The 127,131-nt window shown below is 26.2% G+C and overlaps 7 protein-coding genes, 1 long non-coding RNA gene and 2 other non-coding genes across 14 annotated transcripts; 5 read left to right on the top strand and 5 right to left on the bottom strand.

The window, feature by feature from the left end:
• Positions 1-24,381: 24,381 nt before the first annotated feature.
• Positions 24,382-30,378, bottom strand: LOC127286537 (solute carrier family 35 member G1). The gene is made up of 3 exons (XM_051312981.1): positions 30,149-30,378; positions 27,406-27,763; positions 24,382-25,727 (listed from the first exon to the last, which is right to left on the bottom strand). The coding sequence occupies exons 2-3, from the start codon at positions 27,759-27,761 to the stop codon at positions 25,034-25,036; spliced, it is 1,050 nt and encodes a 349-aa protein (XP_051168938.1). The 5' UTR covers positions 27,762-27,763; positions 30,149-30,378; the 3' UTR covers positions 24,382-25,033.
• A 715-nt stretch (positions 30,379-31,093) lies between these two features.
• Positions 31,094-36,163, bottom strand: LOC127286535 (39S ribosomal protein L21, mitochondrial). 4 transcript variants are annotated; one of them, XR_007843752.1, is made up of 6 exons: positions 35,996-36,163; positions 33,316-33,438; positions 32,063-32,383; positions 31,786-31,922; positions 31,338-31,681; positions 31,094-31,243 (listed from the first exon to the last, which is right to left on the bottom strand). XR_007843752.1 is itself a non-coding variant. In XM_051312980.1 (5 exons), exons 1-4 carry the CDS (start codon positions 36,093-36,095, stop codon positions 31,822-31,824), a joined length of 645 nt encoding a protein of 214 aa, XP_051168937.1. In that variant the 5' UTR covers positions 36,096-36,163; the 3' UTR covers positions 31,094-31,681; positions 31,786-31,821. The 4 variants fall into 4 exon arrangements, 2 of the variants coding, with proteins under 2 accessions (XP_051168937.1, XP_051168936.1); XR_007843753.1 differs by having other exon boundaries at positions 31,440-31,681; XM_051312980.1 differs by having other exon boundaries at positions 31,094-31,681.
• A 1,298-nt stretch (positions 36,164-37,461) lies between these two features.
• LOC127286528 (protein Abitram) lies at positions 37,462-41,413 on the top strand. The gene is made up of 2 exons (XM_051312971.1): positions 37,462-37,650; positions 40,426-41,413. Exon 2 carries the CDS (start codon positions 40,589-40,591, stop codon positions 41,318-41,320), a length of 732 nt encoding a protein of 243 aa, XP_051168928.1. The 5' UTR covers positions 37,462-37,650; positions 40,426-40,588; the 3' UTR covers positions 41,321-41,413.
• A 179-nt stretch (positions 41,414-41,592) lies between these two features.
• On the bottom strand, positions 41,593-62,356 carry LOC127286527 (4-hydroxybenzoate polyprenyltransferase, mitochondrial). The gene is made up of 6 exons (XM_051312970.1): positions 62,189-62,356; positions 60,378-60,730; positions 59,232-59,398; positions 45,143-45,290; positions 44,671-45,053; positions 41,593-42,089 (listed from the first exon to the last, which is right to left on the bottom strand). Exons 2-6 carry the CDS (start codon positions 60,706-60,708, stop codon positions 41,874-41,876), a joined length of 1,245 nt encoding a protein of 414 aa, XP_051168927.1. The 5' UTR covers positions 60,709-60,730; positions 62,189-62,356; the 3' UTR covers positions 41,593-41,873.
• LOC127286529 (uncharacterized) lies at positions 49,233-50,035 on the bottom strand. The gene is made up of 2 exons (XR_007843751.1): positions 49,729-50,035; positions 49,233-49,400 (listed from the first exon to the last, which is right to left on the bottom strand). It is a non-coding gene; the product is annotated as an uncharacterized LOC127286529 (long non-coding RNA).
• On the top strand, positions 52,033-52,104 carry Trnae-uuc (transfer RNA glutamic acid (anticodon UUC)). Its single transcript has one exon. It is a non-coding gene; the product is annotated as a tRNA-Glu (tRNA).
• On the top strand, positions 53,315-53,386 carry Trnae-cuc (transfer RNA glutamic acid (anticodon CUC)). Its single transcript has one exon. It is a non-coding gene; the product is annotated as a tRNA-Glu (tRNA).
• A 3,802-nt stretch (positions 62,357-66,158) lies between the features above and the next one.
• LOC127286740 (UMP-CMP kinase) lies at positions 66,159-71,724 on the top strand. Its single transcript, XM_051313309.1, has 2 exons — positions 66,159-66,692; positions 71,409-71,724. Exons 1-2 carry the CDS (start codon positions 66,333-66,335, stop codon positions 71,688-71,690), a joined length of 642 nt encoding a protein of 213 aa, XP_051169266.1. The 5' UTR covers positions 66,159-66,332; the 3' UTR covers positions 71,691-71,724.
• A 9,248-nt stretch (positions 71,725-80,972) lies between these two features.
• Positions 80,973-85,545, bottom strand: LOC127286743 (uncharacterized). 2 transcript variants are annotated; one of them, XR_007843784.1, is made up of 6 exons: positions 85,397-85,545; positions 83,298-83,429; positions 82,877-82,996; positions 82,686-82,803; positions 81,753-81,863; positions 80,973-81,331 (listed from the first exon to the last, which is right to left on the bottom strand). XR_007843784.1 is itself a non-coding variant. In XM_051313314.1 (5 exons), exons 2-5 carry the CDS (start codon positions 83,424-83,426, stop codon positions 81,841-81,843), a joined length of 390 nt encoding a protein of 129 aa, XP_051169271.1. In that variant the 5' UTR covers positions 83,427-83,429; positions 85,397-85,545; the 3' UTR covers positions 81,617-81,840. The 2 variants fall into 2 exon arrangements, 1 of the variants encoding a protein (XP_051169271.1); XM_051313314.1 differs by lacking the exon at positions 80,973-81,331 and having other exon boundaries at positions 81,617-81,863.
• Positions 85,546-109,727: 24,182 nt separating this feature from the next.
• LOC127286737 (heart- and neural crest derivatives-expressed protein 1-like) lies at positions 109,728-118,323 on the top strand. Its single transcript, XM_051313307.1, has 3 exons — positions 109,728-110,317; positions 115,375-116,027; positions 117,907-118,323. Exons 1-3 carry the CDS (start codon positions 110,236-110,238, stop codon positions 118,039-118,041), a joined length of 870 nt encoding a protein of 289 aa, XP_051169264.1. The 5' UTR covers positions 109,728-110,235; the 3' UTR covers positions 118,042-118,323.
• Positions 118,324-127,131: the final 8,808 nt, after the last annotated feature.

Genomic DNA, 127,131 nt, shown 5'->3' with positions numbered 1-127,131 from the left:
TTAGACAGACGATTTTATTGTATATTCTTGCACAAAATACACCTAAAAGTGTAGAAAAAAATCGACAGCCAAATCCGAGTAGAGGAAGACCTCTATTACCACCAAAAAAATTCCAGGTCCAAAAAAATTCAATTTTTTTAGACAGACGATTTTATTGCATATTCTTGCACAAAATACACCTAAAAGTGTAGAAAAAAATCGACAGCCAAATCCGAGTAGAGGAAGACCTCTATTACCACCAAAAAGTCATCCAGGTCCAAAAAAATTCAATTTTTCTTAGACAGACGATTTTATTGCATATTCTTTCACAAAATACACCTAAAAGTGTAGAAAAAAATCGACAGCCAAATCCGAGAAGAGGAAGACCTCTATTACCACCAAAAAAATTCCAGGTCCAAAAAAAAATTTCCAAAAAAATTCAATTTTTCTTAGGCAGACGATTTTATTGCATATTCTTGCAGAAAATACACCTAAAAGTGTAAAAAAAAATCGACAGCCAAATCCGAGTAGAGGAAGACCTCTATTACCACCAAAAAGTCATCCAGGTCCAAAAAAATTCAATTTTTCTTAGACAGACGATTTTATTGCATATTCTTGCACAAAATACACCTAAAAGTGTAGAAAAAAATCGACAGCCAAATCCGAGTAGAGGAAGACCTCTATTACCACCAAAAAAAATCCAGGTCCAAATAAAAATTTCCAAAAAAATTCAATTTTTCTTAGGCAGACGATTTTATTGCATATTCTTGCACAAAATACACCTAAAAGTGTAGAAAAAAATCGACAGCCAAATCCGAGTAGAGGAAGACCTCTATTACCACCAAAAAGTCATCCAGGTCCAAAAAAATTCAATTTTTCTTAGACAGACGATTTTATTGCATATTCTTGCACAAAATACACCTAAAAGTGTAGAAAAAAATCGACAGCCAAATCCGAGTAGAGGAAGACCTCTATTACCACCAAAAAGTCATCCAGGTCCAAAAAAAAATTTCCAAAAAAATTCAATTTTTCTTAGGCAGACGATTTTATTGCATATTCTTGCACAAAATACACCTAAAAGTGTAGAAAAAAATCGACAGCCAAATCCGAGTAGAGGAAGACCTTTATTACCACCAAAAAGTCATCCAGGTCCAAAAAAAAATTTCCAAAAAAATTCAATTTTTCTTAGGCTGACGATTTTATTGAATATTCTTGCACAAAATACACCTAAAAGTGTAGAAAAAAATCGACAGCCAAATCCGAGTAGAGGAAGACCTCTATTACCACCAAAAAGTCATCCAGGTCCAAAAAAAAATTTCCAAAAAAATTCAATTTTTCTTAGGCAGACGATTTTATTGCATATTCTTGCACAAAATACACCTAAAAGTGTAAAAAAAAATCGACAGCCAAATCCGAGTAGAGGAAGACCTCTATTACCACCAAAAAGTCATCCGGTCGAAAAAAAAATTTCCAAAAAAATTCAATTTTTCTTAGGCTGACGATTTTATTGAATATTCTTGCACAAAATACACCTAAAAGTGTAGAAAAAAATCGACAGCCAAATCCGAGTAGAGGAAGACCTTTATTACCACCAAAAAGTCAGCCAGGTCAAAAAAAAAAATTCCAAAAAAATTCAATTTTTCTTAGGCAGACGATTTTATTGCATATTCTTGCAGAAAATACACCTAAAAGTGTAAAAAAAAATCGACAGCCAAATCCGAGTAGAGGAAGATTTTTATTACCACCAAAAAGTCATCCAGGTCCAAAAAAAAATTTCCAAAAAAATTCAATTTTTCTTAGGCTGACGATTTTATTGAATATTCTTGCACAAAATACACCTAAAAGTGTAGAAAAAAATCGACAGCCAAATCCGAGTAGAGGAAGACCTCTATTACCACCAAAAAGTCATCCAGGTCCAAAAAAATTCAATTTTTCTTAGGCAGACGATTTTATTGCATATTCTTGCAGAAAATACACCTAAAAGTGTAGAAAAAAATCGACAGCCAAATCCGAGTAGAGGAAGACCTCTATTACCACCAAAAAGTCATCCAGGTCCAAAAAAAAATTTCCAAAAAAATTCAATTTTTCTTAGGCAGACGATTTTATTGCATATTCTTGCACAAAATACACCTAAAAGTGTAGAAAAAAATCGACAGCCAAATCCGAGTAGAGGAAGACCTTTATTACCACCAAAAAGTCATCCAGGTCCAAAAAAAAATTTCCAAAAAAATTCAATTTTTCTTAGGCTGACGATTTTATTGAATATTCTTGCACAAAATACACCTAAAAGTGTAGAAAAAAATCGACAGCCAAATCCGAGTAGAGGAAGACCTCTATTACCACCAAAAAAATTCCAGGTCCAAAAAAATTCAATTTTTCTTAGACAGACGATTTTATTGCATATTCTTGCACAAAATACACCTAAAAGTGTAGAAAAAAATCGACAGCCAAATCCGAGTAGAGGAAGACCTCTATTACCACCAAAAAAAATCCAGGTCCAAAAAAAAATTTCCAAAAAAATTCAATTTTTCTTAGGCAGACGATTTTATTGCATATTCTTGCACAAAATACACCTAAAAGTGTAGAAAAAAATCGACAGCCAAATCCGAGTAGAGGAAGACCTCTATTACCACCAAAAAGTCATCCAGGTCCAAAAAAATTCAATTTTTCTTAGACAGACGATTTTATTGCATATTCTTGCACAAAATACACCTAAAAGTGTAGAAAAAAATCGACAGCCAAATCCGAGTAGAGGAAGACCTCTATTACCACCAAAAAAAATCCAGGTCCAAAAAAAAATTTCCAAAAAAATTCAATTTTTCTTAGGCTGACGATTTTATTGAATATTCTTGCACAAAATACACCTAAAAGTGTAGAAAAAAATCAACAGCCAAATCCGAGTAGAGGAAGACCTCTATTACCACCAAAAAGTTATCCAGGTCCAAAAAAAAATTTCCAAAAAAATTCAATTTTTCTTAGGCAGACGATTTTATTGCATATTCTTGCACAAAATACACCTAAAAGTGTAGAAAAAAATCGACAGCCAAATCCGAGTAGAGGAAGACCTCTATTACCACCAAAAAGTCATCCAGGTCAAAAAAAAAATTTCCAAAAAACCTCAATTTTTCTTAGGCAGACGATTTTATTGCATATTCTTGCACAAAATACACCTAAAAGTGTAGAAAAAAATCGACAGCCAAATCCGAGTAGAGGAAGACCTCTATTACCACCAAAAAAAATCCAGGTCCAAAAAAATTCAATTTTTCTTAGACAGACGATTTTATTGCATATTCTTTCACAAAATACACCTAAAAGTGTAGAAAAAAATCGACAGCCAAATCCGAGTAGAGGAAGACCTCTATTACCACCAAAAAAAATCCAGGTCCAAAAAAAAATTTCCAAAAAAATTCAATTTTTCTTAGGCAGACGATTTTATTGCATATTCTTGCACAAAATACACCTAAAAGTGTAGAAAAAAATCGACAGCCAAATCCGAGTAGAGGAAGACCTCTATTACCACCAAAAAGTCATCCAGGTCCAAAAAAATTCAATTTTTCTTAGACAGACGATTTTATTGCATATTCTTGCACAAAATACACCTAAAAGTGTAGAAAAAAATCGACAGCCAAATCCGAGTAGAGGAAGACCTCTATTACCACCAAAAAAAATCCAGGTCCAAAAAAAAATTTCCAAAAAAATTCAATTTTTCTTAGGCAGACGATTTTATTGAATATTCTTGCACAAAATACACCTAAAAGTGTAGAAAAAAATCAACAGCCAAATCCGAGTAGAGGAAGACCTCTATTACCACCAAAAAGTCATCCAGGTCCAAAAAAAAATTTCCAAAAAAATTCAATTTTTCTTAGGCAGACGATTTTATTGCATATTCTTGCACAAAATACACCTAAAAGTGTAGAAAAAAATCGACAGCCAAATCCGAGTAGAGGAAGACCTCTATTACCACCAAAAAGTCATCCAGGTCAAAAAAAAAATTTCCAAAAAACCTCAATTTTTCTTAGGCAGACGATTTTATTGCATATTCTTGCACAAAATACACCTAAAAGTGTAGAAAAAAATCGACAGCCAAATCCGAGTAGAGGAAGACCTCTATTACCACCAAAAAGTCATCCAGGTCCAAAAAAATTCAATTTTTCTTAGACAGACGATTTTATTGCATATTCTTGCACAAAATACACCTAAAAGTGTAGAAAAAAATCGACAGCCAAATCCGAGTAGAGGAAGACCTCTATTACCACCAAAAAGTCATCCAGGTCCAAAAAAATTCAATTTTTCTTAGACAGACGATTTTATTGTATATTCTTGCACAAAATACACCTAAAAGTGTAGAAAAAAATCGACAGCCAAATCCGAGTAGAGGAAGACCTCTATTACCACCAAAAAGTCATCCAGGTCCAAAAAAATTCAATTTTTCTTAGACAGACGATTTTATTGCATATTCTTTCACAAAATACACCTAAAAGTGTAGAAAAAAATCGACAGCCAAATCCGAGAAGAGGAAGACCTCTATTACCACCAAAAAAATTCCAGGTCCAAAAAAAAATTTCCAAAAAAATTCAATTTTTCTTAGGCAGACGATTTTATTGCATATTCTTGCAGAAAATACACCTAAAAGTGTAAAAAAAATCGACAGCCAAATCCGAGTAGAGGAAGACCTCTATTACCACCAAAAAGTCATCCAGGTCCAAAAAAAATTCAATTTTTCTTAGACAGACGATTTTATTGCATATTCTTGCACAAAATACACCTAAAAGTGTAGAAAAAAATCGACAGCCAAATCCGAGTAGAGGAAGACCTCTATTACCACCAAAAAAAATCCAGGTCCAAATAAAAATTTCCAAAAAAATTCAATTTTTCTTAGGCAGACGATTTTATTGCATATTCTTGCACAAAATACACCTAAAAGTGTAGAAAAAAATCGACAGCCAAATCCGAGTAGAGGAAGACCTCTATTACCACCAAAAAGTCATCCAGGTCCAAAAAAATTCAATTTTTCTTAGACAGACGATTTTATTGCATATTCTTGCACAAAATACACCTAAAAGTGTAGAAAAAAATCGACAGCCAAATCCGAGTAGAGGAAGACCTCTATTACCACCAAAAAGTCATCCAGGTCCAAAAAAAAATTTCCAAAAAAATTCAATTTTTCTTAGGCAGACGATTTTATTGCATATTCTTGCACAAAATACACCTAAAAGTGTAGAAAAAAATCGACAGCCAAATCCGAGTAGAGGAAGACCTTTATTACCACCAAAAAGTCATCCAGGTCCAAAAAAAAATTTCCAAAAAAATTCAATTTTTCTTAGGCAGACGATTTTATTGCATATTCTTGCAGAAAATACACCTAAAAGTGTAAAAAAAAATCGACAGCCAAATCCGAGTAGAGGAAGACCTCTATTACCACCAAAAAGTCATCCAGGTCCAAAAAAATTCAATTTTTCTTAGACAGACGATTTTATTGCATATTCTTGCACAAAATACACCTAAAAGTGTAGAAAAAAATCGACAGCCAAATCCGAGTAGAGGAAGACCTCTATTACCACCAAAAAAATCCAGGTCCAAATAAAAATTTCCAAAAAAATTCAATTTTTCTTAGGCAGACGATTTTATTGCATATTCTTGCACAAAATACACCTAAAAGTGTAGAAAAAAATCGACAGCCAAATCCGAGTAGAGGAAGACCTCTATTACCACCAAAAAGTCATCCAGGTCCAAAAAAATTCAATTTTTCTTAGGCAGACGATTTTATTGCATATTCTTGCACAAAATACACCTAAAAGTGTAGAAAAAAATCGACAGCCAAATCCGAGTAGAGGAAGACCTCTATTACCACCAAAAAGTCATCCAGGTCCAAAAAAAAATTTCCAAAAAAATTCAATTTTTCTTAGGCAGACGATTTTATTGCATATTCTTGCACAAAATACACCTAAAAGTGTAAAAAAAAATCGACAGCCAAATCCGAGTAGAGGAAGACCTCTATTACCACCAAAAAGTCATCCAGGTCAAAAAAAAAATTTCCAAAAAAATTCAATTTTTCTTAGGCAGACGATTTTATTGCATATTCTTGCACAAAATACACCTAAAAGTGTAGAAAAAAATCGACAGCCAAATCCGAGTAGAGGAAGACCTCTATTACCACCAAAAAGTCATCCAGGTCCAAAAAAAAATTTCCAAAAAAATTCAATTTTTCTTAGGCAGACGATTTTATTGCATATTCTTGCACAAAATACACCTAAAAGTGTAGAAAAAAATCGACAGCCAAATCCGAGTAGAGGAAGACCTCTATTACCACCAAAAAGTCATCCAGGTCCAAAAAAAAATTTCCAAAAAAATTCAATTTTTCTTAGGCAGACGATTTTATTGCATATTCTTGCACAAAATACACCTAAAAGTGTAGAAAAAAATCGACAGCCAAATCCGAGTAGAGGAAGACCTCTATTACCACCAAAAAGTCATCCAGGTCCAAAAAAAAATTTCCAAAAAAATTCAATTTTTCTTAGGCAGACGATTTTATTGCATATTCTTGCACAAAATACACCTAAAAGTGTAGAAAAAAATCGACAGCCAAATCCGAGTAGAGGAAGACCTCTATTACCACCAAAAAGTCATCCAGGTCCAAAAAAAAAATTCCAAAAAAATTCAATTTTTCTTAGGCAGACGATTTTATTGCATATTCTTGCACAAAATACACCTAAAAGTGTAGAAAAAAATCGACAGCCAAATCCGAGTAGAGGAAGACCTCTATTACCACCAAAAAGTCATCCAGGTCCAAAAAAAAATTTCCAAAAAAATTCAATTTTTCTTAGGCAGACGATTTTATTGCATATTCTTGCACAAAATACACCTAAAAGTGTAGAAAAAAATCGACAGCCAAATCCGAGTAGAGGAAGACCTCTATTACCACCAAAAAGTCATCCAGGTCCAAAAAAAATTCCAATTTTTCTTAGGCAGACGATTTTATTGCATATTCTTGCACAAAATACACCTAAAAGTGTAGAAAAAAATCGACAGCCAAATCCGAGTAGAGGAAGACCTCTATTACCACCAAAAAGTCATCCAGGTCCAAAAAAAAATTTCCAAAAAAATTCAATTTTTCTTAGGCAGACGATTTTATTGCATATTCTTGCACAAAATACACCTAAAAGTGTAGAAAAAAATCGACAGCCAAATCCGAGTAGAGGAAGACCTCTATTACCACCAAAAAGTCATCCAGGTCCAAAAAAAAATTTCCAAAAAAATTCAATTTTTCTTAGGCAGACGATTTTATTGCATATTCTTGCACAAAATACACCTAAAAGTGTAGAAAAAAATCGACAGCCAAATCCGAGTAGAGGAAGACCTCTATTACCACCAAAAAGTCATCCAGGTCCAAAAAAAAATTTCCAAAAAAATTCAATTTTTCTTAGGCAGACGATTTTATTGCATATTCTTGCACAAAATACACCTAAAAGTGTAGAAAAAAATCGACAGCCAAATCCGAGTAGAGGAAGACCTCTATTACCACCAAAAAGTCATCCAGGTCCAAAAAAAAATTTCCAAAAAAATTCAATTTTTCTTAGGCAGACGATTTTATTGCATATTCTTGCACAAAATACACCTAAAAGTGTAGAAAAAAATCGACAGCCAAATCCGAGTAGAGGAAGACCTCTATTACCACCAAAAAGTCATCCAGGTCCAAAAAAAAATTTCCAAAAAAATTCAATTTTTCTTAGGCAGACGATTTTATTGCATATTCTTGCACAAAATACACCTAAAAGTGTAGAAAAAAATCGACAGCCAAATCCGAGTAGAGGAAGACCTCTATTACCACCAAAAAGTCATCCAGGTCCAAAAAAAAATTTCCAAAAAAATTCAATTTTTCTTAGGCAGACGATTTTATTGCATATTCTTGCACAAAATACACCTAAAAGTGTAGAAAAAAATCGACAGCCAAATCCGAGTAGAGGAAGACCTCTATTACCACCAAAAAGTCATCCAGGTCCAAAAAAATTCAATTTTTCTTAGGCAGACGATTTTATTGCATATTCTTGCACAAAATACACCTAAAAGTGTAGAAAAAAATCGACAGCCAAATCCGAGTAGAGGAAGACCTCTATTACCACCAAAAAGTCATCCAGGTCCAAAAAAATTCAATTTTTCTTAGGCAGACGATTTTATTGCATATTCTTGCACAAAATACACCTAAAAGTGTAGAAAAAAATCGACAGCCAAATCCGAGTAGAGGAAGACCTCTATTACCACCAAAAAGTCATCCAGGTCAAAAAAAAAATTTCCAAAAAAATTCAATTTTTCTTAGGCAGACGATTTTATTGCATATTCTTGCACAAAATACACCTAAAAGTGTAGAAAAAAATCGACAGCCAAATCCGAGTAGAGGAAGACCTCTATTACCACCAAAAAGTCATCCAGGTCCAAAAAAAAATTTCCAAAAAAATTCAATTTTTCTTAGGCAGACGATTTTATTGCATATTCTTGCACAAAATACACCTAAAAGTGTAAAAAAAAATCGACAGCCAAATCCGAGTAGAGGAAGACCTCTATTACCACCAAAAAGTCATCCAGGTCCAAAAAAAAATTTCCAAAAAAATTCAATTTTTCTTAGGCAGACGATTTTATTGCATATTCTTGCACAAAATACACCTAAAAGTGTAGAAAAAAATCGACAGCCAAATCCGAGTAGAGGAAGACCTCTATTACCACCAAAAAGTCATCCAGGTCAAAAAAAAAATTTCCAAAAAAATTCAATTTTTCTTAGGCAGACGATTTTATTGCATATTCTTGCACAAAATACACCTAAAAGTGTAGAAAAAAATCGACAGCCAAATCCGAGTAGAGGAAGACCTCTATTACCACCAAAAAGTCATCCAGGTCCAAAAAAAAATTTCCAAAAAAATTCAATTTTTCTTAGGCAGACGATTTTATTGCATATTCTTGCACAAAATACACCTAAAAGTGTAGAAAAAAATCGACAGCCAAATCCGAGTAGAGGAAGACCTCTATTACCACCAAAAAGTCATCCAGGTCCAAAAAAAAATTTCCAAAAAAATTCAATTTTTCTTAGGCAGACGATTTTATTGCATATTCTTGCACAAAATACACCTAAAAGTGTAGAAAAAAATCGACAGCCAAATCCGAGTAGAGGAAGACCTCTATTACCACCAAAAAGTCATCCAGGTCCAAAAAAAAATTTCCAAAAAAATTCAATTTTTCTTAGGCAGACGATTTTATTGCATATTCTTGCACAAAATACACCTAAAAGTGTAGAAAAAAATCGACAGCCAAATCCGAGTAGAGGAAGACCTCTATTACCACCAAAAAGTCATCCAGGTCCAAAAAAAAATTTCCAAAAAAATTCAATTTTTCTTAGGCAGACGATTTTATTGCATATTCTTGCACAAAATACACCTAAAAGTGTAGAAAAAAATCGACAGCCAAATCCGAGTAGAGGAAGACCTCTATTACCACCAAAAAGTCATCCAGGTCCAAAAAAAAATTTCCAAAAAAATTCAATTTTTCTTAGGCAGACGATTTTATTGCATATTCTTGCACAAAATACACCTAAAAGTGTAGAAAAAAATCGACAGCCAAATCCGAGTAGAGGAAGACCTCTATTACCACCAAAAAGTCATCCAGGTCCAAAAAAAAATTTCCAAAAAAATTCAATTTTTCTTAGGCAGACGATTTTATTGCATATTCTTGCACAAAATACACCTAAAAGTGTAGAAAAAAATCGACAGCCAAATCCGAGTAGAGGAAGACCTCTATTACCACCAAAAAGTCATCCAGGTCCAAAAAAAAATTTCCAAAAAAATTCAATTTTTCTTAGGCAGACGATTTTATTGCATATTCTTGCACAAAATACACCTAAAAGTGTAGAAAAAAATCGACAGCCAAATCCGAGTAGAGGAAGACCTCTATTACCACCAAAAAGTCATCCAGGTCCAAAAAAAAATTTCCAAAAAAATTCAATTTTTCTTAGGCAGACGATTTTATTGCATATTCTTGCACAAAATACACCTAAAAGTGTAGAAAAAAATCGACAGCCAAATCCGAGTAGAGGAAGACCTCTATTACCACCAAAAAGTCATCCAGGTCCAAAAAAAAATTTCCAAAAAAATTCAATTTTTCTTAGGCAGACGATTTTATTGCATATTCTTGCACAAAATACACCTAAAAGTGTAGAAAAAAATCGACAGCCAAATCCGAGTAGAGGAAGACCTCTATTACCACCAAAAAGTCATCCAGGTCCAAAAAAAAATTTCCAAAAAAATTCAATTTTTCTTAGGCAGACGATTTTATTGCATATTCTTGCACAAAATACACCTAAAAGTGTAGAAAAAAATCGACAGCCAAATCCGAGTAGAGGAAGACCTCTATTACCACCAAAAAGTCATCCAGGTCCAAAAAAAAATTTCCAAAAAAATTCAATTTTTCTTAGGCAGACGATTTTATTGCATATTCTTGCACAAAATACACCTAAAAGTGTAGAAAAAAATCGACAGCCAAATCCGAGTAGAGGAAGACCTCTATTACCACCAAAAAGTCATCCAGGTCCAAAAAAAAATTTCCAAAAAAATTCAATTTTTCTTAGGCAGACGATTTTATTGCATATTCTTGCACAAAATACACCTAAAAGTGTAGAAAAAAATCGACAGCCAAATCCGAGTAGAGGAAGACCTCTATTACCACCAAAAAGTCATCCAGGTCCAAAAAAAATTTCCAAAAAAATTCAATTTTTCTTAGGCAGACGATTTTATTGCATATTCTTGCACAAAATACACCTAAAAGTGTAGAAAAAAATCGACAGCCAAATCCGAGTAGAGGAAGACCTCTATTACCACCAAAAAGTCATCCAGGTCCAAAAAAAAATTTCCAAAAAAATTCAATTTTTCTTAGGCAGACGATTTTATTGCATATTCTTGCACAAAATACACCTAAAAGTGTAGAAAAAAATCGACAGCCAAATCCGAGTAGAGGAAGACCTCTATTACCACCAAAAAGTCATCCAGGTCCAAAAAAAATTTCCAAAAAATTCAATTTTTCTTAGGCAGACGATTTTATTGCATATTCTTGCACAAAATACACCTAAAAGTGTAGAAAAAAATCGACAGCCAAATCCGAGTAGAGGAAGACCTCTATTACCACCAAAAAGTCATCCAGGTCCAAAAAAAAATTTCCAAAAAAATTCAATTTTTCTTAGGCAGACGATTTTATTGCATATTCTTGCACAAAATACACCTAAAAGTGTAGAAAAAAATCGACAGCCAAATCCGAGTAGAGGAAGACCTCTATTACCACCAAAAAGTCATCCAGGTCCAAAAAAAAATTTCCAAAAAAATTCAATTTTTCTTAGGCAGACGATTTTATTGCATATTCTTGCACAAAATACACCTAAAAGTGTAGAAAAAAATCGACAGCCAAATCCGAGTAGAGGAAGACCTCTATTACCACCAAAAAGTCATCCAGGTCCAAAAAAAAATTTCCAAAAAAATTCAATTTTTCTTAGGCAGACGATTTTATTGCATATTCTTGCACAAAATACACCTAAAAGTGTAGAAAAAAATCGACAGCCAAATCCGAGTAGAGGAAGACCTCTATTACCACCAAAAAGTCATCCAGGTCCAAAAAAAAATTTCCAAAAAAATTCAATTTTTCTTAGGCAGACGATTTTATTGCATATTCTTGCACAAAATACACCTAAAAGTGTAGAAAAAAATCGACAGCCAAATCCGAGTAGAGGAAGACCTCTATTACCACCAAAAAGTCATCCAGGTCCAAAAAAAAATTTCCAAAAAAATTCAATTTTTCTTAGGCAGACGATTTTATTGCATATTCTTGCACAAAATACACCTAAAAGTGTAGAAAAAAATCGACAGCCAAATCCGAGTAGAGGAAGACCTCTATTACCACCAAAAAGTCATCCAGGTCCAAAAAAAAATTTCCAAAAAAATTCAATTTTTCTTAGGCAGACGATTTTATTGCATATTCTTGCACAAAATACACCTAAAAGTGTAGAAAAAAATCGACAGCCAAATCCGAGTAGAGGAAGACCTCTATTACCACCAAAAAGTCATCCAGGTCCAAAAAAAAATTTCCAAAAAAATTCAATTTTTCTTAGGCAGACGATTTTATTGCATATTCTTGCACAAAATACACCTAAAAGTGTAGAAAAAAATCGACAGCCAAATCCGAGTAGAGGAAGACCTCTATTACCACCAAAAAGTCATCCAGGTCCAAAAAAAAATTTCCAAAAAAATTCAATTTTTCTTAGGCAGACGATTTTATTGCATATTCTTGCACAAAATACACCTAAAAGTGTAGAAAAAAATCGACAGCCAAATCCGAGTAGAGGAAGACCTCTATTACCACCAAAAAGTCATCCAGGTCCAAAAAAAAATTTCCAAAAAAATTCAATTTTTCTTAGGCAGACGATTTTATTGCATATTCTTGCACAAAATACACCTAAAAGTGTAGAAAAAAATCGACAGCCAAATCCGAGTAGAGGAAGACCTCTATTACCACCAAAAAGTCATCCAGGTCCAAAAAAAATTTCCAAAAAAATTCAATTTTTCTTAGGCAGACGATTTTATTGCATATTCTTGCACAAAATACACCTAAAAGTGTAGAAAAAAATCGACAGCCAAATCCGAGTAGAGGAAGACCTCTATTACCACCAAAAAGTCATCCAGGTCCAAAAAAAAATTTCCAAAAAAATTCAATTTTTCTTAGGCAGACGATTTTATTGCATATTCTTGCACAAAATACACCTAAAAGTGTAGAAAAAAATCGACAGCCAAATCCGAGTAGAGGAAGACCTCTATTACCACCAAAAAGTCATCCAGGTCCAAAAAAAAATTTCCAAAAAAATTCAATTTTTCTTAGGCAGACGATTTTATTGCATATTCTTGCACAAAATACACCTAAAAGTGTAGAAAAAAATCGACAGCCAAATCCGAGTAGAGGAAGACCTCTATTACCACCAAAAAGTCATCCAGGTCCAAAAAAAAATTTCCAAAAAAATTCAATTTTTCTTAGGCAGACGATTTTATTGCATATTCTTGCACAAAATACACCTAAAAGTGTAGAAAAAAATCGACAGCCAAATCCGAGTAGAGGAAGACCTCTATTACCACCAAAAAGTCATCCAGGTCCAAAAAAAAATTTCCAAAAAAATTCAATTTTTCTTAGGCAGACGATTTTATTGCATATTCTTGCACAAAATACACCTAAAAGTGTAGAAAAAAATCGACAGCCAAATCCGAGTAGAGGAAGACCTCTATTACCACCAAAAAGTCATCCAGGTCCAAAAAAAAATTTCCAAAAAAATTCAATTTTTCTTAGGCAGACGATTTTATTGCATATTCTTGCACAAAATACACCTAAAAGTGTAGAAAAAAATCGACAGCCAAATCCGAGTAGAGGAAGACCTCTATTACCACCAAAAAGTCATCCAGGTCCAAAAAAAAATTTCCAAAAAAATTCAATTTTTCTTAGGCAGACGATTTTATTGCATATTCTTGCACAAAATACACCTAAAAGTGTAGAAAAAAATCGACAGCCAAATCCGAGTAGAGGAAGACCTCTATTACCACCAAAAAGTCATCCAGGTCCAAAAAAAAATTTCCAAAAAAATTCAATTTTTCTTAGGCAGACGATTTTATTGCATATTCTTGCACAAAATACACCTAAAAGTGTAGAAAAAAATCGACAGCCAAATCCGAGTAGAGGAAGACCTCTATTACCACCAAAAAGTCATCCAGGTCCAAAAAAAAATTTCCAAAAAAATTCAATTTTTCTTAGGCAGACGATTTTATTGCATATTCTTGCACAAAATACACCTAAAAGTGTAGAAAAAAATCGACAGCCAAATCCGAGTAGAGGAAGACCTCTATTACCACCAAAAAGTCATCCAGGTCCAAAAAAAATTTCCAAAAAAATTCAATTTTTCTTAGGCAGACGATTTTATTGCATATTCTTGCACAAAATACACCTAAAAGTGTAGAAAAAAATCGACAGCCAAATCCGAGTAGAGGAAGACCTCTATTACCACCAAAAAGTCATCCAGGTCCAAAAAAAAATTTCCAAAAAAATTCAATTTTTCTTAGGCAGACGATTTTATTGCATATTCTTGCACAAAATACACCTAAAAGTGTAGAAAAAAATCGACAGCCAAATCCGAGTAGAGGAAGACCTCTATTACCACCAAAAAGTCATCCAGGTCCAAAAAAAAATTTCCAAAAAAATTCAATTTTTCTTAGGCAGACGATTTTATTGCATATTCTTGCACAAAATACACCTAAAAGTGTAGAAAAAAATCGACAGCCAAATCCGAGTAGAGGAAGACCTCTATTACCACCAAAAAGTCATCCAGGTCCAAAAAAAATTCCAAAAAATCATTTTCTTAGGCAGACGATTTTATTGCATATTCTTGCACAAAATACACCTAAAAGTGTAGAAAAAAATCGACAGCCAAATCCGAGTAGAGGAAGACCTCTATTACCACCAAAAAGTCATCCAGGTCCAAAAAAAAATTTCCAAAAAAATTCAATTTTTCTTAGGCAGACGATTTTATTGCATATTCTTGCACAAAATACACCTAAAAGTGTAGAAAAAAATCGACAGCCAAATCCGAGTAGAGGAAGACCTCTATTACCACCAAAAAGTCATCCAGGTCCAAAAAAAAATTTCCAAAAAAATTCAATTTTTCTTAGGCAGACGATTTTATTGCATATTCTTGCACAAAATACACCTAAAAGTGTAGAAAAAAATCGACAGCCAAATCCGAGTAGAGGAAGACCTCTATTACCACCAAAAAGTCATCCAGGTCCAAAAAAAATTTCCAAAAAATTCAATTTTTCTTAGGCAGACGATTTTATTGCATATTCTTGCACAAAATACACCTAAAAGTGTAGAAAAAAATCGACAGCCAAATCCGAGTAGAGGAAGACCTCTATTACCACCAAAAAGTCATCCAGGTCCAAAAAAAAATTTCCAAAAAAATTCAATTTTTCTTAGGCAGACGATTTTATTGCATATTCTTGCACAAAATACACCTAAAAGTGTAGAAAAAAATCGACAGCCAAATCCGAGTAGAGGAAGACCTCTATTACCACCAAAAAGTCATCCAGGTCCAAAAAAAAATTTCCAAAAAAATTCAATTTTTCTTAGGCAGACGATTTTATTGCATATTCTTGCACAAAATACACCTAAAAGTGTAGAAAAAAATCGACAGCCAAATCCGAGTAGAGGAAGACCTCTATTACCACCAAAAAGTCATCCAGGTCCAAAAAAATTCAATTTTTCTTAGGCAGACGATTTTATTGCATATTCTTGCACAAAATACACCTAAAAGTGTAGAAAAAAATCGACAGCCAAATCCGAGTAGAGGAAGACCTCTATTACCACCAAAAAAATTCCAGGTCCAAAAAAAAATTTCCAAAAAAATTCAATTTTTCTTAGGCAGACGATTTTATTGCATATTCTTGCACAAAATACACCTAAAAGTGTAAAAAAAAATCGACAGCCAAATCCGAGTAGAGGAAGACCTCTATTACCACCAAAAAGTCATCCAGGTCGAAAAAAAAATTTCCAAAAAAATTCAATTTTTCTTAGGCAGACGATTTTATTGCATATTCTTGCACAAAATACACCTAAAAGTGTAGAAAAAAATCGACAGCCAAATCCGAGTAGAGGAAGACCTCTATTACCACCAAAAAAATTCCAGGTCCAAAAAAATTCAATTTTTCTTAGACAGACGATTTTATTGCATATTCTTGCACAAAATACACCTAAAAGTGTAGAAAAAAATCGACAGCCAAATCCGAGTAGAGGAAGACCTCTATTACCACCAAAAAAAATCCAGGTCCAAAAAAAAATTTCCAAAAAAATTCAATTTTTCTTAGGCAGACGATTTTATTGCATATTCTTGCACAAAATACACCTAAAAGTGTAGAAAAAAATCGACAGCCAAATCCGAGTAGAGGAAGACCTCTATTACCACCAAAAAGTCATCCAGGTCCAAAAAAATTCAATTTTTCTTAGACAGACGATTTTATTGCATATTCTTGCACAAAATACACCTAAAAGTGTAGAAAAAAATCGACAGCCAAATCCGAGTAGAGGAAGACCTCTATTACCACCAAAAAAAATCCAGGTCCAAAAAAAAATTTCCAAAAAAATTCAATTTTTCTTAGGCAGACGATTTTATTGCATATTCTTGCACAAAATACACCTAAAAGTGTAGAAAAAAATCGACAGCCAAATCCGAGTAGAGGAAGACCTCTATTACCACCAAAAAAAATCCAGGTCCAAAAAAAAATTTCCAAAAAAATTCAATTTTTCTTAGGCAGACGATTTTATTGCATATTCTTGCACAAAATACACCTAAAAGTGTAGAAAAAAATCGACAGCCAAATCCGAGTAGAGGAAGACCTCTATTACCACCAAAAAGTCATCCAGGTCAAAAAAAAAATTTCCAAAAAACTTCAATTTTTCTTAGGCAGACGATTTTATTGCATATTCTTGCACAAAATACACCTAAAAGTGTAAAAAAAAATCGACAGCCAAATCCGAGTAGAGGAAGACCTCTATTACCACCAAAAAGTCATCCGGTCGAAAAAAAAATTTCCAAAAAAATTCAATTTTTCTTAGGCAGACGATTTTATTGAATATTCTTGCACAAAATACACCTAAAAGTGTAGAAAAAAATCGACAGCCAAATCCGAGTAGAGGAAGACCTCTATTACCACCAAAAAGTCATCCAGGTCCAAAAAAAATTCAATTTTTCTTAGACAGACGATTTTATTGCATATTCTTGCACAAAATACACCTAAAAGTGTAGAAAAAAATCGACAGCCAAATCCGAGTAGAGGAAGACCTCTATTACCACCAAAAAAAATCCAGGTCCAAAAAAAAATTTCCAAAAAAATTCAATTTTTCTTAGGCAGACGATTTTATTGCATATTCTTGCACAAAATACACCTAAAAGTGTAGAAAAAAATCGACAGCCAAATCCGAGTAGAGGAAGACCTCTATTACCACCAAAAAAAATCCAGGTCCAAAAAAAAATTTCCAAAAAAATTCAATTTTTCTTAGGCAGACGATTTTATTGCATATTCTTGCACAAAATACACCTAAAAGTGTAGAAAAAAATCGACAGCCAAATCCGAGTAGAGGAAGACCTCTATTACCACCAAAAAAATTCCAGGTACAAAAAAAAATTTCCAAAAAAATTCAATTTTTCTTAGGCAGACGATTTTATTGCATATTCTTGCACAAAATACACCTAAAAGTGTAAAAAAAAATCGACAGCCAAATCCGAGTAGAGGAAGACCTCTATTACCACCAAAAAGTCATCCAGGTCCAAAAAAAAAATTTCCAAAAAAATTCAATTTTTCTTAGGCAGACGATTTTATTGCATATTCTTGCACAAAATACACCTAAAAGTGTAGAAAAAAAATCGACAGCCAAATCCGAGTAGAGGAAGACCTCTATTACCACCAAAAAGTCATCCAGGTCAAAAAAAAAATTTCCAAAAAAACTCAATTTTTCTTAGGCAGACGATTTTATTGCATATTCTTGCACAAAATACACCTAAAAGTGTAAAAAAAAATCGACAGCCAAATCCGAGTAGAGGAAGACCTCTATTACCACCAAAAAGTCATCCAGGTCCAAAAAAAAATTTCCAAAAAAATTCAATTTTTCTTAGGCAGACGATTTTATTGCATATTCTTGCACAAAATACACCTAAAAGTGTAGAAAAAAATCGACAGCCAAATCCGAGTAGAGGAAGACCTCTATTACCACCAAAAAGTCATCCAGGTCCAAAAAAATTCAATTTTTCTTAGACAGACGATTTTATTGCATATTCTTGCACAAAATACACCTAAAAGTGTAGAAAAAAATCGACAGCCAAATCCGAGTAGAGGAAGACCTCTATTACCACCAAAAAGTCATCCAGGTCCAAAAAAATTCAATTTTTCTTAGACAGACGATTTTATTGCATATTCTTGCACAAAATACACCTAAAAGTGTAGAAAAAAATCGACAGCCAAATCCGAGTAGAGGAAGACCTCTATTACCACCAAAAAAAATCCAGGTCCAAATAAAAATTTCCAAAAAAATTCAATTTTTCTTAGGCAGACGATTTTATTGCATATTCTTGCACAAAATACACCTAAAAGTGTAGAAAAAAATCGACAGCCAAATCCGAGTAGAGGAAGACCTCTATTACCACCAAAAAGTCATCCAGGTCCAAAAAAAAATTTCCAAAAAAATTCAATTTTTCTTAGGCAGACGATTTTATTGCATATTCTTGCACAAAATACACCTAAAAGTGTAGAAAAAAATCGACAGCCAAATCCGAGTAGAGGAAGACCTCTATTACCACCAAAAAGTCATCCAGGTCCAAAAAAATTCAATTTTTCTTAGACAGACGATTTTATTGCATATTCTTGCACAAAATACACCTAAAAGTGTAGAAAAAAATCGACAGCCAAATCCGAGTAGAGGAAGACCTCTATTACCACCAAAAAAATTCCAGGTCCAAAAAAAAATTTCCAAAAAAATTCAATTTTTCTTAGGCAGACGATTTTATTGCATATTCTTGCAGAAAATACACCTAAAAGTGTAAAAAAAAATCGACAGCCAAATCCGAGTAGAGGAAGACCTCTATTACCACCAAAAAGTCATCCAGGTCCAAAAAAATTCAATTTTTCTTAGACAGACGATTTTATTGCATATTCTTGCACAAAATACACCTAAAAGTGTAAAAAAAAATCGACAGCCAAATCCGAGTAGAGGAAGACCTCTATTACCACCAAAAAGTCATCCAGGTCCAAAAAAAAATTTCCAAATAATTCAATTTTTCTTAGGCAGACGATTTTATTGCATATTCTTGCACAAAATACACCTAAAAGTGTAGAAAAAAATCGACAGCCAAATCCGAGTAGAGGAAGACCTTTATTACCACCAAAAAGTCATCCAGGTCCAAAAAAAAATTTCCAAAAAAATTCAATTTTTCTTAGGCAGACGATTTTATTGCATATTCTTGCACAAAATACACCTAAAAGTGTAGAAAAAAATCGACAGCCAAATCCGAGTAGAGGAAGACCTCTATTACCACCAAAAAGTCATCCAGGTCCAAAAAAAAATTTCCAAAAAAATTCAATTTTTCTTAGGCAGACGATTTTATTGCATATTCTTGCACAAAATACACCTAAAAGTGTAGAAAAAAATCGACAGCCAAATCCGAGTAGAGGAAGACCTTTATTACCACCAAAAAGTCATCCAGGTCAAAAAAAAAAATTCCAAAAAAATTCAATTTTTCTTAGGCAGACGATTTTATTGCATATTCTTGCAGAAAATACACCTAAAAGTGTAAAAAAAAATCGACAGCCAAATCCGAGTAGAGGAAGACCTTTATTACCACCAAAAAGTCATCCAGGTCCAAAAAAAAATTTCCAAAAAAATTCAATTTTTCTTAGGCAGACGATTTTATTGCATATTCTTGCACAAAATACACCTAAAAGTGTAGAAAAAAATCGACAGCCAAATCCGAGTAGAGGAAGACCTCTATTACCACCAAAAAGTCATCCAGGTCAAAAAAAAAATTTCCAAAAAACCTCAATTTTTCTTAGGCAGACGATTTTATTGCATATTCTTGCACAAAATACACCTAAAAGTGTAAAAAAAAATCGACAGCCAAATCCGAGTAGAGGAAGACCTCTATTACCACCAAAAAGTCATCCAGGTCCAAAAAAAAATTTCCAAAAAAATTCAATTTTTCTTAGGCAGACGATTTTATTGCATATTCTTGCACAAAATACACCTAAAAGTGTAGAAAAAAATCGACAGCCAAATCCGAGTAGAGAAAGACCTCTATTACCACCAAAAAGTCATCCAGGTCCAAAAAAATTCAATTTTTCTTAGACAGACGATTTTATTGCATATTCTTGCACAAAATACACCTAAAAGTGTAGAAAAAAATCGACAGCCAAATCCGAGTAGAGGAAGACCTCTATTACCACCAAAAAAAATCCAGGTCCAAATAAAAATTTCCAAAAAAATTCAATTTTTCTTAGGCAGACGATTTTATTGCATATTCTTGCACAAAATACACCTAAAAGTGTAGAAAAAAATCGACAGCCAAATCCGAGTAGAGGAAGACCTTTATTACCACCAAAAAGTCATCCAGGTCAAAAAAAAAAATTCCAAAAAAATTCAATTTTTCTTAGGCAGACGATTTTATTGCATATTCTTGCAGAAAATACACCTAAAAGTGTAAAAAAAAATCGACAGCCAAATCCGAGTAGAGGAAGACCTCTATTACCACCAAAAAAATTCCAGGTCCAAAAAAAAATTTCCAAAAAAATTCAATTTTTCTTAGGCAGACGATTTTATTGCATATTCTTGCAGAAAATACACCTAAAAGTGTAAAAAAAAATCGACAGCCAAATCCGAGTAGAGGAAGACCTCTATTACCACCAAAAAGTCATCCAGGTCCAAAAAAATTCAATTTTTCTTAGACAGACGATTTTATTGCATATTCTTGCACAAAATACACCTAAAAGTGTAAAAAAAAATCGACAGCCAAATCCGAGTAGAGGAAGACCTCTATTACCACCAAAAAGTCATCCAGGTCCAAAAAAATTCAATTTTTCTTAGACAGACGATTTTATTGCATATTCTTGCACAAAATACACCTAAAAGTGTAGAAAAAAATCGACAGCCAAATCCGAGTAGAGGAAGACCTCTATTACCACCAAAAAAAATCCAGGTCCAAATAAAAATTTCCAAAAAAATTCAATTTTTCTTAGGCTGACGATTTTATTGAATATTCTTGCACAAAATACACCTAAAAGTGTAGAAAAAAATCGACAGCCAAATCCGAGTAGAGGAAGACCTTTATTACCACCAAAAAGTCATCCAGGTCAAAAAAAAAAATTCCAAAAAAATTCAATTTTTCTTAGGCAGACGATTTTATTGCATATTCTTGCAGAAAATACACCTAAAAGTGTAAAAAAAAATCGACAGCCAAATCCGAGAAGAGGAAGACCTCTATTACCACCAAAAAAATTCCAGGTCCAAAAAAAAATTTCCAAAAAAATTCAATTTTTCTTAGGCAGACGATTTTATTGCATATTCTTGCAGAAAATACACCTAAAAGTGTAAAAAAAAATCGACAGCCAAATCCGAGTAGAGGAAGACCTCTATTACCACCAAAAAGTCATCCAGGTCCAAAAAAATTCAATTTTTCTTAGACAGACGATTTTATTGCATATTCTTGCACAAAATACACCTAAAAGTGTAAAAAAAAATCGACAGCCAAATCCGAGTAGAGGAAGACCTCTATTACCACCAAAAAGTCATCCAGGTCCAAAAAAATTCAATTTTTCTTAGACAGACGATTTTATTGCATATTCTTGCACAAAATACACCTAAAAGTGTAGAAAAAAATCGACAGCCAAATCCGAGTAGAGGAAGACCTCTATTACCACCAAAAAAATTCCAGGTCCAAAAAAAAATTTCCAAAAAAATTCAATTTTTCTTAGGCAGACGATTTTATTGCATGTTCTTGCACAAAATACACCTAAAAGTGTAAAAAAAAATCGACAGCCAAATCCGAGTAGAGGAAGACCTCTATTACCACCAAAAAGTCATCCAGGTCAAAAAAAAAAATTTCCAAAAAACCTCAATTTTTCATAGGCAGACGATTTTATTGCATATTCTTGCACAAAATACACCTAAAAGTGTAAAAAAAAATCGACAGCCAAATCCGAGTAGAGGAAGACCTCTATTACCACCAAAAAGTCATCCAGGTCCAAAAAAAAATTTCCAAAAAAATTTAATCTTTCTTAGGCAGACTACTTTATTGCAATTTCTTGCACAATATAAATTTATAAGTGTCGAAAAAAATTACTAAAAATGTACCTATTTCAATTTTGTTTTAGTAGTCGACGTCGTTTAGCAGATGTCTTTTATTACAACTGAAGAGGTAATTGCATATCTGTCATCAGTGACTTCAAAAACCTCCGAGAGTCAAGATTTAAGCTATTTAATGACTTTTAAAATTTTTCGTTCGACATATTTGATCCGCTATGTTGAATTTTTAAAAGTTACTTCAAATTCATAATCAGCGATCCCGAAAACCCCCAGGATGACAAAATTCAGGCCAATTGAATGAATTTTTAAATTTATTCTCCGCCATATTGGATCTTCCATTTTGAATTTTATTCTTACACTTTTTCCGAGTGAAAAAAATATCCATTTTAAATAAATGAAACTTTTTTTTTTGTTTATTGGTTACTAATGATAAAGGGAATATAATAATAGAAGACCACAAATTTTTCTCTTATTTAAGTTGTTTAATGCATGTAAATTGTGTTTTAGAATATAACAATCTTTATTTCAGAATAATATGCAGTAGAATATGTTTACACACATTTTTTGCAATAATGTCCGACAAATTCACATTCTGTATTTACAAACTGTTAATTAAAACAATTTTATTCTTAAATATACAATCAAATACAAGTTTAAAATATTAAAACACATGTAGCCAAACGATACAATTACAATTTTGTGTAAAAAATAACTATACAATAAGTTGATTTTTTAGTGACAGACTTAATTTTCAAAATAGAAAAGAAATTTAATTAAATTAAAATATTCAATGCTTCCTTTGGTACTTTGTCAGATTTATTAAACTCACAATTATTTTAAATACCAAAAATCTGTTAAAACTAAATAAATATTCTAAAAATGAAATTAAAATTGTTTATTTAAATTCTTTGGAAATTTTTTTATTATAATTATTAAATTCATGTTTAAGAATCTTTATTTTTTTTTTATAAATTTTATATAGCGAGACTATTTCTATTTAAAAACTATTTTACAATGATCAGTCTGAGGAATTTAAATAATATCACACTTTGCGCATCTAAGATTAATTAAGTGAATAATAGCACAACTGTTTTTTTCTTTTTTTTATATTGGTGAAAAAAATTTACAAGTGCATTCTAAGGCATTTTTCCTATATTTAAAGGAAAATTATTACCATTAAATTAACTCCAAGAGAGATTGAACACATTTTATAAGCCCTTGAAAATTATTACAGAAATTTTATTCATATGCAGTGCCTAATTATGAATTATATTATATACAAGTTTATGTAAAATTGTTATATTTTAATTTCTTGAAAAGTAAGAAAATAATAAATATTAGATTTAATTTAAAATCGTTGAATAATTAAAAAATAAAATTAATGATACTTTACTTTCTTTTTAATTTATTTTTGTATTTATGAAATATTTTGTAGACACTTACATATGAAGGATTATTATTATATTTTATGAAACAATTTCGATAAAATTAGTGTTCTGGTGTTTAGTCTCTCTCACAAAATTTTCATCTACTTAATAAAAATACATTATCGGAAAATTAACAAATTTATTTTATTCTATTTATCGTTTATAAAGTTTATTGATATTATTATTTTCAGGCGCTTTTCACTAATATTTAATTAAGTCTATATTGCACTCAATTTTAAATTCAATAATACATAAGTGAACGTCCAAAAAAAATTTTGTTATTTTTCAATAATTTCCTTACTATTCAGATATAATTAACTCAATTAACTTATAAAATTTATATGATAGTGAAATTTTTATTAAATTAATTTTTAATTTTATTAAAAGAAATTTCGTAACTGTTGACTTTGAAAACTATTTAAAATAATGTCAATTAAAAATTCAATTAATTTACTAAATAGATTTTAAATATTCAAAAAAAAAATTATTATTTCAAAAAAGAAAATTTCAATACTTTTTTCTTTTTTAAGAATATAAATCGGAACAATTTCTTTAAGAAAGATGGCTCTTTCTTTTTAAAAAAAGTGTTTTTAATTTTCTCATTATAATTGATGTAGATATAGAAATTACGCTGTAGAACAATACAAATAGGAACTATTAAAAACTTATATAAAAAATCATTCACTGTGATATTCACATTTTTACTTAGGCATATTATTTTCTATATTTTAAAATTCACGTCTTTTATACAAAAAAAAAGAATGTAAGTGGACAATGTTGGAATATTTTGATAAAAAAGGAAGAGCTTTTCTTTTACATACTGTGGAAGCCAAACTAGTTTATTAAAAAAAAAAAACTATAAATTCAACTGTATACAAGTTATTTGAAAATTAGAAAAATTATCGTAAAACGATAATTTAAAAAAACTATCAAATGTTATATTAAAAAAAATATTATTAATGACTGACAATGACTCGTCAATAAATGTAGTTAAAAATTAAAAAAAAAAATTCTAAAATAATTTGTTTTGATCGCCATTTTTAATTTTGAAAAACTGACATTTGTTTCGTAATCAGTGACCCCAAAAACCCACGTGTAACAAGTTTCAAAGTATTTTGAATGATTTTTAAAAACGGCCGCCATATTGGATTCGCCATTTTGAATTTTTAAAAAATTTAAATAGTAAGAACTTTTTAAACATTATGTACTTTCTTCTCAATTTGTGCATTTTTTTAAACATACCTATAAAAATGATTATCCATTGACTAAATATTTAGAGTATCAAATAATATTTAAAATTGTCTGTTTTTATATGATATATAGCTTTAATGTTTCCTATCACTTTAAAAAGTGATTTCTGAATAGAAGACCCAAAGATTTTGTATGATATTTACGTAAATGGTATCAAGTTTAGCATTAGGAGAATTGCAATTTTTTTTCTAGTATTACAAAGTAAATCTAAAACTCTCTTTTAAAAATGTTTTCTACAAAACTTATTTTATATGCAATTTTCAATAAATTTGGAGAATTACCACTTCTTAAGGAAGAAAAAATTCGAATAAAAAAAAAAAAATTGATTTAAAAACATTTGTTCCAGACACATCGCACTGACAGCTATAATAATTTTTTTTTAATAATTAATAAATATTTTCCAAATATTTGGAGAGCCTCATTTTCATTTTTTTAATTATATCTAAAGATTTGAGCTCATGAATGTTTCCTTTTTTCTACATCGCTAATATTCCAAGGGATTTTTTTAATGTTGAATTTTCAGGCAGAGAAATTGCCCATTTTCTCAAACCCGTGAGAAGAACTGAGCTTGTGACTAGAATAGCGCCTCCTATTGAATACTTATTTGGTATTTCGTTGAAGAATAACACTTGCCATAAAAAGGCAAAAACAATATCCGCTGATCTTGCAATGGCAACAGGTCCTGCCTGTTCCATTTGAAGGGATAATGTAAGAAGAATTTGTCCACCAAAACTAAAAAATGCTAATGCAACAACAAGAAGTCTATCGGTTCCACAACGTGGTAAACAAAGAGCGCCAATTGCCCATGAATACATGATTGTTTGAATAAGTGCAAATGAACCAAAATTTGTCATAATTACTGAAAAATGAAGACCCTTTAAAGCACGAAGAAGAACATAAGCATTGGCGCCAAATATTGTTGCTGAAAAAGCGGCAATTGCACCCCAAACATCAGCGACGTCTGTTTCATTTTGCGAGTCGGAAAGTGATTTTACCGTATGACCGAAAATTAACGGTGGCCTTGTAATGAGAACAACACCAATCAATGTTAAACAAACAGTGATAACATTGAATAGTCCGCATGGCTCTTTTAAAAATATTCTTGCAAATATCGCCACAAATACAGGTACTGAAAAGACGACCACCGAAGCGTCAGCCAAGGGCATGTGTCTGTAAAATTAATTTAATTTATGAAAAATTATAAATTATTATTGTAATAATGAAAACTCTACTAAAAAAATCATATAGAAAAGAACTCCGCATCAAAAGCATGGAAAAAAAGTTCCTGGCTAAATTTTTTTAAACTCTGCACATTTGTAGCTTATGTCCTCCTAAACAAAAAATAATGCCAAAAACCAAAAAAAATTGACAGTTTTTTTTAGTAATATGCGATTAAAAAACTAAAAATTACGGAAATCGAACAAAGCTTGGCAAAACGTAAACAGTAAATAGTGCAAAAGAAACATAGACATAGCATATTACTAAAAAAAAACTGTCCATTTTTTTTGGTTTTTGGCATTAACATTTTTTGTTCAGGAGGTCATAAGCTACAAATGTGCAGAGTTTAAAAAAATTTAGCCGAGAACTTTTTTTTCCATGCTTTTTTGGTGCGGGGTTCTTTAATTATATAAAACTTTAAACATTACAAATTTAATTATACTTTATTTATTTAATAAAATCGCAGGCACCAGAAAAATTAATAGAAAATTAATAATAAATTTTAAACATAAACAGACTTCATAGAGTGACTATACACCGCAGTGAGAAGAGAAACATTGTCATGCGAAAGTGAGAAACTTTTCTCATCGATGAGTGAGTGAAATCAAGGTTGCCAACCTAGAAGACGTGTTGGTAAGGTAGGTATTGAATAGTTTCTTAAGAAAAAATTCAATACCTACCTTACCAACACGTCTTCTAGGTTGGCAACCTTGATTTCACTCACTCATCGAGGAGAAAAGTTTCTCACTTTTGCATGACAATGTTTCTCTTCTCATTGCGGTGTATAGTCACTCACAGTGATCTTAAAAAATATTTTAGGGTAAATAGGAGACGACTATGAAGCTTACATGAAACGTTTGATAGAAGAAAAAAAAAGTAAGGGTAAACCGAAGTTTTCGTGATTCTTTGGCAATTATTTAATTTAGAATTTAATTTAATTTGATAATTTAATTTAGAAGCGATTTACAATATTTCTGAAAATTCTCTGAATCTTTCTAAATCACGGAAAAATAGTTTTCCACTATTTGATTAATTTTATAACAATATATATATATATATATATATACTAGGGGGCTATGCCCCCTGCGCGCTTCGCGCGCCAACCCCCATCCCCCCTTCTCTCTTCCCCTCCTTTTCCCCTCTCCCCACCCTAAATGTAAAGGTTAAGATCGTTTCAAGACTCTGAATATGTAAGTAAGTAAGTAAGTAATAAGTAAGTCCCCCCTCCCTTTTCTTCTACCCCCCTTCTCTTGACTTGCCGCTATATTCAGAGTCTTAGAACAGCGGCGGCAGCGGCAGCGGCTTCGCGCCCCAACCCCCATCCCCCTCCTCTCTTCCCCTCCTTTTCTCCTCCCCCCACCCTAAATTTAGAGGTTAATATCGTTTTAAGACTCTGAATATAGCCGCAAGTCCCCTCCCCTCCCTTCTACCCCCCTTCTCTTTACTTGCGGCTATATTCAGAGTCTTGGAACAGCGGCGGCGGCGGCGGCGATATCTTTTTGTAATATAGGTAGATAGATATATATATATATATATATATATATATATATATATATATATATATATATATATATATATATACATTGTTATAAAATTAATCAATAGTTGTAAATGCAAAAATTATTCTTACCGAAAAGCATAAAAGCTGAGCATAAGTCCTGTTGTTCCAACAAAACTTCGTAAAATTAACATAAATCTTCTCCCCCTAGGAAATGGATGTTCACCTTTGTAGATTAAAATTGGAATCGTTGGCAATAAAACGCCAACAAATCTAAAGGCAGCGAGTTCCATTGGATTTATATCAACTAGACCCTTTACTATTACACTGCAAAGAGAAAAAAAAAGAGACGATATTGTCGCCAAAACCAATCCCAAATAAGGACAAGTTTTACATTTGGGATAAAGTTGTTTTCGAAATGTATTTAAATTATTACGACGTTCAATATCGCCGTCGACTAAATGCTCCAATTCCACATGTTCCGGCATCTCTGTAAAAAAAAAGAGATCAAATATTTTCAATGTTAATTGTCATAATTGCAATAATGAAAAAATATAACATCTTTTGCGTCAGACATTAAATGTCTTAAAGAAATTTTAAATTTAAAGGTAGTGTTCTAAAAATCGTTAGATAAAATCGTCATTTTATGAAATTTCATTTGTCATAATTATTTTTGAGCCGAATTTTTATTTTTTTCGAATTAGTATTTCGCAAAATTTTCATCAAAACGATTTTCTATATTACACGAATTTTTATATAACTGAAAATTAACATCACAGAAGTTTTATTTGTTCAAATTTTTATTTATCAGAAATTTGTATTTGCTCAAATTTTCATTTAACATAATAGGCATTTTAAAGAATTTTTATTTTATTCTTTCAGATGAATTTTACATTTGTTCGAATTATTATTTGAAATAATTTCCAATATAACCGATTTTTCATACAACAGAATTTTTACTTAAACGAAAAATCATTTAACTCTTTAAGGTACGAATTAACAATCACAATACCATCCTTTAGTCATACATCATTTATACATTTTTAATGTCGCTGATTACGAATTCGGTGTAACATTTAAAAAATTCAAAATGGCGGATGCAATATGGAGGAAGAATTTTTTAAAAATCGTTCCGTATCGCTTGAAAATCGTTACTCGGGGGTTTTGGGATTGCTGGTTACAAATCTGATGTTACTTCTTCAAAATTTAAAAATTCGTCCGCTATTTTGGATCCGCCATTTTGAATTTAGAAAAACTGACCTCAGATTCATAATCAGCGACGCTGAAAACCCCCGAGTAACAAGTTTCAAGTGAATTGCATTTGATTTTCTAAAAGTCGTCCGCCATTTTGAATTTTAAAAAACGGACAACGGATTCGTAATCAGTGACCCCGAAAACCTCCGAGTAAGAAGTTTTAACCGAATTGCATTTGATTTTCAAAAATTCGTTCGTCATATTGAATCCGCCATTTTCAATTTTTAAAATCTGACACCGAATTCGTTATCAGCGACCCCAAAAACCCAAAAATAACATGTTTTAAGTGAATTTTTAAAAATTTGTGGGTCAAATATTAATTTATTTATAATTTTTAAAAAGAAAAATCAATTTGTTTAAAAAAATGAAATGCAGAATATGTACAAAAAATTCTAAAATTAATTTTAGACGTTTCTGATTGTAAAAAAAATTTATAATTTAATTTTCAATATAGATTAACAGAAATTGCATTTTTATTTTAAAAAGTAGTAATTTTGTTGTTTTGTGAAAGTTAAACAAGTTTGTTTTTATTAATTTTCAACTAAAATAATTTTTTTTTTATTTATTTGTATGCTATTATGCCTGGAAACATAAAAAATTTCGACATTTATTGGTCATTTTTTACTAAAATAATTAAAAAACGAAAAAAAAGGTGGGAAGCTCAGCGTCCCACCATACCGCAAAGGGTTAACAGAATTTTTAATTGATAGAATTTTCATTTGTCCGAAATTGTAAATGACCGAAGCAACAATCGATTTTGGCGCGAATTTTAAAATCAACTTATCACAATTTTATGGATAATTTTTGATTGGTTGATTTTAAAAATCGCTCCAAAATCGATTGTTCGGACAATTGCAATTTCGGACAAATGAAAATTCTCTATCAATTAGAAATTCTGTTAAATGCTTTTTCGGTTAAATTAAAAATTCTTTAGTGTGAAAAATCGGTTATATGAAAATTATATCAAATAATAATTCGAACAATTAATGAAAATTAATCTGAAAGAATAAAATGAAAATTCTATGCAATGAAATTCCACCAAATAAAAATTCTTTAAAATGCCTATTATGTTAAATGAAAATTCGAGCAAATAAAAATTCTGACAAATAAAAATTCGAACAAATAAAAATTCTGTTAAGTAAATTTTCGTTTATATAAAAATTCGTGTTATATAGAAAATCGTTTTGATAAAAATTCTGCAAAATACTAATTCGAAGAAATAAAAATTCGGCTCAATAATGACAAATGAAATTCTAACTAATGATTTTTAGAATATAATCATGCGTCCACATATTTTATGAATGTCCATAAAATATTATTTTACAATAAGTCGAAAAAAAATTAATTAAAATAGTTACAGTAATTTTTTCAAAAAAAAAAATGAAAAATCTAAAAACCTAAAATCAATATAACCTTGAAATTATATAATAAAAAGAAAGAAAAACAATAAATTTAGTTTGAAAAATGTAAATATAATATAATTCACAAACCGGATAAATGATAAGACGATGAACAATTTGTATTTATGATGATAACTTGATAAGAAATGTTTTAAAAGAAAACAAGAAAAACAATGGAATAGCAGACGATATCTAGAATGAAAGCAAAAGTCAATACTTACTGAGGATTAGTTATTTCAATAAAACGTTCTCTTCTATATGTACATTCAAAGCACCTATGACTGATTTCTTTTAACAATAAAAGAGGGGAGAGGTAAATTTTTTCTCTTCATTTTTACGACACTTGACTAGAATAATTATCTTTATAGGCGAAAAAAAATAGTGTAACAAGGCTGAATTTTATCAGGTGTTGTTTCTCATCAACGCCATTTTTAAAATACAATGTAATGATTGTATACATATATAATTGAAAATAAAAACAAAACGAATATAGAAAAAAGTGAATTTTTTTTCCTTAAAAAGAATATATGATAAAATAAATAATAAATATAAAAGAGACTTATTTTATAATAAATTGTAGTATTTAATTTATTGCGCAAGTTTCATAATAGTTTTGGCGCGAAATTTGAAATAACGACAATTACCGTTAAAAATTTTTTTTAAATAAATATTATTTTTGACCATTTTTCAACAAAATTTTTTAGTTAAAAGGTTACGATAACGAGAACAATCAATGATGTTCAAGATTTGTTTAAATCAGATGATAATTTCTGTTAATTCTAAATTTAATTCTCTTTATATTTTCTTTTTCTTTGCGATTGATAAGAATTTCTTTTCTTACTTTAATTTATGTTTTCTTTATTTTCCAAATTCTCGACTTTGAAAGACCTTATTACAGTTAGTCTGTAAGCGTAGAGCTTTGAGCGAAAACGTGTTTCGAAATTGTTATTCTTTGTAAAAAAAAGTAATTTATTAAATTTAAATACTGTTTCAGTTTTTTATTACAGTCCACATTACATCCTAAAAACCAGAATTCTATTCTATCTTTTGTTTCTAGCGTTCTTGACTCTCAATTAAAAGGGGAAATCACATTACGACGCTATTTTTTAGCGGTTTTTCGGAATTTTTTTCAAAAGGGATAAAATTTTTTAAATGAAATGCAATAATGACATTATGTTGCACATATATTTATCTGTGTCTCACAATTTATTTTTAAGCATTTTTATTAAAAACATTCCAAGTTAGCAGCCATTAAACCTGGAGCTGTGCCGTCTGAGTTTATGATTGCTGTGCAAGGTGGAGTCCACAAATTTGATCTAAAAGCAAAAAATCCTGTTTGGAGAAAGCGTTTGAAAAAAGTATCGAAAATTTGAAAATAATGATAAGAAAAAAACCATTTAAAGTGCTTACACTTTAATCTACTATTCCTGCACCATACATTAGTCCTTTATCTTCTTCATAAGTCAAATCATAAATTCAAAAAGGGACTTCCTCAGCGAAGCCATTACTAACCTGCTTCGCTACTTGGAGCAAGCTTCATTCATTGCCTGTAGCACTGAAAGGACACCGAATTTCGCTGTAAAAACTTTTTCAACATACTTTTGAATACATAAGCTGACTATTTATGCAAAAAAAAAAAAATTCGATTTCACTTTTTTTCCTTCAAATCACAACGAAATTTCATTCAAATTTATAAAACTTCTCCACGAATTTTTCCACTATTTTTTACAATTAGTGTTGTAAGTCGGAAAGACCTTGAATACAAAAATTATTATTATCAATGAATTAATAATTATTTTTAAAATAAATGCAAATTGAAAAATGATTTTTTAACAAGCATTCTTTATATAAACATTACATTATAAATTGGATTTCTATACAGGATATTTAATAACTAAAAGACTTTTTCAAGACCCTCGACTTCCTTTTTCTCTCCCACTTTTCCAATGACATTTATCGACTTTATCCTCAACATTGTTTGTTGTTCTCTTGTAACTGAAATGTAAAAAAAAAATCAGTTTAGTTTTAATTAAAATACAATTCTTATAGTTTAATCTTTTTAATAACTAAAAAACTTTGTTGCTTTGATTATATTTTTAATCAATTTTTACCGTCCCTTTTGTTATTAAACTTACAATTAATTCTACGATACTGTTTCCTTGGTTTAAATTTAAATATTGTTTTTGTTGATGAAAATGTTTTTTCAATAACTGTCGCCTCAACATTCACCAATTCATTATTAAGAATTGGTCGTCCAATGAGAGTAAAATCACTACTACCAACAAGTAAAACTTTTTCAAGTCTCAATTCATCTCCCGCACTTGGTGGCCAATAACCTTGTATAACAATAATATCATTTGTTGTTACTTTAAATTGTTTTCCACAAACGTGAACCACTGCAAAAAGTCGACCTGCTTTCTCAGTTGCAACTTGTTTGTTAATTTCAGCTATTACATCTATTTTTAAACAATAACAACAAAATAAATGAACAATCATTTTCTGCGATAAACATTATTTCATTAAGATAAATATTTTTATTTTTCAATCAGGTAAATGAATAAACCCTTAAACGGAGAGTATATAGATATCAGACAAAATTAATTTCAAATAATTTTAATAGAATTTTCTTTTAGCTGAATTTTTATTTTTTCGAATTAACAAAATTTATTATTTTAAAAAAAATATATTTAAAACAATTCTAATTTAAACGAATTTTTAAATACCTGATTTTCAAATTCATCGAATATTAATTTGTCTGAATTTTTATTTGCCTAAAAAATTGTTATTTCATAGAATTTTTAAAACGCCGAATTTTCACAATTGGCCGAAATTAAAAATGATCGAACAAACAATCGAAAAAAAAAATTTCTGCATGAATTTTAAAATTAATTAATCACAATTTTTGGATTTCTGATTGATCAATTTTAAAAATCTTTCCTTTCAATTTTTGTTTGTTCGATCATTTTTAATTTCGGTCAAATGTGAAAATTCGGCGTTTTCAGAATTCTATCAAATAATAATAATAATAATAATAATTCATGTGAATAAAACTTGAGACAAATGAAAATTCGGTAAAATTCTATTAAATTAAAACCTAGTTAATTAGAATTTTTCTAAATAAACAATATTTAATACAGAAAAATTCTATAAACTAAAAATTCTGTTCAATAAAAATTTTATCTAATCAAATTTTTAATTATTTAAAAATTTTTATTAAATGAAAATTCTATTAAATGTGATTTCGATTAAATCAAAATACTAGTGAGTGAATATTCAAATAAGTCAAAAATTAAATTAAAGAAAAATTCTGAATTTAAATTGAAATTATTTTTTAAGGAAACTTTTGTTTAAAAACTTGGAATAATTTTATTTGTATTTTATTAATTACCATCTGCAAGTTGTTCGTCTTCACTTGTTAGATTGGGTACCACTGGTTTATATTCTACACGATCCACAAACCATGGTAAATAATGTTTTAATCTAACAATTTCTGTATTTCCTAATCTGTGAACTGTTATTAGATAATTATTTTATTTATTTAAACTAGCGAAGTAATTATTGCATATATATATATATTTATTATATAATTAATATATCTTAATGCATTTTTTTTTAAATTAAAAAATTAGTTAATTTTTGGCGACGCATGCTTATGTTCTAAAAATTATTAGTTAGAATTTTAATTTCATGGAATTTCATTTGTCATAATTATTTTTGAGTCGAATTTTTATTTTTTCGAATTACTATTTTGCAGAATTTTTATCAAAACGATTTTCTATATAACACGAATTTTTATATAACCGAAAATTTATTTAACAGAATTTTTATTTGTTCGAATTTTTAATTGTCAGAATTTTTATTTGCTCGAATTTTCATTTAATATAATAGGCAATTTAAAGAATTTTTATTTGATGGAATTTCATTGAATAGAATTTTCATTTTATTCTTTCAGATGAATTTTACATTTGTTCGAATTATTATTTGATATAATTTCTATATGACCGATTTTTCATACTACAGAATTTTTAATTTAACCGAAAAATCATTTGACAGAATTTCTAATTAATAGAATTTTCATTTGTCCGAAATTGTAAATGACCGAAGCAACAATCGATTTTGGCGCGATTTTTAAAATCAACCAATCACAATTTTATGGATAATTTTTGATTGGTTGATTTTAAAAATCGCGCCAAAATCGATTATTGCTTCGGTCATTTAGAATTTCGGACAAATGAAAATTCTATCAATTAGAAATTATGTTAAATGATTTTTCGGTTAAATTAAAAATTCTTTAGTGTGAAAAATCGGTTATATGCACTGAAAAAAAAATTTATTTGATTCAAATACCGGTGTATTTGGTTATTATCAAATAAATATTTACTTGAATCAAATATTTCTTATTTGAATCAAATAAATGGTATTTGCTACAAATACTGAAATATTTGATTCAAGTAAATATTTATTTGATAATAACCAAATACACCGGTATTTGAATCAAATAAATTTTTTTTCAGTGTGGAAATTATATCAAATAATAATTCGAACAATTAATGAAAATTCATCTGAAAGAATAAAATGAAAATTCTACCCAATAAAAATTCTTTAAAATGTCTATTATGTTAAATGAAAATTCAAGCAAATAAAAATTCTGACAAATAAAAATTCGAATAAATAAAAATTCTGTGAAGTGAATTTTCGGTTATATAAAAATTCGTGTTATATAGAAATTCGTTTTGATAAAAATTCTGCAAAATACTAATTCGAAAAAATAAAAATTCAGCTCAAAAATAATTATGACAAATGTAATTCCATAAAATTAAAATTCTAACTAATGATTTTAAAAACATAATTATGCGTCCCTAATTTTGTTATTTTTATAGAGTTCTTTTTAAATTTTCTTAATTAACTAGTAAACAATATTGTAATAAAATAATTAATTTATAGACAAATTCAACAAATTTTTCATTATATTTTTGTAATTTTGGTTAATTATTTTAGTTTTATTTTAATGTTTGTTATTTTTATCAAGTTTTCAAATTCGCGGGCAATAATTATTTATTAAAACAACAAAAATAATTTTCTAACTTCCAAAAATTTTTTCGAATGTTTTAAAAAAAGGAAACATTTTTTTTCTAAATCACAAAATTTTTGTTTTTGCTCTTTAAAAAAAAAAAAAAAATATTATTTCCGAAAAAATAAAAAAGATTTCACTGTTTATGTTAAAATTTGAAAAAAAAGAATAAATTTTTAAGTCGGTCAGTATTTAAAAAATTTAATATAGGTAATAAAGAATTTTTTCTTTTAATTTAAAGTAGTAATTTTTTTTTTTAAATTAAAAATCACCTTTATTTTAAAATAAATAATTAAAAAATAATAATAATGTGAATATTAAAAAATAAAATTTTTTAAAAAAGTAAAACGGAACAAAATTAATGGAAAAATTGTAAAACTAATTGTACTGATCAAAAATTTTGTTTTTTTTTTTAGTTTTACAAAAAAAAAATTTTCGAAAAATAATTATTTTGTTTTAATTTTCAATTTTTTTTATAAATTATTAAAATAATAATAATAATAATAATAATAATTAAAATACACTGAATATGAATTTTTTTGAACGGGCAAAAAATCATTGCAAGAAGTTAAGAATAAATTTAATTTTTTAAAAATAGAAAATTTTTTACAAAATTAAGATGTAAATTTTTTTTTTACAATTTAAATCAACGAAAGAAACAATAGATTTAACAAAATTTTATAAAAAAAAACAATCTCTGAATAAAATTGACAAAAAATTGTAAATAATTTTTGATAAACAAAAAATGAAATAAATCTTGTAAATTTATTTTTAAAAAAATACGTTTTTATAATAATTTTTTTTTTCAGTAAATTTAAAATCTAAATTTTAAATGTAACATAATAAAAAGTTAAACAATTATATAATATATTATTAATAAAATAATATTAAATTTTAAAATTGTAACAAATAATAAAAAGTGAGGTTATAAAAGGCGGTATAAATCGTATAAATTGAAAAAAAAACAATTAAATTAGAGAAAAAAATTTATTCAAACCTGACGAGTTTTGTGTGGAAAGTAAATTACTGTTAAACTTTTTTACACAATTATTTATTCCAAATGATAAAAGTCGAGAAAAACCAATAAACGATGCCATGTTTATATTTCTAATGTATACAACTACTCTGAAGTTGCTCACTATTAAGCAGAGATGGCAAACTGCTAATCACAATTTTAATGGTAAAATCACAATGGTTAAGGTGCTTATATACCTCAAATTTCGATCAGATGAACATTATTTCTGGACCGTGAAAATGCGTGAAAAGTCATTTTCACGGCGGGTATTTTTGAATTGTTTTAAACAAAAAATGTTTTTTTAAGAAATATAATATTAAATAATTGTTTTAATATGTAAGAACACTTTAAAATAGTGATAGAGAGATGATTTGATTAAAAAATGTAGCAAATTTTGCTTTAAAACGTTTTCTGCTACAAGAAAGTGTAAAATGACGATGTTTGTGAAATGGTTTGTACAGTGCTTCTTCCTTGTTAGTGTCTCTCAGAGTTTTGTTTATGTTATGTCGGTTCTTTTTAACTTGTAATAAATAATGAGTGCTGAAAATAAATCGGTAAGTTGAAATGTTTATCAAATAAATTTAAATTCAACTAATTGTTTCGAATAACTGAAAGAAACATGTACACATGTACACTGTACAAACCATTTCACAAACATCGTCATTTTACACTTTCTTGTAGCAGAAAACGTTTTAAAGCAAAATTTGCTAAATTTTGTAATCAAATCATCTCTCTATCACTATTTTAAAGTGTTCTTACATATTAAAACAATTATTTAATATTATATTTCTTAAAAAAACATTTTTTGTTTAAAACAATTCAAAAATACCCGCCGTGAAAATGACTTTTCACGCATTTTCACGGTCCAGAAATAATGTTCATCTGATCGAAATTTGAGGTATATAAGCACCTTAAACTGCAATACGCCATCTGGTGGGGACCCATTCTCTCCCTCCATTTTCTTTCTTTGTCTCTCTTCAATTAATAGGTTAGAAAGAGTAGAAAAAACAAAATGGAGGGAGAGAATGGGTCAAAGTTACTAGATTGTTACTAGACCACCGTTCCCAATCAAGTTTGTGTATGTATTGGGATCTGAAATCATTGGGATCAGAAATCACGCGAAACTGACCCACCCCTGAGCCTTCTTGTGACAACCATCTTGGTTTTTTATCTCTTTCTTTTGTATATGTTAGAGAAACACGTAATGAAAACATGGCCACCACAACAAGGCTCTCACCAGATGGCGTATCGCAGTATTTCAGATCCCAATAGGGAATTATGGGGAAACTGACCTCGTTGCGTCAGCCATCTTGATTTTTTATCTCTTTCTTCTACATATATTTTAAAAAGGATGAAACGAAAAATGGCTGACACAACGAGGTCGTCACCAGATGGCGTATCGCAGTATTTCAGATCCCAATTTATGAAAAAGTCAAAATGGAAATTTTCTTTATGGAACTTCTCAACCCTGCCCATATAATTGTCAATAAAATATTTTTAAATTTTGTATTATTAATTTTACACAAAGTTTTGTATACTTATATAAATAATAATAAACTGGTTAATTTAATAATTAAATTATCTCCCAGTATCCTTGTAATTTTTAATTTAATAAATTAACAAAGTGTTACAAAGAGGTAAGATTACATTAATTCTGTTTACTTATTGCTCTTTTATTTATTTATTTATTTTTTTTTTTGTTAAAGAATATGTTTATTATTTTAAGATTACCATCGTTTGTTCAATTTCATTTCAAAAATTAGAGAAAAATATTTAAAAACAAATTCTTTTCTTATAAATTTACGAATGTTTATAAAACAAATTTTTTTATAGGTTATATATAACCTATAAATGTAAACATACATTTCTAAATGGTAAAATTTATTTAAAAAATAAATTTTTTCTTTCAAAATTTGTCAATTTATTTATTAATTTTATAAAAATCATTGATTATACTTTTTATTGTATTTTATTAGAAATAATTATTTTTTAGACGAATATTTTTTTTTTATTTTCGAATTAAAATTTAACAGTTTTTTTTCTTTTTATACGAATTTTTATTTAACAAAATTTTTAGCTACCGAATTTTTGATTGGACGAATTTTTATTTTAAAATTATTTAATTTACATGACTTTTTATTTTTAAAGAATTTGAATTTAATCGAATTTTAATTTTAACATAATCCACATTAAATCGAATTTTTAAATGACAGAAATTCCAATTCATCGAATTTTCAATTGTCGAAATTTTTAATTGCTAAAATTTTTGAAGACGCCGAATTTTCATTTTTTCGAAATTATAAATAACCGAAGAAAGAATCGAAAGAAAGTTTTTGGCGCAATTTTTAAAAATTGACCAATCACAATTTTTTTGATAATTTCTAATTGGTCAATTTTCAAAAAATTACTTCCGAAAATTTTTCTATCGATTGTTTCTTTGGCCATTTGTAATAATTTCGGACAAATGAAAATTCGGCGTCTTAAAAAATTCGTAAAAATCACATAAAATTCAATTGAATGTGGATTCTGTTTTAATTAAAATTCGATTAATTTAAAATTCTTTAAAATAAAAAAAAAAAATGTAAATTAAATAAACTGTAAATTAAAAATTCGGCCAATCAAAAATTCGGTAGCTAAAAATTTTGTTACACAAAAATTCGTATAAAAAGAAAAAATTTGTTAAATTTTAATTCGAAAAATAAAAATTCGGTTAATAAATAATTATTTCTTAGAAAATACACGTACTTTTATTAAATTAGAATTTTTGGACATAAAAAATAATTAAAAAAAAAAATTACTGTAAAATAAAAAATTCTACAAAACAAAAATATGGTAGCTAAAAATTTTGTTTTGTAAAAATTCGTATAAAAAGAAAATCTCAAATTTTAATTAAATCCTACGTAAAAATTCTGCAAATGCAGGCCTCGGACCGACTTAAAGGCACAAAAAAAGTCGTTTTAGTCGATTTATATTCCAAAAAAAAGTCGAGAAAGTCGATTTTTTTTATTTTAACAAAAATATTTTACAGATTTTTAAATAAAATTTTTTTTGTAAATAATACTTTTGGAATAGTTAAAGTTGAAATTTTTAGAAATAATTGAATTTTAAAAGATTTTATTAATTTTCAGACAATAATTAAATTTTACAGAACTAAAAATAATTTATCAAATAATTTCAGATAACATTTTTTAAATGTAATTGAATTTTCAAAGATTTACAATTGAGATTTTTTAAAATTAATTAAACTTCAAGTGATTTTTAATTAAAAATTTTTGATGATTTCACTAAAAAATTTATTAGAAATTGCGGACAAAAATACAATAATTTGAAAAATGGTTTCATATAGTTGAATTTTCAAAGAATATTATAAAAACAGTTAAAAATAATTTAATTTCCTTAGAGTGATAATAATTGAAATTGTTAAATTTCAAAAAATTTTCGATGGAAAATTTAAAATTTTAGAAGCTTTTAACTTCAAATTTTTGAAAATAATTGAATTATTATTGAAATTTTAAATAATAATTAAATTTTAGTTGATTTTTTATTGAAAATTTTGATAATAATTAATTTTGAATTGAAATTTTGGATAATTATTGAATTTTAATTGATTTTGAATTGAAATTTTGGGTAATAATTAAATTTTATCTGATTTTAAATTGAAAATTTGGAAAATAATTGAATTTTAAAAGATTTGGAATTGAAAATTTTGAAAATAATTGAATTTTTCTTTGATTTTGAATTGAAATTTTGGGTAATAATTGAATTTTAGTTGATTTTGAATTGAAATTTTTGAAAATAATTGAATTTTATTATTTGATTTTGAATTGATTTATGATTTTGAATTAAAATTTTTTGGTAATTTTATTTTTGTTATTTTTTTAAATTATAAACAATTGTTAAATTTTATAAAAAATTTTATTGAAAAATAATTTGAAATAATTAAATTTGTGATGAATTTCATTAAAATTATTAAAAATAATTAATTTAGTGAAGAATTTTTGTTAAATAATTGAAATAAAGAAGATATGAAGAAGATCTGCATTTTATACTAAAATAAATATATATTTTTTTAAAAATTTTTTAAAAAATGTAAAAAAAAAGTCGAAATATTCGCATTTTATTAAAATAAGTCGAAAAAAGTCGTATTTTTGAAAAAAAAAGTTGGAAATAGTCGAAAAAGTCGTATAATCCGAGGCCTGCAAATGTAAAAAATTTGAAAAAAAAATTCTCTCGAATGATAATTCAAAAAAATTCAAAATTCGCATCTTAATAAATAATTAATAGAATTCTTTAAAAATTAAAATTCTAAATTATGTTTCTTCACGTGCCTCTTAAAATTCCTAAAATTACTTTTTTGTGATGAAACATTTTTTTTTTTCCCAAATATTAAAATAAATTTATTTATTTTACAGCATAATCAATACATCGGGAGGAAAACACAAAAAAAATCCAGCGAAAAAAGACTCAACATTTTTTTTTTCCTTTTACAAATGTCTTGAGACGAAAAAAAGTGAAATAATTTGTTTTAATTATAAAAAAAAATTTTGTATTAATTACTATTAATTAAGGTCAATAATGACAGAACCAATAAGCAAAAAAATGAAACTTTTAATTAATAACAAAAGCAATAATGTGGAACTTGATGAGAATATTATCCCCGACAATGAAACAAAAGACGATGATGAATCGAAATTTCCCTTTCCTGATAATTGTGAAACATTTGGAATGTTACCTGGTGTTGATTTATCCACAAAATGGCAATCAGTAACCGATCGTTATTTCACTGCATTCTATAAAATTGACGTTACAAAACCCGGTGACGATATTTGCATTCGTGTTCACAGTAATCGAATTTGTATGATTTCATTGGCGCCAAGTCATCAAATTTTTCACACTCCATCATCAATGATAGTGAATGTAAATTTTCGTGTTAGTGAAAAATTGGACAGAACAAAAAATCAAGTTTCGGGAAAGGGAAAACGTGGTGCGCAACCACTGCAAGAAAATTCGAATATTTGTTCAATTACTTGCGATAATGGCGAGACACATGTGATTAAATGTTGCATGACTGGAAAATTAGTCGAAGTAAATGAATCTCTAGCCAAGGATCCTTCATTGCTTCATGAACCGCCACATAAAGGTGGTTATCTTGCAATTGTATTGCCAAATATTCGTCTTATTGAAGATTTAAAAAAGAAATTATTAAATCAAGAAAATTATAACGCAGCGCTTGAGGAGCGTAGAATAAAATTAAAATTAAACGAAATAAAGGAGGAAACAATTTCTGAAATTAAAGTCGAAGGTTAATTTTTTTTTTTTTGCTTTTCTTTAAAATATGTATTGAATATAATTTGTTTTAAAATATATTTTATTTTGACAATAAAAATAAAAGAAAACATTTTTTAGTTAATAATTTTTTTTACGAAGAAATGTGATAAAAATTTCAGGTTTTTTTTTTTGAAATATTTTTAATTCTCTTTTTTAAAATGCATTTTTGGAACTTTAAAAAAAAAAACTATTTTTCAGATTTTTTTTTATGATTTTCGCAATTTTCAATGTAAATAAATTGTAGAAAAATATTAAAATAGCAAACAAAACAATTTATTGTATAATTAAAAGATTATCATTACCTAATTTTTTTTTTTCAAGTTTTTATCTTGGTAATTATATTCTTTGGTTTCCTTTAAGCACTAAAGGCAAACAATTTAAATTACATGATAAAAATTGTTTAACTCGTCGCTTTTTACAATTTTTTTTTATATATACCTATTTGTATTCGTTTAGAAAAAAATTTATGTAATAAAATAATCAACTATTCTTGTGCAAGAAAGGACATTATAATAATTTTTGTTTTTTTTTTTTAATTACCGACATAAGACGGTTGACTATGATTAAAATTTTTAATATTTTGTTTGTTTAACTGAATTTCATTCACGTTATTCTTGGCATTTTCATTCAAATAATGTTTATATAAATTGCCAAAAACAATTCCAAAGAACAATAACATTCCTAAACTGTGATTGGATATAAATTTTTGCGCACAATCATTTGGACTGTCTATATCCAGTGTATAAATCTGAAATAATTAAATATTGAGATTTTTTCAAAAATATTAACTAAATACTGATTTAATAGAATTTAATAGAATTTTTCTAAATTATTCTCAGCATCTAAAATTTACTGTGTTAAAACGAAAAAAAATATTTTAATTTTTTTTTTGTAAAAATTGGAAATTTCAGACTTTATAGTGATTCTAAAAAATATTTTAAGGGAAATAGGGGACTGAAAATAAAAAAAAAAACTTTTAGGGTACTATGAAAATTACATAAATAAAGATAAAGGGTTAATTTATAGGTTAAATCGAAAATTTAGAACAGCTTTGATTTTTGTTTTGCGAAAACATATTTTATAATTTTTCATTTATAAATTAGTGAAACTGAGGTTTCGCAATTTAATTAATATCATTAAACTTTCCATTGTTAACTCTTCGAGGCAATTATTTTGAAAATCTCTTTATTCTAAGAATTTTAATTTTAAAATTAATTTATAGTTAACAAGTTTCAAATAATTGATACAAAAAATTTTTTTACTAAATTTTATCCATTTCCTGAATCAAAAGTTTCAGAAACATATTCTGTATATGAAATTTTATTTTTGATTAAAAATCTACTCCAAATATCTTACAAAATCATTTCTAAAAATTTTTTAAAAAATTTGTTCACAATGACTTTAATCGATATATAGTGAAATAATTCTCTACATCAAAAATTTTAGGTATTTATCAAATTTTATTCAACATTTTAATACAAAATCTACCAAATAAGTCGTTTTAGTCAATTTATATCGAAAAAAGTTTATTTTTTTATTTTTAATAAATTCAATTAGTTAACAAATATTTTATTATTAGAAATTAAATAAATTATATTTATTTCTTAATAAAATTGTTTCATAAAAATCTTTTCAAAAATTTTTATTTAGAATAAATTTTAAAATTAAAATGAGACAAATTTTCAAGATTTCAAGAACAAATTTTTGAAAAAATTTAGTTACTTTTGTTTTAAGAAAAATTTACGTCTAATTTATAAAAATTATTCGAATACAGAATTACGGCAAATATTTTAAATAGTAATGTTTAGAAAAATTTTAATTAAGAAATATGTTTTAAATAATTTAATTTTTAAAAAAAGAATATTAGTTTTTAATTTTTAGAAATAATTAATTCAACAAAGAATTTGAGTTGAAAGTAATCGAAATTATTGTAAATTTGAATTAATGAAAATTATTTTAAAAATTTTAAACAATAATGAAATTTTACAGAATTTTGAATTTAAAAAATGTTTTAAGGGGAGGGACCATTAAAATTTCAACTAATCGAAATTAATGTTGTTTAGGGGTATCAGTTTTTTTTCTGTCATTATTTAGGAACTTAAATTATTGTGAATTATCAAAATTAAAAAAAAAAAAATTTTTTTTTACCATTTTAGAAATTTTATTTTTTCAAAATATTTAAATTTTCAAAAATCCATACGATTGATTGTTCAGAATCATGAAAAAGCCTACAAAATAATTGCTGATAAAAAATAATAAAAATTGTGGAAGAAGTGGAATTTTTAAGGAATAATTGATAAAATTTAAACGAAACATAATTGGTTTTGTTTAGGGGTAACAATTTTTTTTTTCAATTTTTTTAGAACCTGAAATCATATTTCACTATGAAAAATGAAAGAAAAGGTAATTTTTAACAATTTAACAATTTTTTTTTATTTTTCAGAATTTTTTTTTTTGTCAAAAAAGAATTTTTTCAAAATCCATACTATTGACTGTTCAGAATCATGAAAAAAAGTCCATAAAGTAATAAAAAATAATAAAATTTGCGACCGTTTAAATTTTTAGTTTTGAAAATTTCGAGTTTTATTTAAAAAATTATTAATGAATTCATTGTTTTTCAAATTTTTCCATAGTATATTACAGTTTTAAATACTCAATATTGTTAAGAGAAAAAATATTGTAAATTAGAGTTAATGAAAATTATTAACAAAATTCGACAAAAGAACAATTTTGATAAATAAAAATTCTTTTTTATAATAATTTGTCGAGACATAAATTTTGTTAAATTAAAAATGTATTATTTGAAAATTCAATATTTTAGAAAATCTGCTTTATCAAAGTTCAGTTTAATAAAAAAATCTACAAATTTAGAATTTTTTTAAATAGAAATTTTTCGATATTAAAAATGGGCTCATTATAAAATCTAATTTTTTAAAATTCTACTAAAATGTAAATTCAATAATATTTTTAATTCGACACGATAAAAATTTCGGCAAGTCTAATAATTAAGGGAATATTCATGCGTCCCGATTATATAATATGTTAGATAATTATTTGATAAATAATTATTCTATCCAAACATTATTTATAAATTCATTAAATTTTAGGTAAAAAATGAATATTTAAAAAAATATATTCTCATAAAAATCAAAGCTTTATACTAATTTTTTTTGTTAAAAATGGGGTAAAATTTTTCAAATAGGGTACTTTTAGGGACAAATAGGGAAAAAGGGTGACAACTATGAAGCCTGAAATTTACAATTGAAAAATTATTTTTAACAAGAATAATAATTTTAAAAAAAGAAGTTACATTTTTTCTTTTCGCTTACCTGATGAGTAATGTGACCGGCAACTAATCCAACAGAAATATAATATGGCAATGTCTGCTCAGCAATTAAACCGGATGTAATTAATCCACCAACCATACTTGCTCCAAATCCAGATAAATAGAGTTTTGTATTAGCGCCAAATTTAAGAGCCGTCGATTTAATTCCAACAATTAAATCATCGACTTTATCCTGATGAGCGTAAATTGTATCATACAAAATAGTCCAACAAATTCCAGACATATAGAGAGGTAAGCAAATTGACCAATTACAAGTGCCATGAATTGCCGACCATCCAAGCAATGCACCCCAATTTAATGTCATTCCTAATATAAATTGAGGCCAATAAGTCACTCTCTTCATTAGAGGGTAAATTATCACTAAGCCTGAAAAATTAATAATCGCACATTATAAGAATTAATTAATAATCATCAGTTGTGTTTTTTTTTTAATAAAAAATAGCAGCTCTACTAACCCAATGAACTTGCACCGAGCAGAATACTGTACCAGTTTAGTTGCAATAAAATTAAAAGCGCTAAACTTAATTGTCCACCAAGAAATACTAATGCTTGAAATTGTGTTACATCACCAGATGCTAGAGGTCTTTCCCGTGTTCTTGCTACCTATAATATAAAATATTTATTAACTTTTTACATTTTTAATTAATTTCATCCAGATGGCTCAAGAGCTTAATTAGCTTAACTACAATACTATTTTCAAAAAATCGATTTCTTTTTGCTTAATTTTTAAGCCTATCTAGAATTAGAATCATCCGCGGCAGAAGCCCTTGGTACAGTGGTCAAAATTGCTTTAATTAATTTTTACACCATTTCTTACTTTGAGGTTCTTGAGGTCGCTGAATACGAATCCAAAGTCATTTTTCAAAAATTCAAAATGGCGGACAAAAAAATTTTTAAAATCATCAGATTTTTATGAAACTCGGTATTTAGGGGTTTTTAGGGTTGCTGATTAAAGGCTATTCCAATAAAGTTGATGTTAAGTGTTTCAGGATTTTTTTGCAGCTTCAGTAAACCTAAAATTAGAACCTTAAGAGGTTACACCACTGTAGAGTTTTCAAAAAAAAAGAAAATATTTTTTTTGTCTTAAAAAATTCTTTGAACCTTCTATCTAAATTTGAATTAGTAAAAATGTTTACTAATTTGAATTAGTGACTCACTTTTTGCTTCTGAATTAGTAAAATTTTACTTATTCAGAAGCAAAAAGTGTCGAGTCACTAATAAGTAAAATTTTACCAATTCAGAAGCAAAAAGTGAGTCACTAATTCAAATTAGTAAACATTTTTACTAATTCAGATTAAGAGAGTAGAATAATAATAATATTTATTTTAACATTATACTAGAACTAATTTTTACGCGCTACGCGCCTCCATTTATTCATCTTCGACTGCTATTATGAATGAAATAGTTCATACCATCTATTACAACTTATCTATACACCTTCCCTAAACGGTAAAAAAATATTTACTTTAATTGAAAACTAGCATTGCCGATAATCCTCAAATAACAACTTTCGAGAAATTCCAAACTAATTAAATTTTTTTCGTCGTGGTATTAGATCCGCCATTTTGAATTATTAAAATCTAACAATATATTCATATTTAGCGTTCTCTAAAACCCCTGAGTAATGTAATGAGATTCAAAATGCTCTGGTGAATTTTTTAAATTTCACCCGCCATATTGAATTTGCAAAAACAAACATGATAAGAAGTTGAGAAAAATTCGATCCTTGGAAGGAATAAAATAACATAAAAAATGTATGTTATTAATATTGTTTATTGTCACAAAACAAGAAACGACGTTTCGATGACTTGGTTCGTCATCATCTTCAGGTTAAATCTAATGAAAATATTTATAATTTTATTTATAACACCACATTATCTTTTTTTTCAAATAATAAAAATGCACAAGTAATAACAATTACCAATAATTAGTTGAACCGTTACATCTTAGCGTTAGAAAATTTTATTTTGCTCAGACTAAGCTGGCACGTCAGGTTTATAGACCAGTATTGTCAAGACTAAATTGAAAATACAAAATTTAAAATCTAAATGAAATAGAGGAGTCAATGAACTTAGATGTAAACAGCACGTGGTAGTGAAATATTTTCAGAAAAATAGAATCACGAGTCTAATTTGGAAATTAAAGGGAAGTATATTTTGTTTAGATACATTATGTCTTCTTTTTTATTAATAGTGGAATCATTAATTTTTATGTGTAACATTTCTGAAAAACATCGTTTTTTATAATTTTATTCACGGTCTAGTATAAGAACATTATCCCAGTCAATCTAGTGATTCAATTCTGATCGATGTAATCCTACTACTGATTGATCCGATGTTTTATTTTTAGTATTTTTATGCTCATTAATACGTGTTTTTAATGAACGTTTAGATTCTCCAATGTAATTCGCTGGACAGTTTTTACAATTAAATTTATAAACAATGTTCGTTTCATCCCACTTGTCAATAGGATCCTTACCTAATTTTATAATAGATCTTAAAGGTTTATTAACTATCACAATTATTAATAATTGTAAATTCCCCTTTAATGATATCTCACACTGCACTGATTTTCTTTATAAAAACACCTTCTTTGTCTTCGATGGAAAATATTATCAACAGATTGGTGGTACTCCTATGGGTTCTCCAATTTCTGCGTTTTTCGCTGATATTGTAATGGATGATTTGGAAAGTGATTGCCTTAAAAAATTAAAAATTGAACATAATTGTGTACCTATTTTTTACTTTAGATATGTTGATGACACTATTTTATGTATACATAAAGATCATATTAACCCTGTCATTGAAACTTTTAATTCTTATCACAATAAATTAAAATTCACCTATGAACAACAAGATAACAATCAAATCAATTATTTAGATATTTCTATAATTATAAAAAATAATAACATTACATATAATTGGTATCAAAAATCATCTTCTTCTGGAAGACTCATCAATTACTTTTCAAATCACCCACTCCAACAAAAAATAAACATTGTATATAACCTTGTAGACCGAGCAATGTTATTATCACATCATTCCTTTCACAATGACAATTTAATGAAAATTAATAATATTTTACAAAACAATGATTATCCACTTAAATTTATTAAAAAATATACTAAAATTCGTTTAAATAGCATTAAATTTCATAAAAGAAATAATGATAATAATTCTAATAATATTGTAAATTCACAAGCACTTTTATATAAAAAAAATTCCTAAAGTTAGTTTACCTTATAATAACTCAAATTTCATTAGATTGTCAAAAATTCTAAAAACATACAATATACATACTATTCCAATAGTTAATAAACCTTTAAGATCTATTATAAAATTAGGTAAGGATCCTATTGACAAGTGGGATGAAACGAACATTGTTTATAAATTTAATTGTAAAAACTGTCCAGCGAATTACATTGGAGAATCTAAACGTAGGATTACATGGATCAGAATTGAATCACGAGTTTGACTGGGATAATGTTCTTATACTAGACCGTGAACAAAATTATAAAAAACGATGTTTTTCAGAAATGTTACACATAAAAATTAATGATTCCACTATTAATAAAAATGAAGACATATAATGTATCTAAACAAAATATACTTCCCTTTAATTTCCAAATTAGACTCGTGATTCTATTTTTCTGAAAATATTTCACTTCCACGTGCTGTTTACATCTAAGTTCATTGACTCCTCAATTTCATTTAGATTTTAAATTTTGTATTTTCAATTTAGTCTTGACGATACTGGTCTATAAACCTGACGTGCCACCATAGTCTGAGCAAAATAAAATTTTCTAACGCTAAGATGTAACGGTTCAACTAACACTGTCCGACAATGATTTTGCCCCTCGGATAATTCCGGTCACTTTCGATAGATTTTTACACGCTGATTACGAATCTGCAAATAAAAATGCTCTAGTACGTCCAGTTTCTGAGAAAATTAGTGTTAAAAAGTCGAAAATGCGTGTTTTTGGCCATATTTGAATTTGAATAAAATAAAAACAAGAGGTGCTAGAATCTTGTTCTTGGGTTCAAATGAAAGCTTGAAACTTAAACAACAATTCCATGAAGGGAAAAATTAAAGGCATAATGATAAGGCTGTTAAAACTTATTTTTTCATTTGCGATTAATTTTGTCATTTTTCATAATCAACGAACACCGTGTATAACCTTAATAGTTTAAAACAAGTGACAAACAAGTGAATGAAACATCATTCGAATTTGAAAATTTTTCACGTGACTTTCAGGTTACTTATTATCTATTAATTTTTAAACTTACCTTCTTTAAACCATATTTAAATAAGATAATGTTCACTATACAGTTTTTTGAAGACTTCTGCAGAACGCTGGGCCGAATTGTTTTTATTAACAAAATACAGTAATAAATAATTAACTTTCAATTATTACATATAGGTTAAATTAATATTTAAATAAAAATTTAAAAATTTTATAAAAAATGTTTTTGTTAAGGGGGGAACACCAGTTGTAACTCAAAAAATAATGCTTTATACAAGAATATTTTCCAAAAGAACAATGAATCTTTTTAAAGAATACTATTTATTAGTTAAAAGTACATGTAAAAAGCTGTAATTTAAAAGAAAAAAAAAATTTTTTTAACAAAAACTTTTGGAGATATGAGCCATTGAAGTGGCGCCTTAAGAAAAAAGGCGAATTGCGGTGACCAGCATTCTGCAAGTATACTTCGTCTGAAATACAAAAATGAAATTGATTTACATTTATTATAAGATTATCTAGTTCGTGATCGAAGGATTTAAAAAAAAAAAAAAATTTGACAAATTGGCGACCTGTCAAAGTCAAAAGTATGATTTTCGTTAAAAAAATACGGTCGATTTTCAGCTATATAAAAAAAAGTTTTGCATAAAAAAAAAAATCCTTCGATCACGAACTAGACTTATATGTGTAAATGAAGCACACTAAATTTTAAATAAATCGGTTTAATGGTATTCGAGTAATCGTGGTCACCGACTTGGAAAATGTCATTTTGAGAAAAACGCATTCAAAGTTTCAACTTACTTTTTTTTGTTCAGGAGAAATTTTGTTTCCAAGTTACAAAGAGTCATCGATTCCTGGACCATATAATAACTCTTCCGCAGTGGTTGCCGTTTCTAAATCATAGGAAAAGGCCATGTGTCGTTAGGGTCAGGTATGGCTGGCCACCTTGTATAAAGCCACGGGACGCGCCGCTGCAGTGTTCTGTATATCTCATTTATTTTTCACCGGATCAACTTTGAAATTTACAGACACATTTCTAAATATGTATACTTTAAGAAAATGCACAAAAAAAAAATTCGATTTTTCGAAAGTTACAACTGGTGTTCCCCCCTTAATCAAAAATTTTAATTAATTTTATTTTTCGGATATATTTTTATTTTAATTTCATTTATTTGAAAATTCAGATATATAAATGAAAAATTAAACTGATTTTAAATAATAATATCTTTAAAGTGTGAATTTTAAAAATATGAATATTAAAAATTCAAAGACATCTTTTGAAAATTTTTTAAGATATATTTTGAAATTTTTTATCTATCGTATAGAATTTTAAATATTGTATTTGTGTATTTTATGTTAAATGAAACTAATAAGATGTTAATTATATAAACTTTTTTAGGTGTATTGTGAAATTTTGTTATTTGTGATAATTATTTATTATTTATTAAAGTTTGTGTGTTTATACTCGTCACGATTGACGAAAATAGTTAATAGAAAATTAATTAGATAATAAGTAACCTGAAAGTCAACTGAAAAATTTTCAAATTCGAATGATGTTTCATTCACTTGTTTGTCACTTGTTTTAAACTATTAAGGTTATACACGGTGTTCGTTGATTATGAAAAATGACAAAATTAATCGCAAATGAAAAAATAAGTTTTAACAGCCTTATCATTATGCCTTTAATTTTTCCCTTCATGGAATTGTTGTTTAAGTTTCAAGCTTTCATTTGAACCCAAGAACAAGATTCTAGCACCTCTTGTTTTTATTTTATTCAAATTCAAATATGGCCAAAAACACGCATTTTCGACTTTTTAACACTAATTTTCTCAGAAACTGGACGTGCTAGAGCATTTTTATTTGCAGATTCGTAATCAGCGTGTAAAAATCTATCGAAAGTGACCGGAATTATCCGAGGGGCAGAAAAAAAAATCATTTTTGTCGGACAGTGTAATTATTGGTAATTGTTATTACTTGTGCATTTTTATTATTTGAAAAAAAAGATAATGTGGTGTTATAAATAAAATTATAAATATTTTCATTAGATTTAACTTGAAGATGATGACGAACCAAGTCATCGAAACATCGTTTCTTGTTTTGTGACAATAAACAATATTAATAACATACAATTTTTATGTTATTTTATTCCTTCCAACGATCGAATTTTTCTCAACTTTTTATTAGAAACAGAGTTCATTTTAATGAAAATGCTGTGTTCTAATTATTCTCATTTTTTTCATTTTTTATCTCAAAAACTATTAATTTTTATGAATTTTACTATTTACATTTTTTGTTCAGAATTACTTAAGCTACAACATATTTTAATTTCAGACAATTTAACTGAGCCCGAAATTTAATGCTTTGTGTGCGGTTTCCTTTTGTAGTGTATGAAATTAATTAATTTGTAATGTTATTAATGTTGGTTAAATTAATTCTAATAACACACCTAGATAATGGTCGTTTCGTTGACATTTTAGCAGTATCTGCATTTAAAAATGAAATAGCTTTACACTTGAGATTTTAATAATTCAAGTTAAAAGTAGACCATATTTAAAATTCCAAGAAGCTAGCGTGAAATCTATCGAAATTTGACACGAGATAATCAAACTCCCTCTCTGATTAATTTTACACTAAAATCCGCCCGTAGACGACTTTTATTAGAAGTACTCGCATTTACCTAATCCTTTCTTGATCAGAGTAGAGTAAAACTACGAAAAATATTTACTGAATACATCCGGTTTATTGAATATCGAGTCATGAATGTACATTTAAATAATCATTCAAATGCCAACCGATTCAGATAGTAGCTTAAAGTTTCTTTATCAGTAATTTGTCATCTACAGCAGGAAATGCTCTTGATCAAAAAATACATCGAGAGTAATGAATCCATTGCAATTTAAATATCAGTTGTGAATTTTATGGATATACGTACTATGTTGTGAACGAAAACCGGACTGTAAAAGTGTTCTAAAAGTTATTGCGTCACGTTCAACTGTTTTTGTATTGAAAGCATTCTTTATTTTAATAGCACATGATTCACGAATGTTTTTTTGTCTTCCGAACATATCTTGATATTTATTCTCAAAAAGAATTTACCTTCTTCAATCCTATATGGTCTAGTGGCTAGGATACCTGGCTTTCACCCAGGAGGCTCGGGTTCGATTCCCGGTATGGGAGATTCTCTTTTTTCTCTACATCTTGTACTTCAATTTCTTTTTTCATCTGCTTTTCTATTTCTAAGTAATCTATTTTTATCTATTTCAACCCATTTTTGATGTTTTTTTTCTATAAAAAGTTGATTCAAAAATTATTAAAAAGATTAAAATTTTCGTCCCCTATTATTTCAATTTTAATCATTAACATGGATTATAAATAATTTTTTATCTTTATTCAGTTTGTTTATAAAAAAGTATATGCAAATATATGAGTAAATATTAAGATACATTATTGTAGCTTTAAAGTAGTTTCATAAAAATTATTTTAAAAATTAGAAAAGTTATATAAATTATAACAATATTTGTTTTGACTAAAATAGAACATAACCCTATTTCTTTTATATAAATAAGGATTCGTTTCTTTTTTCAACTTTTAAGAAATAATTAATCAATGGCTACTCAGAACGCCTAAACTTTAATTAATTTCTGCACAAACTGCAGAAGACGAACAATCGTCGTGTACTGGAAGGATCGAGGAAAAATCGATCTCACCAGCAGTCTCTCACTCTCAGGCAGAAGAGTTACTGCTCATCGTTGTGTGAGCGAACTGTGGATGAGAATCCCCACCACATTCATAATACGCACTCTTTGCACTTTTAAGATTCGAATTCGCAGTAGATAACGCACAGTGGTCTGGAAGGCTTGTAAAATTGCCAAAATTAAAGGTTATGGATTATATGCAACGTTGTTATTTTCTTAATAAGTAATAGTAATTATAAATGAAATTTAAAAATATTTTCATTAAAGCGGACATGTTTCACAACAGTCTTAAAGAGTTGTAAATAATTTACAATTATTATTACCTATTTTTGATAAGTTGTTAAATGCCTTCATGTAACAAATTGTAAATTAAATTTATCATTTTCATGTGAAGAACATGTTTAGATGTAAACTTTTTTTTACACCCTCGAAGGCAAAAGTCTTACGACAGTTCCGAGGATGGATAAAGGACTCCAAAAGAAGGGTTGAGGGTTTTAGTGGGTTGGAGTTGGTAGTAGTTAGCAAGCTTCTTTATTTTTTTGCAACCCCAAATAACCTTGGCATACGAAAACCTAGATATCTGTATGCAGATTTCCTAAAAGTCCCTACAGAACAGTACACGATTTACGAATTTTTTGTGACTTCCAAACTTGTTTTGAAATTTATTGTCTTAAGGAAATTGTCTGTTTTAATCCTATATGGTCTAGTGGCTAGGATACCTGGCTCTCACCCAGGAGGCTCGGGTTCGATTCCCGGTATGGGAGATATTCTTTTTTCTTTACATCTAGTTCTTCAATTTATTTTTGTCATATGCTCTTCTATTTCTTAATAATTAATTTGTTTCTAATTTTACACAAAATTGAGAAAATCAAGAAAAACTGAATTTAAATATTCATCTTATATTAAAAACATAAATTTATTTTCTAACTAAATCGCACACGCTCTTCCTAGTTACACAATAAAAGAAGAAATTTCAAACATTAACAATTAGAAAAAATTAAATACAATACTTTTTTTAAACGAATAAGATAAAAAGTCGTTAAAATTACTTAATACTTTTTTGTTTTGTAACTTTATCCCAGCGCTTATATGCATTACAAAAAGACAAACGACAATCATACATTTATTTTATTATAACATGATGATAAGTTGTCACTCGGTAAATGAATATAAAATAGAAAAATTATTTGTTTTCACCAATATATTTTTTAGCAAAGCAGCTATATATATATATATTATATTGAAATTCCACAAATTGACACAAAGTGAGGACGCCACCATTGATTAGAATAACACAAATTTTTTCTGTATTTTTATGTATTATGCTGTGTGTTTCCATGCGTGCGTGTGTGTGTTTTAATTGTAAATAAACCTTTCAAATACCTCTTTGAGTAGGATAATTTAAAAAAATTTTGTTTTAAATATTGCATTATTGAAAATGGGGTTTATTTTGGACTAAAATCGATTTTTTTCAAAAACAGCTAAGGGGATTATTTTAATTTTTGCATAAAACTTGTTCATAAGTGTCCCAGAATCAAATAAATAAAGAAAATCGAGGGTGCCTTTTACCTTGATTAAAAATGTATTTAACACCACCGTGTCTTTATTTAGTAATGTTGTTACTATGAACTTGTTCTTAAAAGTATTGAAATGCGCTATGTTGATATATCTAAAATTTAAAACATCCCCTAGGAACTTTTATTGTCTTCTTGCAAAATAAAAAAGTTTTGAGTTGTTCCTTTCAAAAATATTTACTCATATCCACTACTAAAGGGCAGAATCACAGTGTGGCGAAATAAAACTAAAAAAAAATGAAGATTAAGTACTTACAAAATGACCGATGTGCTCCGTAACGTAGTCAAAACATGACTGAAAATTAATAGCGAATAACTAAACTGTGCGTGAAAACCTACGATAACCAGCAATTTTATTGACTCAGGTAAAGGCCCGTTGAAAAGCAATAAAAGAAAAGATCCCATTATTCTATAAAACAATAGAGATGGGGAAAAACAAAAAAATTTTAAGTGACCTTACAATAGGTGTGACCTATCAACGTTATCACACTGATACTACTTTTTCATTGTCTTATTATATAATATAATATATGTATAGTAATATTATTATTTCTCCTCAATAAAAATATGGGAGATTTTTTGTCAAATTTTATTTCACACTTGTCCACTTGTGACGTTTAGTTTATACATGAAATATAAAATCTTTTCTTTCAGAATTAATTGAAATTGTATAAATTTTAAATATAATTGGAAACAAATTCGCAATGAAAATGAACTCAATAAAATAAAACAAAATTAACCCTCGATAACAAAATATATTATTCAAAAAAATCAGTTTAATTAATTTACACAATTTAATCCAAATTTTAACGAAATAGAATATCGCGACACACACACACACTATCACACTTCGATTAAAACGCTTTTGAATAAATAAAAGTTACAATGAGGCACTTGCGTACACGTGAATATTGGATATCCACGAAATTACCAAAATGTGAGCAATACTTGATATGAGATATAACATACAAAAAAAAGACAACACAGATATGAAATTAAGAGGGAATGATTGGATCAGAGATAAAGTGTAAAATGTTAACAACTTATCCAACTGGTGGTTTAAATTCCAACTAAGGGAATTGGCGGTAGACCGGAAGTCGCGTGCTCGGGATCTGGATACTGCTGTTGCGTCGATTTTCGTCAAGCTTTTTTCGGTCAAATCGATCAACGGTTTGGCAGCAAAATATTCCTCGAAATTATCCCCTTTGTCAATGGCCCAATAGCAGGAAGACAATTTTTTAGAGTTCCACTTTGAAAAATCCCACGCCTCTATTTCCGTATGCGCCGTCCTCAGTTTCCGTAACCACAAAATAAGTCGCCACTCTAATTTTATAATAATTAAATAATGAAAATTTACATAAAAATAAAGAGCAAAAGAAACTTTAAACTTTAGCCAGAAGGGCAATTCACTAACATCAAACTATACCTTTGGGCTGTCGGCGACACGCAAAGAAGTGGCTACCGTGTTTCTATTTCCACCAGCTTGGAAAAGTGAGGACGAGTCACATACGAAAATCCCTTTTATTAATTTCCCTTTCGCGCCCGCCCCCCTCCAGACCATCTAGCAGTATCCAGTTCCCCACTTGCCCATTGCCGCCTTTTCCCCAAATTCATGCGAATATTAACGAAATTGTAATGAATCAAAACCCGACTCATAGAGAGCAGAAATATCAACATAGCGCGAATATTCAAATGTATTTTGATCCTTTCACACTATAGATTTAAATGAAAAAGTTTTTATATGGCTCAAATTAAACTTTTAAGTTTGAAGTCTCTAATTTTGTTGGCACTTAGGCCTTTTATAAAAAATGTCAAATACATTCATCTAAAGCAGTCGAGGCAAGTAAAAAAATTTATTTGTTACTTAATAAATATAAATTCAACAATAAATGGAGGGTGGTCTCTACCTGCGACCTTGATATTACTTTTGATTGTAATCTAAATTTTAACGAACACTATACCCGTATAATTGCTAGTGCGTCGAGGGCCTTGGGTTTCTTATTTCGTACCACTTGTGATTTTACAAACACAAACACTTTAACCATGCTGTTCTATTCTTTAGTTCGTTCAAAAGTCAAAAATGCAAATGTAATTTAGAATCCTTATTTTGATAACCATTCTGACGACATTGATTATATCCAAAAGCGTTTTTTAAAGTATTTAGCATTTAAGGTCGACAGCGTGGCTCTGACTACTTACAATTATGTCGACGATTCAATTTTTTCACTTTGGCAGAAAGACGTATTACTTATATTGGTTTTAGTTTTTTTTAATTAAAATCATGAAATCTGAATTTGATTGTCCGTATCTTTTAAATCAAGTAAATTTTAGAATACCACGACTATCATCAAGATCATATGCGCCTTTTCATTTACCGTTGCTACGTACCTTAAGACTTATTATGGACCCAATTTATTTACCGTGCTATCATTTGAATAAAATCTATCATAATCTCAACCCTCATTTCGATCTCTTTTTCTGTAATATTTCTTCTTTTTTCCTTAAAATAAATAAATTGAATAATTGTCGATTAGTTCATGGGCCCACGTTTAAAAATGTTATTCATTACCAGCAGATCGAAACTCCGTATGATTGTTATTTAGATGGAGTCGGACACGGACCACATTGTGGTACCCTATCAATAGAGTAATACTGGATTAGACTTGGCTTGAGTTCCACTTTATTACCACTATCTGATTACCCATCGGAAGACATTTTCATAGTACTTTAACAATAGTTTTAAAGGTATGTTAGATCAGCAAAACTTCAATCGCGATATGCATGTGAAACAGCAAAAAAAAACAAAATAGTTTGAAGAAAATTTCCGCCAAGTTTGGAAATCATATTGCTATCCCTCCCTGAACAATAGAATTTTAAGTCCTCTGTTAAAGGATTCTAATTGAAACCCGAGTTTTATTGCTTAAAAATTTGTAGTTTTAATAACTCAACTTCAAAATAAATATATATATATTGAGATTCGTTAATATTTCCAGATTATGAATTTTTTTTTTTTGCTTAGGGACTTTTGGGAAATCTGTATACAGATACCTTGGCTTCCGAATGCCAAGGTTATAGGGGGTTGGTAAAGAAAAAGGAGAACACTAAACAAAATAAGCTGGTGAACTACTACTAGCCCCGACCACTAAAACCCGTGAACCCTTCTTAGGAGCCCTTAATCCACCCTCGGAACTGTCATGAAGACTTTTGCCATCGATGGTATGGCGCTCCTACTCTGTTGCAAAACGACTTCGTCCAGTCCTGCGGACCTTCTGCGTTAAAATTTTAAAATAATAAATTTCTTTTTTTACATTTAAAAAAGTTATAATTTATCTCGTATACCTTAAGTTTAACAAAAAATGGACATCATTTTTGAATTTATCTGCCAAAGGACATATCATATACCAAAATGCACCAAATTGGTACTGAGTTGGTACTAAGCCCTCAGTTCCAATTCCCCAGTACAACGTTCATTCTTTTCAAATTTAAAACCAAAACTAAAATAATATTTAAAGTGAATACAATATATGAAGGATAATTTAAATTCCACTAATTGAAAGATTTAGTATCTCGTTTTTGCATAACCCGCAGCTAATCAAATTGTAATTAAATCTATTGAGCTGAAGAACGTAACGTTAATTGTTTACCGGTTACAAAACCCAATTTATTAAAGTTTGTTCAAATTTTAATCATTACCAATCGAAAGAGCATAAAAAAATGTGTCAGAATCCTTGAGTTTTATTCCAAATATGATGTCGGAAAGATATGAAAAATCAAAATCAAAATTAATTTAACTTTTCTTAATTGTTAACGATCGCGTTATCGGGCGCTTATTAAAATTTGTTCAATTTTTTATCATTACCAATCGAAAGAGCATAAAAAAATGTGTCAGAATCCATGAGTTTTATTCCAAATTTGATGTCGGAAAGATATGAAAAATCAAAACATTGAAGAATTTATGGCTTTTCAAACGTTAACGATCGCGTTATCGGATGCTTATTAAAGTTTGTTCAAATTTTAATCATTACCAATCGAAAACAAACTTTAATAAGCGCCGGATAACGCGTTCGTTAACGATTAAGAAAGGTTAAATTAATTTTGATTTTTCATATCTTTCCGACATCATATTTGGAATAAAACTCATGGATTCTGACACATTTTTTTATGCTCTTTTGATTGGTAATGATTAAAATTTGAACAAACTTTAATAAATTGCTTTTTGTAACCGTTAAACAATTAACGTTACGTTGTTCAGCTCAATTTAAATCTTACATTAAAGAATACAATTTTAATATTGAAATTTTTTTTCACGTATGACAAAAAGGTCATTAACTATATTTAATTTATTTTGACTTTTAACTTTGTAAACATTTCAATGTTATTTACTTTTAACTGACATTGAATAATTGATCATTGTCTGTATAATTTAATTTTTGGTTAATATCGTATGAATAAAAATGCTTTAATTTTTATATTTTTAAAAGTTTAAAGTTCAACCAACTTTAATAATTATTATTTAACAATAAACTGATATTTTTTACTCAATATGTAGTTTCTTACTGGAAAAAAAATACTTTATCTATAAGGAACATTATTAATTTTTTAAATTCAATACTTTATAAAGTAATTACACTAGACACTAATTAATTAAAGTTTAAGGATGATTTTTTAGGGTTTTTGATTACTAATTATCCCTATAAAGCTTGGAATTAATTCCACCGATTCGATTTTTTCTACAATTCGCAAATAGGGCTTTTCGGTATCGCTAATTTCGAATTTGAAGTCAGATTTTCAAAATTCAAAATGGCGGACACAATATGAAGGATGGATTTTTCTAAATTTCTCCAATTTGGTTAAAATTTGTTACTCGGGGGTTTTCGGGCTCGCTGATTACGAATATGAAGTCGGATTTCAAAAATTCAAAATGGCGGATCCAATATGGAGGATGAATTTTTGTTTAATTAACCGAATTTACTTAAAACTAGTCACTCGAGGTTTTTAATTACTTATTTTATGTATGAATATAAACTTTCTGTACCTTCTTATCGATATCCTGATCCCACATGTCGTTAATTGTACATCCGGCACCACGCATAATGCAAGAACCCAATCCAAAGAGAGCTAACATTTTTAGATCAGGAAGAGATCCTATGGGTGCAGCCAATGCAATACTCCAACCGCAAGGCCAAAAAAGTAGCCAGGAACCTGTTTATTATTATTTTAACTACGTTAAACTTATTATTTAATATATTCTTTACAGTTAAAAAGTAAGAGATGATATTTTCTTTTTTCTCTAAAAGTACCAATGAGAAAATTTTAAAATTTTTAATTGGACTATAACTTCTACGGCAAGCATAAATTTCTGATAAGAAATTAAAATGATTAGAATTTTAATTTTAAATAATTCGAACGCATGATTATGATAATTTTTATTTGTTCGAATTATTATTTGATATAATTTCCATATAACCGATTTTCTATACTAAAGAATTTCTAACTTAATCGAAAAAGTTATTTAACAGAATTTCTAATTGATATAGAATTTTCATTTTTCCGAATTTCCAAATGGCCGAACAAAGAATCGACAGAAAGATTTCGGCGCGATTTTTAAAATCAACCAATCAAAAATTATCCATAAAATTGTAATTGATTGATTTTAAAAATCGCGCCGAAATCTTTCTTTCGATTCTTTGTTCGGCCATTTGCAAATTCGGACAAATGAAAATTCTGTTAAATGACTTTTTCGGTTAAGTTAGAAATTCTGTAGTATGAAAAATCGGTTACATAGAAATTCAATTAAATAATAATTCGAAATTCTATCCAATAAAAATTCTTTAAAATAACTATTATGTTAAATGAAAATTGGAGTAAATAAAAATTCTGTGAAGTGAATTTTCGGTCATATAAAAATTCGTGTAATATAGAAAATCGTTTTGATGAAAAATTCTGCAAAAAATATTAAATCGAACAAATAAAAATTCGGCTCAAAAATAATTATGACAAATGAAATTCCATAAAATGAAAATTCTAACTAACGAGTTTTAGACTATAATCATGCGTGCCGAATTTTTTTTCCCCATTGAGATAAAAATAAAATATTCTCATTGTCAAAAAAAAAATTGTAATTTTAAATATAAATAAAAAATAAAAGTTAACGATAAATTTAATTTTAATTTTTTTTTACCTATCGGTTTTTCTATCCTCATTAACTTCATGTAGGGCTGCAATTTATGGGGCGAGCTATTTACAAGTTTTGCAGCAATTCCCAAATCTCGTTTTTGAATGAGAAATCCTTTACGATTATTATGTAGCAATGATTTTGATAGTCTATCGATATTTTCATTTTTTAAACAATTATTTTTTCTTTGCGACACTTCTGTATAATTAACTAGAGATGTATATAACAATCGCTTACAGGCACAAAGATTTGTTGTACATAAATTAAATTTAAGACTAGAATGTTTCGAACGAAAGAGTGTTGTGCACGTGAAATGGAGATATTTTCCTAAAATCATGATTTCACCTTCGATTCCGTGTCTGTATTAATATTAAAAAAAAAAAAAATTATTGTTATTGTGTATTTTTCAATCTTAAAAAAAAAAAATCTATTTTATGGGGCAAAATAATCAACGCGATGCTGAGGGCAAAAGAATGATTTTCTTTTTTGTGTTTTAAGAGTTTCTTTTTTCTAAATTTCTTTTTTTATCTTTTAAAGTATTTTTCTTAAATTAAAAATTATTTATAATAAAATTAATATGAATTAATTATGTAATTAATATTATTATTGTTATATTAGTAATAATAATTAAATAAATAATTATAATAAAAAAATGATGTACGGTAAATTTTGTTGCTTTTTTTTTAATATAAAAAAACAATTATTGTTTTTTAAAAAAAATATTTAATTTTATGCAAAAAAAACATTCTTCATTTTAAATTTATCTTTTAAAATTAATTTTAAAATTAATTTTAAAATTATTTCTAACAATTACAAAAATAAAAAATAATTAAATTATTCAAAAAAATTTTTTTATGTTAAAAATAATTTAATTTTTTTTTAAAAAAGAAAAAAAATATTTATTTGAAAATAATGGAATAAAAATCGAATAATTAAAGTATTTTTTTTCAACCGAAATTATTAAAATAATAATAATAATAATAATAATAATAATAATTAAATATTAATAAAAAAAATTAATTTTAAAGTCTTTTTTAAATAACCTTAAACAGAAAAGAAAAATTAATTTTGTTACAAACTTCAATTATTTTTGAGTTAACATTTTCTACATTTAAAACTTCTTTGGAGTCATTTAATATTTGATGTAAACAATAACATCACCGAATAGAGAAAAATAAATAAATTTCTGTAAAGGGCAATTTTATTAATTTTTGTTAAATGAAATAGAAAATTCTTTAAATATTATTTTAAAAAAAGATTTTTTTTTCTCATGAAATATCAAACATTTTGGTCAAAAATTTATAAAGATTATAAATAAAAAATGATAATGTTAAATTTAAATTTAAAAAAAAAAAGATGATATGTATCGAAAGAATACATTTAATTTAAATAAAATTTAAATATACTTTCTTTCTAATAAATACTTATTCATTATAATAAACATGAAAATAAACGGTAAATAAGAAAATTTTTAATATGAAACAAAAAATAAAATTTCGCTACGATAATATTATAATTCATTTATATATATATACCCTATTGTTAAACTTTTGTTTATGTTTACGTATTTATTAACCTTGAAATAGTGAAATTCAAAGAAGTGAGTAAATAAAGTATTATATTGAAAACAATCGTATTATTTGAGAAAATAATTGATAACTATTACTTTATTAATTAAAAAGAATCATTATAATATATAAAAATTTTATGTATATTTAATATTATCGTAAAATTATAACCTTAAAATTATATTTAAGTAAAAATTTATATATAAATACTTATGAATACAATAATAATAAATAATTGACATTACTTACATAATTTATAGACAATTTTTTCTATCCATACAAAATAAAACGTAATAATTTATTTATCATTATTTTATTACATAATTTTGAGGAAAATCAATTTAGCACCGGTCTTGATAAACTGTGTGTCTGTGGTTACACATCAAGGACGCATGCTTCAAGCTCATGCTCCCCACTCTTGAAAAATTTGAAACCTCAGGGATTGGAATTCAGAGTGTCCGTTACTAATACAGTTGGAACGTTCCAAATATGACATAACTGACCAATTAGGTACGGTGGGGGAAAATCCAAGATGGCGATTATCCGGCGTACTATATTACATTGGAACAGTGTGACCAGGCCGCAGATAGACTTGACCCCCACCATGTTTCCATCCGCACACTAACACATGCATATACATTCCCTGTATATGAGCCTCTTTTTCGTTTTCCTCTATTTGCTAGATACTATGCATGCATTTACCGGCGGTCGATTGCTTTTTGGCGCGGGAAATTTAAAATGTAGAAATATTCTTTAGTAATTCACAATAAATATATTAAGTAAAAAATTAATTATTTATTCAAAAATGTTTTTATTATTAATTTTCAAATGTAATAAACAATAATTCCTGTATGATTATAATAATTTATTGAAATTAATTTTCAGGTTAAATAATAAGTTAGATTTTAATAAAACTTTTAAATAAAATTCAAATTATTCTTTACTTTATTTTGTAAAATATACTTAAAGGGATGAAATAAAAATTAATATTAATGCTTTTAATTAATGGGATATATGTATAATAACTATTAAATTTTATTTTATCTCTTTAATTATAATAAAAAAATTTTAATTTTGATATTTAATGATGTTTTTTTTATTAAATTCTAATTTATTATTTAACTTGAAAATTATCTTCTACAAATTATTATAATCATACATTGAATTATTGTTTATCATTATTTATTTTTAAAACAGGGATGAAATAATTTGTATAATAATTAATAATAAATCAATTAATTAATCAATTATTAAATTAATAATAATTATTATTTAATTAATAATTTCTTTTTTATGACAATTTTTAATTAACACAATTATTAATTAAATAATTATATATTGTTAATTATATTTCAGACTACTTACTTCTTTTATAATTTAATCTACACAAATTTAAAAAAATTACCTTTTACACCTTATTTATAAATAGGGTGTAAAAGGTAATAATATAATTTATAAATATAATAATTTAATTTATAATATAATTTATTTATGTAAAATGTAATTTTTTTAAATTTGTGTAGATTAAATTATAAAAGAAGTAAGTAGTCTGAAATATAATTAACAATATATAATTATTTAATTAATAATTGTGTTAATTAAAAATTATCATAAAAAAGAAATTATTAATTAAATAATAATTATTATTAATTTAATAATTGATTAATTAATTGATTTATTATTAATTATTACCTATACAAATTATTTTATCTCTTTTTTAAAAATAAATAATAATAAACAATAATTCAATGTATGATTATAATAATTTGTAGAAGATAATTTTCAAGTTAAATAATAAATTAGAATTTAATAAAAAAACTTCATGAAATATCAAAATTATATTTTTTTATTATAATTAAAGAGATAAAATAAAATTAAATAATTATTATACATATATTAGATTTGAAAATTAATAATAAAAACATTTTTGAATAAATAATTAATTTTTTACTTAATATATTTATTGTGAATTACTAAAGAATATTTCTACATTTTAAATTTCCCGCGCCAAAAAGCAATCGACTGCCGGTAAATGCATGCATAGTATCTAGCAAATAGAGGAAAACGAAAAAGAGGCTCATATACAGGGAATGTATATGCATGTGTTAGTGTGCGGATGGAAACATAGTGGGGGTCAAGTCTATCTGCGGCCTGGTCACACTGCATTGGAATTATATGGGCAAAAATCTAATTTTTTAAATATCTCGCTCAAATAAAATTTTCGCACCTAAGTACAATATATGGGATTTTGTTTTATTTTTAAAGAACTATTTAATGCAATAAAAAACAATTTTATTATTTTAATTATTTTATTGCATCAAATAGTTCTTTAAAAATAAAATATAAGATCACCAATATACTTAGGTTCGAAAATTTCATTTGAGCGAGTTATTTAAAAAATTACATTTTATCCCATATACTTCCAATGTAAAGTTGTGTGTCAGATAATAGCCATTTTGTATTTTTCCCCACCCATTATTTAAACTACCTAATTTACGGTTAATTTTCAATGTCCTCACTCGCCATTTGTCACAATTCTCGTCAACTACCGCACCCTACTCTAGTGAAAATTTAGTAACTTTTAATTTTAACAATAAAGTTACTAAATTTTCACTCGAGCAGGGTGAGGTAGTTGATGAGAATTATGACAAATAGAGAGTGGGGACAATGGAAACCAATCATACACCAAAAGAATGACATTGTCCCCATTCTCCATAATTCTATATTAACTACCGCTTCCTGCTCTAGTGAAAATTTAATGACTTTATAGTAACTTTTAATTTTAACTAGAATTTCACTGAATTTTTACTAGAGCATGGTGCGGTAGTTGACATGAAATTATGACAAATGGTGAGTGGGGACTTTGATAGAAATAACACAACTCACAACTATTCAAAATGTCGTCAAACTGGAAGAAAGTTTTTGTTCCCCCTCGATATTTATCATAATTCTCGGTTAACTACTGCACCCTGCTCTAGTGAAAATTTAGTGACTTTATAGTAACTTTTAATTTTAACAATAAAGTTACTAAATTTTCCCTAGAGCAGGGTGCGGTAGTTGATCTAGAATGATGATAAATAGCAAGAGGGAACAATGGCATCCTTCCGGACAACACTTATGCAAATTAAGTGTATAAAGGAGACTCCACAACAACTTGCTTAAGCTTTTGCTTTGCATTTGACTTGCTTTGTTATGTCAAAACTGTGCTAAATTGTAAAATAGTGGAACGTAAAACGCTTGAAACTTCTGGACAAGCTTACGAGTTGCGCGCGCACCGTTTTGACATAAGGTTGGTTTACATTGTCCCCACTTGCGATTTGTCATAATCTCATAATTCTCGTCAGCTATTGAACCTTGCTCCAGTAAAAATTTATTAGTAACTTTTAATTTTAATAATAAAGTCATTAAATTTTCACTAAAGCAGGGTATTTCGGAAAATGCAAAATAAAAATTTTTTAATGCAAATATTTCTAGACGACTTTTAATAATTTTAATTATTTAATATTTATATTTAAAAAATTCAGTGTCTTAAAATCATAAACCAAATTTTTTGTTCGCGATTGTTATCAATGCTTTGATGACGTCACTGCGCTTGCGGAACAACGCGTCAGTCACGCAATGCAAACATTTAAGGCCAACGCACAGTAGATTCGCGAAAGTCGTTCGCGATCGAGATGCATGAGATAGAAAAGGATACGAATATATCTCTGTCCTTTTCTAACTCATGTTTCACGTTCGCGAAGCTATTCTGCTTAGGCCTTTAAGAATATAATGGAGAAAGGCCTTTATGGAGCATTTACACCTTCGGTAGAAAATTTTCGTCACTTAGCATTTTTCGAACTACACTTATCTAATTGGTTGTCCAAAATCTGATTCATTGTGGACAACCAATCAGGTAAGTGTATTTCGGAAAATGCAAAGTGAAGAAAATTGTGGATTCTCCTAAAAGCACTTTTAATGGAACGGTCAAACCTCGCCTGCAGGAGCAGTTGCCAATGGCAACCGTGTAAGAGTAAGAGAGATGGAAAATCTTTTATCTCTCTTACTCTTACACGGTTGCCATGGGCAACTGCTCCTGCAGCCGAGGTGTGACCGCTCCATAATTCTCGAGAAAATTGTCACATTTGGGAGGTTACTCTCTAGAACTAGTTAACAAGTAAAGTGACTTACCCCTGGCTTTAAACCTATATCACATACGTAATATTTTATCAATTGCGTTTTGTACATCTTTTACACGAGTATTTCATGGCTCTTTTAAATTTAATTTATGCATGTGTATATAACATATACATATGTATATAAATGCATTCGTTTATACAGAAAGTATTATATTAATTGATCGCGAGGCTATTGTCAGTCTTACGGGAAAAAATTAAGATTGTGTAAAAATTTTATGTTTAAGTTTTGTCAATTGTTCGTTAGAAATTTAACAATGTCAATTTCAAAAAAGCCTGAAGTTGTTTTTATTTTGGGTGGTCCTGGCGCTGGTAAAGGTACACAATGTAAATACATTGTCGATAAGTACGGTTATGTTCATCTGTCAGCCGGTGATCTTTTACGTGAGGAACGTGTCAAACCAGGCTCTGAATTTGGTGATTTAATTGAAAATCACATGGTAAATGGTACAATTGTCCCCGTAGAAATAACATGTAGTCTATTGGATCGTGCTATGCAAAATTCCAATAATCCACATAAAAAATTTCTCATTGATGGATTTCCAAGAAATGCTGATAATTTACAAGGCTGGACTAAGGTGAGTTGACAAAAAAAGAAAAAAAAAATTTAATAAATACTAATTTTAGAATACACGAATTATTCGAGATAATTATTTTTTTTTTTAAATATTGTATTTTTTTAAACTGATTAGAGGAAAATTTTTTTTCAAAATTTAAATTTACGTGATGAGTGAATAAAAATTTGTATATTTTAATTTTAAATAAAGAAAATATTTTTCATTTTTGATAAAAAGTATTATTAGAAAATGGAAAATTTAATTGTTAACGGATCTTTTGTACACGTGACTAAGAGAGATGTAATAAAAAATAATGAACTTGAAAGATAAGAATCTAATGTCGTAATAATGATTTAATACACGTCGTATAAATGAATCTCATTCAACGTGAAATTTTCATTCAAAAAAAAATTTTTTTATTACTGAAATATTTTTTGTCGAAATTTTTACGAAAAAAAAACAATACGTATTGTTTTATTATTTTTTTTTAAATTACAAAAAATATATTTTTCTTTATTTTTTATAAAGATTTCAAAAAAATATCCTAAAAAGAATTTGGATTTTTTTATGAAAATCTCGCATGGAATGACCCAAATGGGGAATTATTTCTCAAACGTACCAGTAAAAAATTAAAAATTCTTCAATTGGATGGATAATTTGGTAAATTGTTGTCCTTTATGAAAGTAACAAATTCCTAAAATATTAAATCAATAAAAAAAATTTTTAGAAAGTGGTGGGGGTAGAAATTTTTAACACTAATTTTCAAATCTTTATAACGATGAAAAAAATTTTTTAGATTTTAATTTGTTGAAAAAGCAATGTTTTCGAGTTTTTTTTCATATACTTTTCAGGCCTCGGATTATACGCCTTTTTCGACTATTTCCAATTTTTTTTTTTCAAAAATACGACTTTTTTCGACTTATTTTAATAAAATGCGACTATTTCGACTTTTTTTTAAACATTTTTTAAAAAATTAAAAAAAAAATATATTTATTTTAGTATAAAATGCAGATCTTCTTCATATCTTCTTTATTTCAATTATTTAACAAAAATTCTTCACTAAATTAATTATTTTTAATAATTTTAATGAAATTCATCACAAATTTAATTATTTCAAATTATTTTTCAATTAAAATTTTTATAAAATTTAACAATTGTTTATAATTTAAAAAAATAACAAAAATAAAATTACCAAAAAATTTTAATTCAAAATCATGAATCAATTCAAAATCAAAGAAAATTCAATTATTTTCAAAATTTTCAATTCAAAATCTTTTAAAATTCAATTATTTTCCAAATTTTAAATTTAAAATCAGATAAAATTTAATTATTACCCAAAATTTCAATTCAAAATCAATTAAAATTCAATAATTATCCAAAATTTCAATTCAAAATTAATTATCAAAATTTTCAATCAAAAATCAACTAAAATTGAATTATTATCCAAAATTTCAATTATAATTCAATTATTATTTTCAAAAATTTGAATTTAAAAGCTTCTAAAATTTAATTATTATCAAAATTTTCAATAAAAAATCAACTAAAATTGAATTATTATCCAAAATTTCAATTATAATTCAATTATTTTCAAAAATTTGAATTTAAAAGCTTCTAAAGTTTAATTATTTATAAAATTTTCCATCGAAAATTTTTTGAAATTTGACAATTTCAATTATTATTACTCTAAGGAAATTAAATTATTTTTAACTGTTCTTATAATATTCTTTGAAAATTCAACTATCTGAAACCATTTTTCAATGAAAAATGTTTTTCAAATTATTGTATTTTTGTCCGCAATTTCTAATAAATTTTTTAGTAAAATCATCAAAAAATTTTAATTAAAAATCACTTGAAGTTTAATTAATTTTAAAAATATCAATTGTAAATCTTTGAAAATTCAATTACATTTAATAAATATTTATTTTAGTATAAAATGCAGATCTTCTTCAAATCTTCTTTATTTCAATAATTTAACAAAAATTGTTCACTAAATTAATTATTTTTAATATAATTTAAAAAATGTTATCTGAAATTATTTGTTAAATTATTTTTAGTTCTGTAAAATTTAATTATTGTCTGAAAATTAACAAAATCTTTTAAAATTCAATTACCTATATCTAAAAATTTCAACTTTAACTATTCCAAAAGTATTATTATTTAAAAAAAAAATTTTATTTAAAAATCTTTAAAATATTTTTGTTAAAATAAAAAAAATCCATATTCTCGACTTTCTTTGGAATATAAATCGACTAAAACGACTTTTTTTTTGCCTTTAAGTCGATCCGAGGCCTGACTTTTTAATGCAAAAAAAAAATTTTTTTTCGAAAAAAAAAAATTTAACTCGTTCTTTTTTCAAAATTACCCCTTTTATTTTTTCGAGAATAGTGAATAATGTCTAAAATTAATTTATTAGAATTTTTACACGTAAAGAAAATAAATTTTCAATTTTTTATAAAAGTATTTTCAAAAATTTGTAAAATTATTTTCAAGTCGTGGAAAATATGGTAAAAATCGAAATTTCCAAAATATAAGAAATATTAATTATATAATAATAAAATGCTTGGTCTGTCCTTCTGTCCTAACATGAAGTTGTCCTTTTCTGATTTCACGTGTTTTTTTGAATAGTACAAGATATTAATTTGAAAAAAATTTATTTTTAAAAATTAATTTTTAAAGTACCAGGGGCCAACGAATACCTATTGAATATTAATTATAAAAACACAGGCCTCGAATCAACTTAAAGACACAAAAAGTCGTTTTAGTCGATTTATATTTCAAAAAAAGTGGATTTGTTTTTTATTTTAACAAAAATATTTTACAGATTTTTAAATAAAAAAATTTTTTTTTTTTAATAATAATCCTTTTCGAAGGGTTAAAGTTGAAATTTTTAGAAATAATTAAATTTCAAAAGATATTGTTAATTTTCAAACAATTATTAAATTTTACAGAACTAAAAATAATTTATCAAACAATTTTTGAAAAACATTTTTTAAATTTAATTGAATTTTCAGAGATTTAAAATTGAGATTTTTGAAATTAATTGAAACTTTAAGTGATTTTTAATTAAAATTTTAGATGATTTCACTAAAAACTTATTAGAAAATGCGGACAAAATACAATAATTTGAAAATCATTTTTAATTGAAAAATGGTTTTAGATAGTTGAATTTTCAAAGAATATTATTAAAATAGTTAAAAATAATTGAATTTCCTTAAAGTTATAATTGAAATTATTAAATTTCAAAAAAAAAATTTTCGATGGAAAATTTTAGAAATAATTAAATTTTAGATGCTTTTAAATTCAAATTATTGAAAATTCAATTAATTTTGAATTCAAATTTTCGAGAATAATTAAATTTTATTTGATTTTAAATTTGGATAATAATTGAATTTCAGTTCATTTTGAATTGAAAATTTTGGGAAATAATTGAATTTTAATTGAAATTTTGGATAATAATTTAATTTAAGTTCATTTTTGATTGAAAATTTGGATAATTAATTTTGAATAGAAATTTTAGAAAATAATTGAATTTTATTTTATTTTAAATTGAAAACTTGGTAAATAATTAAATTTTAAATTGAAAATTTTGGATAATTATTAAATTTTAATTGATTTTGAATTAAAATTTCGGGTAATAATTGAATTTTATTGTGATATTTTTTTTTTTAAATTATAAACAATTGTTAAATTTCATAAAAATTTTAATAGAAAAATAATTTTGATATAATTGAATTTGTGATGTATTTATAATTAAAATTATTAAAAATAATTAATTTAGTGAAGAATCATTTTAGTTCAAAATTTGTTAAATAATTGAATTGAAGAGGATCTGAAGAAGATCTACATTTTATACTAAAAAAATGTATTTTATTTACATTTTTTTTCAAATGTAAAAAAAATGTCGCATTTTATTAAAATAAGTCGATAAAAGTCGTATTTTTGAAAAAAGTCGGAAAAAGTCGTATAATCCGAGGCCTGTAAATAAATAATTTTCATTATTATCATTTAATATGTAATAATAATCTAATAAATTAAATTATTATTAATAATATTAATCTTTAATTTCTTTATAACAAATAATTAAATACTGAATTTGGCGCGCTTGCGCGCGTTTAATTTTGCTAGTATTTAATAAACTTTTACGAAATTTACAATAATTATATTTTCCTACGAAAATACTTTTATAAAATTTGTTATTTAGACAATTAAAACGAATTTTTATTAGCTAGAATTTTATTGATTAAAATTTTCTTTTACATGAATTTTTTTTTTTTTTTTTTTTGTTCGAATTAACTTCCGTCCGTAAGTTTTGAGCGCAAATTTTAAAATTAACCAATAAGAAATTTTGCCGCATGGTTCATTTAACAATGGATTTGCAAAAAATATGTAAAAATCATGATACAAAAATTTATTTATATTTTTTTTAATTTTCTCGTCCCATTTTTTATATTTACATAATTTATTTGAGAAAATCTCAGTTTTTGAATGAAAATGACAAAAAAAAAATTTTTTAAAGTGTAAAGTACAAGTTTTTTCTAAATACAATATTTTATGTATTTGACTAAAAATATAAATTATTATTATTTTTTATAGTATTTTTTAAAAATTAGGTAAGTTATTTATTCTTTTTTTTTTTTGAAGTTTAGTTACAAAAATATTTAAAACCTGTTAAAAATATGTATCGATATAATATGTATGGGCAAATAAATAATAAAGTTGAATTTATTTTATTTTTAGACGATGGAGAACAAAGTAGATCTAAAAGGAGTTTTCTTTTTTGATTGTAATAAGGAAACGTGTTTGAATCGTTGTCTAAATCGTGGCGCAGAAGGAAGTGGACGAAGTGACGATAATTTGGATACATTAAAAAAACGTTTGGATAATTATGTTATAGACACTGTTCCAATTATAGAACATTATGAACGTGAGGGACTCGTTTATAAATTTGATTCAATGAAAGAACCTGAAAAAGTCTTTGAAGACGTTGAAAAAATAATTTCAAAAATTGGCTGGCAATAAAAAAATGTCTGCTATAGCAATATAGAAAATATTATTTCGTGTTTCAATTTTTACATTATTTTATAAAACACTGAAAAAAAATTCCGACCGATTCTCATTTTTAATAACAATAAGACGAATTCGTTTAAAAAAAAATGAGAGACATTAAATTTCAAGTATAACTAAATTTTTTTTTTGATTTTTTACAATATATATGACAATAAAAGAAAGCATTTTTTTTCAAATTTAAGAAAATTGCGTAAAAATTGAGTTTTTGATTAATATTTCTTTTCTTTTTTTTAACAAACATTCCTGGGGAGAAATATTTTTTACTTTGTAAGATTATCACTTTATTTTCTTTTTAATTTTCACCTATATATTTTAGATGAAAAAAGAAATGAGATATTGTAAAAAAAAAATAGCAGCGAGATTTAGATAGTAATTCAATTTATCTTTAAAATTTAACAATTTTTAATTTTATTTGCAGGCATAATAAAAAAAAATTTTTTAATGACAAAAAAGAAGCAACACATTCTATACATGTTGATAAAAAAAAAATAATTTTAGGAAAATGTAAATAATATTGCAAACAGTTTAAATAATTTTAAGATTTGATTTATACAATAGCAAATTTTTGTCATTAATAATATAAAAATTAAAAACGTATTATTAAATAATTGAAAAACTGAATAAAAACATTAATGTGATAAACAAAAAACTGAATGTTTTTATTTCTACCTTTTTTTTCAACACTCATTAAGAATATAATGAAATAATTAACCAGTACTCGATCCGACTTTGTAACGAGCAGTTGACAATTAGAGTTTTTTAAATTTAAGTAATAATAATAATTAATGTAATATGGAGTTTATTTCATGTGGAGTGACTGAATTTTATATAATAATTAACAATTGACTTTCTTTCGTCATAAAAATAATAAAAATATATAGAAGTATTGGGTTACTATTGTGAATTTATAATTATTAATAAACAAGTAAAATGAATTGTGAACTTAGTTACAAACAATAAAAAAAAAATAAATAAATTTATATTTATACAACATAATAAATTATATTTTTACAGTGATTTCAGTTTTTGTGTTAAAGAAGTTATGAACTGGGCAAGAAAAATGTATTGTATTCTTTTTCTTTGTTATTGTGATATTTAATTGAAATTATCTTTTTACTAATTTGATAAGTAAACTTTTGAGATTATTGACTTGATCTATACGCAAAGATCTATTTATTAATAGGAAATTAAAACTAAAACTGTTTAAAAAGTTAGAAATTTATTTTTGATTTTTCAATTCTTAATAACATATTAGAAAATTAATTTGGAATTGATAAAGAAAGAGTTTTAAAAAACTTGCATTTTAACCTTTAAATGCGTTTTTTGTGAACTATTGAGGATTATCGTACAAAATTGAGTAATATAAAAATTTTATATTCTCAATTAAAAATTGAGGATTAGTATTAAAATTATTATCATTATACAAATTAAGAATTATCATACAAAATTGAGAATAGTCATAAAAATTGAGGATTAGTACACAAATTTAATATCATCATACATAAATGAGAATTATCATAAAAATTGAGGATTATCATATAAAATTGAAAATTATCATAAAAATTGAGGATTATCATACAAAAATGAAAATTATTACGAAAATTGATGATTATCATTAAAAATTGAGAATTTGTACGAAAATTTGTTATCATCATAAAAATGGAGGATTATCATACAAAATTGAGAATTATCATAAAATTGATGATTGTCATTAAAATTTGAGGATTTGTACAAAAATTTATTATCATCAAACAAATGGAGGATTATCATATTAAACTGATAATTATCATAAAAATTGATGATCGTCATTATAAATTGAGGATTAGTACAAAAATTTATTATCATCATATAAATTGAAGATTTTCATACAAAATTGAGAATTATCATAAAAAATTTTTATTTAATTAATTAATTAATTATATATGTTGTATTTTCACAAATTCGGTCTTGCGAATCTCTCAAATTTTTCTTGGAAGTCAACAAACATAAAATATTGTTAAAAATATATATATATACAAAATAATACATTTAAAATTAATAAATAAATTTTATGATTCGTTCAAACTTTTATGTTATTAAATTACAAAAAATTAACAAGCGCGGGGCCGATCTCCTAATATAAATAAAAAAAAGTAATGAACCAGAATCTATGAAAAATATGTTATAAAAGGGGTATATAAAGATAGATAAAAGTAATAATTTAACTCTATCAAAATAGCATATGATCATAAATAGAAATCTAAACCCGCAGTTTTGGTCCCTAGAGAAAGGCTACATTTATGAAAATGAGAAGAGACTATTAAGGGAAATGAAATCACTTAGGGTTTGATATATAATTAGGTTATGAGAAACCACGTGCCTTTATTAGTGGATCGAGGGCGAAAAGTAACGAAAAAAAAAAAAATTGAAATATTGTCTCTTTTCTTCTATATCTCATAATTATTACACTATTAATAATATCTATGATAGGTTTTTTGCATGGAAATAAATAAAGCTCCTCATAAAAGTCACTTTAATTTTTTTTTCCGATTTTAAAATGACGCGAGGCCACTAAAAGAAATTTTTCAGAATTACTCAAACAGATCACTGCAAAAATATTTATTCCTAATGTGATCAAAATAAATTTTTCTTAAATTATTAGATCAAATTTTTTTTTTCTTAAAATTATAAAACCATTGATATTTTCTAATATATAGTTTTAAACAAAACTTTTTTGTTGTGTTCTAGTTGATTAATTTTAAAACAGGAATTTTTTATCTTGCAATATAATGTTCAAAAATAATTTCAAAAATTTTTTTTTGTTAACATTTTTTAAATAAAAAAATGTTTTAAATGGGTCAATCCATTATATTTCGACTGAAGTGGTCGCTGACTAATTTTTAAAAATTATAATACTTTGCAGGAATGATTTTGAAGTTATCAAGATCACGAAATGAAAAGAATTTTATTAAAATTTTAATTATTTATTGCAAAATATGACTTTAAAGTATATGAGGTGCTGAAAACTGTCAATTTTTTAGCCATTAGAAAATATGCAAAAATACGTAGAATTTACCATAAAAATAAAAAATTTTTTTTTGTAATTTACTAAGAATGAATAAATTTATCATTATCAATTGATGTAATTATTTAAATATGTGAAATAATATATAAAATATGATTTTCAAGTTCGCCTGTCAAATAACCTAAATTTGCAAATTTCATCTATTAAATGTGAGAAAGAGAAGTCATTAAATTGAAAAAAACCTTACCAAATATAAAGTACCTGTGACTAACTTTTAGTTTTTCTTAGCACTTTTTTTATTTTTTCTTCATAAATGTGAAATAAAAAGCAATAAAAATTGGCACTTTGCTTATTTTCACTATTTTCAAATGTAAATAACTTTCTTGGAGAAAACTGCAAAATTACAAAACTTGGGCAATATCTAATTGATCACTAACTACACACACTGGAAAAAAATTCGCTTTGGTCCCGAAGATACTTTTTGAGATAATTATGTTTAAATTTTTCACAATTTTTATCAGGTTAATGCATGTGATTTTTATAAAATTGAGTTTAGTTCAAAATGTTTAACCAATAAAACCTAACTTCGTCCTTAAAAAACTACATGTATTAACCTGATAAAAATTGTGAAAAGTTTAAACTTAATTATCTCAAAAAGTATCTTCGGGACCAAAGCGAATTTTTTTCCAGTGTGTGTAGTTAGTGATCAATTAGATATTGCCCAAGTTTTGTAATTTTTCAGTTTTCTCCAAGAAAGTTATTTACATTTGAAAATAGTGAAAATAAGCAAAGTGCCAATTTTTATTGCTTTTTATTTCACATTTATGAAGAAAAAAGGAAAAAAGTGCTAAGAAAAACTAAAAGTTAGTCACAGGTACTTTATATTTGGTAAGGTTTTTTTCAATTTAATGACTTCTCTTTCTCACATTTAATAGATGAAATTTGCAAATTTAGGTTATTTGACAGGCGAACTTGAAAATCATATTTTATATATTATTTCACATATTTAAATAATTACATCAATTGATAATGATAAATTTATTCATTCTTAGTAAATTACAAAAAAATTTTTTTATTTTTATGGTAAATTCTACGTATTTTTGCATATTTTCTAATGGCTAAAAAATTGACAGTTTTCAGCACCTCATATACTTTAAATTCATATTTTGCAATAAATAATTAAAATTTTATTAAAATTCTTTTCATTTCGTGATCTTGATAACTTCAAAATCATTCCTGCAAAGTATTATAATTTTTAAAAATTAGTCAGCGACCACTTCATTCGAAATATAATGGATTGACCCAAATATAAAAATTCAATCATAAAAAAAAATTAATTTTGAATATTTTTTTTTTAAGTGATGAGTTTAAAAATATTACATATATTATTATTATATAATAAGATAATAAAGAAGTACCATAAGAGTAATCATGATGACGGGTCACTTCACCACAAATGCAACTTATTATAATTGAATTGGTCTAACAATTGCACAACAAGCAACCCTCAAGACACCCCGTTGTGACACACGCATACTTATTTCCTTATATTGTCATATCAATTCCAGAGATTGCGGTTGAAACATCTGCGAGTCATCAACCAAGGACGCGTGTCTATTATACGACATTCTGTCTATAAAAAGTTAGTTTTTTCAAAATATATAAAAAAAAATTCTTAATTTTAAATAATTTATATAAATATGGTTGAAATAGAAACAAAACATTTTCCTCGTAGAAGTTAATAATTTTTAAATAAGAATAAAAAGGAAATTAAAACTAAAACTGTTTAAAAAGTTAGAAATTTTTTTTTTGATTTTTCAATTATTAATAACACATTAGAAAATTAATTTTGAATTGATAATAAAAGAAGAAATTTTACAAAACTTGCATTTTAACCTTTAAATGCGATTTTTGTGAACTATTGAGGATTACCATACAAAATTGAGAATTATTATAAAAATTGATGATCGTCATTAAAAATTAAGGATTAGTACAAAAATTTATTATCATCATATAAATTGAAGATTTTCATACAAAATTGAGAATTATCATAAAATTTTTTTATTCTCAATTAAAAATTGAGGATTATAACAAGAATTGATTTTTATTATACAAATTGAGGATTATCGTACAAAATTGAGAATTATAAAAATTTTATATTTTCAATTAAAAATTGAGGATTAGTATTAAAATTATTATCATTATACAAATTGAGAATAATCATAAAAAATTGAGGATTAGTACACAAATTTAATATCATAATCATACAAAAATGAGAATTATCATAAAAATTGATGATTGTCATTAAAAATTGAGGATTACTATAAAAATTTATTATCATTATACAAATTGAGGATTATCATCCAAAAATGAGAATTATAAAAATTTATAATTCATGTTATAAATTAAGGATTAGTATTAAAATTATTATCATCATACAAATTGAGGATTAGTACATAAATTTATTATTTATCGTACAAATTGAGGATTATCTTACAAAATTGAAAATTATCGTAAAAATTGAGGATTAGTACAAAAATTTATTATCATCATACAAATTGAGGATTATCTTACAAAAATGAAAATTATTTAAAAAATTGATGATTATCATTAAAAATTAAGGATTATTGTACAAAATTGAGGATTATCAAAAAAAATTGAGAATTATCATAAAAATTGATGATTAGTACAAAAATTTATTATTATCATACAAATTGAGGATTATTCTACAGAACTGAAAATTATTACGAAAATTGATGATTATCATTAAAAATTGAGAATTTGTACGAAAATTTGTTATCATCATAAAAATGGAGGATTATCGTACAAAATTGAGAATTATCATAAAAATTGATGATTGTCATTAAAAATTGAGGATTAGTACAAAAATTTATTATCATTATACAAATTGAGGATTATCATTAAAAATGGAGAATTATAAGAATTTATAATTCATATTATAAATTAAGGATTAGTATTAAAATTATTATCATCAGACAAATTGAGGATTAGTACATAAATTTATTATTCATCGCACAAATTGAGAATTATCTTAAAAAATTGAAAATTATCGTTAAAATTGAGGGTAGTACAAAAATTGAGAATTATCATAAAAATTGAGGATTATTGTACACAACTGAAAATTATTACAAAAATTGATGATTATCATTAAAAATTGAGGATTTGTACGAAAATTTGTTATCATCATAAAAATGGAGGATTATCATAGAAAATTGGGAATTATTATAAAAATGAATATTGTCATTTAAAATTGAGGATTAGTACAAAAATTTATTATCATTATACGAATTGAGGAATATTGTAAAAAATTGAAAATTATTACGAAAATTGATGATTATCATTAAAAATTGAGAATTTGTAGGAAAATTTGTTATCATCATAAAAATAGAGGATTATCATACAAAATTGAAAAGTATCATAAAAATTGATGATTGTCATTCAATATTAAGGATTAGTACAAAAATTTATTTTCATTATACAAATTGATGATTATCATTAAATTTTATGATAGTCATTAAAAATTAAGAATTAGTACAAAAATTTATTATCATCAAACAAATGGAGGATTATCATATAAAATTGATAATTATCATAAAAATTTGATGATCGTCATTATAAATTGAGGATTAGTTCAATAATTTATTATTATTATACAAATAATTAAAGATTATCATAAAAATGGAGAATTAGTATTTAAATTTATTATTTCACAGTAATTGAAAATCAAAATAAAAATTGTGAATTAACAGAATAAATTGATAATTGTTATTTATTTTAGTAAATGATAAATATTATTATTTTACTTGTAAATTAAATTTATCTATAAAAAACCACACATGAAAAAATGAAATAATTCTGTATCTATACACATAATAAATTTATACCAAAACTTTTGTAAATGATTTCTTGTATTAAAAAGTATCTTGTATTAAAAATTAATAAAATATATTAAAGGTACACACTTTTTCATTCCGTATAAGAATTCAATGTTAATTGTGGTCATTCGATTTTTGAATGATATAACGTTATATCTAAATATTAGGGGAAGTGAAATTTTTGTGTTATAATCGCGTGTGACCCAAAGTATCATGTTCTATTCTTAATAGGCGTGATATTTCAATTGAGAGTATCTTGTTCATGGTTTTTAAAACAGTAGGGGGATTTTATGAGCCTGTAACTGGCGCCGACCAACCCTCAAAGATCCTTTCACTGTCGACAGAATAGCGCCCCACACTTGTTGTATACGATATCTTTGTTCTTTGACTGCTTACGCGCAGCTTCTTCAAATTTCGATGGGAAAAGCTCTTGAAATCATGATATTTTCTATAAAAATATTCTTTTTCCAAAAAAAAAAAGAAGAATTTTTTTTGTCATAGATTATCATAAGTGGATTATTTTTCCCATGCTATATATTATCTGCGTATAAATATTCTTTGGACTATTGCTGTACTGTAAAGGATTAAAAAAAAATTTGTGTTTTGTATTTTTATCCAATTTTTCTCAAAGAAATTTTATATTGTAAAATATTAAAATATAATAATAATAATTAGTGCAAAAAATATGATAATCATAGTCAACAATATTTTTGGCAAAAGCATAAAAATTATCATCTACTGAAAAATTATGCAATATATGAAAGGTTTAAAAATTAATTTAAAGAAAATACAAATCGTTTATTGTGATATAAATTTTTATTGAGTAAATATAGTATAGTTACATAAATAGAAATTATTTAGTATTTTTAATTTTACATTGACAAACGTGTTTAATGTGTTATATAAATTTACAAACATCTACTTATTGTTACATTTACTATATTTATGACAAAAATTAAAACATAAAAATCTCGACAAATGGAGTTTTTTGGTAATTGGCTCTTTAACCTCTTCGAAAGTAAATTGTATATACTTTTTATTCATTTTTATTAGTATCTAATATAACCCTAATAATACAAGATATCTTGGGATAAATTGGTAATATCCCGCAGATATCCTAGGGATGTCCTATGGATATCAAAAGGATCTCTTAATGATATCCAAAAAATCGGTGGTTTGGATATCCTTTGGATATCCCATGGATATCCGAGGATATCCACAGGATATTTTCTGGATATCTCTATAGACTTTTATAAATTTCCTCCAGATATCCCATAGTTATCGTCAGGATATCCCACAGATATTTTCAGGATATTCTCAGTATATCTTCTGGATGTCAAGAAGATATTCTCAGGATACTGTTTTTAAAGTCATTATGAGACTACGAGTGAGAATATTCTGTGAGATATTAAATATCCCGTAAATATCCTAAGAATATCCCACGGACATCCTGAGGATATCCCATGGATATCCTGCGATATAATATCCAATAGATATTTTGTGGATATCTTATGGATGTCCTGTTGATGTCCCACAAACAGGCGGTTTGGATATCCCAAGATATCCTGGGGACCATTCTAGGATATCGACCATTGATATGGATATCTTTTTGTTATGAGGGAATTATTTATGAATTATTTTTATTAATAACTGAAAAGAATTAATAAATTTAGTTTCCTATGCAATAATACAGTAACAACAATACGAAAACGCAGCAAATATTTAATGATTACTGTGACAAAAGTTTTCATGGATAATGTGAAAATTTTTCCTTTGTAATTTCTTATTTTCTTTATCAATAAGAATTTTCTTACTCTTAATGTCATTTTGTACCAATAAGATGAGTATCTAAGAAATACAGTATTATTGTTTTAATAATGTTTAATTTTAATCCAATAATCATAATTAATTTATTAAAACAAAATACTTAAATAAGTAATTTTAAATAACAAGTTTTAAAGAAAGCTATATAACATATATTTCATAATTCATTACAAATTTAGTTATCTCTAATAAACTTACAGATATACGTCAACAATTAAACTATAATCCTTCAGTTTTTGTGCAGGAACACAGAGATGAATTAAACGACCAACAGTAAAAGGAATGTATTTTATTAAAATCTCCATTTCACTCTTATTAATTATAGTCTGTATAAAGTTTTTACTTGGTAAAAAAGTCCCTACATTTTTAATCTGATTTAAAATTTTTAAGCTAGTTTGATAAATTCTTTATAATTGTCTTAATAAAAATTAAAAAATATATACGGAAATTTTGAATTATTTTGCAGATTGCAAAACTTCTGTATTTTTACGTAAAATTTATTTTTGTTGCTAAAAAATGGAATGAAAATAAGAGAAGGAATTTTCTCCTCTAACATTATATATTATTTAATAAGATATATGCGTTGTTGCAAATTATCAATTAATTTAAGTCAGGTTGAATTTGACCTCTGTTATGAATTGAATGATAATTTTCATAATTTTTATCTGTATAATTATTTACCAAGTTATAAATTCGTATTATATTGTTTCTTTATATCTCGTTCAATCTTAAATTATATATTATTTATAACATATATGATATTTGAATTAAAACATACCATTGCGCCTAAAATTGTCATTGCTAATATAATATATCCGTAAGAGATTAACAAACACTTGGTGAAACATAAATCAAGTTTTTCGACAAACCTTTGGGAATAAAATTAATGTTAAATATTTAAACAAAAGAAATAATATCACTGGCGGTCAATTACGTAAATTTTTCCGGATTCCACATTCCGGATCCCACATTTCACATTCAGGATTCCACATTCCGGACCCCTCTTTTCACATTCCATATTCCGCATTCTACATTCCGTATTCCATTTTCAGAATGTGAGATGTGGAATCCGGAATGTGGAAAGTGGAATACGAAATTTGGAATATGGGATCCGGAATGTGTAATCCGGAATGTGAAAAGTAGAATCTGAAATGCAAAAGTGGAGTCTGGAATGTGGAATCCGAAATTTGAAAAGTGGAATACGGAATGAGGGATACGGAATGTGAGATCTGGAAAAAATTACGTAATTAACTCCCTCATAAATATATGTAATTTAGAAATTATACTAACTCAAGAATATTATTATGTAGCAAAATACAATAAACATTTTTTTGCATCCTCTCCTCATTGCTAATAACCTTAATTGTCCTTCTAATATTCATAATGTTTTCCGAGCGATACCTGTTAATAAAAAATTAATGTTTAACAAATGTATTTTCCATATGAGGAAAGCAGCGTTAACAACTCGAAACTTTACTGAATATTTATTAAAGTTCTAAGTGCAAACTACCGAATATTTAGTTGCAATATTTAGGTTTATTTATATTTAACAAGCATTTATTTTAAATGTTCTAAACATTTAATATTCAACTTTCTCTCAAAACCGTCTACTTTCCAGAGAAATCACTATGCGACATAGGGAAATATGGCGGAGATTTGGCTTCAATATACTGATAGGATATCCGGATGAGAAAGGAAATTAAAAAATTCCCTTGCGGATCGACGAAATCGAATGCGCCATGAATTTGTGGAACATTCGTGGAACATTCATTTTAAGTGCAAATATTGTAGAAAATTAGTGTAAAGTTTGGAAAAGTATTATTATTGAATTGAATAAATAAACTATATTTAGTGCTAACCAGATACATTTATTTAAATATTGTATTTACCACAAAACACGATACATTTCACAAGTATGTTGTATAAATGCAAATAGCACGATATCAATGATATTGATCGTAAGAATAGAAAAACAATCACAAATGAATGCATGTACATAAGAAGACCAGTAATAAACATTTCTGTCAAAAAAATAATATTCTAATTCCACTGTGTAAATTTTATGCCGTGTTTCATTTAATGTCAAAATAATGCTAACAATTTGTGGTATTAAAGTTATTGAACAAAAAAGAACCACACACAATGATAAGTAAACTATAAAATAAACATTACCAATAATTAAACAAATGTAAAATCATATATTTGAATATAATTTTTACTTACTGATAAAAATCAGATTTATATGTTTTGCTTCTTTAGTTAATTTTTTCAAAATACAAAATTCTTTCCTAGATTCAATGTCTTTAAAGTTTTCTAAAATTTTATCTAATAAAAATAGTACCTAAAATAGAAATTCAAATAGATATTAAAACATATAAGATATATCATTTTTTAAATACAATATTTATACTTACACCTCGTGTATTGATAATAAAACACACATATTTCATTGAACAATTAGCACACGCAGGAGATATTGAAAAGCAAATAATAAATTTTTGAATGTTATTCCTTGTTACAGAAAATAATCTTAGCTATAAATTAATTACATATTGATATGTTTTTATTTACATATAAATGTACTCAGCAAATTATTTCTTTTCACAGAAAATTAAAAGGAATTAAAATAAGCCGCAACGCTTATTATATTAATCCAATTTTGCTTATTTTAATCCATTTTGGTATTAAAATAAGCAAAATTGGATTAAAATAATAAGCGTTACAGCTTATTTTAATGCTTTTTAATTTTCTGTGTTATCATTTACTTTCTAGCATCTAAATTATGGCAAAGCTTTGTCTGTAAGAAATATTAAATTAAAATTATGAAATACTTACTATCGGTGTTTCAACCGATAGAAAAGAAATAATATAAAAAATCCGTAGCACACGATTTAAAATACGGCTTCTGCATGGCCACTTTCCAAAAGCCAACATACATAATTTGACAGTTTTCGGATATTCCATGTTCTGAAAAAGTAATACGAAAATGTTGCAAGAAATTTTTCAATATTATCATATAATTTCGATGCAAATAAATAATGAAACAACGTATTGCTGCGAAGGGAATTTTTGGGATTTTGTTTTTAAATATCGAAACAATTTCCATTCATGAAGGAGAAAATTTTTTTATTTGCAGATCTTGCTATTTTGTCTCATATACTGGGAACTTTATTAGACTTGCCGGAAATTTTTGTCGTGTCAAATTAAAAATTATTGAAATTACATATTTATTGAAATTTCAAAAAAGTACATTTTATAATAAACACAATTTTAATATCGAAAAATTTCTATTTAAAAATAGATTAATTAAGTTAATTAATTTAATTAATCAATTTAATCAATTTAATTAATTTAATTAATTTAATTCATTTAATTAATTAATTTAATTAATTAATTCAATTAACTAATTTAATTAATTAATTTAATTAATTAAATTTATTTTTTTCTATTTTGAATTTCTATTCAACTGAAGAGTGATAAAACAGATTTACTATAACATAACGAATTTTTAAATAATACAATTTCCAATTAACAAAATTGATATCTAGAAAAATTTAGGACTAATGATTATGGTCTTAAAATCATTAGTTAGAATTTTCATATTATTGAATTTCATTTGTCATAATTATTTTTGAGGGGAATTTTTATATGTTCGAATTAGTATTTTGCAGAATTTTCATCAAAACGATTTTCTATATTACACAATTTTCATGTAACCGAAAATTCACTTCACAGAATTTTTATTTAACATAATAAACAATCGATTTTGGCGAGATTTTGAAAATCAACCAATCAAATATTATCCATAAAATTGTGATTGGTTGATTTTAAAAATCGCGCTGAAATCGATTGTTTGTTCGGCCATTTGCAATTTCGGACAAATGAAAATTCTCTATCAATTATAGAAATTCTGTTAAATGATTTATCGGTTAGGTAAAAATTCTGTAGTATGAAAAATCTGTTATATGGAAATTATATCAAATAATAATTCGAACAAATGAAAATTTATCTGAAAGAATAAAATGAAAATTCTATGCAATGAAATTCTACCCAATAAAAATTCTTTAAAATGCCCTATTATGTTAAATGAAAATTCGGGCATATAAAAATTCTGACAAATAAAAATTCGAACAAATAAAAATTCTGTGAAGTAAATTTTTGGTTATGTAAAAATTCTGTATAATATAGAAAATCGTTTTGATGAAAATTCTACAAAATATACTAATTCGAACAAATAAAAATTCGGCTTAAAAATAATTATGACAAATGAAATTCCATAAAATATGAAAATTCTAACTGATGCTTTTTAGAACATATAATCGATCGTCGGAAAAATTTTCATAAAAAAATTTTTTATTTATTTTGTTAATAAAAATACTTTTTTTTTGTATAAAGTAGACAATATACCGATATGACTGATAAAGAAATTCTAAGTTTCTATGCTTTCTTTCATAGACACTCTGATATTCTGCTGATTTAATAAATTTACATACAGATCTGTATAGACAATGTATATTAAAATCGTTTACTTAGAAAGACATATGCATTATTAATAAAGTTACTAGAAACATTTTTGTTCACGGGGAAAGACAGTGTTTCATTTAATAGGAAATTATGTTTCCCTTTATCATATATATTCTAAGAACAAAGTTCCTTTCTGTTGCATAATAAATAGTGATAAAAGGATGTGACTGTTACAAAGTCACGACTTGCGCAGTCGTTAGTTGTTATAAGATTTAAGTTTTAGTATCGGCTCAACATTCAATCAGAATTAAAGTAACAAATTTTCAAGAATGCAATCCCAGTAAAAAAAAAAGTATAGACAGTAAGGAAAAAGTATAGACTCATAGCTTAGTGGCTATACCGTTCGGCATGTAATGACGGTATAGAGACGTTACGGTGTATACTTTTTTCTTACCGTGAATACGGTTCACCTGGATTGTTTGAATTGATGTGTATTAACGCGATTTGACATTGTCAATGAAAAAGCCGATTGTTTTGAAGTGTAATAATGCCGATTACGAGGAGGAGCGACGAAATTTTATCTAAAAGTTAAAAAGGTAAATGTGACAGGCACGAAACCTGCGAGAGTTGTTACCACTGGATTGAGGAAATGCATCATTACTGACAAAAAGTATTCGACAGAAACTTACCGACAGAAAGTTACTAGGAAGAGCGGCAAATTCAAATGGTCAAATTAAATTCGAATGAATATATACATAATTTAATGTAGTTTTTTTATTTTAAATCAAGTATAGTATTTTAAATAATTAAATACCGATATTAAATAATTAATGTTTATTATAAAAATTGACATATAGACATGAAAATTTTTTCATTTTTAGCATTTAAATCTGTGAAATAATGAAATATTGTAATTTTATTTTTTAATTTCATAAAATTTTTATTTTTTATTAATTATTAATAATTAAATTTTTTTCATAAAAATAAAAATGTACTGCAAAGAATATGTTTTATGCATTGAAAAATAAAAATTTGTTAAAATATATTATTTCTATATTTTGTAAATAAAGTTATTTATTAAAATAATTTTTTTATTTATAAAATTGAAATAGATTAAAAAATTAATGTTTTAAATTAAAAATTTGTTATTTGAATTAATATATGTAATTAACTATTATGAAAATTAATTAGTCGTTAAATTTTTTTTTTTTTTAATAATAACTAATCTTTTTTTACCTATAAACAAATTTAATTTTATTTTGAACAAAATTATATTTTTAATGATAAAAACTTTGTTATTTTACATAGAGACGAATAATATTATACTTTTTTTATTTGTGAGTGAGAAGTGACCAAAACCAAATAATTGTAAATCATCGTAAAAATATTTTAAAAGGGATAGAAACAAAACAATACATTTTAAAATTATACAACACAAGAATACTCGCAAATGCGATTGTAAAACGAAAAGTACGAAAGTAATATAATTTTAGGTTTATTACGTCCTGCAGCCGTTAGGTGGCAGAAGCATGCAGGGAGCACAATGTCGCAGCTGTCATTATATTACTTTCGTACTTTTCGTTTTACAATCGCATTTTTGTATAGATTTACACAATCTTTCGGATTTAAGAAATTTATAAGATAAGGATCCTTGGTATTTTTTCCGATTTTGAAAAAAGTGTCCGCGTTTTGAGAAAAAAGTATTTTAAACTCAATGTTTATCATTTTCACGTTCAGTGCCGTTTTTATAGGGCGATTATTGAATGCCAAAGAATTTCAGAGACCGTTCGACACTCTTAAACGATATTTTTTTATTTGTGAATTTCTTTTATATTTAAACGCATTCTTTTATCCTACAATAATTTTTAATGCTTATAATTTGTTTCATACGCGTATATGCGATTTGCGAGTATTCTTGTGTTGTATAATTTTAAAATGTATTATTTGTTTCTATCCCTTTTAAAATATTTTTACGATGATTTACAATTATTTGGTTTTGGTCACTTCTCACTCACAAATAAAAAAAGTATAATATTATTCGTCTCTATGTAAAATAACAAAGTTTTTATCATTAAAAATATAATTTTGTTCAAAATAAAATTAAATTTGTTTATAGGTAAAAAAAGATTAGTTATTATTAAAAAAAAAAAAAAATTTAACGACTAATTAATTTTCATAATAGTTAATTACATATATTAATTCAAATAAAAAATTTTTAATTTAAAACATTAATTTTTTAATCTATTTCAATTTTATAAATAAAAAAATTATTTTAATAAATAACTTTATTTACAAAATATAGAAATAATATATTTTAACAAATTTTTATTTTTCAATGCATAAAACATATTCTTTGCAGTACATTTTTATTTTTATGAAAAAAATTTAATTATTAATAATTAATAAAAAATAAAAATTTTATGAAATTAAAAAATAAAATTACAATATTTCATTATTTCACAGATTTAAATGCTAAAAATGAAAAAATTTTCATGTCTATATGTCAATTTTTATAATAAACATTAATTATTTAATATCGGTATTTAATTATTTAAAATACTATACTTGATTTAAAATAAAAAAACTACATTAAATTATGTATATATTCATTCGAATTTAATTTGACCATTTGAATTTGCCGCTCTTCCTAGTAACTTTCTGTCGGTAAGTTTCTGTCGAATACTTTTTGTCAGTAATGATGCATTTCCTCAATCCAGTGGTAACAACTCTCGCAGGTTTCGTGCCTGTCACATTTACCTTTTTAACTTTTAGATAAAATTTCGTCGCTCCTCCTCGTAATTGGCATTATTACACTTCAAAACAATCGGCTTTTTCATTGACAATGTCAAATCGCGTTAATACACATCAATTCAAACAATCCAGGTGAACCGTATTCACGGTAAGAAAAAAGTATACACCGTAACGTCTCTATACCGTCATTACATGCCGAACGGTATAGCCACTAAGCTATGAGTCTATACTTTTTCCTTACTGTCTATACTTTTTTTTTTACTGGGTATTTAAATAAATATTTTTTTTACAGATTTTTGTAATTCAAAATATCGCTTTTAACGTTCATCCCAGAAGAAGAAGAAGAATAATTAAAATATTTTAAAAAATATATTTAAAAAATTTTATGTCATTCTTTTGATGATATTTTAAAAAATAGCTCCAAAAATTCAAGCCAAGAAACAAAGAAGAATTTTTAGATTGTTTTTATATTTAAATATATTTAATATCTCTAAATACTAATGTTTCTATATATTTTAATTTTAGACAGTATACTTGATGAAAGAAATTCGAAATACTATTTATTAATGACAACGTGCACAAATATTTTATTTTAATTTAATCGATAATATAACTGTCAATGGTAAAGTACTAAATGAAATCAAGATGACAGATTTAATTTTTTGTGAGTGTCGTGCCTGGGAAAGAAGAGATAAAGCCACTTAACATCCATGGATGAGATTGAAATGAATATATATTGCAAAAAGACTATCTCTTAATTATTTGCCTCTGAAATGAAAAAAAAAATTCAACTTCACCACAGGATAAACTTTTTAATTCCAATGTTCTGTTGAGAAACTCAAAAAAAAAAAATAATAATCCGTTAATATATTAATTTTTTTTTAATTATCTCATTCAAAAATCATATTAGATTGAAATATTCATATTTTATTGTTATGTATATTGTTTATTACAGTCATTTCTATTTTTTATTAATTTAAGTTATTATTCCTAGAAAACGAATATGCCTATATTTAATACTATAAATGTAAAGTATTTTGAATTAAAATTGTAGTTAGATAAATAATAGGTTTCTATCTTTAAATGGATGACAATTTAATACAAAAATTAATTTCTATTCTGTTCCACGAAAGTTGATAATCCACTTTTAATCACTGTTTACCTATATTCAATTCTATATTCATATATTTTTTTTAATTCAAACAACTAATTATCATCAACATACGTTTCTTTAAACTTTTTAATTCCCCTATGCCAAAGGAAACGATTTGTTTATTTATATTTATTTACATTTCCGGATGGTTTTCTCCAGAATACATATACAGGACGTTAACACCAGTACATATACAGATATCTAATTAATCACCAGTTAATTTCACATAAGTTAGGCAAAATAAATTTTCTTAAAAAAAAAATAATAATAATAATCTGATGCGCTAAAATAGATTTACAAAGTACAAGCGGTTCAATAATATATAATTGTATAAAATAAAAATTAATTTTAAGTAAATTAATTATTATTTACAGATTTCCAAAAGTTTATTATTTCCCTGTCCAATTCGAATAACCGTGGCTGATTTGAATTTGCTCTAATTAATTAGAAATTAAGTTAATTAATTAATTAGTAATTTAATGAATTAGAAACAAAGGGGAAATAACTTGTGAATTAAGGTGTACACTTGAGTTGAATTATCTTGGATTATTTACAATTATTTGAAGTGTTTTGAATTATCATGAATTACATTGAATTACTTTGAATTATCTTAAATAACTATGAATTATCTTGAAATAACTTGAAGTCTATAAATTATTTGAAGTATTCTGGATTAATATGAATTACCTTGAATTACATTAAATTATCTCGAATTACTATGAATTACATATCTTGAATTAATTTAAAGTATTTGAAGTATATCGTGAATTAATATGAATCCCTTTGAATTATCTCGAATTACTATGAATTATCTTGAAGTATATATAAATTATCCTGTATCTCAAGTATTGTGAATTATCAAGAATTACATTGAATTACTTTGAATTATCTCGAATTACTATGAATTATTTGTAGTATTGTGAATTAATATGAATTATCTTGAATTATTTTAAATTATCTCGAATTACTATGAATTACATATCTTGAATGTATTTGGAGTATTTGAAGTATATCGTGAATTAATATATGAATTACTTTGAATTATCTTAAAGTATATGAATTATCCTTTATCTGAAGTATTGTGAATTAATATGAATTTCCTTGAATTACTTTGAATTATCTCGAATTACTATATGAATTATCTTGAATTATATGAATTATTTGTAGTATTGTGAATTAATATGAATTATCTTGAATTATTTTAAATTATCTCGAATTACTATGAATTACATATCTTGAATGTATTTGGAGTATTTGAAGTATATCGTGAATTAATATATGAATTACTTTGAATTATCTTAAAGTATATGAATTATCCTTTATCTGAAGTATTGTGAATTAATATGAATTTCCTTGAATTACTTTGAATTATCTCGAATTACTATATGAATTATCTTGAATTACTATGAATTACATATCTTGAATTAATTTAAAGTATTTGAAGTATATCGTGAATTAATATGAATTACTTTGAATTATCTCGAATAACTATGAATTATCTTGAATTAACTTGAAGTCTATAAATTATTTGAAGTATTGTGAATTAATATGAATCTCCTTGAATTACTCTGAATTATCTCGAATTACTATATGAATTATCTTGAATTATATGAATTATTTGTAGAATTGTGAATTAATATGAATTATCTTGAATTATTTTAAATTATCTCGAATTACTATGAATTACATATCTTGAATGTATTTGAAGTATTTGAAGTATATCGTGAATTAATATATGAATTACTTTGAATTATCTTGAAGTATATGAATTATCCTTTATCTGAAGTATTGTGAATTATCAAGAATTACATTCATGTAACTTGAAGTATGAATTATTTGCAGTATTGTGAATTAATATGAATTGCCTTGAATTACTTTGAATTATCTCGAATTACTATGAATTATCTTTTGAAGTATATGAATTATCCTTTATCTGAAGTATTGTGAATTATCAAGAATTACATTCATGTAACTTGAAGTATGAATTATTTGCAGTATTGTGAATTAATATGAATTGCCTTGAATTACTTTGAATTATCTCGAATTACTATGAATTATCTTTTGAATTAAATGAATTATCCTGTATCTGAAGTATTGTGGATTATCATGAATTATCTGAAGTATCGTGAATTATCATGAATTATTTTGATAGTATTAAGTAGGTGTACACTCTATTTTTTTAGTAGTTTCTCCCTCGATTAGATGTTAATTAATTGAGTCTAAGCTATAAATTAATTAGTAATTAATTTGTGATTAATTTAATTCAGCAAAATTTAACAAAATCCGAGTTTTTGAATTCACTATAGAATTAGAATAAATAAATAATTTTATATATATAGTTATTAATAAACTGAGTGTATTTAATTTTTTATTATTTGCTGATTCAATCGTTTTTTATATATATATAGTAAATAATGGAAATTTACAGTTTTTTTTTGAATTTATTAACATTTTAATTATTATGCTTCCTTTATAGGAGAAAATCGGAAGTCAATAAAATTTCATGTTATAACCGCAAAGACATATATAAATAAAGAAAAGATGTTTCGTTCCTTGATTCTTGTATTATATAGATTTACAACGTTTAAGACTTGGTTTTGACGTTTCTATAGAAGAAGCTCCATTAATACTTGGTAACGCAATAAACTATATTTAGGTGGCGGTACAACGTACGAGGTATATGATTTGATATCTCCTGGAGAACCACATGGCCCATGCTAGTCTTCCTGAATCCCCCCTTGTCTCTCTTTCTCTCTCCTTTTCACATAGCCGTGCGTTTCCACCAAACGATGCTATTTGCCGATACCATCACACTTTGTTCATATATATATACGCAGTAGCAGAGAAGGCGTGTTTGCACTTTTAACGATTTTCTATTTTCACTTTTATTTCGCATCCTCATATATATATATAAAACGAAATTTTCAGCAAAATTTATTTTTTATCAAGTTCTCAATGTTTATTTACACGTATACAGATATATGTGCGAAATAAATAAATATATTATACATCATGGAGAATTTAGAATTGCATTTGGCGATTCACGTTAGTTTGCAAATCATTCTAAAGATGAAAATACATTTGTAAATTTAGAATTATTTTGTACTTATATTTATGAGATTATAGTATAGTTGTTGATCTTAAATATATACTAAGTTTGTAATGTTTGCGAATTATATACATAAAAATTTCGTACTATTCCGAATTGATATTTCTATATAAAAATATTAGCTGTATATAAAAATTGTTGATCGTATATATATACTAAATCCGGAATATGTTTGCTAATTATCTGTATACATATACGAATTCCGAATTCATTTCGGTTTAATTTTTTTGATCGCGAACTAAAATCAATTTGTTATGGTGACAATGATTTCATAATATTCCGGACTGATCTTTATAAAAATACTTTATAGAGATTGCGGTTTGTAATAATAAATGAAATTAGAGTCACTGCAACAAATTGAATTTTGGTTTCGATAAAAAAAATTAAACAGAAATAAGTCGGGAATTTGTATAATCTGCAATCATTCTGAATTTAGTACAATCAGTAACTTAACGCACAATATATATATGGTGCGTTAAGTTCTTATCTTTATTAATAAATAATGTAAAAAAATCCATATTGTTAGTTCTCTAATAATTCAGATTTAATTTGATTAATGAATTTAAATCCGAAAAAATAGTTAATGTTAAAAATATCCACAATTATATAGTTATCAACAGTTCGATAATTTCAAAAATTCTGTAACCAAAATTATAGTTGGTAATATATAATTTGTGTAAAAATTTGAATTTTCTATTTAAACAATCAACAAACGGTAATTCGCACAACAATACGAATTTATATTCCATTCAAAAATTCTGAATCTAAAATTGGGAATAATCCGTAATAATTAATTAGCAATCAGTTAACAATAATTCGGATTTGTAATGGCAGTAGAAATAAAAAGGAAACATTTTGGGAACGATTCTATTATAATAGTTGACTAGTTATCCTGCTGTTAAAATTGCAAAGTAATTCCAAAATAAATGCAGAAAAATTTTAATTTGAAAATTGTACATTATGAAAATTTTTTACAAATGATATTATATAGCGTTAATTCGAAATCATTCCAGTATCCGGAGGTAAATACAATTATAATTATATATCAGTTCGGAATTTCAATAATAAAATCAGTCCTAAAATAATTTATTAATTATTTTGGATTCAAATTTTTGATGCCAGGAGAAAATTCGTATTATAAAAAAACCTAATAAGAAATGAGTCGAAAATTTGTATACCGGAATAGAAAATTCGAAATTAATCCGCAACATTTTGAATATGGTCCAGTAAATAAATTTAGTTAATTTTTTGAAATTCAAAATGGCGGATCCAAAATGGCAGACGAAAATTTTAAAACCATTTGTATTTACTTTAAATTTGTTTCTCAGTGCTATTCAGAATCGCTAAATATGTTTACAACATAAGATCGACAAAATTCAAAATGGCGGATCCAATATGGCGGTCATTTTTTAAAAACTGTTCGAAATGTCTTGAAACTTATTTTTTAGGGGTTTTCCGGGTCGCTGATTACGAATCCGATGTCAGATTTTTGAAATTCAAAATGTCGGATCCAGTATTGACAAAAAAATATTTTTAAATTGATCCAATTCACTTGAAACTCGTTACTCAGGAGATTTCGTGGTCACAAATTACAAATTTAATATTAGATTTGTAATCAGCGACAATAAAAATCCTCCGAGTAACAAGTTTTAGGCAAATCTAATCAACTTTGAAAAAACTCCGCCATATTGGATCCGCCATTTTGAATTTTGTCAATCTTCTGTTTTAATCGTATATTTAGCGATCCTGAAAAGCAATGAATATAACAAATTTAAAGCAAATACAAACGGTTTTTAAATCTTAAGCTCGGCGTAACACCGCGAGTTTTTAATCTCTATATATATATAGAGGGGCGTAAGAACTCTTTAAATAGTTCAAAATTAATCAGAAATACGCCCATCCTTTTTATTATATATTAGAGTATATAGTCATATAAATCTCAAAATTTGTCAAAATTTCAAAATTAGTTTTCGTCTTTAAAAAAAAAAAAAATTACTCGTAGAATTACTTTAAATCGAAATTTTAGGTTCTTATAATTAAGAATTTTTTTATTTTTCGCTTTTTTTGAAAAAAAATCTTTTTTTTTTGTATTTCAACACTTTTTCCGCGTGTATTCTCAAAAATTGATATTTGAATTCAAATGCAAAAAATAAGTTAACATTTTAATTTTTAAGCAAAATTCATTGATTTAAAATTATTTTTTATTCATAAACTTTTAAATACATAATTATGTTAAAAAAAAAAAATTTTTATACTAATTTTCTGAAAAGTATAATATCGAGGGGGAATTTACTCAGGTAGTCAAGTGTACACTCTTCCTGTAATACTTGTGTAATAACGTGTAATACCGTGTAATAATGCGTTATTACGGTGCTGTAATAACGCAAAAAACTCTGTAATATCTCTGTAATAATGTGTAATACTCTGTAATAACGTGTAATAACTTAGTAATAATGGTAACATTAGGTGTAATACCGGTAGTCAAGTGTACACGTTTTTAACTAGTAAATTCCCCCTCGTATAATATATTACAGGAAATAAACAGATTTTAAACCAGTTATTTTTTCCTTTTTTTTAGTGACACATAAATGGCATAATCTTTCTAAAAATGTGTTGCAAAAAAAAAAAATAAATTACCGACTTGATGGCATAATGATTTATGAACAGGAGACACGTGCAATGTTAAAAACTGGTTTTGTTTACATTTGTCTTCACGTGCTTTAAATATATAAAAGAAATGCGAATTGCCGCTTATGAACCTAAAATTGGGGCATCAGCTTGTGCCACCCACGATTATAAATATATCTTAGCACCTGCCATTATATTGTTTTCTTTCATTTTAAAATTTTTTTTCACTTATTAATGTCCAATATATAATAGATCCAATAAATTATTATAATATTATTCAAATTTCTTTATACATTTTTTTAAAAAATGAATAGAATCATCGTCGGGGTAAACGGTACAGTGATTGACAGTATAAGCAAAAAGGGGATATATTTATACAAATTACAAATGTTTAATTATTGAAATGAGAAATGAAACCATTTATAAAGGAATTAAAATATTCCATTAATCTGAAAATAATAATGAATTGTTTATTTAATATTAGTATAAATTTTAAAAAAATCTTCACATTACAGAAAAAATAGTGATTGTCATTATTTTTACAGTGATTGACCATCAATTTGACAATGATTGCCCACTAGACATAAAATAGTAATGTAAATTATAAATTTCGCATAATTTATTAAAGAATGAATATAATTTGAAATTAATAAAGAAGAAGTAATTTTTAAAATAATTTTCTTTTATTAACAATAATAAGATTCATTAAATATGACTTTTAAGTGTAAATAATACTATTAACCTAAAAAATTGGGAAAATTGTTGAATCTGACTCAATTGTAAAAATAAAAATTATTTTTGGCTATTTTGATTTGATATAATGATTACATGATTTTGAAGTTTTTCATTGCTTAAAGAAGCATATACGAAACACCTTTTTTTACCTTCGGCATTTTTTCGATAGCCTAAAATCATACTTTATATTAAAAAATTGTTAATAAAATATTACAAATCATTCTAATACATGCTGCGGCTCTAATTACATTTTTATTTTAAAAAATTAATTCACCAAATATGAAAAACGTCCAAAAATTAAAAATACTTATCTCAAAAAAGTCTTGAAAATAAACGGTTAATCACTGAAAAATGACATAATAACCAAAAATTAAACATTGCCCGGGGAGGGCAATGACTGTTATTTGTTATTAATTGCAAGATAGTAGTTGTTCTCTATAATTTACGGTAAATCGAGTCAAATTACGTTAAAACAAATTTTTTTACTTATTATTAATCTTATTTTCATGCATATAATTAAAAAATAATAATGATATGTATAATTTTTTCGTTAAAAAGTCAAAGAAAGTATCACCACTAACCTTGCAAATTTACAACTAAATTGACAAAATTTCAAAGAGCTAAGGACACTGTTCTCGAAAAGCGCTATTATTTTCATAATAGTGAGTCGAAGAATAAAAATCTTTTTACACTATTAGCAGAATATTCTGTAGAATTTATATAAATAAATAAAACAAAATATTATATGTAAATTTCGTTATTATTTCTGTTTTTAATGTAATTGTGGCAATCACTGTGAGGGGGGCAACAACTGTACCGCTTACCCCTCTTACCTTATTGAAAAACAAAAAATAATTCAATATACTAAACCTCTTTACAAAGAATTTCAAAAAATTCATATTATTTAAAATTGCAAATTTAATCCAATAAAGAATAAAGCAATTAAATAATTAATTGAAATTAAATTAAAAGTACATTTAAATGAAAATCTAAATAATAAAAATAGGGTAAGTGCATCAATTACTGCGCATTCATAAAAAAGAACTATTATTACTATTATATTTAATATAACTGTTGTAAAATGATTTAAAAAAATTATTTTAATCTTTTTTTGATACAATTATTAATAAAGATGCAAATTTAAACAATTATTAATTTAATTATTTGAGATCAAATTTTTTTCCCTCGCCGTAATTGAAACATTTTTAAGATTTCAATTGGCTCCAATTACGGCGGGCAAAGTATCTTCAAAATACACGTAATTTTGGTCACCGTATACCGAGAAAAAAGATATTGTTGCGATAACAATTTTTGGATTGTTGTTGACAGATTTGTTGTTGCTACAATTCGGAATGTTGAAATGACAATTCGGATTGTTGTCAATACAAATGTGCCTTGTTTTAACGATTATACGAATTTGCTACGTTTAACTTGTTCAGTCTGCAAATCCGTACTGTTATAGTAACAAACTTCTGGTAGTGCATCATGCGATTGCTGATGGAACAATTCGGATTTGTTGAGCTGACAGGTTTACTGCTCAATGTCACGTGTTCATCTTTACTTGCGCGTCGGTCTCGCGATTAGGGCACTTGTGCCTCTCTATTTATTTATTTATTTTAACTTAAGTTTTTATTATATAGTGAAGTGAAAATGCTCCCAGGAGAGGAGGCAAAAGTGCGGGAATTGTTGTTAAAATGGGGGCTTGATGAGAAGACTGTGTCTGATTTTATTGGTAAGTGTTTAAATAGTGTTAAACATAACCAAGTATAGACTTCATTCTGATACTCGGCTGTAATTCTTCATTTTTAATATTTAATGTACTAAAATAATGTTTTATAATTGTAAACAAAAAAGTTTTAATAAATTTTGTACTTAATTATCAATTAATTTTATTATTTCTACAAAAATATTAATTAAGGTGAAAAAAATTTATTTGATCAACGCTTTGTTAGTACAACAAATTATTTTGTCAAACTAACAATCCAGGTATATTGCTGGAAACAATTCTGCTTGTTCACCGAACAAATCGGAATAGTTTTTATAACAATCTCGCTTTAACAAATTTTTTTTGTCTCCACAACAAATAGATTTGCTAGTTCTATATTAGCAAACTGGAATTGTTGTGCGGACTTAATTTTTAGTTGTCACAACAATCCTTTTTTCTCCGTGTAATTGATACACCGAAAGTGATACCAATAACGTGCCGTAATAGAAAATTACGGTATTAGTTTTAATTTCTCATACTTGTTTAAATAATTGATTTTTATAAAGTTAAAATTTTTTGTTAATATCTAAATAACATAAGCTTTTAGTCTCGCTTTTAGTTTAATAAGTCTTAAATTAACTTTCTACAATAGAAATGTCGAATTTTGATTTTTAAATCAAATCGCGCCGTAATTAGTGCATTTACCCTAATTTAATAAATAAATTTTTGACATTTTTATTTTTAAAAAAAGTAAATGCGCATTCGTTTGTATTTTATAAGGAGCGATTTTGCGATTTTATTTGGTTAGTTTCTTTGACTTGACGTTAGTTGCATTTTTTCTGGTTTTTTCTTCGTCTCTTGCGATCTTTGGCCGCGTCTCTTTTGATTCAGTTCCGCACACTTAACCTAAAAATGAAAATTAAATATTTGATTATTAGAACAAAATTTTTATATAAAATAAAAGAAAATAGTACAAATAAATTTCTTGTTATAGGGTCAGTTGGGGTAAATGGGAATCAAGTACATATTTTGTCTCGCATTTCAAAGAAAACAGAGACTTATAAAAATCATACAAAAATGTTTTCTTATTCCTTATGACTCCCATAACAGAAATTCACTTGAATTTTTGATTTTTGGCAATTTGGTTAATAATAACAAGCTGTCCCCATTTACCCCAAAAATTTGAAAACTCAGGGTAAATGGGGACAGCTTGTTATTATTAACCAAATTGACAAAAATCAAAAATTCAAATGAATTTCTGTTATGGGAAAGAAATAAAAAAAATTTCAATTGGTTCAACTATTATATATATATGAAGGGTAGAATGACAAAAGGGGTCAAGCGCCAATTCACTGTTTTTACAGGAAGTAAAAAAAATATTTTTAAAAATTTTGCAGGTCATTTAAAAAAAAACTGAGAAAACCGTTTCGATATATTAGTATGTTTTAATAAATAAACAACAATTTGTTGAAATAAACCTACATATTAACGATAAAATTAAAAAAAACTGTGGTTCCTTGAGGTTATATCAACTGCGCACATTTTCTTTAAGCATTAATTATAAAAAAAATATACAGTTTAAAGAAAAACTGGAAAATTAGTTTCTTTCTATGGAATCGACGAAATGAATAGAAAAAAAAATTCCTTTAAAAAATTGTTTGTTTTCAAGAAAATTACGAATTAATTGCTTGCTTTGGAATTGAGCAATACTTTCATCTTTAAATTCAATTGTTCACTACTTAGTATAACCATAAAAATATTTAAAAATTAATAACAAAATGATTTTAAAATTGTTTAAAATTGAAAATACATTATTATTATTATTATTAATTTTATTAATTAAAATATTATTAAAATAAAATTAAAATAAAATATTAAAATAAAACCTAAAAAAATAATATTTTTTTTTTATTTTGATAATATTATTGACTCATCACTTTCTTTTGTTTTTCAATCAGGTTGCAATAAAGTAAATTTGAGGCTATTTTATTAATTTAATTTTTATTAAAAACTGATTTAAATACGCAATAAAAAAGGAAATCCTTCTACAGAAATGTGTAAATGAATTTTCTTGATTTTTTTATGCAAAAACCTCATTTTCGATAAATTGGCGCTTGACCCCTTTTGTCATTCTACCCTTCATATATCTACTAAAAAAAATTTTCAAGTTTTTTCATTTCTTCATATAAAAAGAAAGTACTAAAACAGTACCGATTTTAGGTATCAAAATAGAACCAAAAATAACAATTTAGTACCTGAAGTCGGTATTAAATTAATACCTTTCTTTTTACTATATACAGTAATATACTTAAGGAAACTTTTTTCTTAAACCTTTCTTAGAAACTATGCTGTCCCTATTTACCCCAAATTTTCTGAAATTTTCTAAATCTTGGGGTAAATGGAGACAGTCGTTTCATGCTTTTAAAGCTTATCTAAATTTTTTTCTGCTAAAAACGAGGTTTATAATTCTGAAACTCATTCTTTAACAGTTTTTAGGGTCACTGATTATAAATCTAAAGTTTTTTTTCAAAAATTCAAAATGGCGGATCCAATATGGCGGACAAAAGATCAAAGAAGCAGAAAGAATGGTTTCTTTGCGGAAAACATATTATTCAATAGTTTTTAAGGTCGCTGATGAAGAATCTAATGTTATTTTTTAAAATTTCAAAATGGCGAATCCAAATGACAGACAAAAATTTTTAAAAAAATTCAAAAATTTGTTTTTTTGCTTGAAACTTTCTATATTATGAAGGTTTTTGAGGTCGCTCATAACGAATCTAAAGTTATTCTTTAGAAATTCAAAATGGCGGATTTGTTATTTTCAATTTGGAGGCGCTAAAAACTGCAAATTGTGTGTTAGAAACTTGATAAAGCTCTTTAAACTTGTAATGAATAATTTAGTGGCCCTGAAAAAGGCCGATTGTAGCACTCGAGTATTGCAATACTTTCAAAGTTTTATTTAGCTCAACTATAAAGCCATGACTACTTTGAATATTTTTACTGCAGGAATAACAATATAATAAATAAAAATAAAATAAATCCATATAATAAATAAAAAAAATTTTAATTTCATATAATTTATCAGCAACCTCAAAAACCTTCATAATATAGAAAGTTTCAAGCAAAAAAACAAATTTTTGAATTTTTTTTAAAATTTTTGTCTGCCATTTTGGATTCGCCATTTTGAAATTTTAAAAAATAACATTAGATTCTTCATCAGCGACCTTAAAAACTATCGAATAATATAATCAGTGACCCTAAAAACTGTTAAAGAATGAGTTTCAAAATATTATAAACCTCGTTTTTAGCTTTTAATTCGTAAAAGTATTTTAAAATTTCTAGACTTTTTGACTTTTGACAGCTCTATTGGCATCAAAAATTAAATTTTTTAAAAAACGCCCATCATCGGCATCTTAAAGTACACGAATGTAGAAATCTTTTAAGTCCTAGAACGTTTAAATCCATCAAAACCATTTTTGTTTAGAGCTCTGTCCGTGTTGGCGTGGAATGTACCTGCTACATAAAATTAATCCTGGGAATGTAAATAACAACTTAAAAAAAATAAACCCCTCAAATATTACTTTTTAAAGAAAGGAATTTTGTCCCCATTTACCCCAATTGACTCTAATTAAGCAAATTTTTGTTATTAGAAGAAAGAATTTTAAAAATAAGAACCATGTACCTTATCAAATATATATTTATTATTTATTACAAAAAGATAAATAGTTGAACACAATTTTTTAATAATACTTTAAAAAATACTTTTTTTTTAGTTTTTTTTTTTTGTCAACTCAAAGTATATAAGTGTTTACCACACTGCAAGGGTAGAACCACTTGACTCACTTGTTATAAGCGGTCTCACGGTTATATGAATTTTTAATGCATTCAAGTAATTTTTTATTTTCTCCATTTCCTTTTTCCTCTTTATATATATATATACCCCATTCGAAGATATCGTGAGATAATTTAAAAAATTGAAAATACACAATATATTATAATAGTACAAAAAAAATACAATATGAGCGAAACGAGATCAAGTTACAATGGCGCCAGTCTTGATTACTCGATAAAATTTACGAGTTTCTTATACATCTTAACAAAACTAGGGGTCCATTGGTCTCACTTTAGGTAGTAAGCATATATATAATATACAAAACTATATCCTCTATGTCCAACCACTTGAGAGCTATATCTTCATATTTCACGCATACGAGCGCCAATTTGTCTTTGCCGACCCATACATAATATGCGGAACCAAAGAAAAGTGTCGGTGGACAAATTTAATTTTCGGTTTCTAAAAAAAAAAAAAATTTCAATTTTTTTTGTTTATTTTTAATTTTTAACATATTTTCAATATTGCAAAATAAGTAGAAAAAAGTTGCATTTTTAAAAAAAGTCAAAAAAAATTTCCTACAATCCGAAGCCTATATATTTATTTAAAACCTGTTTTTACTATCAATCAATTTTACCCAAAAAAAAAGATTTCTTTGATTTAAAGAAACCAATTTCTTTGACTTGTTTTCTTTTATTCAAAATTAAATTTTCTTTCAAACAAAAAAAGCTTCTTAGTTTCAAAGAAAATTTTTTTGATTCAAAGAAATTCTAACATTGATATATATATATATTACAAAAAGATATCGCCGACACCGCCGCTGTTTCAAGAATTCTTGACCTAGGAGGGGGGGAGTCCCCCCCTCCGCCAAAATGGCCTAAATTTTAAGTTTATGTTCGTTTCAAGGCTCTGAATATAGCCGCAAGTCCCCTCTCCTCCCGCGCCAGAAATGACCTAAATTTTGAGCCTTGAAACGAACATAACCTCAAAATTTAGGTTATTTCTGGCGCGGGAGGGGACTTGCGGCTATATTCAGAGCCTTGAAACGAACATAACCTTAAAATTTAGGCCATTTTGGCGGAGGAGGGGAAATGAGAGGAGGGAGGGGGGACTTGCGGCTATATTCAGAGCCACAGGAATACAATTAGAGGCACATCATTGAGAAAGGTCTTAAAATTTTTGTTTTTTCATCACCTTTTAAGAAATGCATTGAACTTTTATTTTTATCGAACGCCGTAATAGATATTTTACATAAGAAGGACGTTCAATTGAATTTTTTTTAAAAGTTCTATATCACTCAATCAAACCTTTGTATTTTTAGTATTAGTGGTGGCACACTAAGGGGATAGTGAAAATTTTTTGACAAAATATGTCTGTTAGATATTTTCATATATAGTAGCTGAAGTGATATTTTACACACGCCGCATAAATAAAAACGTTAAGAATATAAACTTTTTCAAGAAATTCAAATGAAATTTAAGCATTTTTTCACTTTTTAACTTATAAAACTAATTGTCAAATAAATATTTTGTTCTGTTCCTTTGTATATAATTTAGCAAAAAAAAATGATATCCAAAGTTTTAATTTAAAATAATTCAGATTTTTAAGTGTTCGATTCGAGAATCACAAAAGTTAAAAGTTTCGTGGATTTGCCCATATATATATATATATATATGTATATATATAGAGTCAAAGAAACATTTATTTGAATTAAATAAAAAAAGTTCTTTGAAACGAAGATAATTTTTTTTTTTGTATCAAAGAAAAATTTGTCAAAGAAATCTTTTTTCTGGGTTGCGGTTTAATAATTACAAATTATTGAGAATCGTTTGCATTTTCAATTATCAAATATTTGTCTCTATAATAATAAAGCATTTAGGTATAATTATTAAATTTCAAAATGAGAAAACTTTAAAGTTCTTTCTAAAGTGGCCGGAAGAAATGAGTCATTAGGTTAAAAAAAATCAACCGTAACATTTCCGCATCTTTGTCAGTTTTCTCCCACAAGTGGTAAAAGCGATTAGAGTGATTAGAGAAGCTCTGCTTTGCGTCGTACCCCTTCTATTTTTTTTTCTTTCACTCATTTTGTTTCTGTCTATATATATATATAATATACTAAACGGGAATAGAAGTGTCTTACATTTTGCGCCAGAAGGCTTCATTTTCCCTGCGCATTCAATTCTCCCTCAATGTTTTTCTCTTTTGCACCCCTCTGCACTTATGCCTATCATGATTATTATTTAATAGACTTCTATGATAATCAAGATGTAAAAAAAAGAAACCTGCGGTAGTGCCGTCTTATCATGTGGCGCCTGTTTCGGAAAAAAAAATTTATGTCTTGGATCATCCTTCCGACATGTTTTCCAGCTTCTATATAATATAGACTATATGTGGTTAGAAATATATGGCATTTTAATCGTTTAAAAGAACACCATCAAATTTTTTTTTTTTTTTTTTTTTTATAATTTTCCCTTCAGATTGACATGAAACATGAGCATATGTGTTTGACTATATATACTACTCGTATATGCTATAAGCAAAAAATTTTAGGTTGTTTTAAAATTTTTAAGTGAAAATCAGGGTTTGGAATGTAAATTACTTGACGTAATCTATTCCCCACACAGCACAGTATATTGCTGTAAGCTTACCTCAAGCTTACATGTAATTTTTGTAAGCTAACCCTGTAAGCTTCAGGTAAGGTGGAGGTAATATAAAAATGTCCGCCATACAGTAAGCTTAAACAGTAAGGCCATAGTAAACTTACATGGCAAAGTCACTGTAAGGTTACAGTAAGCTTACACGGCAAGTTTTCAAAGGTATCAATAAATAATTTTTTTTAAATATTTATGCGCAGTAGCATTCTATGGCACTTACGAATGAGCAGTGAATTTTTTTAAGCAAACCCTACCGGGGTTTTTTATATAGGGTAACTGCACCAGTGGTGGATCAACTGCGAGAAAAATGGTCATTTGTGTTTACACGTTTGTAAGTAAATGAACCGCAAGTGTCGGTAATTGTTAAGAAAGTAATACAGATCAATATTACAATTTAAAAAAATTTTTAAATTCATCGCGAAGAAAGCAGGACAACAATTACTAAAGTGGTGACAGAAAACAAGAGTTTTCCTTAGCATGTAAGTTAAGAGTGTATTTTGAAATAGAAAGCTTTGGAGCCATTTTAGGACAATTTTTAATTCTTTTCACAATAGGAGGCAATTCGTTTCATTCCCATAGAGCCCTGAGAACAATATTTACGTCTGTAAGTAGCGCGTGTCCATTGTTTTGGGGTGATCCACGACTGGAACCAAAAAAGTAACAAAATCTAGTGGTGGATCAGTCCTACTTTTCGCCTGTTGACGCATTGTTTTATTGAAAATTTTATGAGTTAAATTTTAGTTAACACTAATTCAAATGTTTATTAATTGTTAACACCTGGGGGTCGATTACGTAACTTTCCCACTTCCCACATCTCACTTCCCACATTTTACATCCCACATCTCACTTCCAACATTTTACATCCCACTTCCCAAATCCCACATCTCACTTCCTACATTTTACATCCCACTTCCCACATTTTACATCCCACATCCCATATTTCACATCTCACTTCTCACTTCCCATATTTCATATCCCACTTCCCATATTTCACATCTCACTTCTTACTTCCCATATTTCATATCCACTTCCCACTTCCCATATTTCACATACCACATCCCACTTCCCATATTTCACATTCCACTTCTCACATTTCACTTTTCACACTTCACATCTCACATTGTACATTAGACTTTTCTTATCACGCTTCCCACCTTTTATATCCCATTTCTCACATCTCTCCCATTTCCCACAAGATGTTGGATGTGGAAAGTGGTATGTAAAATGTGGGAAGTGAGAAGTGGGATGTAAAATGTGGGAAGTGAGATGTGGGAATTGAGAAGTGGGATGTAAAATGTGGGAAGTGGGAAGTGAGATGTGGGAAGTGGGATGTAAAATGTGGGAAGTGAGAAGTGGGATGTAAAATGTGGGAAGTGAGATGTGGGAAGTGGGAAGTGGGAAAGTTACGTAATCGACCCCCTGATTTCAAATTGTTAAATTTTTGTTGAATTAAAATACCCAGAATTAATAAATGTTATTTATCATTGAAACTGAAGCTTTAAGAGTTTCTATTTATTTATTACCAAAAATTCTAATAAAAAGATGATTAATTAATATTTAGTCACATTATACCCTATAGAAATGAAAGAGGAGGGGATATGGATAGGAAAATGAATTTGAAAATCTGTCCGTAAAGCCTTATAAAAGTTGCAAAACGTCTCAGTCTCGTAATTTTAAAATGCAATGTTTTTTAGTATGATTTTTTAAGTGATCCACCACTGGAGCAATCTATAACCATGACTGGTGCAAACAGTGATCCAGAATAGGATCATTGACAAATTATCTTTGATGGAGCATTAAAGTAAACGTAGGTGTCAAAATCAAGTCTAACCTTGAAGGAAATGTCTATTGGAACTATCTGGTCCATAATACTATAAAGAATAACCTCGAATTTGTCTAAAAACAACCTATACAGAACTTCAAAGTCAAAATAAGAAAGTTAAGGGGCGTAACTGATCCACCACTGGTGCAGTTACCCTAAATGCCAAAATAAATATAATTGTGCAAAACAATTTATTGTTTACTGTAAGTTGATAAATTAATACTTTGTTATTTGTTAGCAATTAATATAAGGTTACCGTGTAAGCTTACTGTAACCTTACAGTGATCTTACCGTGTAAGCTTACCGTGACTTTACCATGTAAGTTTACCATGGCATTACTGTGTAAGCTTACTGTATGGCGGACATGTTTATATTACCTCGACCTTACCTAAAGCTAACAGGGTTAGCTTACAAAAATTACATGTAAGCTTGAGGTAAGCTTACAGCAATATATTGTGCTGTGTGGGGCGTATATAGTTTTTGGGACGCATGATTATATGTTGTAAAAATCATTAGTTAGAATTTTCATTTTATGGAATTTTATTTGTCATAATTATTTTTGAGCCGAATTTTTATTTGTTCGAATTAGTATATATATATTTTGCAGAATTTTCATCAAAACTATTTTCTATATTACAGAATTTTTATATAACCGAAAATTCAAAAAATTTACATACAATTGATTTTTCATACTTCGGAATTTTTACTTATAATCGAAAAATCATTTAACAAAACAATTAGAAAAAGGATTAAATTTCTATAAATGTTATCGAATTACCAAAAATTCGAATTTTTAGAAATTTGAATTACCATAAAAAAAACTAAATTTTTGAAAAATTTGAATTATTAAAAGTTCGAATTTTTAAAAATTCAAATTATCAAAAGTTTCATAAAGTCGAAAAACCATTTTAACAAATATTGTTAAAAATTCAATTTATCAAAATATTAAATTTCCAAAATTTCGAAATACAAATTGATTACATTTTTAGAAAATCGAATTATCAAAAAGATCATGTTATTTAAAGTTTGAATTACCATATAAGATATAAGTTTTGGAAATACGAATTAGTAAAAGTTCGAATTAACGCAGAAAATATAGAATTTATAAAAAGTAGAAATTTTTAAAAATACCAATCATTAAAAGTTCTAATTATAAAATAAGATATATAGAATTATTAAAAATTTGAATGTTTATTTGATGAAATTTAAGAATTGTTAAAAAAAATCGTATATATTTCTAAATATTCGAATCACCATAAAAGATCGAATTTTTAGAAATTCGAATTACTATAAAAGTTCGAATATTATCAAAATATAAAATTTTTGGAAATTCGAATTATTAAAATTTCGAATATTATCAAAATATAAAATTTTTAGAAGTTCGAATTATTAAAAGTTTTGTAAATTCTAAAAGTTCGAATCATCAAAGGATCGAACTTTCAAAAATTCGATTTTTTTTTTGGTAATACAAACATTTACAATAACACAGAAAATTAAAAGGCATTAAAATAAGCTGCAACGCTTATTATTTTAATCCAATTTTGCTTATTTTAATCCATTTTGGTATTAAAATAAGCAAAATTGGATTAAAATAATAAGCGTTGCAGCTTATTTTAATGCCTTTTAATTTTCTGTGAATTCGAAATTAAAAAAAAAATTGATCTTTTTAGGAATATTGGATTTTTTTGGTCATTCAAAAATTTGAACAATTCGAACTTTTAATTATTCTAATTTCGAAAAATTAATTTATTCTTGTAATTCAAAATTTTATATATATATATGTATATATCTATCTATATTAATAAAATCAGACTTTTGTCTGTACATTGCTCCAAATTAATTTTTTCTTGCATAGTTTATCATTTTAAGTAGTAAAGATAACAAATATGCCATAAATAAAAATTCTGTCTGTCTGTCTATCTGTCTGTCTGTCTGTCTGTCGTCAATATTTTGTACCGGCACAACTTTAAAACGGCTCAACCGATTGAGGTAAAACTTGGCAGCGTATTCAGTCTTAACGTAACTTAAAATCTTAGCCATATTTGATTAAAAAATATTAACATGAACGAAAGTTATGACATTTTTTCAAAAAATTTAAAAAAATCAAAAAAATGCAAATTTTTTATTTTTTGTCAGATTGATTTGAAACTATTTGTACCTAATTTTTTCACATAAATACAATCAATTTTTTTTATTAAATTAAGTAAATAGTCTGAATTTAAAAGTCTAAATCAAATTTTTGAATTTCCAATTTTTTTAATAACATTGTAATATAAGAATTCGTTATTTTCAACTTTTTATAAGTAAAACAATAATGTTTTTAGTCTGTTGGGTATTAAACGCAATCTTAGCTGCACACCAATGAAAAATATTAATTTAAACAAAAATATGACACTTTCAAAAAATTTAAAATATTTAACATTTTTTATTTTTTGATAATTCTTTACTAAACGTTCTTTATTTAAAATTTTGTGACCAATTAAGTATGCTTTTAACAAGAAATTTTAAGAATTTTAATTTAAGAATTTTATCAGAATTTTAAAATTAATAATTGCAAATCTGAATATGAAATCAGATATTGTAAAAATAAAAAATCGAAAATTACTTTTTTACTCTTTGAAATTAACAATTATTATATTTAAATTATTATTATAGATACAAATTATTTTTAAATATAATAAAACTAAATAAACTAAATAAACTTAAATATAATATAATAAATATAATAAAATTAAATTATTTTCATTTTATTTAAAAGAAATTTTTCTATTAAAAATTTATTCTTCAAATAATTTTTAAAGTTTTTTAAAATTTTAATTTAAATTGTATTGATTAAAATAATTTTTATTTTCAATACTATAAAATTAAATACAATTTTAAATTATTTTAATTTTATTAAAAGCAGTGAAAAAATTAAATTGAATTGAATAAATAATAATTAAAAATTTATAAAAAGATATTTTAATACAGGAGAACACGCATAGTTGGATGTAATTATAAATTTCAAAATTTATTAAATCTAAATATTATAACCGTCGAAGACGGGTGCGACAGCTAGTATATATATATATATATATATATATATATATGGAATATTAAACGTTCGAATTATATTAGAAAATTTAATTTTCAAACTATATAATTTGAACTTTTATAATAATTAAAAATCAAATATCCAAAAATTCAATCTTTTAATAATTCTAATTTTGAAGAAGTCGATCGTCATTCGAAAATTTGAAAATACGGTCAAAATGGACAATTGCATTTTTAAAGAAATTCTATCTTTTGATAATTCAAACTTTGGAAAATTCAATTTTCTAATAATTTGAACGTTTAATATTTAAAATTTCTAAAATTTCAAATTACAAAAATAAACAATAGAAATTCAAATAATTAAAAATACGAATTATCAAAATTTTTGTAGAATTGTTAAAAATTCAAATGTCTATATAATATATATTGATCGAATTTTCAATTGTTCGAATTATATTTTTATAATAATTCAATTTTCTGATAATTCAAACTTTTGATAATTCGAATTTCTAAAAAATTTTCTTTTGGTAGTTCGAACTTTTAATTATTCTATTTATTTTATAACTCGAATTTCTAAAAATTCTTTCTTTTTGTAGTTCGAATTTTTAATTATTCTATGTTTTTAGTAATTCGAATTTCTGAAAATTCTTTCTTTTTGTAGTTCGAATTTTCAATTATTCTATATGTTTTTAGTAATTCGAATTTCTAAAAATTCTTTCTTTTGGTAGTTCGAACTTTTAGAAATTAAAATTTTTAATTATTCTATGTTTTTAGTAATTCGAATTTCTAAAAATTCAATCTTTTTGTAATTCGAAATTTGTGATTTTTTAAAAAATATTAATTCTATTCTATTTCTATTAATTAAAAATTCGTATAAATAAAAATTCGCTAGTTAAAAATTTGTATAAAAAAGAAAATCTTGTTAAAATTTTAATTTGAAAATTGAAAATTCATCTTAAAAAATAATTATATTTTCAATAAAATAAAGTTGAAAATAAAATTTCTAATTAATAAATTTTTATGGGAAATAAATGCGCCGCTAATTATTAAATTATATATTTATATCTGACATTAGAAGTCATTTATATGAATTTTAATTCGATTAACCTCAAGTCAAAAAGCAAATGATGGCGTTAGGGTTGTAAATCACTCTTCATTCCTCAAACCCCCGAAGAAATTTCACACCATTCCCCCCCCCTCTCTCTCTCTCTTTCTTCAATTTACTAATTGAATTCCGTAATCGAAGTTTATATCCAAAGCCAATGGTTAACGCCCAAAAAGGCGGACTAATTTGAAACCACTCCCTTGAAAAAGATGAGAACATCTCGGTTGGAGCAGCTCAGCATCCAACAGCGAGATTAGTATCACTTTGTCGAAACTCGTGATCGCGCACGCGTCTTAAAAAATCCGCCAAGCTCAATTTTTTTCTTTTTTTTTTTTATTCAACATCAGTGTTTTATACAAAAGTGTTGAAATTTTTGTGAAAATCGTCATTTTTTTTGGAAAATCTCAAATTTTCATTTTTTTTTTTTTTTTTTAAATACTGTGCGTGAAATTCTATTATTTTTCATTGCAAAGAAAAAGAAATTATTACAAAAAATGGAATAAGAATATAAGTGAAAAAAAAAATCTAAATTTATAAATATTTAATGTAAAATATTTGGAACTGAAAAAAAATTAACAATTTAAAAATTCGACGCCATTGTTATAAATAATTGAATGTTGTTTTTTATTTTTTTGAAAATTTTTTGAAAAAATCAACTAAAAGGAATTTAATTCCAAGTTTAATGGATCATTAAGTGTAGTGAATTTTTTTGGTGTATAGAAGTGTCATAAAAAAAAATACAATTGTTTTTGATTTGAGTAAAAAAAAAAAAAACTAAAAAAATGCTTGGGGGGTATGAATCTCAGGCGGATTATTATCCTCAGTGGCATCAACCCTATAATTATGTCACTCAACTTCCTTATGGTAAGTCAAGTTTGAAAATCGGTTTTTCAATTTATAAAAAAATGTATTTTTCAAAATAAGAAAAATATTGGTCCCAAAAAATTGTTATCCAAAAAAAATTATCTTTTTGTTTATAAAAAATATAATATGCATAGTTAAATTATTATAAATACTGTGATTATAATATTATCTGTAATGATTTACAAACAACTGTCATGTGCTGTTATCAAAATTTAAAAATAACATATATACACATACTCATCATTTCTTTAAACAAACTTCAAAATATGACAAAACATTTTTAATATAAATTCAAAAAAGTTATTTATTGAAAAATTGTAATTTAAACATTTTATTAATTATTTATTTATTATAAAAATAATAATAATAATAATAATAATAACAATTATTATTATTATTATAATTCATTAAAATACAATTGATTGAATAAAATAAACTAATCAAAGTTTACATATTTCGAAAGAATTTTTATCTAGACGAATTTTTATTTGTTCACGAAACTGAAGTACGCAACATTTATGAGAAACGATTTTTAAAGAAATAATTTTTTAAAATGATAAATTCTATAATTTTTTGTCTAAAAAATATTTCTTAGTAGTTTTTATTAATTAACAAATTATAAAAAAAAATATTTTTTAAGCAAAAAATGTAGAATTTTTCATTTGAAAAATTATTTCTTTAAAAATCGTTTATCATAAAAATTGCGTACTTCAGCTTCGTAAAAGTTCGAATTGCCAAAGGCAGAATTTTGACAAATTTGAATTAATAGGTAGTTTTAATTACTATAGAAAATCAAATTTCCAAAATTTCAAATTTTGCTAAAGATCGCGAATTTCTAAAAATTCGAATTTTGCAAAAGATCGCGAATTTTTCTAAAAATTCGAATTTCTGAAATTTCGAATTATATCATAAAATCGTATTGTTAAAAATTCGAATGTCTATATATAATTGATTGAATTTTCAAATGTTAGAATTATCAAAGGATCGAATTTTTAAATATCAAGTTTCTGATAATTCATAAATTACTTTTAATTATTCGATATTTATAGGTTATTAAAAATTCGACCAATTAGACGTTAGAATTTTTAACAATTCTAACTTTTGATAATTCAAACTTTTGAAAAACGATTTTCTGCGATGATTCGAATTTTTAATAACGATTGTCTGCTATAATTCGAACTTTCAAAAATTGGATTTTCTGCATTAATTAGAACTGTGAATAATTTAAATTTCTAAAAATTCGATCTTCTTTTTTTTAATTTAGGCCGAAATAAGACAAAGAAATTCAGAAAATTTTATGATTGATTAATTTTAAAATTCCCGCCAAAATTTTCTGTCGAATATTTTTTTTTCGAACATTTGCAATTTCGGTCAAATAAAAATTCAACATTTTCAAAATTTCCATAAAATAACAATTTTGTGTATAAAAATAAAAATTATGTCAAACGAAATTTCGATGAAATAAAAATTATATTAAAATGAAAATTCAGTTAAATATTAAATAGAAGCTGTATTTTAATTAGTTGGAACTTTTTTTTCCTGTATGAATTTTTAAGACGCCAAAATTTTCATTTGTCCGAAATTACAAATGACCGAACAAACTATCGACAGAAAGATTTTGGCTCAATTTTTGAAAATTGACTAATCACAATTTTTTTTTTTGATAATTTCTAATTGGTGAATTTTAAAAATTGTGACGAAATCTTTCTGTCGATTTTTTATTCGCCTATTTGTAATTTCGGATAAATGAAAATTCGGCGTCTTAAAAATTCTGTCAATTAAAAATTCGTACAAATAAAAATTCAGATAAATGAAAATTCGGTGATTTAAAAATTCTATCCATTAAAAATTTGTATACAAATAAAAATTCGGCGAATTGGAATTTCTGCGTCAATTTAAAAATTCGAATCACATAAAATTCGATTGAATGAGAATTGTGTTAAATTCAAATTCTTTTCAATAAAAAGTCATGTAAAGAAAATGACTAGAAAATAAAAATTCTGCAAAAAAAAAAAAAATTTGGTAGCTAAAAATTTTGTTATGTAAAAATTAAGTGAAATAAAAATTTTTAAATATGAAAATTCAATTCAATGTAAATTCTACTTTATAAAATTCGGTAATATATAGAAATTCGAGTTTATTAATTTCGAAACTGTATAGACATTTCAACAAATTTTGTTTGCGAATTTTCTTGCGTTTTAATAAAATTAAAGAATTTTTATTGGGTAGAATTTCATTGCATAGAATTTTCATTTTATATTATTTCAGATGAATTTCCATTTGTTCGAATTATTATTTGATATAATTTCCATATAAACGATTTTTCATACTACAGAATTTTTACTTAACCGAAAAAAAATTTAACAGAATTTCTAATTGATAAAATTTTCATTTGTCCGAAATTGCAAATGTCCGAACAAACAATCGATTTTGGCGCGATTTTTAAAATCAACCAATCACAATTTTATGGATAATTTTTGATTGTCTGATTTTAAAAATCGCGCCAAAATCGATTGTTTATTCGGCCATTTGCAATTTCGGACAAATCCGAAAATTCTATCAATTAGAAATTCTGTTAAATGACTTTTTTGTTTTGTTAAATGTTTAACATAGAACAAATGTAAAATTCATCTGAAAGAATAAAAATTTATGTTTTATGTTAAATGAAAATTCGGGTAAATAAAAGTTCGAACAAATAAAAATTCTGTGAAGTAAATTTTTGGTTATGTAAAAATTTTGTAATATAGAAAATAGTTTTGATGAAAATTCTGCAAAATATACTAATTCGAAAAAATAAAAATTCGGCTCAAAAATAATTATGACAAATGAAATTACATAAAATGAAAATTTTAACTGATTTTTATCTAATCCCATGTGGAAAAGTCGACTGGGCCCCAATCTGGTCCAAACTGGGTTTCCCGCAATGTCCAAAGTGGGCAACCCAGACAACGCCCAAACTGGGCGTGTAACGCTGATCCCAAAGATTTCCCAAGGTTGGGAAATCCCAGCTGGGGCCAGATTGAGTTATTCCATTTTTATTTATAATTGTTAATTAATAATTATATAAATAATTTAACAACAAAAGAGTAAATTAAATGAATAAATATAATTTCCTTTTAAATGAAATTGTATTAAAGATGACGACTAACAAACAATGTATATCAGTAAAAAAAGTAAAAAAAATATTTATATAATTTAAAAATTAAATAATAGTGTGTATGTATTAGATTTTCAAGTTTTGGTATACAACTTATAAATTAAAATCTAGAAATAACGCAAACCTATGAAATAAACAAAACTGCGCACGAGGGGAATCGAACCTACGACCTACGGACTTATAGATTAACGCTCTAACCACTATGCTAACGACGCGTACCTGCAGACAAGTTTTAATTTCTCAGTATCATTTATATCATACAATTATTGAATCAAAGATGTGAAAATATCATTAGGTTAGACAATAAATTAAAATATAATCATTTACTTAATTTCATTTATTTTAATTTAACATTTTTACCAGTAATAATTTTGGATTAATAAGTACCAAAGTCAAAATTTTGTTTAAATAATTTATTAAATTAGAAAAGTATGTTCAATTATTATTAATAAATTGAATAAAAATAGAAAATAAATGATTGAGAATGGGATCAGAGTCAAAAAAGTCAAAAAGACTCAAAAAACGACTAAGTTATATTATTATTAATTAGCTTAGTTCAATAAATTAAAAACTAAGAACTTGACATACATTTTATTTATTCAGGGAAGATATTATTTAAGCATTAATATAATTAACTAAACTTTTCAATTTCCTTCTTTTTCCTTAAATGTGAATTTTGTTCATATTGGCTTTTGGAAAAATCTCCAAACGGCATATAAATTAAATATAAATATAATTAACTAGTTTTATTATTTCTCAAGTTTTTTTTATTTTGGGAAATCCCAGTTGGGGCCAGGTTGGGTTGACCCAAACTTTGTCCAAGTACAATGAAAAACAAACATTTTTTTCAGCTTTTTACAGTTGCACTTTTTTGTATATCCCAGATGAAACGATTCTACGGAAATCACTCCACGGAAATTCCATACGGAATTTCGTAAAATTTTGAAAGTATTCCTTTCGTAATTTTGCGAATTTTCTTGGAAGAATTTCATACAGAATTGCACAAAATTTTCAATAAAATTCCACAACTTTATTTTTTGCTGATTTTTTTGTGATTTTAAAATAACTGCTGCTACTATAACGAAAACTAGTCGACGATGATGTTCGTCTGGTGGATATAATATAGAATTTATGATAGATTAATTAATATCTAGTCGAACTTATTTGAGAGGTCAATACCCTGCATAGTTCAATAGGTCCTTAACTGAATTTAAAAAGTTGTATGGACTATAAAAAGTAGTTAAAAGAACTAAGAATTTAGTTGGGTCAAGGAGATTTTGTAATTGTTCTAATTTTTGAAGTTGATTTTACTACTTTTGTTAAGTACAATTAACCACTAATTCTTAACTCCATAAAAAATAGTTAAATTGACTACAACGCATATAGTTAAAATAACGAAAAAAGTAGTTACTTTTACTACTTTCAAGTCAGTTAACTAAAGGTAGTTGAGGATTTCGGCTAAATTTTTTTCAGTGTACAGTTGTGAAATTCTAACAAAAATTTTGTACAATTCTGTATAGAGATTATGTGTATAATTCTTATAAAAAATTCCCAAAATTGCAAAAGAACTTCTTTCAAAAATTTTGCGGAAATTTTTGCTGAATTCCGTATATAATTTTTACGGAATTCCGTAATTTCCGTGGTGTAGTTTCCGTAGAATCGTTTCACCTGGGATATTTGTTCAGCATATTATTTAAATAATAATTTAATTAACTTAATTCTTTTATTTCTTCATTTTTCCAACTTTGAGAAGTAAAGTTAGGCCCAGATTGGCGCCCAGTCTCACTTTGGGCGACTTTGGGAAGATTTCCACACGGGATAATCATGTGTCCTGTTTTTTTTTTTTTGTTTCTTGGTAAAAAAAAAATGTGGTAAATCCTAAATTTTTTTCTGTCTCAAGGTCACACTGGAGTTGCAGATACACATTCTTATTGGGGTGCCGACTCCGATATATCGGGAGGTAGTTCCGGCGCCGGAAGTCCAACGGCATCTACGCCGCCTTTGATCGAAGAACTTGGCGTTCAGGACTCAAGTTACTCATCTCCTGAGCAATATCAATATCATCCAACTAATTCACAGCATCAACATTATTCTGGTCTAATTTATCATCATCATCATCATCATCAACAACAACAACAACAACATCAACAACATCAACAAGATGCATCACAAAGTCAACAACAAAGACGGCAAAATGAATTTTCCATTTCGTGTGCAGTTCTTCATCAGTCGGAAAATGTAAATCATTCGGTTCAACATCATTTGTCAACAATTAGAGAAGGTGGATTGGTGGTGAGGCCAAAGAGACGTAATACAGCAAATAAAAAAGAAAGAAGACGTACACAAAGTATTAATAATGCATTTGCTGATTTGAGGGATTGTATTCCAAATGTTCCGGCCGATACAAAATTAAGTAAAATTAAAACATTAAGACTCGCCGCTTCTTATATTGGATATTTGATGGCTGTTTTGGAAAGTGATGAGGGTCAGGAGCCACAGACATTTCGTGCGGAAATATTGTCAACTGGCAAACGAAATAAATCACAACATTTGGTAAGATTTTTTTTTTCTTTTGTTTTTGTGCAAAAGAAAAAACTATTTTTTTGATAATTCAAACCTTAAATAATTTAAATTTTGAAAAATTCCATCTTTTATTGTTTCGATTTTTTAATATAATTCGAACATTTGGAAATTTTATTTTCTGCATTAATTCGAACTTTTGAAAATTCGATTTTCTGCTATAATTCGAACTTTTAATAACTCCAATTTTTAACAATTCTAACTTTTGATAATTTGAACTTTCACTAATTCGAGTTTCTTCGATAATTCGAAATTTTTATAAATCGAATTTCTTCGATATTTCGAACTTTTAATAATTCGAATTTCTAAAAATTCGATCTTTTGGTATTTCGAATTTTTAACAATTATTCTATTATTAAAAAATTCGAACTTTTTAAAGTTCGATTTTCTACGATGATTCTAACTTTTAATAATGAGAAATTTAAATAACTTAATTTTCTAAAAATTCTATCTTTTAGTATTTCGGATTTTTAACAATTCTAACTTTTGAGAACTCGAAATTATAATAATTCGAACTTTTGAAAATTCGAGTTTCTTCGATAATTCGAATTTTTAATAATTCGAATTTCTGAAAATTCGACCTTTTGATATTTCGAATTTTTAACAATTCTATTATTTAATAATTCGAACATTTCAAAATTCGATTTTCTGCGATAATTCGAACTTTCAATAACTCCAATTTTTAACAATTTTAACTTTTGATAATTTGAACTTTTAATAATTTGAGTTTCTTCGATAATTCGAAATTTTTATAAATCGAGTTTCTTCGATATTTCGAACTTTTAATAATTCGAATGTCTGAGAATTCGACCTTTTGATATTTCGAATTTTTAACAATTCTATTATTTAATAATTCGAACTTTTGAAAATTCGATTTTCTGCGATAATTCGAACTTTTAATAATTCGAAATTTTAATAACTTTAATTTCTAAAAATTATATCTTTTGGTATTTCGGATTTTTAACAATTCTAACTTTTGAGAACTCGAAATTATAATAATTCGAACTTTTGAAAATTCGAGTTTCTTCAATAATTCGAAATTTTAATAATTCGAATTTCTGAAAATTCGACCTTTTGATATTTCGAATTTTTAACAATTCTATTATTTAATAATTCGAACATTTCAAAATTCGATTTTCTGCGATAATTCGAACTTTCAATAACTCCAATTTTTAACAATTCTAACTTTTGATAATTTGAACTTTTAATAATTTGAGTTTCTTCGATAATTCGAAATTTTTATAAATCGAGTTTCTTCGATATTTCGAACTTTTAATAATTCGAATTTCTGAAAATTCGACCTTTTGATATTTCGAATTTTTAACAATTCTATTATTTAATAATTCGAACTTTTGAAAATTCGATTTTCTGCGATAATTCGAACTTTTAATGATTCGAAATTTTAATAACTTTAATTTCTAAAAATTATATCTTTTGATATTTCGAATTTTTAACAATTCTATCATTTAATAATTCGAACTTTTTAAAGTTCGATTCGAACTTTTAATAATTCGAAATTTTAATAACTTTAATTTCTAAAAATTCTATCTTTTGGTATTTCGGATTTTTAACAATTCTAACTTTTGAGAATTCGAACTTTTGAAAATTCGATTTTCTTTGATAATTCGAAATTTTAATAATTCGAATTTCTAAAAATTCGTTTTTTTGATATTTCGAATTTTTAAAAATTTCTATCTTTTAATAATTCGAACTTTGAAAATTCAATTTTCTGCGATGATTCGAACTTTTTATAATTCAAACTTTTGAAAATTCAATTTTCTGATAATTAGAACATTTAATTAATTAAATGAATGAATGAATGAATTAATTAATTGAATTCTAACAATTTCAGTGTGAAAATTCCATGATTGGAACTTCATTAGTTGGCCATGAAGAAACTACGAAAAGTAAAGGACGAACTGGATGGCCACAACACATGTGGGCTCTTGAGCTCAAACAAGAAACCCCATCGAGTCAATTACAATAGAACTTTCAAAAACCATTCAATTGAAAAAGTTACGAATTTTTTTTTTTTTTCTTTCTCTTTTTGAAAACTATATATTGAGTAAAAGATTTTTTTTTTTTTTTGCATATTTGTAGAAAAAAAATATCTCTCTTCTAAAGTCAATAACATCTGTGTAAAAATGACCAAAGTTGTACATATATATACATATATATAAACATAGTTAAAGTATAGAAAAAGAAATTAATTTTTTTTATTTATATAATTTTGCAAAAAAATTCAACTTTTAATGTAGAAATAAATTAATTGCCATCGTTAATATAATTTTAAGAATAAAAATAGAAGAAAAATAATAAAATATCTTTCCAGTGTTTTATATCAAAGAAAAAAATTTTTTTTTTTATATCGTTAAAAAATATATTTATATTTTATATAATTATATATTATAATTTAAACCAAAGAAAGTAGAAAAAATTTGAGACAAATATTTTATAATTTTTCCATTGATTTTGAATTTATTTTTTCTAAACATTGAAAAATAAATTTATTTGATTCAAATATTACTTGACTATTATCAAGTAAATGTTTATTTAAACCAAATAATTTTTATTTGAATCAAATCAATTTTTTTTTCAATATATAAACAAATTTATTTTATCATTGAAAATTATTTTAATCAATAAAAAAAATTTTTTTTTACGAAATTTATATTAATGTTGCCGTAGTGATAATCGGAAAATTTTTAAATAAATGCATAAAGTAGTATATATATATATATATATTGAAGAAAAAAAAATTTACTGTTACATATATTCGATATCGATATTAGGATAATTATAATATAATATATTTAAATAATGTAAATGTTTTTCGACACCAAATATCTTATTATTACTTGCTATTAATTAGGTATATATATAATAAATATAAATCCAGAAAAAATGTTTCTGGCTAAAAAGTTACGAATAATACATTTCTTTTTTTATTTGTTTGTAAATGAAAATTTTTTGTAAATATGATGAGAAAGAATAATAATTTAATTATAAATAATAGAAAAAAAAATTAATATTCCTTTTTCCATGAGAAATTTCCCATATTTAAAAAATAAAATTATGTTTTTTAAAAATGTGCAAAAATTTTTTTTTTTTTTTGTAAATAAAAAATAAAAAAAAATAAATAAATAAAAAATTAATAAAAATTAATTTTTTCAAAATCGATTTCAATCATTTTATTTTTAATTTGGCTGAATTTGGTATATAAACGAAATTTTTCGCATTAAGAAACCAAAATAACAAAATTTTCTGTAAGTATCTTTTAGTAAGAATTAAGTATATATTAAATAGGTTTAAAAATGATCAAAAATCATATTTACAATTTTCACACCCTTTGCTTTGCTTTTTTTTTTCTTTTTTCTTGTGAAATATGTAATCCCAAGGGAGTAGGCGGTTCAGTTAAACTTGTAAACGATATGGATATATGACTGGAGGATAAAATAACATCCTCATAAAAGAAATCTTTGTATATATGAAATAATAAATTTTCTGAGCTTTCAAAGTTAAATAAACATTTACTATTTGGAGAAGTTATATTGTAGATTATACTCTTTTTTTTTCTTACGAAGAATATTTAAATAGGCTTTTTTTGTATATATGGGTGATTCTCCAGAAACAGGTCACTTTTGATTCTTTGATTAATTAGTTAATAAATATTATCTAGAATTGGTTTATTTTTTTTTTAATTTCTTCATTTTAATGATCTTTAATAAACTCATTATCAATATAATGATATTTTACTTCCCAAAATTTATTTTGTCATCTGAAATATGCTAAAAATATACTTTTGCTCGTTCCACACATGGATTTTGCTATTTTTGAATAAGATTTTTGACATTAAAATTAAAAAAATAAAATTTGTCATTATAGTCATTTTAAAGTATGGCTGAAAAACTGTTATTCCCTAAAAGGGTTTTTAATTTTTCGTCCATTTAAATAAAAAAATGTTTATTTATAATGTTTCTTCGTAAATTTTTTTCTGGATCCGGAGTTGAGAATTTGACTAGTTTTTCGAGGTTTTGCTTGTTATTTTCATTGTAACTAAAGCAATTTTTTGATAAATATGTGTAAAAATCCCAATTGAATAAAAATCAACGGTACTAATTAACTAATTAACTTTTAAATTTATATTATTAAACAATACAATTTGCGTATTTTTATTATGTCTCAACTCCGAACCTGTTTAAAACAATCGTTTTTCAAAATAATTTTGAATTTCAACCTATAGTATCGATAAAAGTAATAAAATTGTATAAAATCCCTAAAGGATTTTTTATTTAGTCCTTAATTAACAAAGTAATTAATGTTTTTCATTTGTTTCTCAACTCCAGCTCTCTCAACTCCGGCCCCCGAAATTTTATTGAGCATGCGCAAGTTTCGCGCGAGCAGAAACGACACTCAACTACAGGGCCGTCATTCAGCTTTTCAGTTCCCTTGCGTTTAAGAAACTTAATTTTTTTTCTCTATTTTTATAAAAAAAAGCCGAGATAAATTTCTACAAAACAATTAATTTTTGCAAAGAAATTATTGTTTTGTTATCGAAAAATTAAATATTAAAAATTTAATTACATGTCTGCGCAAAAACAATGGTGCCTGGGGCCCCGGCCGCCCTTGCTACGCTATTGCGCTGAAAGTACTACAATACATATTTATCGTTAAAATTACATTAAAAACGGTTTTTAAGCTCAAATATTTATTAGAATCACTTGTTCCAATCATAATTAATAAAAAGGATGCAATAAACATGTATTTTTAAATAATTTTGAAAAAAAAATTCCTTATTCAAAAGTGACCCGTTTCTGGAGAATCACCCATATATGGAAATACATTTTATTTAAAAACTATTGTTTCATATTGAAATAAAATTATTATTATTAATCATTAAAATGATGATGATTATTATTATTATTTAAAATTGATAATTAATTAAAGACAAATTTAAAATTTGTAACATGTAAAACAATATTTATAATTCAATTTTGAATATAATATTATTCTATAATTAAACAACATTCCAGTGGGCAAAAAACCATGTTCGTTCTAAAAACGTTTTAAGGCCAGGTCCTAGTAAGGCAGCACCACCTATATCGAAACTAAAATTTTGGAAAATTATTTACAGTATTTACTTGAAAGCAAGACAATAAAATACTTTTTCCTTTAGGATAATTGATTATTGTCAAGAAATATACCAGCTAAAACTTTTTTTGAGTTAAAATAATGAAAAAAAAATTAATGACGATAAATTAAATATGAGCATATTTTTTTACGAAAACTTTTAAGATATTTTCTCGGAAATAACAAAAAAAAGAATGCTATTTTCATTTGGAGAATTAATAAACACTAAAAAAATACACCAGCAAAGATTCACCAATCACGAAAATAACAACAAAAGCTTTATTTTAACATAACCCTAATAAAACAAGATATCTTGGGATATATTGATAATATCCCGGAGATATTCTATAGGGATGTCCTATGGATATCAAAAGGATCTCTTAAGGATATCCAAAAAATCGGCGGTTTGGATATCCTTTGGATATCCCATGGATATCTGAGGATATCCACAGGATATTTTCTGCATATCTCTATAGACTTTTATAAATTTCCTCCAGATATCCCATAGATATCGTCAGGATATCCCACAGATATCATCAGGATATCCCATAGATATCGTCAGGATATCCAACAGATATCGTCAGGATATCCAACAGATTTTTTCAGGATATTCTCAGTATATCTTCTGGATGTCAAGAAGATATTCTCAGGATACTGTTTTTAAAGTCATTATATGAGACTACGAGTAAGAATATTCTGTGAATTAAATTTTATATAAATAAAATAATATGCAACTTGTTTTTCGAGAAAGTTGTTTAATTTGAAAAATTATTAACTAATTTTTTTCTCATTCGTGATTCATTCCTTTATTCATATGCTTAACATTGTCAGAAAATAAATTGACTTTAAACAATATAAATTCATCCCCGCAAATAACGAATAACTATTAATATTAATTATACATTAAGTGCATGAGTTTATTTAAAAACTTTGAAAAATGCGTTTCAAATCTTCATTTAAAATAAATTAGAAGCTCATAAGATTTTTGTTTTTATTATATTATTATTCATTATATTAGCTTAACAATTTTAACCTTTAAAAATATATGTTGAGATATTAAATATCCCGTGAATATCCTAAGAATATCCCACGGACATCCTGAGGATATCCCATGGATATCCTGCGATATAATATCCAATAGATATTTTGTGGATGTCTCAGGGATATCCTGTGGATATTCTATGGATGTCCTGTTGATGTCCCACAGACCGGCGGTTTGGATAACCTAGAGATATCCTATGGATATCCCAAGATATCCTGGGGACCTTTCTATGATATCGACCATTGATATGGATATCCTAGGGATATCCTTTTGTTATGAGGGAACACATCAACACTATTTTTGCTGATTTTGACAGCCATTTGGTATAGATAATAAATGTTACAAGTTATTTCGTGATTCTGCCAACAGGAGGAGATTGGCGTTGTTGCTAAACAATTGCAAATATATTATTTGCCAAATGGCTGTCAAAATCAGTAAAAATAGTGTCGATATGTCATGTTAAAAAAAAGGTTTTTTTTTGTTATTTTCGTGATTGGTGAATCTTAGCTGTTTTTTTAGTGTTTATTAATTCTCCAAATGAAAATTGCATTTTTTTTTTTTTTGTTATTTCCGAGAAAATATCTTAAAAGTTTTCGTAAAAAAATATGCTCATATTTAATTTATCGTCATTAATTTTTTTTCATTATTTTAACTCAAAAAAAGTTTTAGCTGGTTTATTTCTTGACAATAATCAATTATCCTAAAGGAAAAAGTATTTTATTGTCTTGCTTTCAAGTAAATACTGTATATAATTTTCCAAAATTTTAGTTTCGATATAGGTGGTGCTGCCTTACTAGGACCTACCCTTAAGGACGTTTTTAGAACGTTTCATGTCCGCCAAATAATGTTCTGGAACAAAAATTTATTTTAATTTAAAGAAAAAAAATTTTATAATTATATTATATTATTTGGAATTATTTTGAATTATTGAAAAACGTCTCATGGGAGATGAAGTATCTTTATAGACAATATATCGAGATGTCCTCATAACTGTTTATAATTAAACAGCTCGTCTCGACGGTCAACGTCTTCCATTCAAGTCTAAACATTCGTGATTCATTGTTGATTTTCCATTTTATTTATTTGATAATAATCAAGTATAATATAGCGTAAATGAAATTCTTCTCAACCCACCATTCACAACACATCGAGAGAAATGTTTATATAACGCAATAAAAAAATGCAAAACGTACATAGTTTTTAATAAATATATCTCTTTTTTTTATTTCAATAACTATTATTATTATTATATTATATAATTATATATGTTTTATTTTTTTAAAAGTGCCCGTAATTTTTGAGTTATGAATTTTTTAAAATCTAAGTTTTTCATTAGTTTTTTTTTAAATGTCAATATTTCAGTTTTTAACAAAATTCAAAATATATCATCGTAAAAGAAAAATTTTGCATTTTTATATGAAAAAAAATAACGATTTTTTATAAACAAATTAATTATTTTTTAACTTTGATCATGATTTTTTTTTCTATTTTCACATGACCGTAAATAATAAAAATAATTTTCAATAAAATTCATAACTCGAAAATTTGGACGTATAAAAAAATACGTATATAATATTTTTTTTTGCTGCAAAGAACGAAAAAATTTTATTTTTTTAAAAATGTCTTAGGTAAATTTCACGTGGAATTGTCCATGTATAAATATATATATATAGCAAAAAATGTCGAGAAGAATTTGTTTGTTAAACAAATAAAGTTATTTGGGATTTTCATCTGGTATAGTTTTTTTTTTTTTTTTTTTTTTTTTTTTTGAATAATAAATGTTGAGCCTTCCAGACTCGACGTTTATAATTGAGTCTTAAACAACTCAATCAACTCCTTGAAGAGAGTTCTAAAATAAACAAGAACTTCTAACAACCCTTTTGGGTCAATTTAAACACTTGAAAAGTTCAATATTCTCGATAAATATTCACAATATTTTTACATCAATATTCTGCAACAATGTAGTAAAAAGTACATTTTTTTTAAACTGTAATTAGATTTCTTTAGTTAAAAATAACTAATTTGATAGCAAAAAAAAGTCTAATTCAAATAGTACAAAATTTCTACTAATCAGTTAAAATTAATTATTAGGTTAAATTCACTTTTAGGTTATGTTAAATATATAAAATTTCTTGTAAGTAATATTGAATTAGTCAAATTTCACTAATTTTTCAGTTATTTTTAAAAATAAAAAAATTAAAATGACAATTTAGTTACAATTTACTATAATAATTAGTTATTTTTACTAATTTAGTTAATTTAACTCTTAACTGGCACTATGGGGTCCAGTAGACCCGAGCATACAAATATTCTTAGTAATTTTCTAAATTTTTTCATACAATTAATTCGAGGATTATGTTCTAAAAAATATTTGTAATAATTTTCATTTTATGGAATTTCATTTGTCATTACTATTTTTGAGCCGAATTTTTATTCGTTCGAATTAGTATTTTGCAGATTTTTCATCAAAACGATTTTTTATATTACAGAATTTTTATATAACCAAAAATTCACTTTACATGAACTTTTATTTGTTCGAATTTTTATTTGTCAGAATTTTTATTTGCCCGAATTTTCATTTAACATAATAGGGCATTTTAAAGAATTTTTATTGGGTAGAATTTCATTGCATAGAATTTTCATTTTATATTATTTCAGATGAATTTCCATTTGTACGAATTATTATTTGATATAATTTCTATATAATCGATTTTTCATACTACAGTAGAATTTTTAACTTAACCGAAAAATCATTTAACAGAATTTCTAATTGATAGAAAATTTTCATTTGTCCGAAATTGCAAATGTCCGAACAAACAATCGATTTTAGCGCGATTTTTAAATTCAACCAATCACAATTTTATGGATAATTTTTGATTGACTGATTTTAAAAATCGCGCCAAAATTGATTGTTTGTTCGGACATTTGCAATTTACGGACAAATGAAACTTCATCTGAAAGAATAAAATGAAAATTCTATGCAATGAAATTCTACCCAATAAAAATTCTTTAAAATGCCTATTATGGTAAATGAAAATTTGAGCAAATAAAAATTCGGACAAATAAAAATTCGAGCAAATAAAAATTGCAAACTCCATATATTAAATAATAATTAAATTTCCTTAATTATTTTTATGTATAATATTTGATAATCGTAGTTTTTTTTCTCTTTTAATATATAATATGTATATATATAGGGAAAAATTCTAAGAAATGTGCGGAAACTATAAAAGTCCATACAGGCGCCATCCTTATGCAATGCAGTCGATTTTTATTACCACAAGGATAAAATTGACGTGACCGTTCCGTGAGAATGACACTGGCACCAGTAGACACATAATTTAGACTATATCACTGACACACGAAGTAGCAGTATCAAATTTCTGCGAGTATCTTTCAATACAGAAATGGTCAGGCCCACTTGAAATACATGAGATCCGTTTTAGAAACATTTCCGCCCTATAACTAATAGGGCCTGACAGACAAGTCAACCCTCGACCTTTTGACTTGTTTGTCGCACGAGCACAAAAATACGATCCTCAATAATAAATTATATATACACAAAAAAAGACGCAGATAAGGTGCAAAAAATAAAAAAAAAATTATTAAATAATTAAATTTTAGAAATTTTTACGTCTTTTTATTTTTTTTAATCAATTTATAATTAATTCTTTATCAATAATAATTTTATTATTTAATTAATATTAAATAAATTAAAATAAAAAATAATACGCTCTCTCACAGCACCAAAACTTTCCTAAAGATTTATTTGAAATGTTCGGAGGATTATTTCAAATAAATCTTTAGGAAAGTTTCGGTGCTGTTTTTTTTTTGCAAAATCAAAGTTGAAAAATCTGTTATTACAAAATTTTTTCTTTGCTTTGGAACAATTAATAAAACTTAAAAGACTTTAATATTTTTCTTTCTATTATTTAAAACAGTAATTCCACAATAAATAAAATAAATGCAATTCCAAGACCGAAAGCAAGAATTATATATGGCGAAATGGGAAATGAATCTTCTTTATTAGAGAATTCAAATCGATTTTTCATTTTCATGTTAATAGTTGTAATATAATCATTATTCCATTTGTAACTAAGTCCAGCTTGTAAAATTCTATTCAAATGACGTTCAAATTCAAAAATATACGGAGAATTAGCTTCAAAATCCAATGCCAATATATTCTCACCAATTGTTTTATCGCCAATCGTAAAAGTGGAAATCTTATTATTCTTTAAATCTGTTAAAAATAATTGTCGAGCAATTTCACGATTCACATGACAAGCAACTGCTTTATTATCCAAAAGATCTTTTAAACAATCATTAATCTCAGTATAGTCACTTGTTCTTTTTTGCAATAACAAAGGACTCTTTATTCCAATTAAATCCGATGCAAATGATTTGTTTAGCATTTTAAATGACAATTCATTGCCAGCTTCATATATGTCTTCATAAACTATGTTGAATTCAATGGTTGTTAAAATTGTATGTAATGTTGATGAAAATAAAAGAAAACCAAAGCAAATTGAAATCAAAGCAATTCTATTCGACAGTTTCTTCACGTCTTGATCAACTGACATTCCCAATAATAGCTGAAACAAATTCAAAAATTTCCAAAAGCTTTTGTCAAAGTTTAAGAATCGAAGAAACAACCAAAGAAAAAGTAGTAACACAGAACTTAAAATCACTGTGTAAATGGTATATGCAATCAAGAGGGTTTCTCGTTTTAATTTAGGTAGTAATGTTTTTATAATTTCTTTATCACAAAAGAAAACACTGTTGCCCATATCGAACCCTGCCGAAATACGTCCTGGTATTACTAGATTACAGGTGTTATTGGTAAGACAGACTTTCATGAACATAAAACATTTAAAATTAAAACCATTTTCATCTTTCTTATTGCAT

The sequence above is a fragment of the Leptopilina boulardi genome, unplaced genomic scaffold (assembly GCF_019393585.1).
Source record: "Leptopilina boulardi isolate dan_hultmark-lab unplaced genomic scaffold, ZJU_Lbou_2.1 LbouV2_362, whole genome shotgun sequence".
In the NCBI taxonomy this organism is placed as follows: Eukaryota; Metazoa; Arthropoda; class Insecta; order Hymenoptera; family Figitidae; genus Leptopilina; species Leptopilina boulardi.
Note: the sequence above shows the minus strand (reverse complement) of the source record. Positions and strands in the feature narration are given on the sequence as shown.

Coding starts and splice junctions, on each gene's coding strand:
- LOC127286537 (XM_051312981.1), bottom strand. CDS start 27,761: ATGCCGGAACATGTGGAATTGGAGCATTTAGTCGACGGCGATATTGAA. Junction 25,728..27,405: donor CTCAGCTTTTATGCTTTTCG/GTAAGAATAATT, acceptor TTAATTTTACAG/ACACATGCCCTTGGCTGACG.
- LOC127286737 (XM_051313307.1), top strand. CDS start 110,236: ATGCTTGGGGGGTATGAATCTCAGGCGGATTATTATCCTCAGTGGCAT. Junction 110,318..115,374: donor TGTCACTCAACTTCCTTATG/GTAAGTCAAGTT, acceptor TTCTGTCTCAAG/GTCACACTGGAGTTGCAGAT. Junction 116,028..117,906: donor GAAATAAATCACAACATTTG/GTAAGATTTTTT, acceptor TAACAATTTCAG/TGTGAAAATTCCATGATTGG.
- LOC127286535 (XM_051312980.1), bottom strand. CDS start 36,095: ATGGCATCGTTTATTGGTTTTTCTCGACTTTTATCATTTGGAATAAAT. Junction 33,439..35,995: donor TTCCACACAAAACTCGTCAG/GTTTGAATAAAT, acceptor ATCTAATAACAG/TTCACAGATTAGGAAATACA. Junction 31,923..32,062: donor ACAGTATCGTAGAATTAATT/GTAAGTTTAATA, acceptor TTTACATTTCAG/TTACAAGAGAACAACAAACA.
- LOC127286743 (XM_051313314.1), bottom strand. CDS start 83,426: ATGGAATATCCGAAAACTGTCAAATTATGTATGTTGGCTTTTGGAAAG. Junction 82,997..83,297: donor TATCGGTTGAAACACCGATA/GTAAGTATTTCA, acceptor ATTAATTTATAG/CTAAGATTATTTTCTGTAAC. Junction 81,864..82,685: donor TATAAATCTGATTTTTATCA/GTAAGTAAAAAT, acceptor TTTTATTAACAG/GTATCGCTCGGAAAACATTA.
- LOC127286528 (XM_051312971.1), top strand. CDS start 40,589: ATGACAGAACCAATAAGCAAAAAAATGAAACTTTTAATTAATAACAAA.
- LOC127286740 (XM_051313309.1), top strand. CDS start 66,333: ATGTTTAAGTTTTGTCAATTGTTCGTTAGAAATTTAACAATGTCAATT. Junction 66,693..71,408: donor ATTTACAAGGCTGGACTAAG/GTGAGTTGACAA, acceptor TTTTATTTTTAG/ACGATGGAGAACAAAGTAGA.
- LOC127286527 (XM_051312970.1), bottom strand. CDS start 60,708: ATGATTTTAGGAAAATATCTCCATTTCACGTGCACAACACTCTTTCGT. Junction 45,291..59,231: donor ATCAGGATATCGATAAGAAG/GTACAGAAAGTT, acceptor TTTATATTATAG/GTAGCAAGAACACGGGAAAG. Junction 45,054..45,142: donor GCTCGGTGCAAGTTCATTGG/GTTAGTAGAGCT, acceptor TTAATTTTTCAG/GCTTAGTGATAATTTACCCT.